General features: G+C 43.6%; 3 protein-coding genes across 18 annotated transcripts in view; 2 read left to right on the top strand and 1 right to left on the bottom strand.

Moving 5' to 3' along the window:
• The window catches only part of LOC112217203 (liprin-alpha-2-like), a 278209-nt gene extending 223430 nt beyond the window's left edge, over window positions 1-54779 (top strand). Inside the window, exons 5-34 of one of the 11 annotated variants that reach the window (XR_006079235.1) lie at window positions 291-365; window positions 8208-8318; window positions 11778-12011; window positions 12673-12819; window positions 14958-15092; window positions 17839-17922; window positions 18202-18333; window positions 18441-18503; window positions 18859-18956; window positions 20063-20201; window positions 21208-21428; window positions 23102-23339; window positions 32750-32779; window positions 33265-33392; window positions 33603-33787; window positions 37923-38007; window positions 39497-39502; window positions 42341-42422; window positions 43709-43909; window positions 45944-46009; window positions 47972-48007; window positions 48218-48393; window positions 48534-48631; window positions 49269-49444; window positions 49873-49941; window positions 50293-50446; window positions 50822-50878; window positions 52381-52424; window positions 52516-52599; window positions 53385-54779. Coding sequence is in view for 10 of the 11 variants with exons in the window: in XM_042300377.1 (XP_042156311.1) it covers window positions 291-365; window positions 8208-8318; window positions 11778-12011; window positions 12673-12819; window positions 14958-15092; window positions 17839-17922; window positions 18202-18333; window positions 18441-18503; window positions 18859-18956; window positions 20063-20201; window positions 21208-21428; window positions 23102-23339; window positions 32750-32779; window positions 33265-33392; window positions 33603-33787; window positions 37923-38007; window positions 39497-39502; window positions 42341-42422; window positions 43709-43909; window positions 45944-46009; window positions 47972-48007; window positions 48218-48393; window positions 48534-48631; window positions 49269-49444; window positions 49873-49941; window positions 50293-50446; window positions 50822-51099 (3447 nt within the window). In the remaining variant the exon portion in view is untranslated. Of the gene's footprint in view, window positions 1-290; window positions 366-8207; window positions 8319-11777; window positions 12012-12672; window positions 12820-14957; window positions 15093-17838; window positions 17923-18201; window positions 18334-18440; window positions 18504-18858; window positions 18957-20062; window positions 20202-21207; window positions 21429-23101; window positions 23340-32749; window positions 32780-33264; window positions 33393-33602; window positions 33788-37922; window positions 38008-39496; window positions 39503-42340; window positions 42423-43708; window positions 43910-45943; window positions 46010-47971; window positions 48008-48217; window positions 48394-48533; window positions 48632-49268; window positions 49445-49872; window positions 49942-50292; window positions 50447-50821; window positions 51264-52380; window positions 52425-52515; window positions 52992-53384 lie in introns of those variants that run through there. The other 10 variants (XM_042300383.1, XM_042300384.1, XM_042300386.1 and 7 more) reach the window with 10 other exon arrangements.
• A 10408-nt stretch (window positions 54780-65187) lies between these two features.
• On the bottom strand, window positions 65188-101138 carry acss3 (acyl-CoA synthetase short chain family member 3). Of its 5 annotated transcripts, none has more exons than XM_024377290.2 (16): window positions 100543-101138; window positions 99176-99320; window positions 98354-98542; window positions 97416-97550; window positions 95984-96124; window positions 95052-95132; window positions 94834-94929; window positions 93502-93653; window positions 88646-88749; window positions 73357-73452; window positions 70713-70776; window positions 68823-68904; window positions 67886-68008; window positions 66395-66494; window positions 66108-66283; window positions 65188-65726 (listed from the first exon to the last, which is right to left on the bottom strand). In XM_024377290.2, the coding sequence occupies exons 1-16, from the start codon at window positions 100938-100940 to the stop codon at window positions 65643-65645; spliced, it is 2166 nt and encodes a 721-aa protein (XP_024233058.1). In that variant the 5' UTR covers window positions 100941-101138; the 3' UTR covers window positions 65188-65642. The 5 variants fall into 5 exon arrangements, with proteins under 5 accessions (XP_024233058.1, XP_024233057.1, XP_024233062.1 ...); XM_024377289.2 differs by having other exon boundaries at window positions 97416-97589; window positions 100543-101135; XM_024377294.2 differs by lacking the exon at window positions 100543-101138 and adding an exon at window positions 100248-100423 and having other exon boundaries at window positions 97416-97589.
• A 9558-nt stretch (window positions 101139-110696) lies between these two features.
• LOC112217047 (protein lin-7 homolog A) lies at window positions 110697-139372 on the top strand. Of its 2 annotated transcripts, none has more exons than XM_024377287.2 (6): window positions 110697-110854; window positions 122976-123094; window positions 128027-128098; window positions 132562-132771; window positions 134408-134619; window positions 137398-139372. In XM_024377287.2, exons 1-6 carry the CDS (start codon window positions 110818-110820, stop codon window positions 137420-137422), a joined length of 675 nt encoding a protein of 224 aa, XP_024233055.1. In that variant the 5' UTR covers window positions 110697-110817; the 3' UTR covers window positions 137423-139372. The 2 variants fall into 2 exon arrangements, with proteins under 2 accessions (XP_024233055.1, XP_024233056.1); XM_024377288.2 differs by having other exon boundaries at window positions 110704-110854; window positions 134408-134623.
• Window positions 139373-144179: the final 4807 nt, after the last annotated feature.

The raw sequence follows: 144179 nt of genomic DNA, 5'->3' as shown, positions 1-144179 counted from the left end.
TTACTGTTGGGCTGAAGGCTGAGGGAGAGAGGGAAGAGCTGCTTGGTCTATCCCGGGAACACGGTATATCATGTCAACCCCGGGCTGAGGTGGGATGGTGGGTTGGTGGGGAGAGATAAATAGACATATCTCACTGTTGTCTCCAACACTATCCATGCTATTTATCTGAGAGCTCAAAACCACATGTCTACTGCCATTAACTGCTAGAGCAGAGCTCCATGCTAAGGTCCTACCAGAGGTTGTGTACGGTAACGCACTCATGGCGGGTTGTTGTGTTTTGTTTTCCTCAGGTGAGGGAGAGACTGCGGGTGTCGCTAGAGAGGGTCTCTGCATTGGAGGAGGAGCTAACATCAGCCAACCAGGAGGTGAGAAATGTGTCACAGCGTCATTTCCACAGGCGCGCTGACTGAGACGTCTGTTCTCTTCATTTCATCAGCCTTAGACAGGAATTTGTTCATGTTTTAGTCAACTTTCAAAGTAGTTTGATGTTGACAGTTCTACTTAGGAGGACTCCTATTCAGGGGCTAGTCATTCTGTCTTAAGATGGAGTGCGATGGGGTGAAGTATGGCGTTGACAGATGAGAGCTGGCCCGTGGCGTTAGTAGGGTGGCGTAACGCCTTTGCCCCCATTCTCTCTCTGCCAGTCTCTGCCTCGGCAGATGGTCATGTTCCAGCTGAGAGGAGCCCTCAGGCTGACGCTCTACCGGAGCCAAATTAACCACTGCACTGCCAGAGGGAGGGAGGTGAGGGAGGGAGGGAGGGAGGGAGGGAGGGAGGGAGGGAGGGAAGGTAAGCGTCAGTGAATGGAGGAAATGAGAGGAAGAGAGAAAAATAATGGTGGAAGACATGGGCAGTGAGAGGTAGGGGGAGAGAAGAAGAATGGTGGAAGACATGGGCAGTGAGAGGTAGGGAGAAAGATGAAGAATGGTGGAAGACATGGGCAGTGAGAGGTAGGGGGAGAGAAGAAGAATAGTGGAAGACATGGGCAGTGAGAGGTAGGGCGAGAGAAGAAGAATGGTGGAAGACGTGGGCAGTGAGAGGTAGGGCGAGAGAAGAAGAATGGTGGAAGACATGGGCAGTGAGAGGTAGGGAGAAAGATGAAGAATGGTGGAAGACATGGGCAGTGAGAGGTAGGGGAGAGAAGAAGAATGGTGGAAGACATGGGCAGTGAGAGGTAGGGAGAGAGATGAAGAATGGTGGAAGACATGGGCAGTGAGAGGTAGGGGGAGAGAAGAAGAATGGTGGAAGACATGGGCAGTGAGAGGTAGGGGGAGAGAAGAAGAATGGTGGAAGACATGGGCAGTGAGAGGTAGGGAGAGAGATGAAGAATGGTGGAAGACATGGGCAGTGAGAGGTAGGGAGAGAGATGAAGAATGGTGGAAGACATGGGCAGTGAGAGGTAGGGGGAGAGAAGAAGAATGGTGGAAGACATGGGCAGTGAGAGGTAGGGGGAGAGAAGAAGAATGGTGGAAGACATGGGCAGTGAGAGGTAGGGGGAGAGAAGAAGAATGGTGGAAGACATGGGCAGTGAGAGGTAGGGAGAGAGAAGAAGAAGGGGGTGGTAAAATATACATACAGGAGGAGAGGGCATGGAAGGAGCTGGGATTAAACAGCTGCTCTACCTGCATTAGAACTGCCTCCAGTCTGTAATGAGCTGTGGACGGGGGTGGCTGATCAAAGCACAACTGACACGGCCGGGAAGGGAAGGGATAAGAGGGAGAGGGAGGGAGAGAGAGATTTAAAATGCTGCTCTACCAGCCAAACAGGCCTTAGGAGGTGAGATGAAACCCTGGTCAAAGACTGATCTGCCCTGGCTATAGAAAACAAGTAAAGCTAGGGATGGAGTGAGGGGATGAGAGGAGTGAGATGGCGATATCTTTCACTTTGAGTTAGCCTAGTATTACCAGACTGATGGCCTCTCCTGTATCCGTGTAGCGAATCATTTATGTAAGCTCGCGAGATCAGGCTGGTTGTAAATGAGGCTAAGTTTGAGCCATAGACATGTAGTGTAAAGTGCATCTCATTCGCTTAACCAAGTACATTGTTGCGCCTCAACAGATATTTTACTGAGTCGAGACAGAGGTCTTTATTTGATTAAATAGTGTGACTATACTTCATTTGACTACAGTGGATACATGGTTAACTTTCTGCTGTGTCATGGTGAGACAGTCATCTGAGTGAGTGGGTGTTGAGGCTGAGTGGGTGGTGGAGGCTGTGGTTAAATAAGCACTGCTGAATAGAAACATCCACACTTCCACACGTCAGAGCCTCCGGGGAGGACGTTGGGTTCCAGTGGCTGCCTGCACCAGCTCCAGACTGTTAATTGATTTGGGATGGAGATCTGCCTCGAGTCGCTCTCCTCTGGGGCTCCAGTCTGCAGATAACACCACCTGCAATCCTGGGGCCTCCCATAGGGAGCTGCACTGCCTGATGACATAGATGACCTTCGACCTCTGTAGTCTCAGGTGTTTAAGTGTTCCAGATTTGACCTCTCAGTGTTAGGTGTTTAAGTGTTCCAGATTTTACCTCCCAGTCCCAGGTGTTTAAGTGTTCCAGATTTGACCTCTCAGTGTCAGGTGTTTAAGTGGTTCAGATTTGACCTCTTAGTGTCAGGTGTTTAAGTGGTCCAGATTTGACCTCTCAGTCTCAGGTGTTTAACCTCTTGATGCTACCCATCCCGGATCCGGGATCGTGACTACGGCTCAAGCTCATTAGCATAACGCAAAATGTGAAAAAATATTCTTAGACATATTTAACCTCCACACCTACGTCCAATAGCTCAAATGAAAGATAAACACCTTGTTCATCTACCCAGCAAGTCAGATTTCTAAAATGTTTTACGGCGAAAACATAGCACACATTTATATTAGACCACCACCGAAACAAAATGCAAGCGGCGGCCATTTTGTCCCAGAAAATATAAAATTTAAAAGTAGGATTAAAAAATAAATAATTCACTAACCTTTTGAAAATCTTCATCAGATGACAGTAATATTACATGTTACACAGTACATTTTTTTTTTTTCAATAATATGCCATTAATATCCATAAATCTCTGTTTACAATGACGACATTTCAAAAATGCTACTCAAAATGTCCGGAGAAATTATGATAGCTCGGACAGATAACGTCAGATAACAAGCAATAAACATGACTAAATATACATGTTCTACATATAGTTACAAAGATACACTTCTTCTTAATACAACCGCTGTGTTACATTTATTTTTAACGTTACAGAATTCGTTCACTAGTCTATGCTATGAGTCGGCGCTCAGATATTAGCAGTGTCTCCTCTACGTTTGGAGTCCACAGAAACCCAAAATAACCACATAAATATTCCCTTACCTTTGATGTTCTTCGATCAGAAGACGTAGAAGGAGTCATACTTACCCAATACATCGTTTGGTTTCAAGTTGTGCGTCTTTGTATTAGCATATGCTAACAGCTTCAGCTGAAATGCACCCAAAATAACTTCTGCTCCTTCTGGTCCCGCACTCTTGCGCAATCAAACTTCAAAATTACATATTATATGTTGACTAAACTGGTCAAACTAAGTGCAGAATCGAGCAAAATGATGTTTTTATCATGTAAAACAATGATCAACGCGAACAAACGAACCGGCTTCAACTGGTGTCTATTGGAAAAGAACGTTCCCCAAATCGGCGCGCGCAATAGAGTGCATGTATGTGAGAGTGAACCGGGCATTTTCGCCCGCCAAAGGATGAGGGAGCGCGAAATTCAAACAATGAACGTGCCAATTGAAAGCAGACATCGCGCTGAACAAATACATACTGTTCCCAGATCGGTAGCTGCCTGGGAAGGGTGGGGGCGATGACGTCAAAGTTGACCCAACTTTTCTCTTGACAAGAGAGAGTTTGGGAGAAAGGCTGCCCTGAGAGTTCTGCTTTACATACAGACATAATTTAAACGGTTTTAGAAACTTTAGAGTGTTTTCTATTCAATAATTATTATTATATGCATATATTAGCAATTTTGGAAAAAATATTTTCAGTTTACTATGGGCACGCACTTCCTCCAACGGGGGCAGTATTGAGCCATAAGCTCAAGAGGTTAAGTGTTTCAGATTTGACCTCTCAGTCTCAGGTGTTTAAGTGTTCCAGATTTGACTTCTATTGTGCGTACTCTCTCAGAGCTGATTTCTTTATGATGTTTCAATTTAGAGTTAAATAAATAGTGCAGTTGTTTTTAATACAGACCCGGCTCACATAAATGGAATGGGAGTAGATTCTGTGTCACGTTGGTATGAATGAATCGGGAGACAGGTGCAGGAATGCGTAATACTTAAAAAAAATTATATCCAAATTACGGCGTGCCGTGTAAAGGCACGGGGATGAAGACCAAACAAACACTTTACAAAACACAGGGTAGAAACCCAAACAAAAGAGCGAGGAGCACCTCAAATAAATAACACAAGCGCACAATAATTAACACATGGGACGAGACCCGTAATCATCTGCGCTATCCACAATGGCACGAAATCCAAAACACACGGCACAGGTACTCAAACAAACCAACGGACATTGTAACAATAATCGATAGGACAATGGTAAACCAAGGACACACGTATACAATTACTAATCACTGGGAATAGGGGCCAGGTGTGCGTAATGAAAGTTCTGGAGGGATCCGTGACATTCTGTAGAATGTGTCAGGAGGTTGATAAATTCCCCGCAAAACCTCTGGGCCCTCTGGGCTTGGTCCACCGCCAAGGGACCAATCCAACCTGCATAAGATCCTACAAAGGCTGTTGTGAGAGAGAGACTGAAACCTCTGTTACTCTATGTTATCCGGTCTCTCTTATCTGTTTCCTGGTTAGAATTCTAGAGGGAATCCCCAAGGTGTCACCCACTCTATACAGTGAAAAATTAACCGGTGCTATAAGGTTCAAGTCAACAGGTTCCAAGTGTGCGCGTGTGTGTGTGACTGATCTTAATTCAGAGGCATTGCTGCATACAGCAACCTGCTCCAGGTTCCAAGGCTCCACCAAATCAATCTTGTACACCGAGAGATTTCACGTGACCTTCCTGTCGAATCTCCTTTTGCTCCTTCATACTAAAACAGACCATTACTTCTTGGAGAGGTGGAGACGAAGGGAGTCAGGGAAGATGAAGGTATTGTGAGGGATAGGAGTTTGGAAGACAGCACCTTTCTGTTTAGCTGTGGCACTGTCTCCTGATGTCTCCTGGTGTCTCCTGATGTCTCCTGGTGTCTCCTTATGTCTCCTGGTGTCTCCTGGTGTTTCTGATGTCTCCTGATGTCTCCTGGTGTCTCATGGTGTCTCCTGGTGTCTCCTGATGTCTCCTGGTGTCTCCTGGTGTCTCCTGATGTCTCCTGGTGTCTCCCGATGTCTCTTGATGTCTCCTGGTGTCTCCTGGTGTTTCTGATGTCTCCTGGTGTTTCTGATGTCTCCTGGTGTCTCCTGATGTCTCCTGGTGTCTCCTGGTGTTTCTGATGTCTCCTGGTGTCTCTGATGTCTCCTGGTGTTTCTGATGTCTCCTGGCATCTCTGATGTCTCCTGGCATCGCTGATGTCTCCTGGTGTCTCTGGTGTCTCCTGGTGTTTCTGGTGTCTCCTGGTGTCTCTGGTGTCTCCTGGTGTTTCTGATGTCTCCTGGTGTCTCTGGTGTTTCCTGGTGTCTCTGGTGTCTCCTGGTGTTTCTGATGTCTCCTGGTGTTTCTGATGTCTCCTGGTGTTTCTGGTGTCTCCTGGTTTCTCCTGGTATTTCTGATGTCTCCTGGTTTCTCCTGGTATTTCTGATGTCTCCTGGTGTCTTCTGGTATTTCTGATGTCTCCTGGTGTCTGTCTCCTGGTGTCTCTGATGTCTCCTGGTGTCTCTGATGTCTCCTGGGCTTTGATGAGTTGAGATGAACTAGGACTTCATCAAAGGGAAAGATGGCCACTTTCAATTTGCTTCATTAAACTTCTAATTTTTCTAATATGAAAGCAGCCACAGCAGCATGGCTCAGTCTATCACCCGTCATCCATCCTGTGTGTGTGTGTGTGTGTGTGTGTGTGTGTGTGTGTGTGTGTGTGTGTGTGTGTGTGTGTGTGTGTGTGTGTGTGTGTGAGAGTATGTCGAGAGCCGACCATTTGATCTCTGTAAATGATAAAAGCCAGACGCACCCCAATGGTCCGGCCTAAACATAAGGAGGTGTAATTGCACCCCTCATTAAAAGAATGGAGTGAGATAAAGAGGGGGGGAGAGAGGCAGCAATATGCAGCAGCAAGCAAATCCACTGTCTGTGGATGAAATCTCAAACCCCGTGCTGGGATGTTGTCGAGGCTTAATGTAAAGGGAATCCTCCATTGTAATTGTGGAATAATCCCTCCCTGCCCTTTGCCCTCTTAGAATGAAAATAATGTAATACTTGCGTCTAGTGAGTGCCTCCATCTGTGCTGTAAAAAGTGGTGTTTTATAGTTGTATAGCTTTAAGGCTATTTCTGACCACAGTGGCAGAGGCAGTTATGTGTCGCATTTTCACATCAATCATTGTTTACTGATGGAGGAGTCATTGAATGCCCTCTAAGTCTTGAACGCAGCTCAACTGGAGCGGTTGGTGAAACACTTGGCAACCGTATTGGTTTCTCTCACTGTGTTGTTTTATTGTGATGTCATCACCTCCTTCTGAGAAATGTAATTATGTCGGTCTCTCCGGGGTGCAGACACAGCCAAGTCATAGATCTGGGATTCCCACAAATGGGAAGTGTCCACAAATACTCAGGCTTAACTTATTTATTGTAGACAGAGATGGCATTCCAATAGCAGTAATACTGATCTACTGTGTGGCTTTTATCGATCAGGACTGGAAGGCCCTATTGCAGCACTGCCTCAGTCTGTAGTATGATGTATTGCCATGTTTAGCAAAATACACTCTTATACAGTAGATTCATGACTGTCATAGGCTGCTACACTATCCTTCCTGGATTCTTCTCTCTCTCATTGGCGTCATAATGTTGACGTCTCCGATGGGGGAAACAAGGTCGGTTTGTTTCCTAAATCCAGATGAAATCCTGAGATTAAAGCCTAAAAAAGATCCTGTGATCAGTGGTAATAGCAGCATGCTGCCATTTTAATCACACTACCATGCCCTGTCTGTCTCCCAACTGGGTCTGTTCTTTATGGTAAATCTGGCAATGTCTGTGCTCATGATTACATAATAATGGATAGTGAGCACACTAATATTTGACTGTGTACTGGATGAGGTGTCTGGAAAGCATAGTGACAGGCTACAGGTATTTATGACACTGACATGGTGCATCTCTCTGCTGTAGTTGTCATACAGTAAGATCACAGCTTTTCTACAAATATTTTCACACGCCAAAAACATGACAGTTATGCAAAAAAATATATATGGTTAGCACATCATAAAACAATGACGGTTTTCTCCTAGTTTCAAGGTCTGGGAGGTTTCCCTGGAACTGACTTGTGAAGGCTGACCCTACAGGCATCATGTAGTCTCCCTGGCATTGCTGTCACTTGTCGTTAGCGATGGTGTAAAAGGGCATTAGAAGTGAGGGGGCTCCATAAAGGGATGCATACCATGCTGTTTGTGCTGTCCAAGAATAGGTTGTAGTCCAACAATTTGGACAATTATAACAGTGTCTCTACCCGGCTATTTCCCCCCTTCCTCCCCCTCTGAGAGTCCTAATCAGCCGACCCTGTCGGGGAAAGCCTCATTATGCTTGTCGTGTCACTGGTTTGTAGCCCCTGGCAACGTGATTAAGAGTGAACACCAGATTCTTCAGGAGAGAGAGAGGAGGGGTTCGCAGAACAAGATAATCATAGTGATCACGTTAATACCTAGACATAACATGACTTAACTGGCAGAGTAATGTTCCAGAAATCTCTACACAGACGAGCTGTAACAGTAAGAAATAAGCTGTTAGCTGTCGTTGAGCAAATATTTAGGTTGTTTGTGTTTCGGAAAGTGAATGAGATCCTAACCCTTGACCTTAATACATTTGCGCATTAGTTTTATTCCCCTCAGGCACTGACAGGACAGAACCATGGCTGGCTGGAGCTGACAATTGTGTGTGTGTGTGTGTGTGTGTGTGTGTGTGCATATCTGTGCCTGCGTGCACGTTTGTGCATGTGCCTGCATGTGTGATTGACAGCTAGGCTGATCTCTGCTGTGTTATTCTAGACCTGTGTATTAATCTCTGTCCTGTGTCCCTCTCTGCAGATTGTGGCCTTACGGGAGCAGAATGCCCACATCCAGAGGAAGGTGGCGTCAGGGGACGGGTCAGAGGACATGCTGGAGGGCACTGATGCCAGCCAGAAGGTACATAGCAAGGTGGGCGTCCATTGCGTTTACTGTCCTTCTTTTTCTCCTGTCAATATCCACATCTTTTTATTGTTGATCATTTATCTCATGTGTTACTATCATTATGCTGACAGGGCTAACACTCAACATTTCTGTTTTCACACCAACGTAAACGTGTGGGATATACATACTTTTCAACCCCCATTTTCATTGTTTCAACACAGTTGTCCATTCATAGTCTGTGTTATCAGTATCATCGTGGTATCAAGCATGTTATCATTTCACTAGCTCGATAGATACAGGCCTTCACTGTCAGCACAGTGTCTTTGAGCAGCCAGCTAGGCAGCGTGAAGGACACCCACAATCAGGTGATGTGTACTGTGTATGACCCCACCAGATTCCATTATACTGGAGCTCCCAAACTTCTGACTACATCTGCATACAAATGGTCTGAGATCAAATGTCCCATAATGCATCCACACTTCCATGATTAGTCAGACCAGAGTGAAGCACAGTACCTTGAGCAGTCAAAGCGTAGAGAATTTCCCAATCCTCTCAGATATCAATACAGCACTTAGAATGCAGAAATCAACAGTGTCTTAGTCTCACAGAGGCTGCTACTGCAGGACAACAAACAGAGACATCAATAACAATTCAATTCTAGCTCTCGTCTCATGGTTTGGATGTGAGCTGAATCTCTAGGCTCGTGGATGAGCTGCACCTCGTGATGGGGACACGTTGTCAGGAGTGAACGATTCAGTTGAGCCTGACTGGGCGACAGCTGTCTGTGGCCTGTCATTCTGCAGAGTAGGGGGGTGGGGATGAGGGTGGTTGGAAGGTTGAAACTCCCCGTCACACACACCCTCCTTGGGGTTAGTGAGAGGGGAGTCACTCACTGTCACCATGCTGAGGTTTGAAGAGGTAGTCATGGCAGCCTTTTTAAGGGTCCATCCAGAGGTAGTCACGGCAGCCTCGTTAAGGTTCCATCCAGAGGTAGTCATGGCAGCCTCGTTAAGGTTCCATCCAGAGGGAGTGACATGGATGATCTGCAGGGCTACTTCCTCCCGGGGGGCGGGGCAGAGCCCTCCTCTCTGTCTCACTGCTCCTGGGTAGAAGGGTGTTGGAGTAGAGTGTACACACACCAGTTGTCAGGAATGAACCAACAGGTCACATCATGACGCGGGGCATAGAGCTAGCTTTACCTGACGAGCCTGCTAGTGCAGTCAGGCAGCCATGGCCTTTCCCTTCACTCTCTGCACTTCTAACCATCAAGGCCTCAATATTATATAGTGATCGAAACTCAGACTATTTCCTGTTGAATACTAAGACCAAGAAGATTTAACCATAGCGGTAATCTTTTACAGTTAGCCATTTCAAAAGATAAAACCTAAGTTAGGCTAGCTTTTACTGACATGCCCAAGCTACTGACATGAAATTTAGCAGCGCTGTGAAGTTGCTGTGATATATAGACAGCTAGACGTATAAAACGGGTCTAATTTAGCAAAAGGAAACGGTGCACAGTAGCTTGTTCCCTACCAGATCAATCTGCCTCGATGGAGAAACAATGTTTAACTCCATGTCAATCCCTCCTAAAGGCATTGTTACGAGTGTCAAGTCCACCTCGTCCCCAACTGGATAACTTCCCTGCAGGCTTTACGATTATACTCTCAGACGCGCCGCAATTAAGTTTTTCTTTCGAGAACCGGCTTGTCATCTCTGGGAAAAGCTCAAACCAGCCTGCACTAAAAGCCAAGCTAAGATAAATCCCAAGGTTTGTCCATTATGAGAGTAGACTGATGTGTTGGTATTAAAACCAGTGGGCTGATTTAATGGGGCCTGTTGCCTTACACAGTGAATCATTGATCACAGGCAGTAGGGAGAGAGGCTCAATTAGGGCTGTATGGCCAGATGGATGGGTATGGATGGGCAGCTGGCCCTGATACATGAGGATGGGTAGAGGAGGGAGAGAGAGGGGGGTGTAGAAGAAAGAGAGAAGAGAGAAGGGAGACAGAGAGGAGAGACAGACAGACAGAAAGAGAGAAGGGAGAGGAGAGACAGACAGACAGACAGACAGACAGACAGACAGACAGACAGACAGACAGACAGACAGACAGACAGACAGACAGAAAGAGAGAAGGGAGAGGAGAGACAGACAGACAGAAAGAGAGAAGGGAGAGGAGAGACAGACAGACAGAAAGAGAGAAGGGAGAGGAGAGACAGACAGACAGAAAGAGAGAAGGGAGAGGAAAAGAAAAACATAACTCCCCTCTCTCTGTCTCTCGCTCTCTGTCTCTCTCTATCTCTGTGTCTCTCTCTCTCTGTGTCTCTCTCTCTGTGTCTCTCTCTCTATCTCTCTCTCGTACTCTGTGTCTCTCTCTGTGTCTCTCTCTCTATCTCTCTCTCTCTCTTACTCTGTCTCTCTCTCTCTCTCTCTCTCTGTCTCTCTCCCTCTCTGTGTCTCTCTCTCTCTCTCTGTGTCTCTCTCTCTCTCTCTCTCTCTCTCTGGTGTGTCTCTCTCTCTCTCACTCTCTGTCTCGCTCTCTCTCTCTGTGTGTCTCTCTCTCTCTCTACTCTGTCTCTCTCTCTGTGTCTCTCTCCCTCTGTGTGTGTGTGTGTGTGTCTCTCTATCTCTGTGTCTCTCTCTCTCTGTGTGTGTCTCTCTCTCTCTCTCTCTCTCTGTCTCTCTCTCTCTCTATCCCTCTCTCTCGCTCTCTCTCTCTCTCTCTCTCTCTCTCTCTCTCTCTCTCTCTCTCTCTCTCTCTGTGTGTGTGTGTCTCTCTGTCTCTCTCTCTCTCTCTCTCTGTGTGTGTCTCTCTCTCTCTCTGTGTGTGTCTCTCTGTGTGTCTCTCTCTCTGTGTCTCTCTCTGTGTGTCTCTCTCTCTCTCCGTCTCTCCCAGAGTTGAACCAAATCATATTCCTAATGCAAGTGCCAAACCAATCTCTCAATGCAGTCTGGAGTAATCTTTATAGTGCCTCCGTCACCCTGGCTGTGTGTCCATCTGAAATAAAACCAGAATAGGGGGCCAACAACCTCCAGCTCCTAAATGTTTTAGAGCTATCTTTCTCCACCGGGAAATGCAGAGGTCTGAAGAGGGATCTAGTCTGATTCAAGGCCCTCTCAGCCTGTACTTCAGCACTCACTGCAGAAGGCTTGACTGGAAATTGTTGTTTCAGCTCATCCATTTCAATTCTGCTAGCTAAAACAGTTTGTGTCATGGGACCTAACTGACATAAAGCATCCTTGAGTAGGTAGAAAAGCTCTGTATTACAAGGTTAAGGTCAATTCCATTATTTCAATTAAATCAATCCACAAAAAAACAGAAATAGCTGAAAAGCAATTTTGAAATCCATTTAGAAATTCATAAGGATTTTTGATTCTTTACTTAGCTGCTGATTTGACTGAATGGAAATGGAGTTTATACAGTAAGAGTCAAAACCTCTGGTTAAATGTCTCATTCTCTCTCATTCCCTCTCCCCCTGGTCCTCCAGCGCCTGTCCAACGGCTCCATGGAGTCGGCCCATGAGGCGGGCCAGGTGGTGGAGCTGCAGGACCTGCTGGAGAAGCAGAACTATGAGCTGGCGCAGATGAAGGAGCGCATGTCTTCCCTGTCGTCCCGCGTCTCCGAGGTGGAGCAGGAGCTGGACACCGCGCGCAAGGACCTCATCAAGACAGAGGAGATGAGTACCAAGTACCAGAGGGACATCAAAGAGGTGAGGAGAGAGGTACATTCAAATGAGATGCACCCACTCTCTAAGGAGAGACACACACACACACACACACACAGTTAGTTGAGAGTTAGGGTTGTTGAGAACATACATTAACAAGCATGAGGGACCTATGCATTCACTCCCTCAACCTCCTCTCTGACGACTTAGAGAGGAGTTACTGCCTCAGACAATCTCGGAAAAGTCATGTATCCATGCTTCTTTCTACACATTGGTACTCAGATGGTCTCTTCTCATCTGTCCTGTGCTATAGGCAGACCATTGTAGTCACACAATCACTCTTATTTGGAGGAGAATTGAATATCTATCCAGTGATGTGAATCAGAATGTGACCTGGCTCTTGGTCCACCTAGCTACCTAGTTGCTAATGATGATGGCAGGCTGGGCTCAGGGAGTGAGATCCAGCTAGTACACTGATCTCAGATCCTTTATCAGCCCAGCCCTCTTAAGTAATTACCACTGTCTGAGAACAGTGTTATATCATAACAACGCTGGAGGACATTTCCTTCCCCTCTATACACACTCTCACTGAGACTCCATACAGGAAATTAACCGTAGGAGATTTAGGGAGATACGGTTTGTGCTGTTGAGAGGGAAATGTACTCAACTGTGTGTGTCTGTGCATTGTACATGTACATCTGTGTGTGTGTGCCTACAGGCTATGTGTCAGAAGGAGGACATGGAAGAGAGGATCGTCACTCTGGAGAAGCGGTACCTCAGCGCCCAGAGAGAGTCCACCTCCCTGCATGACATCAGTGACAAACTGGAGAATGAGCTGGCCAATAAGGAAGCCTTCCTCAGACAGGTCACTTACCCTCTTCCACCAATCCTAACTTTAACCATTAGAGTAGTGGGGGAGCTGGGGAGGATACAAAACTGAGCTAAGATCAGCATCTGAGGGATACTTTAACCTACAGCAGTGGTCCCCACTCACCCACTTTAAACCTTTGGTTTTAGGGTCTCAACCCAGAAGGAATCAGAAGTGTCCCCACCGTGGGTTCCACCCACCTAGAAAAACTATGCCCTTTAGTACATGTTATGGCTAAGGCAAAACTCAATTCCATCTGGCGTCTCTGGTTTAACAAAACTCAATCCCATCTGGCGTCTCTGGTTTAACAAAACTCAATTCCATCTGTCGTCTCTGGTTTAAAAAAAAACAATTCCATCTGGCGTCTCTGGTTTAACAAAACTCAATTCCATCTGGCGTCTCTGGTTTAACAAAACTCAATTCCATCTGGCGTCTCTGGTTTAACAAAACTCAATTCCATCTGGCGTCTCTGGTTTAACAAAACTCAATCCCATCTGGCGTCTCTGGTTTAACAAAACTCAATTCCATCTGGCGTCTCTGGTTTAACAAAACTCAATTCCATCTGGCGTCTCTGGTTTAACAAAACTCAATTCCATCTGGCGTCTCTGGTTTAACAAAACTCAATTCCATCTGGCGTCTCTGGTTTAACAAAACTCAATCCCATCTGGCGTCTCTGGTTTAATGGAGATCTCCATGGGCTCAGGAGGCTGATCGTTCTCTACATTAAGGGAGTACCGTAGTTACAATAGCATACATATTTGCTGAAATCCCCTGCGATCTGGAGAATAACACAGCGTCCGTTGCCAGTAGTGGATCAAGGATAACTCTCGTCTTTGATTAATAAGAGTTTAGAACATTCTGAAACGAGAGGACATCTTGACATTGTGTTTAACTCCAGCTGAGTCGTTTGCGTATGGGTCAGGGTTTTTATTGTAGCTACTTGAAGATGCTGTGTGGGTGGATGTGCATGGTTTCTGTGCCTGAGTTATTTGGTATTGTGAATAATGTTATGATTAAGGAGGGGGAGCAATCACAGATACAGCACCAACAGCTGAGCTCAAGGCAGATGGATTTTCATTTAAAAAAATAGCCAAGCTATAGAGAACACACACATATACACACACGCACATGAATCCGTATTGCTAGACCGAAAGTACTCTGTGCACATTTAAGCAATAAGTCCTGAGGAGAGTGTCACCAGTCCGGTGCAACCTGTGCCAGCTCCACGCATCAGGCCTCTAGTGCGCCTCCCCAGTCCGGTGCAACCTGTGCCGGCTCCCCGCACTCTCCTTGAAGTGCGTGTCACCAGTCTGGTGCTACCTGTACAAGCTCCACGCACTAGGCCTCCAGTGCGCACTCACAATCCAAAATTGTGCTGTATATTCATTGCCCATGTCATAGGTTATTTGTAAACGATACATATTGATGCATTACTAGATCAAACACAATCTGCAAAAATGACAAGTGGGTGATGGGGATTTCAGAACCAAAGTGGGGGGGACAAAAAACATTGCCACCCCTAATCTGATAGTGGGGTGGTAGATGCCTAGTCTCGCTTGTGGCTCAGCTCAGGTGCCTTACATAGTACATACACCATAGACATACATCATTTACAAACAAACACACTTCAGAATAGACAGATTCCAGCTCATGAGCTCCATCAGCAGCAGATATTGAATGTGAAAATGAATGTGTTTATGCAACAAATGTTTCTGCAGCTAATCGTATCGCATCAAATCGCATCGATTCGTTCTCTACTCAAACGGAATGCACCGAATCGTTTCAAACTAAATGTATCGTTCCTATATCGTATTGGAGCCCTTATATCTAGATAGGTATCGAATCGTCACTCATAAGGATTGATTGAAATGTCCGTAAACACCATGCTCTGAGGACACAGCCGGGAGGGTTAACACATTTAAATGTTTTACTCACGTCGGCTGTGGTATGTATACTGTATTCTGTTCTATATGTATTACATGTGACTTAGTTTGTCCAGGAATACTCAGATAATGCTCTTGAGATTGGCATTGAGTGGAACTCCATGTGTGATATGGGACGAGGTCATAAGTCACAATGTTTTCCTCTGTGTGTGTGTTTCCCTGTGCATGCATTGTGTGTGTGTGTGTGTTCAGATGGAGGATAAGAACAGGCAGCTGCTGGAGCGTTTGGAGATAGCAGAGCAGAAGCTGCAGCAGACCATGAGAAAGGCTGAGACCCTGCCAGAGGTGGAGGCTGAACTGGCCCAGAGGATAGCAGCACTCACCAAGGTGAGAGGACACACACACACACACACACAGTCACACACACATAAACACAGACGCGGCACACGTTGCTCCCATCATTAAAGTAACTCCAGTGCTTTCAGATTTCTATAAATTATGACCTAAAATGAAATACAATATGAGTGAAATAGTTTCCTTCCCAATTTTTTGAAATTGAAATTAATTATGTTAAAAAGCATATTTTCTGTGTTGGAATGTTGTGGGCGTATACCGATCATATAAAATATTCATGCAAGTAGACCGCTGATTGGCCAGCTCATCCTCCAGGAGGAAATAGCAAGCATTTTTCAAACAGAGGTGGGGTCTTTTATGTGTTCTTTTCCAATTAATGCTTTGGCCACAAATATGAGTATAGTATGAGTCAGCAAAATGATTTGGGTATGAGTTAACAGAATATGAACTTTTAAAAGTGAGATTGTCACTGGACAGTTACTTTAACCGCTCCATCATATTCTAGGAGAGGTCATTTCAACACTGCTTATGTACAGTGGGGCAAAAAAGTATTTAGTCAGCCACCAATTGTGCAAGTTCTCCCACTTAAAAAGATGAGAGAGGCCTGTAATTTTCATCATAGGTACACTTCAACTATGACAGACAAAATGAGGGAAAAAAATCCAGAAAATCACATTGTAGGATTTTTTATGAATTTATTTGCAAATTATGGTGGATAATAAGTATTTGGTCACCTACAAACAAGCAAGATGCCTGGCTCTCACAGACCTGTAACTTCTTCTTTAAGAGGCTCCTCTGTCCTCCACTCATTACCTGTATTAATGGCACCGGTTTGAACTTGTTATCAGTATAAAAGACACCTGTCCACAACCTCAAACAGTCACACTCCAAACTCCACTATGGCCAAGACCAAAGAGTTGTCAAAGGACACCAGAAACAAAATTGTAGACCTGCACCAGGCTGGGAAGACTGAATCTGCAATAGGTAAGCAGCTTGGTTTGAAGAAATCAACTGTGGGAGCAATTATTAGGAAATGGAAGACATACAAGACCACTGATAATCTCCCTCGATCTGGGGCTCCACGCAAGATCTGATCCATGGGGTCAAAATGATCACAAGAACGGTGAGCAAAAATCCCAGAACCCCACGGGGGGACCTAGTGAATGACCTGCAGAGAGCTGGGACCAAAGTAACAAAGCCTACCATCAGTAACACACTACGCCGCCAGGGACTCAAATCCTGCAGTGCCAGACGTCTGAAGTTTGCTAGAGAGCATTTGGATGATCCAGAAGAAGATTGGGAGAATGTCATATGGTCAGATGAAACCAAAATATAACTTTTTGGTAAAAACTCAACTTGTCGTGTTTGGAGGACAAAGAATGCTGAGTTGCATCCAAAGAACACCATACCTACTGTGAAGCATGGGGGTGGAAACATCATGCTTTGGAGCTGTTTTTCTGCAAAGGGACCAGGACGACTGATCCTTGTAAAGGAAAGAATGAATGGGGCCATGTATCGTGAGATTTTGAGTGAAAACCTCCTTCCTTCAGCAAGGGCATTGAAGATGAAACGAGGCTGGCTTTCAGCATGACAATGATCCCAAACACACCGCCCGGGCAACGAAGGAGTGGCTTCGTAAGAAGCATTTCAAGGTCCTGGAGTGGCCTAGCCAGTCTCCAGATCTCAACCCCATAGAAAATCTTTGGAGGGAGTTGAAAGTCCGTGTTGCCCAGCAACAGCCCCAAAACATCACTGCTCTAGAGGAGATCTGCATGGAGGAATGGGCCAAAATACCAGCAACACTGTGTGAAAACCTTGTGAAGACTTACAGAAAACATTTGACCTCTGTCATTGCCAACAAAGGGTATATAACAAAGTATTGAGATAAACTTTTGTTATTCACCAAATACTTCTTTTTCACCATAATTTGCAAATAAATTCATTAAAAATCCTACAATGTGATTTTCTGGATTTTTTTTTCTCATTTTGTCTGTCATAGTTGAAGTGTACCTATGATGAAAATTACAGGCCTCTCTCATCTTTTTAAGTGGGAGAACTTGCACAATTGGTGGCTGACTAAATACTTTTTTGCCCCACTGTATAACTGATTATCATCATACATGTAGAATATTCCGGAGTGTCTTTTCAATAATGTGTTGTTTGTTATGTGTTAGTACTGTATGTGCAGGCTATGCATGTGATCACCTCTGACCCTGTGATATGTTCCTCTCCTCTCCTGCTGCCCCATAGTCTGACTCGAGCTCCGCCTCCTCTCCTGATGATTATCAGTTTGTTATGGAAGCTAAACTCCAAGACATGAACTCCATTCTTAGGAAGGTAGTCTCACAGGGTGCCACAGTACTGTCGCTAAATACTAGACTACATTAAAAAAAAAAAATCCATGCTGGTTTTCTTTCTTTTTGTTGTCGCGAGTCATTGTACTGGGATTGCTTGTGGGGGATATTTGTTTTTCAGTAGGCAGGGTTGAAACTGTGGGGATAGCTGCATGTCACTGGCTGGGCTCATTGCTAGTAGACTTAACTGCTGCAGCAACTGCTTGTGACCTGGCCCTTCTCTCACCCCTCTCTCTACCTGTGCTTTGGTGATCTATCTGTTCCATCTGAGACTGGAGGAGTAGAGGCTTTTGGCTCTGTCTTGTCTTGTTGCCCCTGCATTATGTGCCTGTGTTGCCCTCCATGGCTGCTAAACTGGCGGGTCATTGTGCCCCCTGCCCCCCTTTCTTTCCCCCCCACCCCTGTCTCTGTGGTGGCCCCTGCAGGCGGAGGAGCGCCACGGCAGCATCGAGGAACGCATGAGGCACCTGGAGGGCCAGCTGGAGGAGAAGCACCAGGAGCTGCTCAGAGTGAGTCATCCCCGGGGGACTATGCTAACATGCTAGGCTAGGTTATGCTACACGATGCAATGCCGCCTGTGTGCTGACCATGGGCAGCCTAGCGTGCTAGCTGCCATAAGGCTAGTATGCTAGGCTAGGTTATGCTACATGATGCTACATTCCACCTATTCACTGACCATGGGCAGCCTAGCATACTAGCTGCCATAAGGCTAGTATGCTAGATTAAGCTACATGCTGCTACATTCTGCTTTTGAAAGTCAAACACTTTGTATTTTTTGTCCCCCTCAGGCTCGGCAGAGAGAAAAGATGAACGAGGAACACAACAAGCGCCTGTCGGACACGGTGGACAGACTTCTCACAGAGTCCAACGAACGTCTTCAGCTCCACCTGAAAGAGAGGATGGCTGCTCTGGAAGAGAAGGTTAAACATGGAGACCACATCAATACCAATATGTCATAAAGTTTTATTTCAGATGAATTTGAGGAAATGTCCATAGATTGACTGGAATACTTCTCTTTCCATTTCAGAACGTTTTAATACAAGACTCGGAAGGCTACAGAAAACAGTACGAGGATTCAATCCATGAAAAAGTACGTCCCCCCGGATCAGAAATGATTCCGTTTTTCTCTCCCTCAGTTTTTAATTTTACTCGAGGTTGGTTTAATAAAGTGCTTTTTAATAGATAAATAATGATCTGGGTGTTGGACTTTAGGTTTAATTTGTTATCATCTTCTCCATTGAATATTCACAAGAAACCGTTGCTCTCGGTTCAGATAGTGAGAAAGAAATCCATAACCAGGCAGAGTACGAGAACTGATGAGCAAGTGCTGTCCAATCATGCTGTGGAGATTGAAATTGAAATCCAGGGTTTTACAGTAATGAATAAGAAACTTCACAAGGTTTTCTGTACACTCATGTTGTCCCTGTTTCCCGGCTTCCCTCCAGACTCATCTGGCAGATGAGATAGACAAGCTGAGATCAGAGTTGGACCAGTTCCGACTGAGAACAGGCTCACTCACAGAACCCACTCTGTCACGGTATGGGTGAGTTTGTAGGACTGTGTGTGTGTGTGTGTGCGTGTGTGTGTGTGTGTGCATATGCACTGAGTGTACAAAACATTATGAACACCTTCCTAATATTGAGTTGCCCCCTCCTCCCTTTTGCCCTCAATTTGTCGGGGCATGGACTCTACAAGGTGTTTACAGTTGTGTCAGGTTGGCTGGATGTCCTTTGGGTGGTGGATCATTCTTGATACACACGGGAAACTGTTGAGCGTGAAAAACCCAGCACAGTTGCAGTTCTTGACACAAACCAGTGCCTCTGGCACCTACTACCACATCCTGTTCCAATGCACTTTATCCTTTGTCTTGCCCATTGGCACACATGGCACACAAGGGATCATGGCTGTTACCTGAATTCACCAGGTCATTCTATGTCATGGAAGGGGCATGTGTCCTTAATGTTTTATACTCTCACTGTAGTTTGTGTGCGTTTGTGTATGTGTGTCTGGTTGGGGGATTTCTTTTATATAGATATCCTACAGAAACCCTCAGAAATAATGTGGCATGTCTCTGTTTGTTCAAGATGGAGTAGTGACAGAACATAACTGTAACATTTTCCCAACATCTCCGTTTAGATTCAGCTACATTTCTCTGGTTAGAGATAGCATCACTACACAGATCATTCTGCTTCTCTCCAATACCTACATTTAAATGAGATTTTATTTTTCCACTGACAAAATGTGTGATGAAGTCCAACAACTTGGCTAGAGTTCTGTGATGACAGCAGCTGTCATGATCTCCTGATTGTCCTCTTCAGTCACAACTCATTAAAAAAGCAATTTGCCACCGGTTGAAAACCACACAAGCACTGACTGTTGATTCCTTACAAATTGCTTGATGCGTCACTCCACTGTCTTCCTACTAGATAAACAAGCAGATCCTCTTGGTTTTGGTATTATTCTTTGCACAATATCTGCGATTTCAGTGCTCCCTTTGAACAAACTTGATGTTACGGTGTCTGACATGCATGTTCTCTCTCTCTCGCTGTGTTTCTGTCTCTCTTTATCTTCTATCTATCTATCTATCTATCTATCTATCTATCTATCTATCTATCTATCTATCTATCTATCTATCTATCTATCTATCAGGTCTCACCTGGACACGTCGGGGGAGCTCCGCTTCTCCCTGGGCTCCCTGGCTGAGACCCAGTCAGACCACTACCGGTCAGCCAAGGTCATCCGCAGGCCCAGGAGAGGACGCATGGGTCTCCACAGGGACGAGAGCAAGGTCAGGAACTAGTCTTTCTCTGGTCAGCCCTGGCTGAGGTAGAGGCAGTACCAGGTCTATTCTATCCATTAAGCCAGGAGAGCTTAAACAAGTACAGATAAAGTCTTTGAACTCAGGTCTGTATGACATACATGGTTGCATGGAGCCAGACTGTTAGCATTAGCACGACAGAGGGAAAACTGTTGGAGATGGGTATGATTGGTTAGCATTAGCACGACAGAGGGAAACCTGTTGGAGATGGGTATGATTGGTTAGCATTAGCACGACAGAGGGAAACCTGTTGGAGATGGGTATGATTGGTTAGCATTAGCACGACAGAGGGAAACCTGTTGGAGATGTGTATGATTGGTTAGCATTAGCACGACAGAGGGAAACCTGTTGGAGATGTGTATGATTGGTTAGCATTAGCACGACAGAGGGAAACCTGTTGGAGATGGGTATGATTGGTTAGCATTAGCACGACAGAGGGAAACCTGTTGGAGATGGGTATGATTGTTTAGCATTGCCTTTGCGGATCAGTGTTATAAATTGCTACTGTTACAGTGTCTCAGGATTGTAACATAAATCACCATGAAGACTGAAATAACCTGGAGATAAATACTGACATTCAGCATTAATCTTAGAAGCTTGTTTCAGCGTATTTTTTTTAAATTAAAAACTATTTAATGGCTTATTAAGATACTTTGGGGTGTATTAAAAGTCAAGCCTCATTATTTTGTCTGATGAAAGGAGAATTATGAGACATTTTAGGCTCCCTGAAGCTGACAGCTTTACTTAGCCAATTATTTTATCAAACCAAAATACTGCATTGAATGCATTAATTATAATGTGTGCTGTAATATTTGTACAGTGCAAAAAAATATTCAAGTCTCTTTACATAAAACTTTCACATCTCTCTACAGTTATGTCATCCTGCCCATGATGTTTTACCAGGATTACCTCAAGAACACTCCCTTCCCTTGATTAGTGCACACTTCTGTATCTGTGAACCCTCCCTCCCCTACAGGCTAAGTCACTGGGGGAGCACGAGTGGCGCTCTCAGCAGCTAGGCATCCTGGGTAGCCACCCGTTTGAGAGTGAGATGTCTGACATGTCGGACATTGATGACGATGACCGGGAAACCATGTTCAGCTCCATGGACCTGCTGTCCCCCGGCGGTCACTCAGACGCCCAGACCCTAGCCATGATGCTGCAGGAGCAGCTGGACGCCATTAACAAAGAGATACGGTACGAGACCTTAACCCTGCTCTTATTGGACAGACCATGCTAGGGACCAGACATTTACCTGACTTTAACCCTGCTCTTATTGGACAGACCATGCTGGGGACCAGACATTTACCTGACTTTAACCCTGCTCTTATTGGACAGACCATGCTCTTATTGGACAGACCATGCTAGGGACCAGACATTTACCTGACTTTAACCCTGCTCTTATTGGACAGACCATGCTCTTATTGGACAGACCATGCTCTTATTGGACAGACCATGCTAGGGACCAGACATTTACCTGACTTTAACCCTGCTCTTATTGGACAGACCATGCTGGGGACCAGACATTTACCTGACTTTAACCCTGCTCTTATTGGACAGACCATGCTAGGGACCAGACATTTACCTGACTTTAACCCTGCTCTTATTGGACAGACCATGCTCTTATTGGACAGACCATGCTAGGGACCAGACATTTACCTGACTTTAACCCTGCTCTTATTGGACAGACCATGCTAGGGACCAGATAAAAACTGTGGGCTTCCTGGTCAGGTCTCATTGCCAGGAAACACCCCTTGTGACTAATCCTTATGTAAATCAAGTTGTATGTTAGGCGGATCAAGTTCCTTGGGAAACATTACTGACACATGGATTAATAAAATCAATGTTGGTCACTTCATTGTTGATCGGTAAAACATGCCTCTTAGTGCTTGACATGAGGGAGAGCTTCAGGGTGTTGGCCTAGCTATCTCCACCCCTAAGGCTGGCTCATCCTATCAGTGGGCTCCGTGCCTCAGGTTTCTGTGGGGATGAAATTTAATTAATGAGACAGTAATTGATTGGATATCCAGGGATGTGTGTGGACACACTTGTCCTCAGGGCAGAAGCTTGTTGGCTCTTGTCTGCAGAGTGTGATGCCCTGTCTAGGTGAATTAAGCACAAACCTCAGATACTGCCAGTTACAGTTCCTAGAAAAGCTGCGAGGAGCTGACACTGATATACTGTAGTTTTATTCAAGTATTGATAATTTACCCAGTTAGCTGTCAGAATAATCTATTGTATTAAGATGATTAACACTTGGTTAACATTGGGAGCCTGACACAGTTTGAAATCAAACAACAGTATTTACTGGTTTGGGCTTATTCAAGATACAAGGTCTGTTACTTGCTTGTTAATATTGTACTGATCTTCTTGTCTGGTGATTATCCAAGTATTATTTCACACAACCCTAAGCTTAAGTGACATTTTAAAGTGAAGAGTTGTTCATTTACCTCAGGCCTTTATTGTTTTTTGCTTATAAGCAGAATCGATAGAGACATGCCTCATCAGGGTGATTATGCTGAGTTGGAATACGATTTCAGCTCCGATGGCAGAAATCCCTCTGAATTAAATTCTAAACTAATTAGTGTTGTGAGGTAGTGTTATGAACCTATGTGGTTTATGGGTAATGAACTGGCTTTATGTCTCCCCGCGTTGTCTTTAAGAGGAGCCCTATGGGTCTGCAGTGGGGATTTCCATGAACATCCAGAGAATTGAACCACAAAGGACCAAGGGATTCTGAGAATCCTCAGAATCTTGTTGGATGAATGATCTTTCTATATATTCAGTGGCTGAATACAACTGTGAAATAAGTCTAATCAATCCCTCCCTCCCTCCCTCCCTCTCTGCCTCCCCCTCGACCTCTCTCCCAGACTGATCCAGGAGGAGAAGGAGTCGACAGAGCTGCGGGCGGAGGAGATAGAGAACCGTGTGGCCAGCGTCAGCCTGGAGGGTCTCAACCTCGCCCGTATGCACCACCCCGGAGCCTCCATCACCGCCTCGGCCACCGCCTCCTCCCTGGCCTCTTCCTCCCCTCCCAGCGGACACTCCACCCCCAAGTTGGACCACCGCAGCACCGCAGACATGGAGCGCATGGGTATCATGACACTGGTACGCTGCTGGGGTCAGAACGGGGTGTGGGGGTTGTGTGTGTGTGTAACGGATGTGAAACGCTAGCTTAGTTAGCGGTGATGCGCGCTAAATAGTGTTTCAATCGGTGACATCACTTGCTCTGAGACCTTGAAGTAGTAGTTCCCCTTGCTCTGCAAGGGCCGCGGCTTTTGTGGAGCGATGGGTAACGATGCTTCATGGGTGTCAGTTGTTGATGTGTGCAGAGGGTCCCTGGATCACGCCCGGGTATGGGCGAGGGGACAGTCTAAAGTTATACTGTTACATGTGCATGTACGAGTGTATCCCAATCTTGACGAAGGCTACCATAGCCGTATCAAATCAAATCAAATCAAATCAAATCAAATTTTATTTGTCACATACACATGGTTAGCAGATGTTAATGCGAGTGTAGCGAAATGCTTGTGCTTCTAGTTCCGACAATGCAGTAATAACGAACAAGTAATCTAACTAACAATTCCAAAAAAAACTACTGTCTTATACACAGTTTAAGGGGATAAAGAATATGTACATAAGGATATATGAATGAGTGATGGTACAGAGCAGCATAGGCAAGATACAGTAGATGATAGAGTACAGTATATACATATGAGATGAGTATGTAAACCAAGTGGCATAGTTAAAGTGGCTAGTGATACATGTATTACATAAGGATGCAGTCGATGATATAGAGTACAGTATCTACGTATGCATATGAGATTAATAATGTAGGGTAAGTAACATTATATAAGGTAGCATTGTTTAAAGTGGCTAGTGATATATTTACATCATTTCCCATCAATTCCCATGATTAAAGTGGCTGGAGTAGAGTCAGTGTCATTGACAGTGTGTTGGCAGTAGCCACTCAATGTTAGTGGTGGCTGTTTAACAGTCTGATGGCCTTGAGATAGAAGCTGTTTTTCAGTCTCTCGGTCCCAGCTTTGATGCACCTGTACTGACCTCGCCTTCTGGATGACAGCGGGGTGAACAGGCAGTGGCTCGGTGGTTGATGTCCTTGATGATCTTTATGGCCTTCCTGTAGCATCGGGTGGTGTAGGTGTCCTGGAGGGCAGGTAGTTTGCCCCGGTGATGCGTTGTGCAGACCTCACTACCCTCTGGAGAGCCTTACGGTTGAGGGCGGTGCAGTTGCCATACCAGGCGGTGATACAGCCCGCCAGGATGCTCTCGATTGTGCATCTGTAGAAGTTTGTGAGTGCTTTTGGTGACAAGCCGAATTTCTTCAGCCTCCTGAGGTTGAAGAGGCGCTGCTGCGCCTTCCTCACGATGCTGTCTGTGTGAGTGGACCAATTCAGTTTGTCTGTGATGTGTATGCCGAGGAACTTAAAACTTGCTACCCTCTCCACTACTGTTCCATCGATGTGGATGGGGGTGTTCCCTCTGCTGTTTCCTGAAGTCCACAATCATCTCCTTAGTTTTGTTGACGTTGAGTGTGAGGTTATTTTCCTGACACCACACTCCGAGGGCCCTCACCTCCTCCCTGTAGGCCGTCTCGTCGTTGTTGGTAATCAAGCCTACCACTGTTGTGTCGTCCGCAAACTTGATGATTGAGTTGGAGGCGTGCATGGCCACGCAGTCGTGGGTGAACAGGGAGTACAGGAGAGGGCTCAGAACGCACCCTTGTGGGGCCCCAGTGTTGAGGATCAGCGGGGAGGAGATGTTGTTGCCTACCCTCACCACCTGGGGGCGGCCCGTCAGGAAGTCCAGTACCCAGTTGCACAGGGCGGGCAGTCGAGACCCAGGGTCTCGAGCTTGATGACGAGCTTGGAGGGTACTATGGTGTTGAATGCCGAGCTGTAGTCGATGAACAGCATTCTCACATAGGTATTCCTCTTGTCCAGATGGGTTAGGGCAGTGTGCAGTGTGGTTGAGATTGCATCGTCTGTGGACCTATTTGGGCAGGTGAGCAAAACTATTGTCAATATAGGGCTGACTCAGGTAAAGCCTGGAGGTGATATGGTCCCCTTGACTAGTCTCCCGCAAACACTTCATGATGACGGATGTGAGTGCTACCAGCGCAGTCGTTTAGCTCAATCTCTTAGCTTTCTTGGGAACAGGAACAATGGTGGCCCTCTTGAAGCATGTGGGAACAGCAGACTGGCCAATGGCGATTGAATACTGTCAGACTAAACACCCCAGCTGAACCAATCCAAAGATCTGAGGATCTTCCAGAATCAACCTACAGTTTCTTTTCTATATATAAGTGATGTTTGATTGTAACGGCCTCTTTGCCTGCAGTTCCGAAGGAGAACCTGCGGAGGAGCCGTATTTACGCTGTTCTAGATATCTTCACTCTGAATAAACTGTCGCTTGTCTTTCCTAATTGCAGGCCGTGTCAGTGGCACTGTATTGTCCTCAAAGTACAATTTACCACCTTGTCTGAATCGATCCTTGACCGTGATTGACTGTAGACCCTGCCACATGCCTCTAATTGTCTAACACTAGTGTAAGAAATAACACATGCATTTACTTTGTATCAGGCTATGTCTGTATTGTGGTGCAGGACAGGGCCAATAGAAGCACCTGGGATCAGCATTCAGTATGCTGTGTTTTGCCTCTCATTCTTTGTTCTCAGCCTAGCTCTTTCAATAGAACGGAGGGTAAACTCAATTTGATGGTAAACTAGTAACCTCAAATGACCTTGGACCAGATTTCAAAGCAGCTCCGAGAGAGAGCCAGACGTAGATTTTTTTCATAAGCCAGCCACTTGTAAAAGCATGTATTGGCTTTCTTTCAACTTTATTTAGATGGTGTCCTTTCCTTGATGGATTGAATTGCATAATCTATCTGGCTGGGGTTCATTACTCCTTCATTGTAGAGTTTGGCTTGGTTTGTGTGTGTTGTAGATACCAGGATGTGATAGACTGTGCTATGTTTGTTTACTATGTTTTAAGGACTTTTTTATACTTGCCACTATTGTCCTATTGAGCAATAAAAGTACTGTCTGTTAGGTCAGTAAAAGTACTGTCTACATTAGGTCAATAAAAGTACTGTATGTTAGGTCAATAAAAGTACTGTCTGTTAGGTCAATAAAAGTACTGTATGTTAGGTCAATAAAAGTACTGTCTGTTAGGTCAATAAAAGTACTGTATGTTAGGTCAATAAAAGTGCTGTCTACATTAGGTCAATAAAAGTACTGTCTGTTAGGTCAATAAAAGTACTGTATGTTAGGTCAATAAAAGTACTGTCTGTTAGGTCAATAAAAGTACTGTATGTTAGGTCAATAAAAGTGCTGTCTACATTAGGTCAATAAAAGTACTGTCTACATAAGGTCAATAAAAGTACTGTCTACATTAGGTCAATAAAAGTACTGTCTACATTAGGTCAATAAAAGTACTGTCTGCATTAGGTCAATAAAAGTACTGTCTACATTAGGTCAATAAAAGTACTGTCTGCATTAGGTCAATAAAAGTACTGTCTACATTAGGTCAATAAAAGTACTGTCTGTTAGGCCAATAAAAGTGCTGTCTACATTAGGTAAATAAAAGTACTGTCTACATTAGGTCAATAAAAGTACTGTCTACATTAGGTCAATAAAAGTACTGTCTACATTAGGTCAATAAAAGTACTGTCTGTTAGGTCAATAAAAGTGCTGTCTACATTAGGTCAATAAAAGTACTGTCTACATTAGGTCAATAAAAGTACTGTCTACATTAGGTCAATAAAAGTACTGTCTGCATTAGGTCAATAAAAGTACTGTCTACATTAGGTCAATAAAAGTACTGTCTGCATTAGGTAAATAAAAGTACTGTCTACATTAGGTAAATAAAAGTACTGTCTACATTAGGTCAATAAAAGTACTGTCTGCATTAGGTCAATAAAAGTACTGTCTACATTAGGTCAATAAAAGTACTGTCTGTTAGATCAATAAAGTGCTGTCTACATTAGGTCAATAAAAGTACTGTCTACATAAGGTCAATAAAAGTACTGTCTACATTAGGTCAATAAAAGTACTGTCTACATTAGGTCAATAAAAGTACTGTCTGCATTAGGTCAATAAAAGTACTGTCTACATTAGGTCAATAAAAGTACTGTCTGTTAGGTCAATAAAAGTACTGTCTACATTAGGTCAATAAAAGTACTGTCTACATTAGGTCAATAAAAGTACTGTCTACATTAGGTCAATAAAAGTACTGTCTACATTAGGTCAATAAAAGTACTGTCTGTTAGGTCAATAAAAGTACTGTCTACATTAGGTCAATAAAAGTACTGTCTACATTAGGTCAATAAAAGTACTGTCTGTTAGGTCAATAAAAGTACTGTCTACATTAGGTCAATAAAAGTACTCTCTGTTAGGTCAATAAAAGTACTGTCTGTTAGGTCAATAAAAGTACTGTCTGTTAGGTCAATAAAAGTATTGTCTGTTAGGTTGGTTTGTGTGTGTTGTAATAAAAGTACTGTCTGTTGGGTCAATAAAAGTACTGTTTGTTAGGTCAATAAAAGTGCTGTCTACATTAGGTAAATAAAAGTACTGTATGTTAGGTCAATAAAAGTACTGTATGTTAGGTCAATAAAAGTACTGTTTGTTAGGTCAATAAAAGTGCTGTCTACATTAGGTCAATAAAAGTACTGTCTACATTAGGGCAATAAAAGTACTGTCTGTTAGGTCAATAAAAGTACTGTATGTTAGGTCAATAAAAGTACTGTCTGTTAGGTCAATAAAAGCAGTCTACATTAGGTCAATAAAAGTACTGCCTGTTAGGTCAATAAAAGTAGTCTACATTAGGTCTATAAAAGTACTGTCTGTTAGGTCAATAAAAGTATTCTACATAAGGTCTATAAAAGTACTGTCTGTTAGGTCAATAAAAGTATTCTACATAAGGTCAATAAAAGTAACGTCTGTTAGGTCAATAAAAGTACTGTCTGTTAGGCCAATAAAAGTACTGTCTGTTAGGTCAATAAAAGTGCTGTCTACATTAGGTCAATAAAAGTAACATCTGTTAGGTCAATAAAAGTACTGTCTGTTAGGTCAGTAAAAGTACTGTCTGTTAGGTCAGTAAAAGTACTGTCTGTTAGGTCAATAAAAGTACTGTATGTTAGGTCAATAAAAGTACTGTATGTTAGGTCAATAAAAGTACTGTCTGTTAGGTCAATAAAAGTAGTCTACATAAGGTCAATAAAAGTACTGCCTGTTAGGTCAATAAAAGTAGTCCACATTAAGGTCAATAAAAGTACTATCTGCATTAGGTCAATAAAAGTACTGTCTGTTAGGTCAATAAAAGTACTGTCTACATTAGGTCAATAAAAGTACTATCTGTTAGGTCAATAACAGTACTGTCTACATTAGGTCAATAAAAGTACTGTCTACATTAGGTCAATAAAAGTACTGTCTACATTAGGTCAATAAAAGTACTGTCTGCATTAGGTCAATAAAAGTACTGTCTACATTAGGTCAATAAAAGTACTGTCTACATTAGGTCAATAAAAGTACTATCTGTTAGGTCAATAACAGTACTGTCTACATTAGGTCAATAAAAGTACTGTCTGTTAGGTCAATAAAAGTGCTGTCTACATTAGGTCAATAAAAGTACTGTCTACATTAGGTCAATAAAAGTACTGTCTACATTAGGTCAATAAAAGTACTGTCTGTTAGGTCAATAAAAGTACTGTCTACATTAGGTCAATAAAAGTACTGTCTGTTAGGTCAATAAAAGTACTGTCTACATTAGGTCAATAAAAGTACTGTCTACATTAGGTCAATAAAAGTACTGTCTGTTAGGTCAATAAAAGTGCTGTCTACATTAGGTCAATAAAAGTACTGTCTACATTATGTCAATAAAAGTACTGTCTGTTAGGTCAATAAAAGTACTGTCTACGTTAGGTCAATAAAAGTACTGTCTGTTAGGTCAATAAAAGTACTGTCTGTTAGGTCAATAAAAGTACTGTCTGTTAGGTCAATAAAAGTACTGTCTGTTAGGTCAATAAAGTACTGTCTGTTGGGTCAATAAAAGTACTGTCTGTTAGGTCAATAAAAGTGCTGTCTACATTAGGTCAATAAAAGTACTGTCTGTTAGGTCAATAAAAGTACTGTCTACATTAGGTCAATAAAAGTACTGTCTGCATTAGGTCAATAAAAGTACTGTCTACATTAGGTCAATAAAAGTACTGTCTACATTAGGTAAATAAAAGTACTGTATGTTAGGTCAATAAAAGTACTGTATGTTGGGTCAATAAAAGTACTGTATGTTAGCTCAATAAAAGTACTTTTTGTTAGGTCAATAAAAGTGCTGTCTACATTAGGTCAATAAAAGTACTGTCTACATTAGGTCAATAAAAGTACTGTCTGTTAGGTCAATAAAAGTAGTCTACATTAGGTCAATAAAAGTACTGTCTGTTAGGTCAATAAAAGTAGTCTACATTAGGTCTATAAAAGTACTGTCTGTTAGGTCAATAAAAGTATTCTACATAAGGTCAATAAAAGTAACGTCTGTTAGGTCAATAAAAGTACTGTCTGTTAGGTCAATAAAAGTACTGTCTGTTAGGCCAATAAAAGTACTGTATGTTAGGTCAATAAAAGTAACATCTGTTAGGTCAATAAAAGTACTGTCTGTTAGGTCAGTAAAAGTACTGTCTGTTAGGTCAGTAAAAGTACTGTCTGTTAGGTCAATAAAAGTACTGTATGTTAGGTCAATAAAAGTACTGTATGTTAGGTCAATAAAAGTACTGTCTGTTAGGTCAATAAAAGTGCTGTCTACATTAGGTCAATAAAAGTAGTCTACATAAGGTCAATAAAAGTACTGCCTGTTAGGTCAATAAAAGTAGTCCACATTAAGGTCAATAAAAGTACTATCTGCATTAGGTCAATAAAAGTACTGTCTGTTAGGTCAATAAAAGTACTGTCTACATTAGGTCAATAAAAGTACTATCTGTTAGGTCAATAACAGTACTGTCTACATTAGGTCAATAAAAGTACTGTCTACATTAGGTCAATAAAAGTACTGTCTACATTAGGTCAATAAAAGTACTGTCTGCATTAGGTCAATAAAAGTACTGTCTACATTAGGTCAATAAAAGTACTGTCTACATTAGGTCAATAAAAGTACTATCTGTTAGGTCAATAACAGTACTGTCTACATTAGGTCAATAAAAGTACTGTCTGTTTGGTCAATTAAAGTGCTGTCTCCATTAGGTCAATAAAAGTGCTGTCTATATTAGGTCAATAAAAGTGCTGTCTGTTAGGTTAATAAAATTATTGTGTGTTAGGTCAATAAAAGTATTCTACATTAGGTCAATAAAAGTATTGTCTGTTAGGTCAATAAAAGTACTGTCTGTTAGGTCAGTAAAAGTACTGTCTGCATTAGGTCAATAAAAGTACTGTATGTTAGGTCAATAAAAGTACTGTCTGTTAGGTCAATAAAAGTACTGTCTGTTAGGTCAATAAAAGTACTGTCTGTTAGGTCAATAAAAGTACTGTATGTTAGGTCAATAAAAGTACTGTCTGTTAGGTCAATAAAAGTACTGTATGTTAGGTCAATAAAAGTACTGTCTGTTAGGTCAATAAAAGTACTGTATGTTAGGTCAATAAAAGTACTGTCTACATTGTGCAATAAAAGTACTGTCTTTTAGGCCAATAAAAGTACTGTCTACATTAGGTCAATAAAAGTACTGTCTGTTAGGTCAATAAAAGTAGTCCACAATAAGGTCAATAAAAGTACTATCTACATTAGGTCAATAAAAGTACTGTCTGTTAGGTCAATAAAAGTACTGTCTGTTAGGTCAATAAAAGTACTGTCTGTTAGGTCAATAAAAGTACTGTCTGTTAGGTCAATAAAAGTACTGTCTGTTAGGCCAATAAAAGTACTGTCTGTTAGGCCAATAAAAGTACTGTATGTTAGGTCAATAAAAGTACTGTCTGTTAGGTCAATAAAAGTACTGTCTGTTAGGCCAATAAAAGTACTGTCTGTTAGGCCAATAAAAGTACTGTATGTTAGGTCAATAAAAGTACTGTCTGTTAGGTCAATAAAAGTACTGTCTGTTAGGTCAATAAAAGTACTGTCTGTTAGGCCAATAAAAGTACTGTATGTTAGGTCAATAAAAGTACTGTCTACATTGTGCAATAAAAGTACTGTCTTTTAGGCCAATAAAAGTACTGTCTACATTAGGTCAATAAAAGTACTGTCTGTTAGGTCAATAAAAGTAGTCCACAATAAGGTCAATAAAAGTACTATCTACATTAGGTCAATAAAAGTACTGTCTGTTAGGTCAATAAAAGTACTGTCTGTTAGGTCAATAAAAGTACTGTCTGTTAGGTCAATAAAAGTACTGTCTGTTAGGTCAATAAAAGTACTGTCTGCTAGGTCATTAAAAGTACTGTCTTTTAGGTCAATAAAAGTAGTCTTCATTAGGTCAATAAAAGTACTGTCTGCATTAGGTCACTAAAAGTACTCTGTTAGGTCAATAAAAGTACTGTCTGTTAGGTCAATAAAAGTACTGTCTACATTAGGTCAATAAAAGTACTGTCTACATTAGGTCAATAAAAGTACTGTCTGTTAGGTCAATAAAAGTACGGTCTACATTTGGTCAATAAAAGTACGCTCTGTTAGGTCAATAAAAGCACTGTCTGTTAGGTCAATAAAAGTACTGTCTGTTAGGTCAATAAAAGTGCTGTATGTTAGGTCAATAAAGTACTGTCTACATTAGGTCAGCCTGTTGCAGCACTTCCCTGTCATGTGCCTTGGTACATTGGTTGTTTTTACTAGTGTGTTGCTCTGGCTGCTCCAGCTTCTGATGGAGACAATACTACCAAGGAAAAAAGGTCTGCCTTGATGAATCCCCAGATGACATTATTGAATGGCAATCTAGAAATACACGCATTAGGATGAACTGATCAGCTGACTGTGTGTACCGTCTGTCTGTCTGTCTGCCTGTCTGTCTGTCTGTCTGTCTGTCTGTCTGTCTGTCTGTCTGTCTGTCTGTCTGTCTGTCTGTCTGTCTGTCTGTCTGTCTGTCTGTCTGTCTGTCTGTCTGTCTGTCTGTCTCACACACTGACCCAGGGCTGTAGCGCTCCAGATGTCCCCATCACAGGGAGTCTGTCTCCTTTTTCTATCCTCCACTGGGCTAAAAATATTCAAATCCCCACCAGCCAGCCAGCCAGCCAGTCAAAGGGTCTCAGAGAGTGAATGTTGCCAATACCCAAGGGCTTTTAAAGAATGAGCCTTTGATTTTATTGACCTCTCAAATTAATAGTGGCAAAGCAGTTTTTTTTTTCAACAAATCCCTGTAATTGATTGTGTGGTGTAATGTGTAATTGACAGGTCATGTGCCCACCTGATGGTATATCGGCTAGGCATGACTATAAATGAGGTGTTTCTGTATGGGGGAGGACATTTAGTTTAATCTTAGTGATTTACTGTAAACTGCTGCTTTCCTTTTCTTTCCTGTCCTCCACCCTGCAGCCCAGTGATCTGAGGAAACACAGGAGAAAGGTACAGTACTAATGATATGTTCATTTTATTACATCAGACATTTCAAATTCATAATACCTCTGTCTTCCTGTAGATGACTGTCATGGTCTGGTGTATCCTTGCCATTATTGGACTATGAAGACCTATAAGCAAACAGTGGTTTAGATATTGATGTGTGTGGTGTTACTATAGTGTAGTAACAGTGTTTTAGAGATTGTGTTAGGTCTGACTATAGTGTAATACCAGTGTTGTAGAGATTGATGTGTGATGTGTGACTATAGTGTAATAACAGTGTTGTAGAGATTGATGTGTGAGGTGTTACTATAGTGTAATAACAGTGTTGTAGAGATTGATGTGTGACTATAGTGTAATAACAGTGTTGTAGAGATTGATGTGTGAGGTGTTACTATAGTGTAGTAACAGTGTTGTAGAGATTGATGTGTGAGGTGTTACTATACTAGTTTTATAAGAGCTACTAACAGGTCTCTTCACCTCTCCACGGTCAGATTGCGGCCACCGACGATGACGGCCAGGACAAGGCTACCATCAAGTGTGAGACGTCCCCTCCTCCCACGCCTCGGACCGTACGCATGACCCGCACACTGCCAGCCTCCTCACACAACGAGGCCCGAGGGTATGCTGCACTTATAGCGCTCTCACACACACACACACACACACACACACACACACACACACACACACACACACATACTCCACCTTCTTCATCCTGACGGTAGTTTATGAGACAAATGATCTCTTACCCAAGTTGTATCTTTTTCCTTGACTGTGTGTGTGTGTGCATGCATGCGTGTGTATGCATATGTGTGCATGTGTGTGTTTGCAGCATTGCTGCCAGCCTGGAGGCAGAGGCCAGTGGTCTGAGCAGCGTAGCCAGCAGTCAGGACTCCATCAACAAGCAGCCCAAGAAGAAAGGCATCAAGTCCTCCATCGGACGCCTGTTTGGCAAGAAGGAGAAGACCAGACTGGCACAGCTGCATGCCCACAGGGAGGCCATCGGGCAGAGCCAAGGTACTGGTCTACACTCAGCACCTCTCTGATATGAGTTGCTCTTGTCTGTTCTATATACTCTATGTACTGATACAAATTACAGACCTCTACATGCTTTGTAAGTAGGAAAACCTGCAAAATCGGCAGTGTATCAAATACTTGTTCTCCCCACTGTATATACAGAGAGTACCAGTAGCAGATTGTCGTGTCTTTGGCATCATTAAAACTGAAGACTTATTTCTCAAATAACTCTCTGCAATTATTATTACGCGATTAAACTGATTAATCACGTAACTGTAATTAACCAGGATGTCGGGGCACCAAGGAAAATATTCAGATTACAAAGTTATAATTTTCCTAATATAACTTTCAGATATTTTAATATCTGATCAATGAGTCTTCGAATTAATGAATTATTATTTACCTCATGTTAGTCTCATTCCAAACATCGTAAATTGTTGCTTATCTGCACAAACCCAGTCTTCACTATGAGTCATCCATACATCAATTGTCTTAAAATCATTTATTTACTAACTAAGTAATTCACAGAAATGCTTAACAAACAGTAGATATGGTTACAAGGAAATGATAAGGGAATGTGCCCTAGTGGGCTAAACCGGTATGGCGGCTCATTAGACAGTGATAATTATAACAATTGAAATGCTAATCCTTTGCACATGAACGCTCACTCATTCAGGAACAATTGCAATCAATATATATATTTGCGCTCAGTGTGTCGTCGGGATCTCTGTTGAAAAGTTTGTTTCTGTTAGAGAGAGGGCGGACAGACTCCATCTCTCTGTCGTGGTTAGAATAGATAGTTCAGAGCGACATTCATTCATGTCTTTATAGAATAGATGTTTCGGCGGTTGTCGGGCTTCGTGTTCAATGATACCGAATTCTTAGCTGCAGACTAGTAATTAATATCAAAGACTTGTTCTTATTCTGTCGGTATCGATAGTCTAAGAGTTTAACCACATGGTATGGTTAAAAGATTCAGCCATCTACTCAATCCTTAGCTTATACTCAGGTTTATGGTCTCCTCTCAAACCTTGGCCCTCTCGTTATCGAGGTAAGCTGATCTCAACCTTAGTCCTCTCGTAATTGAGGGAAACATGGTCTGGTGATAGAAAACCCGGGTGGGGGTTTTATTCGGAAGAGCAGAAAAGGGCCTGTCCCATGATGCCAGACCATAACTGTGCTCATGGACGGTCCTCTGATTTAGTTAAACTCCAAAACTCCAAAGGGAATTGGAGTTTCCTTCATTAAACAGTCCAAAATCACATTACACAATTTCACAAACAGTATCATCCTGACTCATTCATCTTATACAACAATTAGATGTAAGCCTCATATCTGAGGCTATTGTATAAACAGCGCTATAGTAATGTGGCCGTATTGTCTCCCATGAGTTTCACAAAATTGTACCAAACGGACCAGTTCGTAGCTGGATTCTTCACCAATCTTTTATACCTTCTCCAGAACATAAATGTTGTTCAGACCTCAAGTTCTGTGAGGTGGAAGAAATTCCTTTGTTCTCTCAATGAAAACTCACTCTCTCTCTATACTGTGGCCATGAGGAGATAATCTCCTCCAGGAATTTACAACCTCTCTGACCACAGCAGCCTGGGCAGGGGGATGGTGCTCGCTGTACCCAAAGAGGGCAACGTCATGACAAGGTCAATAATGGAGCTATATACAGGGAGTACCAGTACCAGATCAATAATGGAGCTGTATACAGGGAGTACCAGTACCAGATCAGTAATGGATCTAAACTCAGCAAAAAAAGAAACATCCCTTTTTCAGGACCCTGTCTTTCAAAGATAATTCATAAAAATCCAAATAACTTCACATATCTTCATTGTAAAGGGTTTCCCATGCTTGTTCAATGAACCATAGACAATTCATGAACATGCAAAGGAATTTCTTCCACCTCACAGAACTTGAGGGCTAGAGCCATCACCCCCAGAAATGTCTGGGAACTTGCAGGTGCTTTGGTGGAAGAGTGGGGTAACATCTCACATCAAGAACTGGCAAATCTGGTGCAGTCCATGAGAAGGAGATGCAGTACTGCAGTACTTAATGCAGCTGGTGGCCACACACGTTTTACTTTTGATTTTATTCCATTTCTGTTAGTCACATGTCTGTGGAACTTACAAATATTTACACATGTTAAGTTCTCTTTAAATAAATGCAGTTGACATTGAGAGGACGTTTCTTTTTTTGCTGAGTTTATATACAGGGAGTACCAGTACCAGATCAATTATGAAGCTATATACAGGGAGTACCAGTACCAGATCAATGTGCAGCGGTACGAGGTCTTTGAGGTAGATATGTACATGAAGGCAGCAGGGTAAATTGACTGGGCATTAGGATAGATAATAACAAATACGGTATTTGAGGTAGATATGTACATGAAGGCAGGGTAAAGTGACTAGGCATCAGGATAGATAATAATAGTAAGGTATTTGAGGTAGATATGTACATGAAGGCAGCAGGGTAAATTGACTAAGCATCAGGATAGATAATAATAAGGTATTTGAGGTAGATATGTACATGAAGGCAGCAGGGTAAATTGACTAGGCATCAGGATAGATAATAATAAGGTATTTGAGGTAGATATGTACATGAAGGCAGGGTAAAGTGACTAGGTATCAGGATAGATAATATGAGTAAAATAAAGAACAGAGTAGCAGCAGCAAATTGTGTGTGTATATATAGTCTAGTGAGTGTGTATATGGTGTGTATATATAGTCTAGTGAGTGTGTATATGGTGTGTATATATAGTCTAGTGAGTGTGTATATGGTGTGTATATATAGTCTAGTGAGTGTGTATATGGTGTGTATATATAGTCTAGTGAGTGTGTATATGGTGTGTATATATAGTCTAGTGAGTGTGTATATGGTGTGTATATATAGTCTAGTGAGTGTGTATATGGTGTGTATATATAGTCTAGTGAGTGTGTATATGGTGTGTATATATAGTCTAGTGAGTGTGTATATGTAGTCTAGTGAGTGTGTATATGGTGTGTATATATAGTCTAGTGAGTGTGTATATGGTGTGTATATATAGTCTAGTGAGTTTGTATATGGTGTGTATATATAGTCTAGTGAGTGTGTATACAGTATGGTGTGTATATATAGTCTAGTGAGTGTGTATACAGTATGGTGTGTATATATAGTCTAGTGAGTGTGTATACAGTATGGTGTGTATATATAGTCTAGTGAGTGTGTATATGGTGTGTATATATAGTCTAGTGAGTGTGTATATGGTGTGTATATATAGTCTAGTGAGTGTGTATACAATATGTTGTGTGTATATATCATCTAATGAGTGTGTGTGTATATAGTCTAGTGAGTGTGTATACAGTATGGTGTGTGTATATATAGTCTAGTGAGTGTGTATATGGTGTGTGTATATATAGTCTAGTGAATGTGTATACAGTATGGTGTGTATATATAATCTAGTGAGTGTGTAAACAGTATGTTATGTGTATATAGTCTAGTGAGTGTGCGTAGGCTCAGTGCAAGGTAGAGTCAGAGCAAATAGTTCAGGTACCACAAGCTAACCCTCACGTGAACGCACGTAGTGAGCTCATGGCTTTCTGCCAGACCTCTGACTCATTCCCCTCTCATTCACCCCCACCTCACAGTAGAAGCATCAAACAAGGTTCTAAAGACTGTTATCATCTAGTGGAAGCCTTAGGAAGTGCAATTTGACCCCATAGACACTGTGCATTCGATAGGGAATGAGTTGAAAAACTACAAACCTCAGATTTCCCACTTCCTGGTTGGATTTTGTCTCAGGTTTTTGCCTGCCATATGAGTTATGTTATACTCACAGCCATCATTCAAACAGTTTTAGAAACTTCAGAGTGTTTTCTATCCAAATCTACTAATAATATGCATATATTAGCAACTTGCCCTGAGTAGCAGACAGTTTACTCTGGGCACCTTATTCATCCAAGCTACTCACTACTGCCCCCAGCCCAAAGAAGTTAAGTGACTTTGAAAAAGCGTAAACTCTCTGTTGAGTACAGATTCAGAAGAGATAAGTGTGGCTCCTTGCTAGTACTGTCTGGATGCTATCTACGCGGGATGATTTCTATCAGCCATGCAGGCAGTGCAGTAACGTCCCATTCTCCCTCTCTCACAGGAGTGTCTGATCCAGACCTGGGTCAGGACATGGCTGTGGGGAAGCTGGGGACTCAGGCTGAGAAAGACCGCCGGCTGAAAAAGAAGTAAGCTTTCACAACACCCCCCTCCTGCCCCTCAAACCTGCCACCACAGCATTTCACCCCAAACAAACAACAACCTTGCACTCAATAATACTCGATTGCCTCACATCACAGCCAGTGGGAGATAAATCATACCTGTGTCACTAGAAACACTGGGCAATGTATCACACCAGTACTAACACCCCCCTGTGTTAATCTACTGTACATGACACTACTAAAGTGTTATGATACAGACACCTTTTTATGTGCCAGACAGCAGTGTCTGTCTATAGTACATCTGAATAGAGATCATTATCCTATTTCCAACCTTTGACCCCGTACACAGTGGCTGGTGAGGAATCCCTGGTTTCATTAGTCCTTTCCCTGTAGAGGAGGCAGTTCCACATGTGGCTGGATAGAAGATACATCTCCAATACTCCCACTCTCCAGCAGAGAGAGGATCAATACAGACCAGGAACCTGAATAGACGTACAATAGAGGGATCCCCCCCTAACCAAACACACAGTCAAACTTTTGATTGGGTTGGAAGTCTATTCATGTCACACATTGTAGGCCTACGATTCTTAGTTCATTCTTTTGGTTTGGTTTTCCAGATATAGTCCTCCTTTAAACCCACACATGAACGACAAAACAGAGGGGTTCCCTCATGTGCAAGTTTCATCTCCTTTCAACTGGGGATGTATGTGTCTACCATGTCAGTGCCAAATGACAAATGTGTTCTCTGTCGGCGAGCTTTGAGTTGTCATGACAAATAACTTTCCCACCCTTACAGATGATCAATAGAAGGTATTATGATGATGACGACTGTGTTCTATTTGGTGTCGACTCTCCAGTTTTCCAGGAAGTGGATCGCCTTGCATCTTGATGCTCTCCTCCAGTGCATGCATACTGAACTGCCTGCTGAATTTACATTGACATTTTCAGCCTGGTCAATATCGTGATGGTTCATTGCTGATGTGTTGTGTATGTGTGATGTGTTGGGTAATGTTTGGCATTTGGCTGGTTTGTTCCTGTGAAGAATGTGAGCCAATGCATTGCAGGTGTCTTGCCCCAAGTGCATTATCTTTCGTCTGCCTGCACGCGATGCTGTAAAAAGCTGCATCGACCAAAGAGAAGAAGAAAGTGGCTTTTCTTTTGCTAACCAATACTATTCTTTGACTTGTCATTCTACTGTTCTAATGTCAGTCTTTGGAAAAGCTCTTGTCACCTGTCTACTTGAGAGACTGTTTCTATTTTGCCGTGTGTGTGTGGGGTGGGGGGGTGCCTGCATCCGTGTGTGTGTGTGTTTGAATATGTGTCCGTGCATGTATGGCAGTGTGTGTGTGTGTGTGTGTGTGTGTGTGTTTGTGCATTCGTGTGTGTTTGGGGGCAAGGTGGTAGGGGGGGTGTTAACTCATTAACATTTGTGCACTTTTTGTCTCCCGTCACTTTCTCTTCCTCTCTCTCTCTCTCCTTGTACTCTTCCTCCCTCCCTCTCATCATGTGACTAAAGAAGCGGGTAAGTTGTGACAGTGTGACACCTGGACATCTCCATTGTCAGCGCTGTGCCGTCTGTCCACCTCTCTGTCCATTCATCTGTCCCCCTCCCAATGGCCGGTGCCAAAGCTGACGTCACTCTGTCCCTCTATGGCTGTTAATGACCCCTTGCTTTCTAGCTGTCTTTCTTCCTTTCAATCTTTCTATCTTTTCATTTACCGTATAAAATGTTTCTTCCCCACAGTGCAGTGGCGGCTGCATCCATGGCTGGACAAAGAATGTGTGCCGTCACCTGTTAATGGGGTTGATTTTTATACTTGGAATGTCCAATACCTTCCTCCTTCCTTGTGCGTGTTTCTATATCTGTGACTGTGAGATATAACCGGTTCTGATACCGGGTTATGGGGCGTCATATCTTGTTGTTTTATTTTCTTTGTCATAACTGTTTCCTTCCTTTCCCAGCTATGTTCAGTGGATGTGTATCTCATCCATAACAGCCTGACATGAACATATCTATCTATATGCCTGTTGTATTGATACGACATTGAATGGAAACAATTGATTATTGATTAATATCAATGGACACATCTCCTATGTTGTCTGTCAGTCCATTCAGTCTTTGTATGGTGTATTCAAGTGCCCTTTCTCTGCACTGAGGCCTTCAACTCTGACCAAGTCACATACATAATGTGTCACATGCCTTTTCTCCATATGCCTCATGTTGGCCACTATGTCTCCAGATGGAAGACATTTTAGCTGCACTCAAGAAGTAGTTTCCTGCCTTAGAACTCTCACGGAATAGAATTGTAACTTCAGAAGTCTGTTTTTATGTGTGTAGCATGTTGTGTGAGTTATGTATTTATCAGCTCAACAGGCCCTCTCTATATTCAGACTCTTAGACCAGTCAGACACTATCAACTGTCTTCAGGAAGTAGCGTTCCACAGTTGGGTATTTCTCTAGCGTTGCCTCTCTGGTTCTTTTCTACACCATAGGCCTCCCACCCATCTGCTCCCCAACTCCATTAGTTAACAGTGTGCACACAGCAATAAAGATGAGACACACACGCACATACCCCAAACACACATTTATATAGACTGTTCATCAGTTCTGTCTCTCTGCCTAACAGAGTTGGTGTCGCAGGAATCAGCATATTACATATTGCCTGGTACATGACTGAGTAAAGAGAACCTCCTCTCCTCTGCTCTCCCTAGATAAGGTGCAATTTACTCTGAGCTGAGGATGGCGTCAGGAGTGCTTAGCACTGCTTTCAAAGTGGTGCTCAGCATAAATAACACATTTCTCGATTTCACTCTGGCCATCTTAGTTTACCTATTGACCACTTCCACCGCCACACAAAAATGCAGTATTCCATCAAAGAATGTGAATAAAGACACCAAACACGATTTAAATATGGCCAGAAAGAATATATTCAGCAAGACTCTCAAAAGGATATTGCAGTCAGCAGAATAAAAAGCCCAGTCTCTCTGTGGTTAGTATCTCAGTCAGCAGAAAAAAAGCCCAGTCTCTCTGTAGTTATTATCTCAGTCAGCAGAAAAAGCCCAGTCTCTCTGTGGTTAGTATGTCAGTCAGCAGAAAAAGCCCAGTCTCTCTGTAGTTAGTATCTCAGTCAGCAGAAAAAGCCCAGTCTCTCTGTGGTTAGTATCTCAGTCAGCAGAAAAAAGCCCAGTCTCTCTGTAGTTAGTATCTCAGTCAGCAGAAAAAGCCCAGTCTCTCTGTGGTTAGTATCTCAGTCAGCAGAAAAAGCCCAGTCTCTCTGTGGTTAGTATCTCAGTCAGCAGAAAAAGCCCAGTCTCTCTGTATTTAGTATCTCAGTCAGCAGAAAAAGCCCAGTCTCTCTGTGGTTAGTATCTCAGTCAGCAGAAAAAGCCCAGTCTCTCTGTGGTTAGTATCTCAGTCAGCAGAAAAAGCCCAGTCTCTCTGTGGTTAGTATCTCAGTCAGCAGAAAAAGCCCAGTCTCTCTGTGGTTAGTATCTCAGTCAGCAGAAAAAGCCCAGTCTCTCTGTGGTTAGTATCTCAGTCAGCAGAAAAAGCCCAGTCTCTCTGTGGTTAGTATCTCAGTCAGCAGAAAAAGCCCAGTCTCTCTGTGGTTAGTATCTCAGTCAGCAGAAAAAGCCCAGTCTCTCTGTGGTTAGTATCTCAGTCAGCAGAAAAAGCCCAGTCTCTCTGTGGTTAGTATCTCAGTCAGCAGAAAAAGCCCAGTCTCTCTGTGGTTAGTATCTCAGTCAGCAGAAAAAGCCCAGTCTCTCTGTGGTTAGTATCTCAGTCAGCAGAAAAAGCCCAGTCTCTCTGTGGTTAGTATCTCAGTCAGCAGAAAAAGCCCAGTCTCTCTGTGGTTAGTATCTCAGCAGTAGTAATACATTCCCAGCTGCAGCACAGAGACAAGTGGAGATTGATGGTTCTTCAGATTAGCAGCTCAAAGTCAGGCTTCAGTGACCAGCCCAGCAGCCCTAGCTGTCCCTTCAAGGTGTGTCTGGACCAGATGGTGAGAGAGAGAGAGGGGCAGAGAGAGAAAAAGAGAGAAAGAGGCAGAGTAGCAGAGATAAAAAGAGGCAGAGAGAGGGGGTTAGAGAGGCAGACAGGGAGAGAGAGGGCTAGGGGCAGAGAATGAGAGTACTCATTTTACATGCAGTGTGTGTATGGAGAGATTGATGTACTGTATGATAAGACCGTGCCCTTTTAGAAAGCTCTGGCCTGTGAGAGATAAAGTGTGTGGCACTGTACAGTGAACACACACACAAAATCTTGGTGTAATACTAGTGCCTTGTGTGAGGGGGGTGACTGTCTCAGTATATGTGTGTGTGCAGTGCATTAATCCCATGTCTCTGCTCCCGCCCTCAGGCACGAGTTGTTGGAAGAGGCGAGGAGGAAAGGCTTACCTTTCGCCCAATGGGACGGCCCCACAGTGGTGGCCTGGCTGGAGGTAGGCACTCCTCTACTCTGGCCTGGAGCCATTCTCAATCCTCCCGCCTCTGGGATAGATTCACAAGGTCTGTACCAGACTCCCACTCTGTGAAGAAGATAATATTCTCCGCCCCGGTGAAGTGGTCTATTCCTCCTTGACTCCCCAGTCTGCACACTCAGCATTCACCTGAGATACGACACTAACCTCTAACCTCTGACCGTCGATGATGTTTCACATTTCAAATCAATTAGCCGATGCCGTTCCACAGCCTAATGGTCACTCTTTCTAATACGGCACTTCGAAATGCAGACCAGATGCTTTCCTTAAATCAAAACATGACTGGTAAAGGATGTGGAACGACACAGTGCTGTTACATAATCGTTGGATGTATTGTGTTGTAATTACGACCCGGGGAAATCCAATGCCGTAGTAGTCAGCATGTTACCGAGAGTTATTATAAAATGATTACGCCTCCGGCTGACATTACTCTTTGTGCTTTATTATATTAAGTCTATTATCTAATCCAGTGTTTCCCCAACTCCAGTCCTCCAGTACCCCAACAGTACTCACTTTTATTGTAGCCCTGGACAAGCACACCTGATACAACTGGTCAACTGATCATCAAGCCCTCAATGAGTTGAATGAGGTGTGTTTGTCCCAGGCTATAACAACACTGTGTGATGTTGGGGGTACTGGAGGACTGGAGTTGGGAAACACTCTGGTGTTGGGCCTATGGGACCAGCAGTGTGTTGAATCTGGATCTCACGGATATTATGGGAGTCAATGTCCCAGATTTTGATGTCACCTTGGTGGAAGCCTCAGAGGCTGTTGGTAAAGGTCTACTCTGTGATTTACTATGCCATGTTCTCCCCGGCACACCTTTTCCTAGTTAAATCAATTCCAAATGGGTTTGAGTGTAATTGCTTGACATGTACACCTCATAAAGGCCATAGTGATGTTGTTTAATATTAACATGGGTATTCATTAAGTAAATGAATGCGTTGCCTATCAATGAATCATCACAGTTTATTTTCTGTCTTCATTGAAAGATCCTATGTCTGTATTCAGTTTTTCCTCATTTAATTATGATAGAACATGAACATACAAGGTGAACATTTCAACCATGACTGCCCCCTACTGTTTCTCAGTAGATCTTTATTAAAACAAGGAAGCGCTACTCAACTTGTCTACCATAAGTAAGGATGGTAGACAAGTCCTCCCACCACATCACCAATAATTTGTAAAAACAAGCTCACTCGCTACTTTACATGAAATCACAAATGGTCTTCCTCCTCCTGTTTCAGCTGTGGCTGGGGATGCCCGCCTGGTACGTGGCGGCGTGTCGTGCCAACGTGAAGAGCGGTGCCATCATGTCGGCCCTGTCGGACACAGAGATCCAGAGGGAGATTGGCATCAGTAACCCCCTGCACCGCCTCAAACTACGGCTGGCCATCCAGGAGATGGTGTCCCTCACCAGTCCATCTGCCCCGCCAACCTCCAGAACCGTGAGTGTCCATTGACACACACACGCACAAGCACCTATGCATGTAACTGCCGTCAGTGTGTTAGCTTAGCATATAGCGCTGCCTCCCTGAACCTGCCCGTCTGGGCTTTAACCAGGCTCCTCTATCACACCAACACACGTGACCGCCTGCTTGACAACAAACACATTGAGCTATAGAAAATGCATTTGACCTATTCGATAGCTCCACCGGCGACATTCTGAGGGAGCTTACGGCACGTTCTTAGCTCCGATACATACACACACATACATACACACAGACGGTATAGTCTTCAAGGGTAAAGGCACTCAAGAAGCTATTTCTGCTAGTTTACATTGTAATGCCTTCACAGTCAGAGAGCCTGGCTTGTGTAGCATCTCTATCCTTTGTGTTGGTAACTGAACGTTGGAGAGAATGGGAGGAAACCGTTTAAGGCCGGCTTGTTTATCTCTCAGTAGTGTCAGTCAGCTCATGCACTTAATTCAGCTCTGCAGCATTTACTCTAATTTACCACACCAACAGTTATTTTATACCTCAGTATGTTTCACAGCTCTGAGTTGTCATGGTGATTTAATGTAACCTCTGAGGAACCTGCTGAGCTTAATGCTACAAACTGTTTATTCTATGTAGCTTTATCTGTCAAATTTCAATCAAATGTATTTATAAAGCCCTTCTTACATCAGCTGATGTCACAAAGTGCTGTTCAGAAACCCAGCCTAAAACCCCAAACAGCAAGCAATGCAGATGTAGAAGCACGGTGGCTAGGAAAAACTCCCTAGAAAGGCCAAAACCTAGGAAGAAACCTAGAGAGGAACCAGGCTATGAGGGGTGGCCAGTCCTCTTCTGGCTGTGCCGGGTGGAGATTTTAACAGAACATGACCAAGATGTTCATAGATGACCAGCAGGGTTTTCACATTCACACACACTCTCTCTCACACGAACACACACACACACACACTGCTCATGAATCTCTCATCAAGGAGCAGTGAACTGGGAATATGACTCTATAGACCCCCCCTCTGCCATGGTGCCCCCTGCTGTGACTGATGGTCAGTTCCCTGCCCCTCTGAACCAAACGACCACTTTAAGTTTACACTCCGGGTTAATCAACACTGTAAATGCAGGGTTCTGCTCCATACCAGTCGCAGGACTGGTTATTCTGCTTCCTTTAAGCTCACAGACAGTGACGTCTGATTCACCCTATGGGGCCGACCCGAACCGTACTGTGCTGCCCAGTACAGCTGGGCTTGTTCGGCTCTATAGTGTGAAACAGGCATGCGTGAGCAGCCCTTTAGTACGGTGTCTTTAATAGAGATTGTCATCCCCTCAAGTGATCTTATCTAGGCCATGACAGCTTGATCCAGTGGGGCTGCAAAGCACAGTGATCATGGCTGCTAAAATTAGAATCAACAACAGATTAGAATGGGTTGGAATGGGGTTTAACCGTGTGGAACACTGAGGTATATCAAACTAGACTGAGTCTGTTAGAAAGGGGTTTAACCTTGTGGAACACTGAGGTATATCAAACTAGACTGAGGTGGATATGCATGTTTGTATTTGTGTCTGTTTGCTCCAAACCCCTGTACTAATCCACTACTACACTAGTTTATGGTAAACCAGTCTTGTCATGCATGGTAAATGTGTTCCTTTGGCCCGTGTGTGTTGCACCTGTGTAGGTGGGCTGCTCCTGTGTTATGTGCTGTTTTTGTCTATCCAAAGTCAGAAGTTGCCCCTAACCACTGATACAGGATCAGATAGTATTTCACCCCTTTAATGGATAAGGTTATGATGGGGGTAGAGTAATCTGATCCTAGATCTGTGGTTAAGGACCAATGTCTACAGTTTTGTGTCTGTGTTTGTTTGTGTACTGTGCGTGCCCTTTGACCCCAGAGGGGCGGGCTTGCTCATCATCTGACCATGATGCTATAACACTATTGGCTTACAGTGGTGCTGCTCTTCTTCTTTAATACTGCTTGCCCCTCCTGGCGGACTACTGCTGCTGCTGCTGTCTTCTTCTCTTGGGCACCGCACTCCTAGCCGTCAGGCAATGTATGGGTGACCCACGAGGAAATGGAGACCCTCGCAGCACCCTCCTCCAAAACGGTTAGTCCTTCCTCTCCTTTTACCTCTTCTCTCACTCACTTCTCTCTTTTCTTGCTTTCACTGCAGTGTTGAGACCTGTCAATGGCTGCTTTACTGAGGCCTGTACTGAGGACTGGGCGGCAGGTAGCCTAGCAGTTAGAGCATCGGGCCAGTAACCAAAAGGTCACTGGTTTGAATACCCGAGCCGACAAGGTGAAAAATCTGTCATTGTACCCTTGTGTAAGGCACTTCACCCCGATTTGCTCCAGGGGTGCGTACTACTATGGCTGGGATTGTAAAACAACACATTTCACTGCACCTATCTGGTGTATGTGACAATAAAACATATTTTTCCCCCTATAGGATTTGGAGGGTAGGGAGATTGTATAACAGTAGGTTTGTTGATAATGTGGTTAGACTGCATCACATCACATCCATTCTCAGCTCTCCCTTTCATTATAATGGGTAAATAAGGCATTGTAAATGGAATGACTGGTGCACTGCCCTATATTTACCAGTATGTGTTGGTGTTACTGCTATGGTTCAGGGAGCTGCGTTGCCCTTGGGTACCATACTGTAGTTACCCTATATTAACCGTGTTCATGGTACGTTTCAGCCAACTGTTGATTAGATACAGCACATGTCAAGACATAATGCTATTTTTTCCCATTAGCAATGTCATCCTTTTAAACCTGACAGTGATCAGCTGATTGTACATAGGATTCACCCTACAAGACTGGTGTAAGAAGCTACATCAAATCCGATACAGGTCTGCTAACTGATACAGTATGTTCCAAACATGTTCATTTGAAACCTATTGGTTCTGTCTCAAGATTAAACCTTGCAGGATTATTAGTCACTGCAGGTGTCATTCATGTCAATCCCTAGGACACAGACAGCTATGTACTATACTGTATGTCAATCCCTAGGACACAGACAGCTATGTACTATACTGTATGTCAATCCCTAGGACATAGACAGCTATGTACTATACTCTGTCAATCCCTAGGACACAGACAGCTATGTACTATACTGTATGTCAATCCCTAGGACACAGACAGCTATGTACTATACTGTATGTCAATCCCTAGGACACAGACAGCTATGTACAATACTGTATGTCAATCCCTAGGACACAGACAGCTATGTACTATACTGTATGTCAATCCCTAGAACACAGACAGCTATGTAGTATACTGTATGTCAATCCCTAGGACACAGACGGCTATGTACTATACTGTATGTCAATCCCTAGGACACAGACGGCTATGTACTATACTGTATGTCAATCCCTAGGACACAGACGGCTATGTACTATACTGTATGTCAATCCCTAGGACACAGACAGCTATGTACTATACTGTACGTGTAATAATGGATCTCTTTGAGCTTGAACATAAAGGTTATTCTTTGTTCCACTGTTCTCCCTGCCTCTAATACAGCCTGCATGTCAGGCACAATGAGGCTAATAGCCAACTCAGCACCATTGTACAGAGGGCGAACCACGGGGGAAAAGGCTCTCATTTGTGCCAGCCGTTTTGTGCAAGCTGGATTGGCCTAATGTGGCAGCAGCGCCCGTCTCCAAATCAGATGTAATGTGGCAGCAGCTCAGCCCAGGACTAAAGGGATAACTGTGTTACTCTCCCATGGGGCCAGTTCAGTTCACACGCTAAAGGGGGGAAATCATTCTGCCTTCTCAGATTGCAGATAAATCCCACAGGCCACTTTCTCTCCCTCGAATAGTGATTTTTCATACATATTTAGATGGAACTCTACTTTTAGATGTGAATAGTTTGTTCGGGGAATATATGCGAGGGAGAACATTTCTGTACGTTCTGAGGCCTTGGCTCTGGCTTGAGCAAGTCAACAGCCTCTGATGCTAGAGTAGAGACTTTTGGACTGTAGATGAAGTCCAGTGACCTGTTGCTATTATGTTCTCATGCATAGTGCTACTGTTTCTTTTCCATGCCTGACCAATGACAGAGGTCCGGGGAGTCCGAGGAGGGGAGCTGGGCGCAGGTAAAGGATTTTTCGGTCTCTCTCATGGATTAGAACAATGGAATTGTAGATTATTTAGAGTTACTCTAGTTTTATTATTTTATTTATATTTTTTATTTAACTAGGCACACACCAGAGTTGTCTATGTGGCGACTTTTAAACTTCTTCAAAATCGTTTACAGATTAACAATGGTTTACAGTACTTAATTGTTTCCTTGTCATTATTGTCAGACTCTAGCGTATGGTGACATGAACCATGAGTGGATAGGGAACGAGTGGTTGCCCAGTCTAGGACTACCTCAGTACCGCAGCTACTTCATGGAGTGCCTGGTGGACGCCCGCATGCTGGACCACCTCACCAAGAAGGACCTCCGGGTGCATCTCAAAATGGTGGACAGCTTTCACAGGTACACCTGCCCTCCTCCTGAGTGATGAAGGATTTGATCGGAAAGTTTAGTGTTGAGGCTCATTTTGTGGTAATAAGTGCAAAATATTATTGTGTCTGTCTTTCTAAAAAATGGCTTTTCTAATGTTCCCATGTCTGTAGGACGAGTTTGCAGTATGGTATCATGGGTCTGAAGAAGCTCAACTATGACAGGAAAGAGCTGGAGAGACGCAGAGAGCACAGCCAGCATGAAATGAGAGGTACGTAAAGGAAAATTCCACCCAAAAACTGTCTTTTGGTATTTGTTTCATTAGTCCAAAATGTTTTGTTGTCAGCAATCAAGTTTTCGAGATACGTAACTTTCAAAAAACAGAAATCATCCCTGTATGATGCATTTAGTATCATCCTGCAAAACACAGGATCATATGATGCAAAATCAATCATATGGGAATGATTTCTGTGTTTTTAAAGTTAGATACAGTATCTTGAAAACTTGATTAGTGACAAGCATAACATTTTGGGACTATATCAACAATGGACTAATGAAACGAATACCAAAATATCATTTTTGGGTGGACTTTTTTCTTTAGAGACTGCTCAAGGAACAATAATGAAGACCTTTGAGCTAAAATATATCTAGTAGTGTCTAATTACAATCTCGTTAGTAATCTGCTGACGCAAATAATACTTGTGGAAGCGCACCTACTTTCCAGTATGTATTGCATTCTATTGTGAAATATAGCCAAGCAGTCATTGAGATAGGAGGTGATGGTCAGTAAGGACCAATCTAGCAGAGCACAGAGGTTTTCTTCATTATGTAACCAGACATGGAAATATTCTGTCTGTGGCCCAACACCCATGTTGTGTTTACTGTAATACCACGTCTGTGTGCCCCAGACGTGCTGGTGTGGAGCAACGAGCGGGTGATTCGCTGGGTCCAGAGCATCGGCCTAAAAGACTATGCCAACATCCTGCTGGAGAGCGGCGTGCACGGGGCCCTGGTCGCCCTCGACGACAACTTTGACCACACCAGCTTGGCGCTGCTCATCCAGATCCCCAACCAAAGCACTCAGGTCAGATTCCTCTGCCCCGCATCACGCTATAGCATAGTTACGCCACAAGAGGGCGATGCATAATATACTAGCACAACCACACCATAAGAGGAAGACGTTAACGTCTTCATTCCAAGAGTCCGTAGTCTTGTCTCTCAGAACTAAAAGCAAGTGAATTATGATGTTAAATTAAACAGTGTTTTATTTTTATTTATTTTCAGGACAGAATAAATTATTTAGATGATCGTCATTAGAAGTACACTTCAAACACATTTAATTTCTCAGTCTTTCCATCTCAAACAGGTCTAATAATACCCTGAGTACCAGACCAGTAGGTCAACAGAGAGCTGTTTGGTAATCCAGAAAGCGTCTGGAGCCCCAAATAAAGAGACCTAGAACTTCCATTTCAAATGTACCTAATAAGACCTATTTACCCTTCCTCTCCCCAGGCACGTCAGATTCTGGAGAGGGAATATAATAACCTGCTAGCCCTGGGCACTGAGAGACGACTGGACGAGGTGAGTGACTCCTGTCACCCGGACAGCTAGCCCCGCTGTTACCATGGGTGATGGGCCGTGGCAGACAGACACACACACACCTGGGTTTGTTGTCAATCATTACTCTGTTTTCCACCATCTCACTGCACCTCAGACCTGTCCTCAGTTTCCACTTCCCACCCATCACTCATTTGTCTCTCATATTGTCTTAGAGTTGGTTTGAGATAAATATAAGGCCTTGGGAAATTAGTCATATTTGTTAGCTACTATAAACACTGCTGTATATGCAGACACCAGCTGTTCTCAGACCAGTTTATCTCTAAACTCAATCCCTAACCTGTCCCTGTCTCTGTCTGTGTGTCTGTCCGTCAGTATGAAGATAATGACCTCCGGGGGCCATCGTGGAGGAGGCAGTTCCCCCCGCGGGACGTCCATGGGATTAGTATGATGCCCGGTTCGGCAGAGACCCTCCCCGCTGGCTTCCGTGTCACCACCGGCTCACACTCCCGTAGGCTACCCCCCGAAGGTGAGCTCCCCCACAGACCCCCTACATGGCCAAGACCCCCACAAAGTAGACCTAACAATTAAACTAGAGCCTCCAGTCTAGGTCACTTAGCTTGGACGAATGTAAATTGCTAAAAATGCCAAATTGGATGGTAAAATTGCACTCATCAAACACTTATAAAAATGGCTAGCTGCCACAAAATGTATTTGATTGAGATTGTACCTGGATACATTTCATTTCTGTGTTAGAGTTTGGGGGGGGGGTGTCCTCTTGCCCCTCTCTTTACTTGGAGCTCTCTCCCCATCACTCTCTCTCTCGTCTATCGCTGTATGGATGGAGCATGTTGCTGACTGTACCTGTATTTCCTCTGCTCTGGGACTGCTGCTCTGTGTGCAGTGCTCTATGAGGCGCTGGATGACAGTCCTGACGACATGTATTTGGACTGGTTTCAAGGTCAGATATACTGGAGCGATACCATGTGGCCTGCTGTTGGCCTGTGTGCCTTTACGCCCCCCAAAACTCCCCGGTTCCTGCTGTCCACCCTACCGTACCTCCTCTCTTCTCCAACTGTCTTCTCTCTCTACCTCTACTGCTCTGTTCCTCCGTTTCGTTCTGCTCCTGATGCCAACTACAAGGGTGGCCATTTGTTTGTCCAGGTTGTCCGTTTGTTATAGTAGACATATTGTGTGTCCAGTAATTGTTACTCAGGTTACTGTTATTAGCACAGTAGTTGTTAGTTGCAGCCTCTGCTGCTGCACCCTTGAAGTTAAAGCAAGGAATCCCCTTTGCATATGTTAGTTGAGCTATGTTAGTTCTATGTTAGTTGAGCTATGTTAGTTCTATGTTAGTTGAGCTATGTTAGTTGAGCTATGTTAGTTCTATGTTAGCTGAGCTATGTTAGTTCTATGTTAGTTGAGTTATGTTAGTTGAGCTATGTTAGTTCTATGTTAGTTGAGCTATGTTAGTTCTATTTTAGTTGAGCTATATTAGTTGAGCTATGTTAGTTCTATGTTAGTTCTATGTTAGCTGAGCTATGTTAGTTCTATGTTAGCTGAGCTATATTAGTTGAGCTATGTTAGTTCTATGTTAGCTGAGCTATGGAAGTTGAGCTATGTTAGTTCTATATAAGCTGAGCTATGGAAGTTGAGCTATGTTAGTTCTATGTTAGTTGAGCTATATTAGTTGAGCTATGTTAGTTCTATGTTAGTTGAGCTATATTAGTTGAGCTTTGTTAGTTCTATGTTAGCTGAGCTATGGAAGTTGAGCTATGTTAGTTCTATGTTAGCTGAGCTATGGAAGTTAAGCTATTTTAGTTGCCCTGTAAAAGGAGGTTTACATAAAATAATCAAAGATTTATGATGGATAAGATGGATGTTTTACAGTTGCCAGTTTGTGTCGCTCCTCGCCCTGTTGTTAAAAGAGGATGCTGGTCAAAATCTTCACGTTTTCAAGGGGATGGGATGTATTGAAACTTGCGTCTGTGATTGTGGCCCAGTGAGTTATAGCTGAACTGTAGTGCAGCAGGCTGCATTATGCCAGAACTCCCTCCGGAATTATGGACGCAACTTCTGATACAAGTAAGTCTATCGCTGACATCCGATTGCAGGTTTTGACCAGAGTTCTTCTCTAACACTCTGTCCCCAGTGTAATCGAGCTGCCTTCCTTTATCTGCCTCTATCTGTGGTCCCTGGTCTGTGGTGGTGATGACATTAACAGACTTGTTCCTGTACGAGGTGTGATTCACTCAAAATGGCCACGTGCACTCCTCCTCTGAGTGTGCGATGCAATGTGCCTTGGCTTTGCTAGCTGACATTTTGACTAACCTCGTTCCCGTGTGTGGTGTGTGTGTGTGCAGTGTGTTGTATCCACAGTATGGTCTACTGTTCTCCTAGCCCTTATCAACTGGTTTAGAGTCCGTTTTGTTTGTCTCTCTCATTTGTTTGTCCCTCTCACAGTGGACAATGGGAGCTGATCCTGTGTCAGTTGTTATGGGCATAAAGTAAGTTGGATAGCATTATCTACTGACCCTGGGCCCACTCTGGGTGTTGAAGCTAAGTGACTAACTGATGGGTCTCTGTCTCCCCCTACAGTTGGCCCCTTAGCAGTGCAGCGTCTGGACAGCTCTACAGTGAGGACATACTCCTGCTGAGGGAGGAGAAGAGAGACTGTAAGCTGTAAGTCACACACATTATCCCTGTACAAGCTATCAGTTGTGCATACACACATGCTCATGCACAAACTCTCCCTCTCTCTTACATCTGTCGTTCTGCTCAGGGACAGCAAATGACTGAGAAATTGGAACGGGGTGAGAGGGTAACTTGTCTTTACAGATAACCATGTTTGCTTGGAGAGGAGAGTCCCTGCTCTAGTGCAGGCACTCATGATCAGATGATAGGAGTCAAAGGCAGCAGCATGAGGCGGCCTCACTCTGTTGTCCCTCCTTTAATCTCTGTCCAGCACAGACAACTACAGCCACAGAACACATGGAACTGTATTCCACATCAGGTAACTGATGCAAGCAGTAGAATCAGATTTTTTTTAACTGATAAAAATACACCTTGTGGAACAGCGGGGACTGTGAAGAGACACACACAGGTAGTATGGTGGTAATATACATTTTGTATTGTAGATATGTAGTGGTGTAATATACGTTATATGATGTACTGTTTTTATATTTTTTTCATGTGTGATGTAAGTGCCTTCATGTGTTTGGACCCCAGGAAGAGTAGCTGCTGCCTTGGCAGGAACTAATGGGGATCCCTAATATATACATGAATACCCCTGAATGCCAAGGTAGAGGGATATATGGCAGCTACGTCTCAAATGAGATGTTACACAATTAGTAATGTCAACAATAATTCCCATGTGATCAAATCCATGTTTATGAAAACTGTACTGTCACTGTGGATAAAGCTTCACAGTGGCACAGTGTAAGTAAACCATACCTCCTCTCTTTCAGGTCCAGATACTGTATGTAGAGAAGGTCTTACTGTACCTTGGAGCTGCTGGACGGGTCCTCCTGCCTGGAACAAACATTCTGACGAGACGCACTGCCAAGAAGCACCCCCTACCCACCCACCCACCAAAAAGAGAGGGGGAGGGGGGGGCAGCGAGGGGTGCCTCCTGCCAAGCCGCCCCCTCTGCACTTACAAGTCAAGGCCCCCTGAAACCTGGGCAGCAGCTGCCGGTGCTACTTTCCTTCAGTCTGTCCTGTTGTCACCGTTTCTACCTTTTACATGTACAATAACTTGTTGAAGCATAATGTACTGTGTATTTCTTCTACCAGGAGATGTGTAGGTTATCTGTAAATTAATATAAATATGAGTTTTTTTAAATATATATATATAAATATATACACATCTATATTACAAAAAAGAAAAGATATTCAGAGTTTGTGCAAATAAACCCCCCTTCCCATTTCAAGTCCATGTCCTTGGTTAAAATATGCTGCTCTTTGAACATTTCTCCATCATTCCCTGAGAGACCATTTTGTACATAGTTATTTTCCATTGTGCAGGGAAACGTGTGTTTTCACCTTGGAGAGACTGTCCATCTGGTCGCCACGTGACCTCCCCCCCCAGCTGGTAAAGCCTGCCCTCTAGTGGCGTGTACAGCCCCATGTATCCGTGTCACCATCCACCAGCCACAGCCCCCCACCTCACAATCATGACGAAGCCCATCTCATAGCAAAGCATTCTGGGAGGAGGACACAGAAACGCACTGTGACGTCTACTGATGATGTGACAAGCACTTTGATACAACCACAGAAACTGTGGACTACAGCCACAGACTAAAAGATAGACTCTACTCTGAAGCTACTCAGCTCAGAGATCAACTAACAGCAGGAACACTCTTCATCAGATGATCTCACTCACCTATAGTACCTTGACCATAAAGCCATACATGAATAAACTCAAGCTGGACTTTTTTTAATTTTGCCATGGGGTCCGACTCAGCATCGCTGAGAAATAACTGAAAGACAGACTGCTTAACTCATTGTGCGTAGAGTGTATATGAACATGTCGAAGTGAGGTGAATTTTAATGACAAACCTGTTGCTTGCTGTGACATTGGTGTAACTGTTAACTCTTTGTTTTTGTCTGAGTTGCCAGGGAAACCTATTGTACAGCCCTCCTACCTGTCTTTGAGTTATTTCTGCTGGAGTACTCGATCAGGTTTGAATTTTTTGTTGACTTTTACATCCTCGATTTGCACAAACAAAGAATCATTTTATTTTGTGTCCATTTTTTATTCATTGCTAATTGTATTTTGGTCAAATCTACGTGGTGATCAATCAAATTTTCATTGCCAATAAAAAAAAATACTGTCAGTGAAGTAGCTGTTGAAATGACTATTTTTCACTCATTGCTTCACTTCAGAGCTCTAGTATGAAGAGTTCATTCATCATATTAAACTATAAGATATAAACTAAACATGACAATTATTTTATTTAACTAGGCAAGTCCGTTATGAACAAATTCTTATTTACAATGATGGCCTACAGGGGCTGGGATTTAAAAAATAAAAATAATATATATATATATATATATATATATTTATATAATATATGACAAAACACACATATGAATGTATCAACAAGGTAGATTGGATGATAGCTGTAGGATGTGGAACACCAGAATATCCACTCCAGAGCTCAGTTCTGGCATCATTAGTGCTTTAAGCGATATTCCGTTGACTACTAAATGGTTATGTTATAGTAATATGAAGGGATTTTGGTTTGTACGGTTGGATTTTGTTGAAGTCTGTAAGTAGGTATAAAGTAAGCTTCATTAATAGTGATAAAATGTTAGCAGCATGAGGATTGAACCCAAACTGAAGCTAAGTTATGAGGTGGGAAACCCTTCCAGCGACTGCAGGGGCCTGTTCAGGAGGACATAACCTAACAGAATGTTCAGATAGAAATGTGTTGTGTAGAACAAAAATGATTGTCTATCACATGGAATAGGGAATCGTGTCAGCTCTATTCAGTCTATTTCTAACTATAATGTTCAGTTTTTAACGTACTTGAATACACCCAGAGCTCAGATGTTTTCCTTGACCCAAATTGCTTACCAGTTTTTAAAATCTCTATCAAATAATTTCTGGTTAACAATTAAGTACCTTACTGTAATTGTTTTTAATCAAAAAGAAACAAATAGCTTAGCAAAAAGATATTTCTCAAGCAAGACTTTTTCTAGGACTGTCTGGGAATGGCCTGAGTGGGAATGGGAAATTCCCACTCCATCCCAGGCCAAAACTACATCCCAGGCCAAAACTACATCCCACCAAAACAGGATGACCTTTCAGGCAGTCTTTTCAAACAGCTCTTACACTAAAAGGGAATTATCATTTTCACAATATTATTCCAACCTCATAGTGTGGAAATATTAAACACAGGAAAGTCCGTTTGACTGCACTGGGCCTTCAATAGACCAATAAAGAGAGTTTCAAACCTCTCTGCCAATAACCTGCAAGTTTTCAGGTTACATAAATATATCCCTCCTATTAGGCCTGTCCAGTTAGGGCCCTCACTCAGACCACTCCCAGACAGTCTCTTTGCTAAGAAGCTATTTTTGTTTATTTGTCATTTTAATTGAGAAGAATCACAGTAAGGCAGTTAACTTTTACCCAGACATTTAAAGAGGCTGCATTGCACCTTTTAAAATCACTTTCAACTGAGATTCTGTGAAACCCACCCTTCAACTTTCTTTTGCCAATAGAGATGTCGCTTCTTTAAATAATTAACACAATACATGATGGCTGTTTGAACAATATTGGTCACAGAGTTTCTAAACCCAGAGGCGTAACATCGCGAGTCTTCTGGGAATGCTTGCGAAACAAACTCGGCAGACTAGACCTGGGTTTGAGAAGACAATGGGAGAAGGGAAAAATGCTTCCTTGGTTGTTTTCTCCAAATCTAAAAGCCACACCAAGACTCAAGACAATGTCTTAAGTAGCTGAAACTGTCATTATTACAACCTCATGAAAGTGACAAACTGACACGTTTTCATTTTCATCTAAAACTACTTTATATCGGGAGGACTGCCTTTTAGAGGTCCACGGATCCACCCGTACCCGAATCACAGTACCGAGACCCGATCCGGGACCTGAGAGTGTCTGGATCCAGAATTCAAAATAATGTCACGTGTCTGGGTCGGATCTGATATGATTGTCTTGGGTATGTGTAATTTTACCTGACTTGTCCAGAAGGGCCTGTACAGATCCGAACACGACTGCTGCAGTAGGGAGAGCAAGAAACTGTATAACAGATCCGAACACGACTGCTGCAGTAGGGAGAGCAAGAAACTGTATAACAGATCCGAACACGACTGCTGCAGTAGGGAGAGCAAGAAACTGTATAACAGATCCGAACACGACTGCTGCAGTAGGGAGAGCAAGAAACTGTATAACAGATCCGAACACGACTGCTGCAGTAGGGAGAGCAAGAAACTGTATAACAGATCCGAACATGACTGCTGCAGTAGGGAGAGCAAGAAACTGTATAACTGATCCGAACACGACTGCTGCAGTAGGGAGAGCAAGAAACTGTATAACAGATCCGAACACGACTGCTGCAGTAGGGAGAGCAAGAAACTGTATAACAGATCCGAACACGACTGCTGCAGTAGGGAGAGCAAGAAACTGTATAACAGATCCGAACACGACTGCTGCAGTAGGGAGAGCAAGAAACTGTATAACAGATCCGAACACGACTGCTGCAGTAGGGAGAGCAAGAAACTGTATAACTGATCCGAACACGACTGCTGCAGTAGGGAGAGCAAGAAACTGTATAACAGATCCGAACACGACTGCTGCAGTAGCGAGAGCAAGAAACTGTATAACAGATCCGAACACGACTGCTGCAGTAGGGAGAGCAAGAAACTGTATAACAGATCCGAACACGACTGCTGCAGTAGGGAGAGCAAGAAACTGTATAACTGATCCGAACACGACTGCTGCAGTAGGGAGAGCAAGAAACTGTATAATAGATCCGAACACGACTGCTGCAGTAGGGAGAGCAAGAAACTGTATAACAGATCCGAACACGACTGCTGCAGGAGAGAGAGCAAGAAACTGTATAACAGATCCGAACACGACTGCTGCAGTAGGGAGAGCAAGAAACTGTATAACAGATCCGAACACGACTGCTGCAGTAGGGAGAGCAAGAAACTGTATAACTGATCCGAACACGACTGCTGCAGTAGGGAGAGCAAGAAACTGTATAACAGATCTGAACACGACTGCTGCAGTAGGGAGAGCAAGAAACTGTATAACTGATCCGAACGACTGCTGCAGTAGGGAGAGCAAGAAACTGTATAACAGATCCGAACACGACTGCTGCAGTAGGGAGAGCAAGAAACTGTATAACAGATCCGAACACGACTGCTGCAGTAGGGAGAGCAAGAAACTGTATAACTGATCCGAACACGACTGCTGCAGTAGGGAGAGCAAGAAACTGTATAACAGATCCGAACACGACTGCTGCAGTAGGGAGAGCAAGAAACTGTATAACAGATCCGAACACGACTGCTGCAGGAGAGAGAGCAAGAAACTGTATAACAGATCCGAACACGACTGCTGCAGTAGGGAGAGCAAGAAACTGTATAACAGATCCGAACACGACTGCTGCAGTAGGGAGAGCAAGAAACTGTATAACAGATCCGAACACGACTGCTGCAGTAGGGAGAACACTGACTCTAGTCAAGGACCATATCACCTCCACCCTACCTGACACCCTTGACCCACTCCAATTTGCTTACCGCCCAAATAGGTCCACAGACGATGCAATCTCAACCACACTGCACACTGCCCTAACCCATCTGGACAAGAGGAATACCTATGTGAGAATGCTGTTCATCGACTACAGCTCGGCATTCAACACCATAGTACCCTCCAAGCTCGTCATCAAGCTCGAGACCCTGGGTCTCGACCCCGCCCTGTGCAACTGGGTACTGGACTTCCTGACGGGCCGCCCCCAGGTGGTGAGGGTAGGCAACAACATCTCCTCCCCGCTGATCCTCAACACTGGGGCCCCACAAGGGTGCGTTCTGAGCCCCCTCCTGTACTCCCTGTTCACCCACGACTGCGTGGCCATGCACGCCTCCAACTCAATCATCAAGTTTGCGGACGACACAACAGTGGTAGGCTTGATTACCAACAACGACGAGACGGCCTACAGGGAGGAGGTGAGGGCCCTCGGAGTGTGGTGTCAGGAAAATAACCTCACACTCAACGTCAACAAAACTAAGGAGATGATTGTGGACTTCAGGAAACAGCAGAGGGAACACCCCCATCCACATCGACGGAACAGTAGTGGAGAGGGTAGCAAGTTTTAAGTTCCTCGGCATACACATCACAGACAAACTGAATTGGTCCACTCACACAGACAGCATCGTGAGGAAGGCGCAGCAGCGCCTCTTCAACCTCAGGAGGCTGAAGAAATTCGGCTTGTCACCAAAAGCACTCACAAACTTCTACAGATGCACAATCGAGAGCATCCTGGCGGGCTGTATCACCGCCTGGTATGGCAACTGCACCGCCCTCAACCGTAAGGCTCTCCAGAGGGTAGTGAGGTCTGCACAACGCATCACCGGGGGCAAACTACCTGCCCTCCAGGACACCTACACCACCCGATGCTACAGGAAGGCCATAAAGATCATCAAGGACATCAACCACCCGAGCCACTGCCTGTTCACCCCGCTGTCATCCAGAAGGCGAGGTCAGTACAGGTGCATCAAAGCTGGGACCGAGAGACTGAAAAACAGCTTCTATCTCAAGGCCATCAGACTGTTAAACAGCCACCACTAACATTGAGTGGCTACTGCCAACACACTGTCAATGACACTGACTCTACTCCAGCCACTTTAATCATGGGAATTGATGGGAAATTATGTAAATATATCACTAGCCACTTTAAACAATGCTACCTTATATAATGTTACTTACCCTACATTGTTCATCTCATATGCATACGTTGATACTGTACTCTATATCATCGACTGCATCCTTATGTAATACATGTATCACTAGCCACTTTAACTATGCCACTTGGTTTACATACTTATCTCATATGTATATACTGTACTCGATATCATCTACTGTATCTTGCCTATGCTGCTCTGTACCATCACTCATTCATATATCCTTATGTACATATTCTTTATCCCCTTACACTGTGTATAAGACAGTAGTTTTTTTTTGGAATTGTTAGTTAGATTACTTGCTCGTTATTACTGCATTGTCGGAACTAGAAGCACAAGCATTTCGCTACACTCGCATTAACATCTGCTAACCATGTGTATGTGACAAATAAAATTTGATTTGATTTGATTTGATTTGAAACTGTATAACAGATCCGAACACGACTGCTGCAGTAGGGAGAGCAAGAAACTGTATAACTGATCCGAACGACTGCTGCAGGAGAGAGAGCAAGAAACTGTATAACAGATCCGAACACGACTGCTGCAGGAGAGAGAGCAAGAAACTGTATAACAGATCCAAACACGACTGCTGCAGGAGAGAGAGCAAGAAACTGTATAACTGATCCAAACACGACTGCTGCAGGAGAGAGAGCAAGAAACTGTATAACTGATCCAAACACGACTGCTGCAGGAGAGTGTAGTATGATCTAAAATAAAGACGCACGACTACAAGGTTCTAGCTCCAGCCTGTTTATTAACCTAACCCTTGCATGTCCTACATAGGTACGGATGCCCCCAAGGGACATCCTACTACATCTTCCCCTCTCCCAAGAACAAGAACTCAGCATGCATAACCACTGAAGCATAACTGAAATGCAATTTGGAAACCAGTATTATTCTCTAACATGCTACTTCCCATCCTGGAACCATATGAAAGCATTAAATCACACAGTATGAACATTAACTTAGGTACAGTCTCTTTTTGCTGGGTATGGTCCCCCACAGTATGTTTTCTCTTCACGTAACATAGTCTTTCAGCCACTCTGGTGGCTTCACATCCCTTTTTGGGCGCGCTTGTGGCTCTGTGAGCATTCTCTCTCCTTCACTCTCTTTTTGTGCATTTTCTGTGGCCTTGGTCTGTGTGGCTGGTAGATCTGGAAGAGCTCTGAGGTGTGTTTTGTTCCTTCGTACCTCTTCTAAGCCAGTGTCCACCACATAGGAGCGTGGGGCATCCGCTTTCCTCAGCACTATTGCTGGTGTCTTTGAGTTTGTAATCCACACCCGTTGACCTTCGGTCAGCTCTGGCCTCTCCTTAGCACGGTGTCTCCGATTAAAGTCTCCAGTTTGTGTTTGTTTCAGACGTTTGTCCCTCTCAGCGAAGGTCTTCCTGTTAGGCCATCGGGGTTTAAGCTGAGCCGGCGAGACAGGCAATGGGGAACGCAGCCTCCTGCCCATCAGGAGCTCGGCAGGCGACGGCCCATGATGCAGTGGTGTAACTCTGTAAGCTAACAGAGCCCTGTATGGATCCTTGTTCTTTTTCAGCAGTCCCTTGACTGTTTTCACAGCTCTCTCTGCCTCCCCATTACTCTGTGCATGGTAGGGGCTACTGGTCACATGTATGAAGTCATGTTCTGCGGCAAAAGCAGAAAAGGAGCTCGCAGAGAACTGGGGAGCGTTATCTGTAACCAGGACTTCAGCGACCCCTTGCCTGGAAAAAATTGACTTTAATCGATTGATAACACCAGCTGATGTGGTTATGGGTGTCTTTGCTATTTCAATGTATCTTGAGTAGTAATCTACCACTAGCAGATAAGTGTCATTTCTCCAATAGAACATATCCGCCCCTACCTTTTGCCATGGCCGTTTCGGCAGCTCCGTTGCCATCATTGGCTCCGGATGACAAGGTTGACATTTTGTACAGACCTCACACTGGGCCACTAGCTTGGCAATCTGAGTACTCAGACCAAGCCACCACACTGGCAGCTATTAGCCTATTATAGAGCCGGTTGGTTGGTTGGTCACTGTCTCTAGTCAATTCAATTCAATGGGTTTTATTGGCATGGGAAACATATGTTAACATTGACAAAGCAAGTGAAGTAGATAATATACAAAAGTGAAATAAACAATAAAAATGAACAGAAAACATTACACTCACAGAAGTTTCAAAAGAATAAAGACATTACAAATGTCCTATTATGTATATATACCGTGTTGTAACAATGTTGCAAATGGTTAAAGTACAAAAGGGAAAATAAATAAACATATATGGGTTGTATTTACAATTGTGTTTGTTCTTCACTGGTTGCCCTTTTCTTGTGGCAACAGGTCACAAATCTTGCTGCTGTGATGGCAAACGGTGGTATTTCACTCAGTAGATATGGGAGTTTAATCAACATCGGGGTTTTTTTCTAATTCTTTGTGGATCTGTGTAATCTGAGAGAAATATGTGTCTCTAATAAGGTCATACATTTGGCAGGAGGTTAGGAAGTGCAGCTCAGTTTCCACCTCATTTTGTGGGAGAGAGTGCACATAGCCTGTCTTCTATTGAGAGCCAGTTCTGCCTACAGCGGCCTTTCTCAATAGCAAGGCTGCTCACTGAGTCTGTACATAGTCAAAGCTTTCTTTAAGTTTGGGTCAGTCACAGTGGTCAGGTATTCTGACACTGTGTACTCTCTGTTTAGGGCCTAATAGCATTCTAGTTCGCTCTGTTTTTTTGTTAATTCTTTCCAATGTGTCAATTAATTATCTTTTTGTTTTCTCATGATTTGGTTGGGTTTAATTGTGTTGCTGTCCTGGGGCTCTGTGGGGTCTGTTTGTGAACAGAGCCCCAGGACCAGCTTGCTTAGGGGACTCTTCTCCAGGTTCATCTCTCTGTAGGTGATGGCTTTGTTATGGAAAGTTTGGGAATCGCTTCCTTTTAGGTGGTTGTAGAATTTAAACGGCTCTTTTCTGTATTTTGATAATTAGCTGGTTTTGGCATTCTGCTCTGCATGCATTATTTGGTGTTTGAACACAGAGAATATTTTTGCAGAATTCTGCATGCTGTCTCAATTTGGTGTTTGTCCCATTTTGTGAATTCTTGGTTGGTGAACGGACCCCAGACCACACAACCATAAAGGGCAATGGGTTCTATAATTGATTCAAGTATTTTGCCAGATCCTAAATGGTATGTCAAATTTTATGTTCCTTTTGATGGCATAGAATGCCCTTCTTGACTTGTCTCTCAGATCATTCACAGCTTTATGAAAGTTACCTGTGGCGCTGATGTTTGGGCCCAAGGGATGTATAGTTTTTTTGTGTGTTCTAGGACAACAGTGTCTAGATGGAATTTGTATTTTTGGTCCTGGCGACTGGACCTTTTTTGGAACACCATTATTTTGGTCTTATTGAGATTTGCTGTCAGGGCCCAGGTCTGGCAGAATCTGTGCAGAAGATCTAGGTGCTGCTGTAGGCCCTCCTTGGTTGGTGACAGAAGCACCAGATCATCAGCAAACAATATACATTTGACTTCAGATTCTAGTAGGGTGAGGCCGGGTTCTGCAGACTTTTCTAGTGCCCTCCCCAATTCGTTGATATATATGTTGAAGAGGGTGGGGTTTAAGCTGCATCCCTGTCTCACCCCACAGCCCTGTGGGAAGAAATGTGTTTTATGTCTATTTTAACCACACTTGTCATTTGTGTACATGGATTTTATAATGTTGTATGTTTTTCCCCCAACACCACCTTCCATCAATTTGTATAGTCTCTCCCTCCCTTCTCCCAGTGTTACTCACTCACATTACAGCCTTTCCCCCACATGCTAGAGCAGCACCTCTCTCTCCCTCCTCCCAGTGTCACTCACTCACATTACAGCCTTTCCCCACATGCTAGAGCAGCACCTCTCTCTCCCTCCTCCCAGTGTCACTCACTCACATTACAGCCTTTCCCCCACATGCTATAGAGCAGCACCTCTCTCTCTCCCTCCTCCCAGTGTCACTCACTCACATTACAGCCTTTCCCCCACATGCTATAGAGCAGCACCTCTCTCTCTCCCTCCTCCCAGTGTCACTCACTCACATTACAGCCTTTCCCCCACATGCTATAGAGCAGCACCTCTCTCTCTCCCTCCTCCCAGTGTCACTCACTCACATTACAGCCTTTCCCCCACATGCTATAGAGCAGCACCTCTCTCTCCCTCCTCCCAGTGTCACTCACTCACATTACAGCCTTTCCCCACATGCTAGAGCAGCACCTCTCTCTCCCTCCTCCCAGTGTCACTCACTCACATTACAGCCTTTCCCCCACATGCTAGAGCAGCACCTCTCTCTCCCTCCTCCCAGTGTCACTCACTCACATTACAGCCTTTCCCCCACATGCTAGAGCAGCACCTCTCTCTCCCTCCTCCCAGTGTCACTCACTCACATTACAGCCTTTCCCCCACATGCTAGAGCAGCACCTCCTCTCTCCCTCCTCCCAGTGTCACTCACTCACATTACAGCCTTTCCCCCACATGCTAGAGCAGCACCTCTCTCTCCCTCCTCCCAGTGTCACTCACTCACATTACAGCCTTTCCCCCACATGCTAGAGCAGCACCTCTCTCCCCTCCTCCCAGTGTCACTCACTCACATTACAGCCTTTCCCCCACATGCTAGAGCAGCACCCCTCTCTCTCCCTCCTCCCAGTGTCACTCACTCACATTACAGCCTTTCCCCCACATGCTAGAGCAGCACCTCTCTCTCCCTCCTCCCAGTGTCACTCACTCACATTACAGCCTTTCCCCCACATGCTAGAGCAGCACCTCTCTCTCTCCCTCCTCCCAGTGTCACTCACTCACATTACAGCCTTTCCCCCACATGCTATAGAGCAGCACCTCTCTCCCTCCTCCCAGTGTCACTCACTCACATTACAGCCTTTCCCCCACATGCTATAGAGCAGCACCTCTCTCTCTCCCTCCTCCCAGTGTCACTCACTCACATTACAGCCTTTCCCCCACATGCTAGAGCAGCACCTCTCTCTCTCCCTCCTCTCACACTTGTGTTAATAAATTAAATGACTTGCGTCTTCCCTCACTCAGATCGGGTCTGGATCCGACCAGGTCTATTTGCAACGGATCTAGTTGTCCTTGGGTCTGTTTGTAAAGGTCTCTATAATTGTATTATTTATGCATCTCAGGTCCAGGTGGGAAAGCCCCAGGCCCATTTCTTGAAGATCTCTACTGCCTTTGATTTAACTCCTGCACATGCGAAGTTCGGCGCGACACGGCCATTAGACCAGATGAGATCGGCTACAAAGTGTGATCTGGGATTTCTATTGGAGAGGCAGTTTCTGCCTATCTTTGATATTGGTACCCATTACTGGTAACACCATGAGGATATGACAAACAGGCTTTAAACTGCATAGCGGTTGTTTTGGTGGAGTTGGAGGTGAAACTGAGTTAGAGCTGTTAAATGCACAAGCAGCTCCTGGCGTTATACCTAAAGTGGACATTGCCATTGGCTGCACGAAGTCGCATTAAGAGAAACATCATGCAGCCTTGTTTACAAGTTGGAACACTGGAATGTGAGATGGAATCTACACCTTGATTAGGCTGATAGAAATCCTCATTTCATTTGAAGGATTTTCAATTTGAGTGTCCGTATTTCTATATAGCCTACTTTCTCCTTCTGAACTTCTAACACCAGTGAGATGGGTGTGGCTTTGTGACAATGATCAAGAGCAGCTTCTCACCAATTTGACAGCTCCAACGCAGTTCCACCTCCGACACCGCCAAAACAGTTATGCGGGTGTCGGCTCTCGCCGGCTAACACTCGATCTGATTGAATCTAGGCCTTACTCAGAGAATTGAACGTGTTCTGTAGCTATACCAAGTTTTTTCACATTTTATTTCACAGTGGTAAATATACTTCACATTTTCACGATATTGTTAACCACTGTTCAAGGTCTACCATCAAGTTATTTCATGTCATTTCTTGTCCTGGCTATTCAATGTCACCCCCACACAGAGGTAGTGACACCCATCTCTCAGAATGACTGTTCCCTTTGGGTAATGTTAGACAGTGCAACTGTTCAGTCTACAATTGGGAGTGTCTTCAGTGGAATAGTGAAGATACACTGTGACCGGTTTGCAAATCTGCTTGTGCTATAGTCAACTCCTGTTGTGCCATGTTCGTTGTCATGCCAACAAAAGTCAGAGGAGTAGGCTAAAGTACATACAGCTCTTGCAACCTGGCTGTTTTCTGTCTAGTCACAAGAACAGTTCTAGTCAACCCTTCATGGTAGACTCTGCAATGTCTGCAGCCCAGGTGGAGGGTTAGAGAGTCACTGTCCAGCAGGTCTCAGCTCCTGTTTCACCATCTTCTCAATGTCCTTGTACACATCTGGGTCCTCAATGGTAGGGGATATCTGTGGAGACAGACACAGTCTTCCGTACTACTAGTAGTAGTAGCAATATTTTCTTTCCAATTCTGTGTAAATCTTATTACATTGTGAGTGAATTTCATCTTTCATATAATCCTCAAACTTTTATTCAATTTGTCGGTATGAATTAAATTGATCCAACACCGACTCGCCAGATAATTGGCAGCTGTACAGGAATAATAATCCAGTGCTATTATTGGTGAATAATTGCCTCTCTGTCTTCCAGAACCAAACAAAATATTATTAATATAGAGACATTCCTCAAAGTGTGCCTGAATACCTCAGATTCTAATATGCTACAAAAACATTGTTGTTGGCTTCAATCCATGTAGTATTGACATGGTGGGTGAATGTGTGGTGAGTTACCGTGTATGGCTTCCAGTTGACCAGGTTAGCCAGGGAGGAGCGGGGGATCTTCCCAGAGCGGGTCTTTGGGAGACCTCTGACAATCAGCACCTTCCTGAAAGCAGCCACGGGCCCGATGGTCTCTCTGACCAGGCTCACAATCTCCTTCACCACGTCTCCCTGGCTCTTCTTTAGGTCTGAGACAGACCCACATACACAGGTGTTTGAATTTCTATAACCCCACAGTCACAGTAATGTTGGATCCCCAAATTGCTCTATTAAATGGACATTTGTCCTGTATCTCTTACCGTTTCTGAGAACACACAGAGCCAGGGGGACGTGGCCCTTCAGGGAGTCCTCCAGACCCACCACAGCACAGTCCACCACCCCGGGGTGCAGCAGGACAGACTGGAACACACAAAGCCTCTTAGAATCTGAGAGTGAAATACTTACACACTGGAAGGCTCAGCATTCCTGAACAGTCCCATTACAAGTCAGAATGTTTAACAAACTTCATTGTAACTTATTTTACCTGTTGTCCTCCGGTTTTGTCCCTATGTCGGGGGTAATCTGATACAACATATCCACAGGGAACAGTGGAGGCTGCTGAGGGAAGGCCGGATCACAATAATGGCTGGAACGGAGTGAATGGAATGGCATCAAACCCATGGAAACCATGTATGTTGTATTTGATACCATTCCACTGATTCCGCTCCAGTCATTACCTCAAGCCCATCCTCCCCAATTAAGGTGCCGCCAACCTCCTGTGACAGGGAAGTGTTATCAACCCAACCTTCGCTAGTACAGTGGTCTGTATATCGGTTTGTACTTCTGCTTTTTATTATTCAATACTGATGCAATTTGCACGTGACAAACACTTTCACAATATGGCAGAGCCTAACCGAACCACGGACCAAACGACAAACACTTTCACAATATGGCAGAGCCTAACCGAACCACGGACCAAACACTTTCACAATATGGCAGAGCCTAACCGAACCACGGACCAAACACTTTCACAATATGGCAGAGCCTAACCGAACCACGGACCAAACGACAAACACTTTCACAATATGGCAGAGCCTAACCGAACCACGGACCAAACACTTTCACAATATGGCAGAGCCTAACCGAACCACGGACCAAACACTTTCACAATATGGCAGAGCCTAACCGAACCACGGACCAAACGACAAACACTTTCACAATATGGCAGAGCCTAACCGAACCACGGACCAAACGACAAACACTTTCACAATATGGCAGAGCCTAACCGAACCACGGACCAAACACTTTCACAATATGGCAGAGCCTAACCGAACCACGGACCAAACACTTTCACAATATGGCAGAGCCTAACCGAACCGCGGACCAAACGACAAACACTTTCAGCTGATTCTGAGGAAATGAGATTGAAAATACAATCTACAGACCCTAAAGGCACCGGTTAAACAACACTTTCCGGTGGATACCCCATCTCCACCTCCAACAGGACCAACAGCATGTACAACCTGTAATGTAACTGCAAATAGCATTTCATTCAACATTCTGGCCTGTAGTCTTTTTTAGGGTGACTTTGGTCAGACTGAAAATCCATGTTTAGGGATTGTAACACTCAGAGATGTTACATTTCTGGTCAGGTTACATGGAGAAACCTTTTTTCCTAATGACATTTCTACTCCAGTCATTAACTATGCGTCTCCACCGTGTGGCTGACACAGATGCCAAAACACAAGGGAATAACCTGTTAACAGGTAGATTCATATGCAACCTGGACCTATTATTCTCTCCGCTCCTACCTCTTCCAGCGCACCTGCCGACAGCCTGTGGCCCGCCACGTTGATGACATCATCAGAGCGAGACATGATGTACAGGAAACCCTCCTCATCCACGTAGCCTGCGTCCATGGTGTCATAGAAACCCTAAGGTAAACAGCAGGTAATGACTGACGTTCAGATAAAATCACCACTCTAGTGTAGATCACCTTTGGGTGTTTTTGTTCTGTTATCTACACTGAGTATACAAAACATTGGGAACACCTTCCTAATATTGAGAACAGCCTAAATTCATCGGGCCATGGATTCTACAAGGTGTCAAAAGCGTTCCACAGAGATGCTGGCCCATGTTGACTGTTGTGTCAAGTTGGCTGGATGTCCTTTGGGTGGTGGACCATTCTGGATACAAACGAGAAACTGTTGAGCGTGAAAAATCCAGCAGCGTTGCAGTTCTTGACACACTCAAACCGGTGTGCCTGGCACCTACTACCATACCCCGTTTAAAGGCACTTAAATCTTTTGTCTTGCCCATTCACCCTCTGAATGGTACACATACACAGTCCATGTCTCAATTGTCTCAAGGCTTAAAAATTATTATTTAACCTGTGTGCTCCCCTTCATCTACAGTGATTGAAGTGGTTTTAACAAGTGACATCAATAAGGGATCATAGCTTTCACCTGGATTCACCTGGTCAGTCTATGTCATGGAAAGAGCAGGTGTTCCGAATGTTTTGTGCTCACAGTGTATAATCATACAGTACATTTCAACACAAAATTCATCCAGCCTGTCCCATGATTTACATGGTTATTAAAGTTTAAATCTAGAATCGAAAGTCATTATGCATATTGGTAAGTATGTGACAAATCCAAAGCAGTGAACACACACACACACACACAGTAACGTGGTGAATTATTATCTGATGCTAAGACATTAATAAAGCCTAAAGGTGAGATAACCTACAGGGAACTTGGTGAAGTAGAGCTCCTTGAAAAGCTCCTGGTTCTGCCACAGAGATAAAGCTGCTCCTGGTGGTAGTGGCAGCCTGGAGGAGAGGAGAGACGGAGGGTGTGTGTATGGATGAGAGAGAGAGAGACTAGTGTCTGACATGCAACAGACGGTAGCAGTGACTGAGGTGACACCGTGGGACAGCTGGATCCCCATGCCAGTCACGGTGAGGACTATTACAGTGACACTGATCCCCATACTCTGTGATGCTACAAATAACATCCAACAACAACTTTAGCTAATAACAAATGCGATAAAACAGTTCCTTTATAATTGTAATAATCAGAGGAGGTCTAGGGTTGTCTTCTTTTACCCATGAAGCCATGATCACAATAAACCCCCACCCACTGGCTTCAAGTCTGAGGCACTGTTTTTCTATGGGGAGATAAGATACTCTAGGATTTCTAAACCCGTATGTATAATACTTTGGGTTTAGCAAGTGTCTAAATTAGAAAGATAAGCCTGTCAGTCTATAAGGTTTATAAAAGAGTTGGGGGGCTGAGGTAGTGGATACCATTACACTGCACCTTTAGTGGGTTCAGACATGGAGCCCAGTGTCTGCTGGGCCTGACCTGACCCTCCGTGTGAACACACACACAGGTATAGGGTGACTGAGTATCTGAACCTTTGTTTACCCAGGGTCACTCTCAATCACCCCCAAATGTTCTTGAGAGGGTCATCCAAGTTCAAGCCCTGTCCGCATCACACCCGTTTACAAAGCAGCATGTTTGTGTATTGTAGTTGCATCAAGAACAAATGACCTTTGAACAAAATTGGAATATATATATTTTTAAAGTCTGTACTGTTGGTGAGAGTATAGAAGCTTTCTCTGTCTGTCTTTGACTGCTGCCAGATCTAGGGCACCCCTGGTATTGCTCTAGCCCGGAGAGGAAATGAACAAACCAAGACCTAATAATGTTCCATGGTTCAACCGCCTGCATTTATATCCTAATGAGGCTGTCACCCTTTTTTGAATGCACTTCCACACTCAGACACAAAACAGCCTTTGAAGCAACAAAACAAACCAAATTCAATTAGGGCACTAATGCGTTTTCTTAGCGCATGAGATCCTCACCACCCAAAGGAAATAACAATGCCTAAGGTTTATTTACACAATGCACTATAAGAAAATACTTTTGATGCCTCCCATCTTGACTCTGGAAGAGAGATTCTCCATTATCAATTCACCTCAGAGCTAAAGGTATTAGTTCTTAAACAGAGAAAAGGGTTGGTTATAAGAGTTGTGGCTATTAGTTCTCTGATGAAAAGCTCCATAGCAGCTTGGGCTGAATCCATTGTAATCCACCTTGTTGGTAGAGAGACAGTGGCAGCAATAACAATGAGGTGGCGAATGGAAGATGGGAGTGATTTCCAGGTAACAGGCTCACAGATAAGAGCACAATGGGGAGGAAGGACTGATGTGCCCTCGCCGTGGCCCGGCTCACACAATCAGCTCCCAACACACACATTCTCTCTCGTTCTCTCTCAGCTCCTTCTGTGGAAGCTACTACAGTGGAGACCTGTCTGTATGGAGAAGGTGGTGCTGCATGTAGCCCTGGGTGATGGAAAAATGTTTTGTATGGTCGTTTCAAAGTAAATTATTTCCATAAAACAATTCCACCCTCCTATTTGAACAGATAGAAAACAGGACTTATTTTACTGTGCTTGAGTTTCTAAAAGTGACAGTGTGTGTGCGTGTGTGTGTGTGAGTGAGTCTATTTCCCTGTGTGTTCATCCTCCCTGATGCAGAGACAGAAAGGTTTGCTACTCCAGGTGACAGAGGCAGTATAACAGAATGACTTAGCTGCTCACAGAGGTGTGGCCATGACCATGCGGCTGGCTTACCTCACCACAATATTTCCCAGGGTCCTTGGCGTCACCTCCTGCATATCATCGTCGATCACTGTGACTAGAGAAGGGAGAGGTGCATAGAAATCAGATTTATAAGGCTTATATTTCAGCAGTGGGCGATGTGAGATGTCAAAATGTGGGTTGCTCTGAAGTTCAACCTTTTGTATTGATGGTGTGTGTTTTTTCTTTTCCCAAGCCAATATCCCTGGACTCCTCTCACACATGCCCATATTAAAACAATTACAGTGTGACATTAATAACTTTTTGCTGATTACAGTTACAGAGCCTGAAAAGTAGCGTCTCTCTCTGCATACTGGTCAGGTAAATTTACTGAGACATTTCAGAACATTTGGGATAGTTCAAGAGTTCCAGTCATGCCCATGGGCAGCACGTGCCCCTCATATTTGTCCTGTTTAAAAAAAAAAAAATATTTTGTTTTTGTAAAAGTTTTGTTGTTGTTGTTTCTCTGGAATACTACTAGCCACCTAGAAATGTTATGAAGTTGGCTTTGGCTAACCTATATAGTAGCTCGTTGGGAGATTGGGAACCTAAGAAGCCATTTCAGGATATCAATCAAGTTAGCTAGTTTGTCTATCAACACTACATGACCAAGTATGTGGACATCTGCTCATCGAACATCTCATTCCAAAATCATGGGCATTAATATGCTATAACAGCCTCCACTCTTCTGGGAAGGCTTTCCACTAGATGTTGGAACATTGCTGCGGGAACTTGCTTCAATTCAGCCACAAGAGCATTAGTGAGGTCGGGCGATTAGGCCTGGCTCGCAGTCAGCGTTCCAATTCATCTCAAAGGTGTTTGATGGGGTTGAGGTCAGGGCTCTGTGCAGGCCAGTCAAGTTCTTCCACACCAATCTCAACAAACCATTTCTGTATGGACCTCGCTTTGTGCACGGGGGCATTGTCATGCTGAAACAGGAGAGGGCCTTCGCCAAACTCTTGCTATAAAGTTGGAAGCACAGAATTATCTAGAATGTCATTGTATGCTACAGCATTAAGATTTCCCTTCACTGGAACTAAGGGGCCTAGCCCGAACCATGAAAAACTGCCCCAGACCATTATTCCTTCTCCACCAAACTTTACAGTTTGCACTATGCATTCGGGCAGGTAGATTTCTCCTGGCATGCGCCAAGCATGATTCATCACTCCAGAGAACGCGTTTCCACTGCTCCAGAGTCCAATGACTTTACACAACTCCAGCCCGACGCTTGGCATTGCGCATGGTGATTTTAAGGTTGTGTGCGGCTGTTCGGCCATGGAAACCCATTTCATGAAGCCCCCAAAAAACAGTTATTGTGCTGACGTTGCTTCCAGGGGCAGGTTGGAACTCGGTAGTGAGTGTTGCAAGAGAGTTATCGATGATTCTTATGCGCTACGTGCCTCAGCACTTGGGGGTCCCGTTCTGTCAGCTTGTGTGGCCTACTACTTCAGGGCTGAGACATTGTTGCTCCTAGACGTTTCCACTTAACAATAACAGAACTTACAGTTGACCGGGGCAGCTCTAGCAGGGCAGAAACTGGACGAACTGACTTGTTGGAAAGGTGGCATCCTATGACGGTGCCACGTTGAAAGTCACTGAGCTCAGGCCTCCCGAGTGGTGCAGCGGTCTAAGACACTGCATTGCAGTGCTTGAGGCGTCACTACAGACCCGGGTTCGACACAAGGCTGTGTCACAACCGGCCGTGATCGGGAGTCCCATAGGGTGGCGCACAATTGTCCCAGTGTTGTCTGGGTTAGGGGAGGGTTTCACCGGGGGTCTTTACTTGGCTCATTGCACTCTAGCGACTCCTTGTGGGCGGACTGGGCGCCTGCAGGCTGACTTCAGTCGCCAGTTGAACGGTGTTTCCGCCAACACATTGGTGCGGCTGGCTTCCGGGTTAAGCGGGCGGGTGTTAAGAAACGCAGTTTGGCGGGTCATGTTTCGGAGAACGCATTACTCGACCTTCGCCTCTCCTTAGCCCGTTGGGGAGTTGCAGCGATAAGACAAGATCGTAATTGGATCGCAATTGGATATCACAAAATTGGTGAGAAACAAAATGGCACAGGTAAGGCCATTCTACTGCTAATGTTTGTCTGTGGAGATTGCACGCCTGTGTGCTCGATTTTATACACCTAGCAGCAACGAATGTGGCTGAAATAAGCTGAATCCACTAATTTGAAGGGGTGAACGCATACTTTTGTATATATAGTGTACCTTAGCTGCATATCTACTGGCAAGGTTGGTAGACTTTAGAAAAGCAAGCAATTATTAATTTACTGAATAAGATTCACATTCCTTTCAATCTTTTACCCAAATTTTAGCAGAGATGCAGAGAAGCATATTTAGTTTCTTTAAAAAAATAACCACCAGTCAGGAGGATACAGACAGCTCAAGAGGTTTTTCTGCTTAGATATGCAGAAAAATAAACACTTTACATAAAATTAAGCATAACGATTTTGGCTAGATTGCAGAAAAAAAGCTGTTTCAGGTGTTAGAAAAATGCTACATTCTCCAACTTCCGGATAGGGGTCCTAGCCCCCCAGCCATCCTCACGTACTTTGTGCCTCCTCAGACTTTTGAGGTGCATGACACCCCTGGATAGTTCTGCTCTAATGAAAAGAGACAGGTTAGGTCTCACCATTGTATCCTGGAACGGGTTTGCCAGCCTGACCAGCAGGGGGAGACAGAGAGTTTCCCAGGCCAATACAGGAGGACGTGATGGCTGAGCCACTCTCTGATGAAAGGAGAGAGGGAGAAAGAGAACAGAGGGCATACAGGGTGAGATCATTAAGACTTTACACTTTTACTGCCACAACTCATGCAACTTCCACGCTACTCTCTTATCTCTGCAACACACATGCACTTTATAAACACACATTCACACGTGCGTACACACACACAGAAACATATGCACGCATGCATGTGCGTTGTCCTCAAAGATCAATGTAACATCAGAATTTCAACTTTTTCCCCCACAAAATGGTTTGTGATTGTCAGGCATGTCATCAAAGCTGTGGTTGAGCCCTATGTTCTTTCTGTGAGCAGAGTTAACCTACATTACCAGAACTATGACAGTTCCTATGGGCTCTCTGAGTCACACAACCAACCTCCACTCCACACAGCTGCTCCACTTTATACTGAGATATCTCTGTCTATTCTGTCTCCAGTCACATGCCCACACATCAACACTACAGCCCTGGTTCCAACCTAAATACAGCAGAACAATCAAAGAGGTGACATATCACACAGGGGAGGCTCTGATGGAGGATAGGAGAAGAGAATATAACCAATTGTCGCCACCGCAAATAGTTTTCTTGCTATATCCTCATCAATGTATCCTGTTGTCATGGAGATATCTGAATGTGAGAGCACTCTAACCTACTTCACTTTCTTAGCTAGCGTTTTGGACTAAGCTTCTATCCATATCATAAGGCATTCTTTGCTTGGGGGGGGGGGGTTGACTGTGATGGAGACGTCGCAGAACATCCCAGATCAATGGAGGGAGAGAAATGAATCCTCCTCTAGCCACTAGGGCAGTGCCCTCTGAACTGGGGATGTTCTGCACCACTCAGGGCTCATTAATCATCAGCAGGTTAATCCCTCCCTGTAGACTTCAAAGCCCTTCTACCTCCGGCCAACATTGACGGCCAACACTGAGGTCTCCCCCAATAGGAGACACAGAAGGTTGACCTATGTCTGCCCCGGTCTCACATACCTGGTCAAAATTCAGGACCTATCAGCCGGTGGCCTCAGCCACCTCAGTGACCAATGACAACAAACCAGCCACTGTTCTGCTTCCTCCTTGAGTGTGGAAGCAGGGAGATGACATGGTGTAGTAGGCCCGCCTTTTGTTTACAGCTCTGTTATATATATATATGGATAGAGATCAATAAACCTGTGCAGAGTAGCTGTGTGTGTCTGCTCAGCCCACATATAGATCAGTGCAGAAACGGTAGATTCTAGCAACACATGTAGACCGTGACAGCCCTCTCTAAATGGGAACATGTGAGGATTACACAATAAACCCACTGAGCTATGGCAGCAGCGTTGTGTTTAAATTCACGCTGTTAGCTGCAGTCGTTGTAATTGCGGCATAGATTTCAGACAGCAATTAAAGCCGGAACAGAGATGAGCAGTGACAACCAATATAATGGCCAAGTATAATTGCGCTCGCTGATTAAACACTTAGAAGGAAAACAATGCCCAGGGCTTAATGGTCTGCTTACATAACAAGGTACATTTGGGCTGTTAGTGGATACTAGAACACAGAGAATAAAACACCTTGGAACATCTCTGGGTTTTTTAAAGGCCAACTGCAGCACTACCCAATTCCATGGGAAAAGTATAGATCTACAGTACTTTATTAATTGATTGTTAACCGATCTTTGTTTCAAATACTTTCATTTTGTCCTGAGTTCTTCCTGATGTGTAAGGGGCAGCAGTAGCCCAGAGGTGAGAGAGGCGGACCAGCAGCCGGAAGGTTTCTGGTTCCAAGCCCTGTGCCGGGCAACACAAAAATGGGAATGGAACTGAATTGGAAGGCTACTGGACTCTGTCTGATCCCATGTAACATCGCCTGTCATTGTGCCCTTGAGCAAGGCACTTAACCCCGAACAATTGCTCTCACTGCTGCTAACCTTATGCCTCTCAACGTGTCTGTGTTAGAGGTCTTCACAGATCCGCCCGAACTTGAATTAACCAGACCTGACCTAGGACCCGAGCGGTTTGGTCTGTTCAGATCCGGGTCCTACCTCTAGTCTGTGTGTATCTGGGAGTGTTGAGAAGACAGAAGGCACATTTCCATTCTAACCAATGGACAATAATTTAACATGCTGCATACTGCAATAGCCTTGAAAAACAGAGCTGTTTTTATTCCAGCGAGTGGAAGGAAGGCTATTAATATGCCACTGCACTGCTTAGTTCTCCATACTTTGAGTGTTCTTAAACAGAAAGGCTTTCGCTAAGCAGAAAACCGGACGTTATCATTATATTCCCAATGACAGGAAAAATTGCCTAGTGAAAACAAGCAGAGTCGACTGAGCAAGGCTCCAGATGACCACCAGAGAGAGGGATACTGAGAGGAAATCAGTGTGAAAACAGGTTTAGACATGGACGAGGGATGAAAGAGGTAGGGTCTCGCTCAATCTCTCTCTCCCTCTATCTCAGTGGTCAGATATCAGTACGCAAGCAAATCAATCTTCTCCAGACAGACGGGTCTGTTGGGTCTGTGGTGGTGAGAGGCTGTTTGAGAGTGATGAATTAAGGGACACTGTGAGGTCATGCAGTGGGTGGGAGAGGAGAGAAGGGGAGGTAAGGGGAGAGGAGGGGAGGTAGCATTGTGCCCTTTCATTACAGGGTGCCGTCTAAAAGCCAAGCGTCATCACTGGTATGTCTGTACAGACACAGAGACACACAATCCCTTTATCTTTGTTTTGGGATCTCTGACATATAAACACTCATGAATCCACTCTCAGAACCACCTTGACTTGCTCTTCTCTCTAATCTCACATCAACTTTTACACAACCACATACCACGCATGCACACAGAAGCACAAACACACAGAAGCAAGCATACACACACACAGACTATTGAGTCAGACAATTATCTGGCCATTCCTGTCCTACATCTGACCCTTCTCACATGTCAGGTGTCAGATCTCAGGGGGCAGACTGTGTGTGTGTGTGTGTGTGTGTGTGTGTGTGTGTGTGTGCACATGTGTTTCTGTGAGTCTGGGCCTGCATCTGTGTGTGGAGAGAGTGAGGGGGATTGGATTGTCCCGATGTGCAGTTGCTGGGGTAACTTTGGGTTGTCCTGGTGATGTGCGGTTGCTGGGGCAACTCTAAGTCAGAGGATGACCGTGATCAGACGGCAGGCCCAAGGTCAGCAGACCCCTACTGGGGCAGAGCTGAGAGAGAGAGGAGATGGCAAACATTCCTGCAGCACTGTCCTACCTCTCATCTCTCTACTGACCTGTCTGAACCAATAGACCAGTATAAAGAAAACCCTGGATTGAGTAGGTGTGTCCAAACATTTGACTGGTACTGTATATACACACATGTATACATACACACACACACACACACACACACACACTGGTAATTTCATGTATTCTATTTTGGATCAGAGTATATTATAAACCGGTTAGTTTGAGTATATTGTCATGTATGATGCACAATTCCTTGTTTACTGTTCTAATTACATTGGTAAACAGTTTATAATAACTAAAGTTGGGGCCTCCCGAGTGGCGCAGCGGTCTAAGGCGTTACTACAGACCCAGGTTACATTCCCGGGCTGTGCCACAACTGGTTGAACGGTGTTTTCTCCGACACATTGGTGTGGCTGGCTTCCGGGTTAAGCAGGCAGGTGTTAAGGAGAGTGGTTAGGCGGATCATGTTTCGGAGGACGCATGACTCCACTTTCGACTCCCTCGAGCCCTTTGGAGAGTTGCAGCGATGAGACAAGATCGAAAATTGGGGAGAATAAATATCATAATACCAATAAGGCACCTCAGTGGTTTGTGGGATATGACCAATATACCAGGGCTAAGGGCTGTATCCAGGCACCTCAGTGGTTTGTTGGATATGACCAATATACCAGGGCTAAGGGCTGTATCCAGGCACCTCAGTGGTTTGTGGGATATGACCAATATACCAGGGCTAAGGGCTGTATCCAGGCACCTCAGTGGTTTGTTGGATATGACCAATATACCAGGGCTAATGGCTGTATCCAGGCACCTCAGTGGTTTGTGGGATATGACCAATATACCAGGGCTAATGGCTGTATCCAGGCACCTCAGTGGTTTGTTGGATATGACCAATATACCAGGGCTAATGGCTGTATCCAGGCACCTCAGTGGTTTGTGGGATATGACCAATATACCAGGGCTAATGGCTGTATCCAGGCACCTCAGTGGTTTGTTGGATATGACCAATATACCCAAATCAAATCAAATTTTATTTGTCACATACACATGGTTAGCAGATGTTAATGCGAGTGTAGCGAAATGCTTGTGCTTCTAGTTCCGACAATGCAGTAATAACGAACAAGTAATCTAACTAACAATTCCAAAAAAAACTACTGTCTTATACACAGTTTAAGGGGATAAAGAATATGTACATAAGGATATATGAATGAGTGATGGTACAGAGCAGCATAGGCAAGATACAGTAGATGATAGAGTACAGTATATACATATGAGATGAGTATGTAAACCAAGTGGCATAGTTAAAGTGGCTAGTGATACATGTATTACATAAGGATGCAGTCGATGATATAGAGTACAGTATCTACGTATGCATATGAGATGAATAATGTAGGGTAAGTAACATTATATAAGGTAGCATTGTTTAAAGTGGCTAGTGATATATTTACATCATTTCCCATCAATTCCCATGATTAAAGTGGCTGGAGTAGAGTCAGTGTCATTGACAGTGTGTTGGCAGTAGCCACTCAATGTTAGTGGTGGCTGTTTAACAGTCTGATGGCCTTGAGATAGAAGCTGTTTTTCAGTCTCTCGGTCCCAGCTTTGATGCACCTGTACTGACCTCGCCTTCTGGATGACAGCGGGGTGAACAGGCAGTGGCTCGGGTGGTTGATGTCCTTGATGATCTTTATGGCCTTCCTGTAGCATCGGGTGGTGTAGGTGTCCTGGAGGGCAGGTAGTTTGCCCCGGTGATGCGTTGTGCAGACCTCACTACCCTCTGGAGAGCCTTACGGTTGAGGGCGGTGCAGTTGCCATACCAGGCGGTGATACAGCCCACCAGGATGCTCTCGATTGTGCATCTGTAGAAGTTTGTGAGTGCTTTTGGTGACAAGCCGAATTTCTTCAGCCTCCTGAGGTTGAAGAGGCGCTGCTGCGCCTTCCTCACGATACGGTCTGTGTGAGTGGACCAATTCAGTTTGTCTGTGATGTGTATGCCGAGGAACTTAAAACTTGCTACCCTCTCCACTACTGTTCCATCGATGTGGATGGGGGTGTTCCCTCTGCTGTTTCCTGAAGTCCACAATCATCTCCTTAGTTTTGTTGACGTTGAGTGTGAGGTTATTTTCCTGACACCACACTCCGAGGGCCCTCACCTCCTCCCTGTAGGCCGTCTCGTCGTTGTTGGTAATCAAGCCTACCACTGTTGTGTCGTCCGCAAACTTGATGATTGAGTTGGAGGCGTGCGTGGCCACGCAGTCGTGGGTGAACAGGGAGTACAGGAGAGGGCTCAGAACGCACCCTTGTGGGGCCCCAGTGTTGAGGATCAGCGGGGAGGAGATGTTGTTGCCTACCCTCACCACCTGGGGGCGGCCCGTCAGGAAGTCCAGTACCCAGTTGCACAGGGCGGGGTCGAGACCCAGGGTCTCGAGCTTGATGACGAGCTTGGAGGGTACTATGGTGTTGAATGCCGAGCTGTAGTCGATGAACAGCATTCTCACATAGGTATTCCTCTTGTCCAGATGGGTTAGGGCAGTGTGCAGTGTGGTTGAGATTGCATCGTCTGTGGACCTATTTGGGCGGTAAGCAAATTGGAGTGGGTCAAGGGTGTCAGGTAGGGTGGAGGTGATATGGTCCTTGACTAGTCTCTCAAAGCACTTCATGATGACGGATGTGAGTGCTACGTGGCGGTAGTCGTTTAGCTCAGTTACCTTAGCTTTCTTGGGAACAGGAACAATGGTGGCCCTCTTGAAGCATGTGGGAACAGCAGACTGGTATAGGGATTGGTTGAATATGTCCGTAAACACACCGGCCAGCTGGTCTGCGCATGCTCTGAGGGCGCGGCTGGGGATGCCGTCTGGGCCTGCAGCCTTGCGAGGGTTAACACGTTTAAATGTCTTACTTACTTCGGCTGCAGTGAAGGAGAGACCGCATGTTTTCGTTGCAGGCCGTGTCAGTGGCACTGTATTGTCCTCAAAGCGGGCAAAAAGTTATTTAGTCTGCCTGGGAGCAAGACATCCTGGTCCGTGACTGGGCTGGGTTTCTTCCTGTAGTCCGTGATTGACTGTAGACCCTGCCACATGCCTCTTGTGTCTGAGCCGTTGAATTGAGATTCTACTTTGTCTCTGTACTGGCGCTTAGCTTGTTTGATAGCCTTGCGGAGGGAATAGCTGCACTGTTTGTATTCAGTCATGTTACCAGACACCTTGCCCTGATTAAAAGCAGTGGTTCGCGCCTTCAGTTCCACACGAATGCTGCCATCAATCCACGGTTTCTGGTTAGGGAATGTTTTAATCGTTGCTATGGGAACGACATCTTCAACGCACGTTCTAATGAACTCGCACACCGAATCAGCGTATTCGTCAATGTTGTTGTCTGAAGCAAAACGAAACATCTCCCAGTCCACGTGATGGAAGCAGTCTTGGAGTGTGGAGTCAGCTTGGTCGGACCAGCGTTGGACAGACCTCAGCGTGGGAGCTTCTTGTTTTAGTTTCTGTCTGTAGGCAGGGATCAACAAAATGGAGTCGTGGTCAGCTTTTCCGAAAGGGGGGCGGGGCAGGGCCTTATATGCGTCGCGGAAGTTAGAGTAACAATGATCCAGGGTCTTTCCACCCCTGGTTGCGCAATCGATATGCTGATCAAATTTAGGGCTAATGGCTGTATCCAAGCACCTCACTGGTTTGTGGGATATGACCAATATACCAGGGCTAAGAGCTGTATCCAGGCACCTCAGTGGTTTGTGGGATATGACCAATATACCAGGGCTAAGAGCTGTATCCAGGCACCTCAGTGGTTTGTGGGATATGACCAATATACCAGGGCTAAGAGCTGTATCCAGGCACCTCAGTGGTTTGTGGGATATGACCAATATACCAGGGCTAATGGCTGTATCCAGGCACCTCACTGGTTTGTGGGATATGACCAATATACCAGGGCTAAGGGCTGTATCCAGGCACCTCAGTGGTTTGTGGGATATGACCAATATACCAGGGCTAAGGGCTGTATCCAAGCACCTCAGTGGTTTGTGGGATATGACCAATATACCAGGGCTAATGGCTGTATCCAGGCACCTCAGTGGTTTGTGGGATATGACCAATATACCAGGGCTAAGGGCTATATCCAGGCACCTCAGTGGTTTGTGGGATATGACCAATATACCAGGGCTAAGGGCTGTATCCAGGCACCTCAGTGGTTTGTGGGATATGACCAATATACCAGGGCTAAGGGCTGTATCCAGGCACCTCAGTGGTTTGTGGGATATGACCAATATACCAGGGCTAAGGGCTGTATCCAAGCACCTAAGAACAGCCCTTAACCGTGGTATACTGGCCATTACCACACACCCTCAGGCCTTATTGCTTAAATGTAGAGTAACTTTCTCAGGCCCTGGCTTGATAGGAGTGTCACAGACAGGATCCGAGGAAAGGTCCACGCCTTACCACTCTAACAGAACATTAGAATATCTGTTTTAGAGCTTCAATTAGAGCACATCGAGTCCTGTCCAGACAGTCTGACAACCTCCCAGCCAGCAGTGAGCTGAGGTGCCAGACTGGGGCAGAGCTACTGGTTAATAAGCCCTTCTGGTTGGAGTAGCTGTACCTGGGAGGGAGGGAGAAAACCTCCATGGAGGTCACAGCCGCTGCTCAGTTCTGGATCACACAGGCATGTGACAGACATGCACAAACCTACGTACGCAGATGAACAGGTAGAGGAGTAGAAAGGGAAACTGCTATCACACCTGCTCTAATAGCATCTCAAACTCCTCTCCCTCAAACCCACAGTGGAATGTTCATGCATACACATTTTCTCATTACAAATGACCTCTAATAAGAAACACCAGCTTTACGGGCCTGTGGAGTTTAAACAAGGCAGAGCTAGCTACACCCGACAGAAAACCACTCTGCTTGAGGAGCCAATGACACTAGCAGCCTCTAATGAGAGGCTAACACACACACACACACGTCTCGGAGGAGAGCCAGGCTGTAATTACGCTCGCGGCCTCGCCTACCACGAGCCAGGAACCTCTTAATGAGCCAGTCTGTGGGACGGGAGCCATATGGTAATGAGTGACACGCTAGGTGTGACACGCCACGCAAATCCACAGGTGGGCACAGAAAACAAGGTGGGCCAAAGGAAGGGCTTTCCTCTGAAAATAGATGGTGTATGTAATGTGTATCTGGGTAGTAGGGTAAACAAAGGACACATTAGGTATTTTTTATTTGGCTGCAATCTTTTGAATGATCTGATAATGGGATGTAGTCTTATAGCTTTAGATAAGGGGACCAAGTACGTGTCCATCACACCATAGATGTACGTTACCCTAGTAGCATGACCATAACGTGGGAGGAGATACTACCACTAACCTAGCCCCTGTTGGGAGGTGAAACGTGTTAACAAACTTCAAGTCCCATACCCATGTGGTTACTTGAGGTTGCGTCCACTGGAAATGCAGTGAAGTTACGTTGCCATCCATAATAAGCGTTGAGCTGTGTAGTTAAGGTTTCCTCTTAACCTCCTGACTCTCTGGGGCGTAATCATGTTGGACTTTAGAGCCTCAAGTGCCAAGCACAAAGCTACTGGTTTTCATGTTGGTGAGGAGGCTGCTAAGAGGAGGCTGTGTGAACACACACAGAGCTTCTTCACATGGTGGCATTGACCCAGACAGGACAGGCTACTCTCTAGTGCAGAGCACAGGGCCAGGAGAATGAACTCTCTAACTCTACAGTCAGAATGAGATCAAGAAACAAACACCGTAGTTGTAAAGGAAAGTAATTATTTCTAAACCTCATTTGCTGCTAAACGTAGGATCCTGTTTCTAATTGCACTTTAATTTACAACCTCACAAAGGTTTATTTAATTGCAATTCATTATGCACCCATTTGCGTAATATCACAGTCTAGTACTTAATTGTTCAGCTTCTGTTCCTCATCTCTGTGTGATGATTCCCAAATGTCTCTTCCTATCAGAGAATAGACTCACCACCATGTTACAATAAACCTTCGTACTGAGACAGAGCTTAAAGGAAAGAGCCTTTAGCGTGTCATGTCCCGGGGCTGGAGCTTGGGCTACAGGGGCTGGACAGAGGGGGGACAGAGACCCAGCCGCCTGCCCTCCCTGCGTCTCTTGTCGCTGCCTCCCATCAGCCACTTCACCCTGGTGAGCCAAACCCTGCCAACTGGAAATATTCTGGTTGCCCGGCAACACTGATGACATCAGCAACCTTCATCATCAGCCGTCCCTCCAACCCCAGGCACTTGGGTCTTAAAATAGCGACACAGATTATTATCAGGCTTCAAAATAGCAGCCATTTTCTCTGTTTTCTTTCTGCATAGATATGGGAAAATGAGCCAGTATTCAGACAGATCTGGATAAAGGGGTGGGGGTCAGAGACTGCTGTGGGTGTCTGACTGAAGTTAAAAGATGTGACTGTCTGTGATGTAACAGAAATGGAGACCAAGTGAATACTCTTGATGGGGGGAGAGGGGAAAGTGAAAGAGAGCGAGAGAGAGAGAATGATTGAAACGCAAAATGTATCAGCGAATCAGCTGACAGCGTGTGTGTCTGCGTGTACATGAAAGTAACGAGTGTACAAATCACTTCAACTTCATATCAGTAAAGTCATCTTAGCCACTGGCCCTGCAAAATGATTTTGGAAAAAAAAACAAATAAAAAACAAATTCGCATTCAAAGCCAAATTGGTCAATCAGTCAAACTCTGCCTGTAAGCTTGTTTACATAATTGAAATACGCTGTTCATATGAGATCACTGACAACTTAGACACATTTAGCTGAGTCTAATCAGAGGCATCATTTCGTAGAAGAGTTTGAAGCGAGCTGTTGATGTGCCGTGCCATTTTCATCAAACACAATTAAGAGGAACATTCTCACACTCTTATTATCGCCGTTCAGTAGACGCAACACTCCTGCAGTGACAGACGAGAAAGAATGCTGCTCAAAACACCTGCCCCTTTGTAAAAACTCATTCACAGTTCTTTGACAGCTGGAAGGAGGAAAGGAACACTTATATCCACGACCGTACAGAAGCCTCTCTATTCATATCGACTCTGTCTGCCAGTTCATAACAAACAACACGGCCTCCTACAGTAGTTCCTACTGTTTGAAACCCAGGGCCCACAGTACATGTGAGGAGTTCCCTGGGTGGTCAAGGTGAGGCAGAGACACTGCTCCTGGCTCTCTGTGATGATACAGTTTGCCACACAGCAGTGGTACATAACTACACTAGGTTTGCTCCAGGGTAGAGAGAAGCCCAGGAAATGGCCAGGGACTGCTGCCTTCAAGCTGTGAAACATTTCATTTTCTCAGATGGAAGGCAGGCGGCCTTTACAGAGCATGAACGCTTTGAATACTATTTCACTCTCATTCTAGATCAGTGATCTGGCAGACAGCCTCTTCCGTTCAGATCATCTTCCACCACCTCAATACTGACTCTAGATCAGTGGTCTGAAAGTGGTCAGACCACAGAATTATATCTTAATATAATAGGATCTCTATGGGTCAGACAGCCTCTCTTTGCGTTGACTTCTAATTCAGATTACCACACGTCGCCCGCCCGCCTTTAAAATCTCTATCTCTCTGAGCCTCCATTCCTGCTGATTTTCATGCCATCGATTTCAGTTTTCCTTTGCTGAATATTACATTGGAAAGAGATTACAGGGCGTGTCGTGGAATGATTTGTGAAAAACCAAGAGTAATAGATTTTGTTCAATTTGTATCCATTTTGCGGGGAGCTGGTAGATCAGCCTGGGTAGGCTCAGCAGTAAAGCACCTGGATGGAGACAGCATGACTGCATTTGAAGGACAAATCTTTACAGGCATCTTACATTCTTTATAAATAAGTGGAGGTGTGTGATGGATTATTCAACAAACCATGTAATGCATTCCAAAGGAGTTGTACTTTGATTTCCGAGAATGTCTTAAACTTAGATTTGTGAGAACCCACCCAAACGTTTCAAAAGTAACATGTTTGGAATAATAATGTTTGGGATAATACCAATAACTGTGTTGTTTCTTAAATAATGTGTTTTTCAAGTGATCTCGGGATTACTGCAAGAATATTATGCATTAAATGTACAATCCTCTCCAGAACCCTCGGCTGCAGGCCAATGTCAACCTGCACCACAGTTAGGATTCTGCCATCGCTGCAGTTCGCCTTCCTCTTCTCGTGAGAAGACAAGACTGGGGCTGATAAATGGGTTTGATGGATCACCTGTCACAGAGAGACTGAAACACTGTGTGCTGAAATCCTTAGATGACGTGTGACTAGTACAGGAGGGAGAAATCAGAAACTTACTGCCGCAGCCTGTCAGGTTCTTCCACAGGACTTAATTATGCACGCCTTCTCCCAGAGTCAAAATCAAATCACTGCAGAGGTTTTATTTTCCAGCTGTCAATATAAAAGGGAAATGTTTTAGCCCAAAGTTTGGGGCCCATTTCTAAACCTCTGACAGAAACTCTGATGCTCTAGAAGGCTTGTGTGACAGTGGAGAACAGAACATGCCTGCAGCTTCCTCATCTCTCACAATAACACAGACTGATCTCATTCATTATGGTCCCTTCAACATATTGAGTCTGTCTGAGTTCTGTCACTCTCTCACACACACACACACACACACACACACACACACACACACACCAGGGTGAGAGGGGACTTTTGGTTATTGTCAGAGACAGACTCCTCTACTCTCCAGTGAACAGGTTGAGAACTACAGGCCTTTATTCCCAGTAATGGCTTTGAGGTTAGTGCTGCGGCCAATCACACAGCCTGCAGTGGATGAAGCTCCCTGGTCTGGACTGCACTAGCACCACAGAGAAGCTGGGGATGTGCCAGGGTTATTGTTCCAACTCAATCTATCAGCAGTCTGAGGTTTGACTGAACTTCAGCGAACCGTAGGCGGACAGTGTGAAGGAATCCTATCATACCCCTCAGGGCTAGGACTGACAGAAAGAGCACCAAGGATATGCTCTGAGAATCAGCCTGTCGTCCCTGATAAACCTCACATCAACACCACAGCCATGGAGAAGAACCACCTCCTAGGAGAGTTAAAGAGCCAGAAAAGGAACTGGGCACACACACACACACACACACACACACACACACAAACAAAGAGAATGGATGAGCTAGACACAAAGGACAAGCTGGGAAAGAAAGGAGTCTTTTAAAGACATTCAGACTGATAGGTGTCTCATAAACCCGTCCTCTGAGCTCCGTGATGGACGGGCTCTGAGACTCTCCTGCAAACAGGAAGAGTAGAAGAGGAGACAGTACGGAGACAGCCAGTGGCTTTACACTCATCTGAACTGTGTGTGTGTGTCGATATGTGTTTGTATTCGTGTGTGTGTATTTGTGTGCCGGTGTGGCATCTGGCCGTTCAGATCACACTGTACCAGCCAACCAGTAGGAGGCAGTCTTTGATCTATCTGCTCAATGTGGAGACTGTGTGTGTGTGTGTGTGTGTGTGTGTGTGTGTGTGTGTGTGTGTGTGTGTATCAGGGCCACACGCTGGGATGTCAATCACTCATCCCACCTCATCCCCCATTGGCACCTCAGAGCAGATTTACACCCTTGCCAAAAAGCCTTACGTAATAATGCCTGTGTGGCGTGCCTGCTAAAACCGCACTCATGACTGATCAGTGAAATATGAGGAGAGTGGAGCCAAAGAGAGGGGTCAATTCCATTTCAACTCTGTTAGCGCTAGTGGAATTAACTGAGGTTCAATTGATCAATGTGACATTTCCTCTGTTTTTCCAGTTCACCAGCTGCATTTAAATTCTTCGGAAATCGACTGGAATTCAAATGGAATTGACCTTAACTCTGGGGCAAAGCACCATCGATTTCAGGCAAAACAATGCACTCCTACAGGTTTCCATATACACGGACGATACAAAACATTAAGAACACCTGCTCTTTCCATGACAGACTGACCAGGTGAATCCAGGTGAAAGCTATGATCCCTTATTGATGGCACTTGTTAAATACACTTCAATCAGTGTAGATGAATGGGGGGAGAAAGGTTAAAGAAGGATTTTCAAGCCTTGAGACAATTGAGATGGATTGGATTGTTTATGTCATTCAGAGGGTGAATGTGCAACACTGGCTCCAGGTCATCTATAAGTCCATGCTAGGTAAAGCGCCGCCTTATCTCAGTTCACTGGTCACGATAACCACACCCACCCATAGCACACGTTCCTGCAGGTATATCTCACTGATCATCCCCAAAGCCAACACCTCATTCGGCCACCTTTCCTTCCAGTTCTCTGCTGCCAGTGACTGGAACGAATTGTAAAAATCGCTGAAGTTGGAGACTTATTCCCCTCACCTACTTCAAACATCAACCTTCTGAGCAGCTAACCGATCGCTGCACATAGTCCATCTGTAAATAGCCCACCCAATCTATCTACCTCATCCCATACTGTTTTTATTTTATTTACTTTTCTGCTCTTTTGCACACCAGTATCTCTACTTGCACGTCATCATCTGCTCATTTATCACTCCAGTGTTAATGCTAAATTGTAACTATTCTTTCCTATGGCCTATTTATTGCCTACCTCCTCATGGCTTTTGCACACACTGTATATAGACTTTATTTTTTCTACTGTGTCATTGACTTGTTTATTGTGTTATTGGCTTGTTTATTGTTTACTCCATGTGTAACTCTGTGTTGTTGTCTGAGTCACACTGCTTTGCTTTATCTTGGCCAGGTCACAGTTGCAAATGAGAACTTGTTCTCAACTAGCCTACCTGGTTAAATAAAAAAATACAAATAAACAAAAGCCCAGTTTTGCGTGGTAACTCCTGTAGGTTACTGCTACTGAGTTAACAACACCCATTTCCAGGGAGGTCTGGAAGAGAAAGAGCCATCTCCCCAAGCTAATCTGGGCTGAGATGCAAGACCGTGTTAGGTGGATTCTCTCTCACCCATACATTCTCAAGGTCCATGTCTTTTTTTAAATTCCATATTTAACACAGAGATGTCTGCTCTTCCCCGATTGATTAGCATTCAGGAACACAGAATAGTAAAAAATTAAATTAAACGTACAAGGCATCCAATGCCTTTCTCGTGCCGCCTTCTCTACCACATGTATCACTGTTTCGTGGGACTGGGGTTAATCGAGCCGAGGGAGAGAGGGATATTTGTATGATGGCTCGCTGTCTGGAACATGGGCTGGAATCAACACATCAAGTGGCTAATAACGTTTTAGTGACTCTAAAGTCATTCGAATGTGACAGGAGAAACAGGGGAAAACAATGCAGTATAGCCCTGCACTCAAGACCCCAATTACACATCTCATCACCAATATAGACAACAGTGATGATGGATGATAGGTCAATTGGGAGGTATTATATACAAAATGAATCACACACTTTCACCAACAAGAAGAACTTCCCCTCCTCATCCATTGTAAAGCTACTAGACCACAGCACGCGGTCTATGAATGATGAACTGTGAACTGCTCTGAAAGGACTAGTATTAATGAGGTTAGATTGAGAAGCTGATTAAGTTAATTGGGTAGCTGTGGGAGCGTAGTGAAAGAAATGGCCTTTCCTCTGGTGCTCCGTATACAGTACACAGTGCGAAGGATGAATTAAATCGGGAGCATAGTCCATGCACTAAATCCCTGCAAGGGGCTTTCAAGGAAGAGTTATACTGTGGAGATATGGCTATTTGTTACGCCTTCTCAAGGCCGAATTAATGTCAATGGGCTGATAAAATACTACCAAGACTGTAACAACATTTCACTCACACTGACAATTTCAGAGTACACCCCAAAAATATAATAGATTAACATTCTCAAAAGGTGCTCAGAGAATAGATTCCTGCATTTATAATTTGTTACAACTATTCTTTCATTCTGAGCCTTTAAATGAGATATAGGGGAGATGTTGGGTCAGATGTATTACCACAGCCGGTATCAAGAAAACTAACCATCGTCCTAGTGTAACATGTAGTGTCCATTATGATGTTCCAGTAGCGAATGAAAGTCTTACCAGTCTGCCACCAGTGGTCCAGTACAGGCACGCCAAAGCTCCTTTTGGCCCAGTTCAGAGTCTCTACGTCACAGCGCTCTCCAGCCAAGAAAAGGCTCTTCAATCTAGAGGAGCAGAGAGAACAGTCAGGCTCTATAAGGCCAGGACAGTGTAATAGAGTAGCGGCAGATCTATAATGAAGCAATAAGGCCTGTGTGTGGGGGGTGGATACAGCCCTTAGCCGTGGTATATTGGCCATATACCACAAACGCCCGAGGTGCCTAACTGCTAATATAAACTGGTAACCAATGTAATTAGAACAGTAAAAATAAGCGTTTTTTTTATACCCATGGTATACAGTCTACAGCTTCAGCCAATCAGCATTCACAGTTCGAACCACCCAGTTCATAAAAAAACAATATAACAGCCAAGGAATGTAACGGCTAAGTGTTTTCAAGTTATATAAAAGTCAACTTTACCAGTAGCAGAAGCGAATAGAACAATACGTTTTCCCATTAGAGTGTCAGACAAACTTGCATAAAAATGTGTACACAAAACAGCCCATATTGTTCCTGTTGATCTGAGTAAAAATCACCCTCTAGCTGTGGTTATACAGATACAGCCATGCAAATCTTCACTCAGGGACCTTGACACGGTCTGATAAAGCAGAGATGACTTCATTTGCTGTTAAAACGTCTAAGGCCATACAGTTTCCATGGCCTCCTGCCACACATAACAACTCGAGGAATTCTAATTCGTATAGGCCTCAGAGGAGGCTGGTGGGGGGAGCTTTAGGAGGACGGGCTCATTGTAATGGCTGGAATGGAATCAATAGGACGGCATCAAACATATGGAAAATGTTCCATACTGTATATTCTCTTCCAGTCATTACAATGAGCCTGTCCTCCTATAGCTCCTCCCACCATCTTCCTCTGATTGGTCTGTTATCTGGGTCAGGGTGAGGGTCTTGGTGCAACCTGAATGAGAATGGGTAGAAGAAGAAGGGTCACAGATCTCGACAGAACATCCAGAGAATCACTCTGCTGCTCTTTACTCCGTATTCTACACAGCACGCCATTTAAATGTAAATCTCACCCGTGACACCTTGCACTTTGTTCCCTGCTCCTACTCTGGAACAATCTGACTACAGATGTTGGGAGGCGAGGGGAGAGACAGGCAGCCACGGAGGGTTGGATCTGTGTGTAATTCATGCAAGTGGGTGGGTGAAAGCCAAGCACATTTCTCCATATCTTCAGAGGCCCAGATTCAGCCTTGGACAGGCAACAATAGCCCCACAGTACTATACCTAACATAGTCCCACTGTGGAAGTTTATGTCTCATTAACAACAATGAGAGAGGAAACATTCGCCCCCATAATTGCATTTAGTGTGCATGTGCTTGTGTGTGTGTGTGCACTTGTGTGTGTCTGTGTATGTGCACCTTGTACGTGTCACCTTGCAATGAGAAGGTATATCAATCGCACATATATTCCTTGAAAGATGGCACATGACATCCCAGATAATGCATGATATAAATCCTGCAAATGTTAAGCAAACAGGCAGAGTGAGTCACAAGCCAAGCTTCCTGGTGCTACAAGCTGGAAAATGTTAAGCAAACAGGCAGAGTGAGTCACAAGCCAAGCTTCCTGGTGCTACAAGCTGGAAAATGTTAAGCTAACAGGCAGAGTGAGTCACAAGCCAAGCTTCCTGGTGCGACAAGCTGGAAAATGTTAAGCTAACAGGCAGAGTCAGTCACAAGCCAAGCTTCCTGGTGCTACAAGCTGGAAAATGTTAAGCTAACAGGCAGAGTGAGTCACAAGCCAAGCTTCCTGGTGCTACAAGCTGGAAAATGTTAAGCTAACAGGCAGAGTCAGTCACAAGCCAAGCTTCCTGGTGCTACAAGCTGGAAAATGTTAAGCTAACAGGCAGAGTGAGTCACAAGCCAAGCTTCCTGGTGCTACAAGCTGGAAAATGTTAAGCTAACAGGCAGAGTCAGTCACAAGCCAAGCTTCCTGGTGCTACAAGCTGGAAAATGTTAAGCTAACAGGCAGAGTGAGTCACAAGCCAAGCTTCCTGGTGCTACAAGCTGGAAAATGTTATTGACTGAAATCATGAACTTTGTCACCCAATAAGTAAGAGTCTGCTCTGCCTGTGAGCATTGAGTTAGTGCTCCGGGCTATGTTAACAAGGGCTATGAAATGGTGCTTGCTCCATGGTGCTGTGATTGTTCCTCTGAGTGGGTTGAACGGTAGAGGTAGATACGAATCCTACTCCAGAGAGCTCCAAACCCGCTTTTCTATTACTTTTCTGACATCTGGGGTGACGAGTGAAATTGCTCAAGCTTGTTGATAATGCTCCAAGGCCATTACAGTGCAGAGCCATTCCATGGAAGCAACTCATGTGTCGTAATAACAATAGTCATCATGAAGTACCCAGCGAAAACCAAATACTGGGCTGAAAATTGAAATTTTGTGGTTTTGGCATGTCTGTACCTTTCAACACTTGGAAAGTGCTACACAGGCAAATCTAATTTTCTGAAAATCAGCACATAGGAAAGTGCATTCATAATGACTTTGTGGCAATGGAGGAGACAAGCCCTTTTGCCGTGCCCTTCCAGCGCCTTCTTCTTCTTCTTTAAAAAATGTTTGCGAATCGCAACCAACTGACAGGTGCATACACCGCTACCTACTGTACTGGCGTGTGAGGCCGGTCACGACCTATCTATCCTTCCAGTGCCTTTCCAGTACTTTCTCTGTTGAGAGGCTAATGTGTGATTGGCTGGACAATCAGCCCCGACAGTTGATTAGGCTGCTGCTGCTCACATTCGAGGGAGAGGACTGGAGATACAGTAGCAGCAGACAGTTTGGGGCTGAAAGGTTATCTTAAACTGAGAGGCTTTGTTATTTGAAGTTATACTTTAAGTGTCTTATTTGTAAGCATTTCTGTTGGTAAGTGATGTAATAAAGCCTGATTTCTGTTGGTAAGTGATGTAATAAAACCTAATTTCTGTTGGTAAGTGATGTAATAAAGCCTGATTTCTGTTGGTAAGTGATGTAATAAAACCTAATTTCTGTTGGTAAGTGATGTAATAAAGCCTGATTTCTGTTGGTAAGAGATGTAATAAAACCTCATTTCTGTTGGTAAGTGATGTAATAAAGCCTACGTTTGAAGCATTCACTCTGCCTCACTGACCCTCTGTCCCGGAGATCCTCTTAGCTCTGGTCCATGGAAGTAGCTTCTCCCCAGGCTCGGTCACAGGCGGCAATAGTTGTTATGGGCTCTGTGGTATATTTTAGCACAGGAATCAGTGCAATTAGCTAAGCATGTGGTGTAACTGAGCTAGGAGCTGAGAAGAGGCTATTGCAGTGAGCTTATCAGAGAGAGAGAGCGTGATGAATATTTCATATGCTATCCACCCACATCATATTACTACCAAACTGCCTACTGATAACGGTGCCATATACTGAGGAGGTACCAGCAAAAACCCATTCATAGGAGCAACCATCCACCCGTGAATTAAGGCAAGTCCTTTAAGGAACATTTTAGTGTCTTAATGCTTAATGAAGTGTTCTCAAAACGCTTGCCTTTCAAACTACTAGTTTATAATCAATTAATGAGAACGTGGGGAAATAGAGTTGTTTTAATTGACATGAATTGCTATTGTATTCAACTTTACTGGATTGCGTTCTTTTTACATTCACTGAGAACATCCAATTTCCCGAGCTGTAAAACAGCTAGTGTCTGCTACACGTCTAGTGTCTGCTTCTTGACTGTTAATGCCGCTACCCGTTTGGTAGTAGAGGAGGGAGAAGAATATATTTGATGGTTGTCTGTTTTGTCTCCAGGCAAGGAAACACAAAGGTCAACCGGATATTCGACTACTGTCTGAGTCTGTCTGGATTCTGGAAACATCATACATTGCGGTTGTTGTGTTTGTGCATCAATTCTCTCTCAGTGAATTGCTGTAGTCTTTCACTAACCTGCTCCCTCTGGGAGAAAGACAATAATGGAAAGATGCTGCATGGCACAAGACGAAACCAACAACTGAAGCATAGTCCATCATAACACCTCGCAGAAAGAATGTCATGTTATAGTCCAGGGAAAACAATGAATTCAATCCCTTTGGGATTTCTGTCTCAGGTCTGCCTGGAGCAGTCGAGGCAAAACACTGTTCACCAACAGCACACCAAATACCTTCACATTCTCCACATGCAGATTATTAAATGGCAAACTATGACCCAAGATCAAAGTCCCTGTTTTATGACTTTGTGCAACTGGTCTGGAGAAAAATCTAAATAAGTTACCGCCACTTCCCCTCTATTTTCACATTATACCTGATTGACTGTGATTCTGTTTCAAAATATTAAGGAACCAGAACTGTATTATCAATATAAATGATGACATTTCCCATGTGGATAACAATCACTTCAGTCCCTTGAACCAGGCACCATCAAAGATGGCATTGCTTGGGGCTCTCTACAGCACTCAGTGATTCCCTGTGTGTTTAGCAGCGTGGCAGCAGCACAGTATTATGTAATAGGAATGAATGCCCTGCAGGTGTTTTATCCATCCTGATTAAACCTCAATCAGGTCTAAATGAGAACACAGGTTGTGAGTGTTGAGCCTGGGCCTGGCAGGGACACTGCTCCAGCAGATGGACAGAGACTAACAAGAGAGTGGGCAGGCAGCGCCAAAACCTTCAGCCACAACACTGGATATGAATGAAAGGCACTCAGTCCCTGGACGTTGAGAGGAATAAAGGGTAGGCCTACTTCAAGTGGGCAGAAAAGCTACAGAACAGAGCTAGCCACAACAGTTGTTGAATGGTCCATCTCTGCAGTGTTATGCCAATATGTGGGGATTGGGTGGTGAGTGTACCTGGTGAGGGGGTACTGAGCCCCTATGGCGGAATGGGTGTCCTGCTGGCGGATGGCTCGGATGGCAGTGGGCGCGGTGAACATGGAGGAACAACCATGCTCTGACAGCACGCGGAAGAACGCCCCGGCATCCGGTGTCCCAACAGGCTTGCCCTGCATAGAGAGAGAGAGATCCGTTACAAACCCAAACAGCCTGAGGACATAAGCTTACATGAACACGCCAATTGGGTATTGAAGTGTAGCGGTACATTCAGAGCAAGCTGTTTTTAGAGGCTTGCGGTAGTAATGACTCAGCCAGCCACCTATCAAACAGAAGAACAGTACTAAAAGGCCATAAAGTTTTGTTCTTATTGACGTTCCACAACATTAACACTTCCACTGTGCCGAACAGAATGAATATTCATGGGGATATCTGCTGAAATGGAGACAAAATGATATTTGGAGCCCAGACAGATGGGCTGAAACTGATGAATAGAAACAAGATTACTCTAGTATTGTGCACCAACAAAAGTCACAGTGAGGAAGAGCCCACGGGCGAGCGGAAACTATATTTATTCTCTGAAGGTTCAGTCGGCGAGATTGCTCGTACAGTAAGGAGAGAGAGAGAGACAAGGCGTGAGAGAGATGAGGCGTGAGAGAGAGAGACAGATTAAAATGAGCTGGGAAATCAACAACAACAGACTCGAGGGACTTAATTTCCTCCCAGTGTGAATATCTATGACTGTGTATTGATCAGTGAGAGGACAGAAGGTCTTGTGTGGTGTAGAGTAGACAGGAGCAGTGCATTCCACAAGGCAAACACAGCCACAGACAACAGGCTCTGCTTAAAGCCAGGCTGATGAATTCAACACCCACCTCCAATCCTCCAGCAGCCACAGAGACCAAAAGGCTAATGAGGCAGATAGGACTGCTCATGGAGGCTACCTCCCCACCCCTCTCTCCCAACCCCCTGGGGTCATTTAACCAGGGCCCAAGCACAGCAGAATCACCAGCAGCTCTTCATACAAATAAATTCCTCAATTCAACCTAACTGGGCCTTTTCAAGCCAGTGAATATTGGTTTAATGATGCGGGGATAAATTTGCAATGATGATCATGTGCATGAATATCAAGAGGCCGGTTGTCTGAAACCACGTATAATCATACGTCATTAGGAGTCCATTTTTCTTGTGTTCATTATCTTTAAATAGAGTAATCTGCAAAGCATTTGGAATCACTGAGTGAAAGGGGCAAGTCCTTGAGAAAGTTGAGTTTGTTTTTCTGGAGTCAATTGACCAGTCAATTGGCCCGTTCACAGGTCATTATAATAGGCCTATGTAGGCTAAGGTACATACCTCGTATAGAATGGTGGTGTTGCCGTGGAGGAGAGGGGCGTAGCAGATGTAGGAGTGGCCCACTACCCAGCCCAGGTCAGACGCTGCCCACCATACCTAGCAGAGAGTAGGCAGAGAAAGATGAGAGAATTTATACGGTACTGTGTTTGTGCATGCATATGGTGTCTGTTCTGTAATACAAAGATAAAGAACACTGGAGATATTTCACATGGACTTACTTCACCAGGCTTGAGGCCATAAATGTTTTCCATGGTCCACGTCAACATTACAGCGTACCCAGCAGTATCCCTGACAACGCCCTGAGGGGAAGATATAGAAAAGAGGCGAACGTTGATGCAAGACGAATGCAACAAGCTCTCAACAGGGTCATTTTTATTTTACATCAAACCCTTGTATAAATGTTTCTTTTTCAATTCAACTATTTCGTGAGGCCATTTTTACGATGTATGGTAACATAACCTGTAGGAGTTCAGCTGTTTCCTCCATAGATCTCACTGGTAACTACGAGTCTGAGAACAGAAGGCCAGCGGGTGGATATTTCATATTATCTGGGTACTAAAGACAAAGGGAGCTATCTGGAGCTGTGTTTTTCCAATTTAGATCCACCTCCGGTCAATTTTTCAACCTCCTGAATGGTTCACCTCATATTCAGTACTACCGTATCATATTCAGATCTGGTTTAAACATTGTCTCATCTATCTCATGGTGGTACAGTTTAGAAAGAACTTAAATCACATTTGCAGAGCCATGGAAAGTCTACTGCAGTATATGATACTCATTACTTGCATTAAACTGTGAAATTGACTGGCTTCCTTATGAAAGAAGTTGTCAGACCCCACTAGGCAAAAACTGGTTGAATCAACGTTGTTTCTATGTCATTTCAACCAAAAAATGAAATGTGATGACGTTGAATGAAAATGGAAAATAGATTGGATTTGAAAAATGTAATCATCGTAAGGGAAATGTTTCTGTTTATTCACCCAACTTTTAACCTAAATCCAAAGAAATGGAGACATTTTTTGTTGATTTCACATTGACAACTCAACCAAATGTAAATCAAACCTAGACATTGAACTGATGTCTGTTCCCAGTGGGACTTTACACCCCTTCCTGTAATGAACATGTGTTGTGTCTAGTCAGAGTGCTGTACCTTAGGAGCTCCGGTGGTCCCAGACGTGTAGAGGACGTATAGAGGATGGCTGGCAGGGAGAGACACACAGTCATGAGGACGTGCAGTGGACATCTCCTCCTCCCAGTCCAGACTGAGGTTAGGGTGCATGGACACCTTCTCCTGTTGCAGACAATCAACCAGGAGAGATGCATTTATTTCCATGACATATTCAAGAGACACACATTCCATCATTTTTACCACGTGGACATAAAAGACAGATTAAAACAGATCCATTAGTTGTGCACAATTCAACAAGGCTCATCTGACCACCAATGTGATACTGTTCAAGAAAAGTGTTTTATAGTCGTCACAACTTGGGTTTTCAATAAGTGAGCTTTCATGATGCAGAACATGCGTAATTCCAACTGCCAAAGGCCGAGGGAAAGGAGAGAAGAACCCCAAAATCTTGAGCTGCTTTTGAATTGTTCTCTTCCAAAATAATAGAATCCAGTAGTAGGACCCTTCTCTGATTAATGAGGGACTTATGGGTGGGTTTTGAAGTCCACTTCTCTGGAACCACTCATTGCTTTTTCATAGTGATTACTAGAGTGGTTTAAGATTCATCAGAGCGGCAATTTAGCAACGAAAAAAAAGGGTGGGGGGCATCTCATATTCTCCATCAGGGAGGATTAGTGATTTGCTCAGACAGTTTCCATGACAACATACAACATATCACCTTAAAAGTATCCTCCCTGTGTTGCATAATCAAAAATAGCTACTAGGGTAACTAGTACTACAGGAGCAGTCAGGGTGCAAAGCCCCAGACTTTGTGATACATTCCAAACATCGGTGGTACTAATAAAATAGGTGTGAAAGATTGCCTGAGCAGAGTGATTACAATACTTTGCAAAGCATTTTTAGAATGATTTCCCTGAGCACAGATTTGGCTGTTTTTATGTACGAGTTGAGAAGAAACTCATTTCAGTTTCCTGGAGTGCCAACACATTACTGTAAGTGGCTGCTGGCTGTTTTGGGGGAAATTGACTGTCTTTTATTCTACCGGTTCTGCCTGGTTTCACTCTGACCCTGTGCCAGGCTCCCCACCACAGCCCAGGGGCACATCTCAGCGTTGAGTGTGTTGCGTGATTCAGTCCCTCATGCGCACCGTTTCTCTCTCCCACCTTTGTTTCAATAGGCCGTTTAGGAGCTACAGATCTGTCGAACCATCCATAACTCCATACAAGCTCACGGCTGAAACAATCGGATTTATATATACACTAGAACCGGATTCGTGGTCCATTCAGGAAGTAATAGCATTAGGTAAGAAATAGAGAGGATCATGTAAAACTATTGCATGTCAGAGTTATTGTCTTTGGGAAATGACAGGCGTATCTCTGAGAGAGTTGACGTTAGTGAGTTAGGCCTTACCACAGAATAACATAGAACTGTATTCTATCTCTATGGACCTCACCATGCCGGGCCGGTTGTAGATGAGGACCTTGGAGGGACTGTGAGAGCTGAGCTCCAGGGCTTTCTCCACCAGGGGAATGTACTCCACTCTCCTGCCAGGCTCAATGCCAAAGGAGGCCGTCACTATCATCTTGGGCTGGAAGACACAGCATTCACACAGTGTGCTACCGGGGGCCTCTTAAAAGAAACAAGACTTAAGAGATGTGATACAACACAGCGCAAACAAATGCATTAGTCTGAAATGTACGTCAGGACATTCTGAAAGGCCATGTTCTGACTATGTAACGTACTATCAATATGACCGATGTTACCTCTCAATTACTATCTGCACACCGTCATACCTTCCTCGGGTTACTGATCTAATGTATTAAGGGATCTGAAATGACTGTCTCATTCAACATAGAACGAGTGTCTCTAATATGTCGTTCATTCTAATACAATATAAAACAGGCTAATCAACTCTACCCAAATGTTTGAGGAGGAATCATCAGCAACAGTGGAGGTGCTCCTCTCTGAATGTTATATAGGCCTAAAACGTAAAAAGGCTTGAAGGTCTGGCTTAAATAGCTTAAAAGGATTTCAGTATACGCAATTCAGCGTCAGAGTCACATACTGGCTAATATCCCGGCTGCTTTGATGAAATCCCTCCAACAAAGTGCTTCACTTGGCGTCAGTGAGACCTTTATCTACTGCAATATTACGATGTGACTGTGGAAGTGGGCCATCAACTCTTCTATAAACAGTCCTATAAATGTGGCATGTACAGTTCACATTTAACCATTCAACCATTAAACAGATCTGACAGTGGAGAAAATACCAAATAGCTAAATATATTTGAGTGCATGGTCCATTTCAAACTAAATTGAGAGAACAAAGGGACGTGTCATCCAGCACATCAAACTAAAGAGACACAATGTGAAGCTATGATGGCCGGCTGACCTTGGCATGGTCGATGCGGACAGACAGCTCCTTGGAGGCGAATCCCCCAAAAATGAGGCTGTGCGGGGCTCCGATCCGGGCACAGGCTAGCATGGTGAACATGGCCTGGGGCACCATGGGCATGTAGATGACCACCAGGTCGCCCTTCCACACCCCGTGTTTCACCAGGACCCCAGCCAGCCTGGACACCTGGGCAGAGAGGAGGGGAAGGGGTTCAAGCTGCTTAGGGGCGGCATTAGTATGTTACAACATACGGGTGAAAATGTATATTTAGAGGGATGTCCTAGATCCTTACCTGTTCCTGTAGTTCTCTAAAAGTGGTTGAGATCATTACCTGTTCCTGTAGTTCTCTAAAAGTGGTTGAGATCCTTACCTGTTCCTGTAGTTCTCTAAAAGTGGTTGAGATCATTACCTGTAGTTCTCTAAAAGTGGTTGAGATCATTACCTGTTCCTGTAGTTCTCTAAAAGTGGTTGAGATCCTTACCTGTTCCTGTAGTTCTCTAAAAGTGGTTGAGATCATTACCTGTAGTTCTCTAAAAGTGGTTGAGATCATTACCTGTAGTTCTCTAAAAGTGGTTAAGATCATTACCTGTTCCTGTAGTTCTCTAAAGTGGTTGAGATCATAACCTGTTCCTGTAGTTCTCTAAAAGTGGTTGAGATCATTAACCGTTCCTATAGTTCTCTAAAAGTGGTCGAGATCATTACCTGTTCCTGTAGTTCTCTAAAAGTGGTTGAGATCATTAACCGTTCCTATAGTTCTCTAAAAGTGGTCGAGATCATTACCTGTTCCTGTAGTTCTCTAAAAGTGGTTGAGATCCTTACCTGTTCCTGTAGTTCTCTAAAAGTGATGGTCTGCTTAGTTCCAGTCACTGGGCTGTCATAAATGATGGCCGGTTGATCTCCTCGTCCGCTCTCGACATGGCGATCCACCGCATTGTGGCAAACATTCAACTTCCCCCCGGCGAACCTTACAAAGAGAAAACCCCACATTAGAGGCAGCATATTGTCATTAAGAGCCAATAAATAACTACTGTAATACTTTCACTATAGATCTATCAATGTTATGAAATAACAGAGATAACAGTAAGCACATTGTAGCTTGGTCTGCAATTAGAGAATGTGTATGATAAAATGAACACAGTCCGAAATGACAGATCCTGTATGTTGCAGGAAAAACTATGTACAACCCCAGATCTTTGATGAAATGGGACTCTCAACTCACTATGAGCTCTGTTGAGGTACTGAGGTGCTGAGACAAGCAGATGGTGTCTGGATTCCTGTTGTTTTAAATATGCACGCACACGGAAAGATGAGACATCATGCACGGTCACTCACTAGACATGTGGCTTTGATTTTAAAATTATTACAACACTGAGGTCAATCTAGAGAGCATATGGGATTTTTTACCATGCAGAATTAAAGGTTCATCTTGTGAGGTTTGCCATCAAATACTTGGACAGCTATACATGGTTTAATGTGACCTTGGTGCACAAAATTAATTCTGACAACCATTACAAAATATGTAACAATTAAGCACAAGTGCATTATATTTCACAATTGGATAGTCATAGACTACTAATTGTATGTACATTGTACATAAATGTATCGTCCACACATATAATGCTTTCAAGTAGTAGGATAAATTGTATAGCGCCAAAGTGGTAGGTGGAGGTAGTGCTCAGTAACGCCATCGGGTCGAAAGGTTGTCTCGCGCCGAACTGCGCATGTCTCAAAGCATATCCTTCAATATATAGATGTTTTCATTTTCGTCAAAAACATCTTTCACAAGGTTGGGAGTAGTAATATGTTCAACTAGTTAAGTAGGACATTTGCTAAAATCTACGTTGTGCCTTTAGATTTCGAATAAATGAACAACTAAGGAAGAGTTTTTCACCTCTCATTGACATCTCAAACCCAGGACTGGTCTGCTTTGCAAGCGTTCCCGGAAGTCTCGCCACTGGGTTTACACTCTGTGACCCAAGTGTGACTGACTGAGCGAATTCGACGTTGCACCGAAAAGACTTGCAGGATAATGCCCATGTAATTAATAGTAGCTTTTACCATTGCTTTGTCGTTTACCAGCGGTTGTAAAATAACTAGTATTTACCATTATGCAACAAACCGGTAGTGGGCGTTCACCTCATTGGTATCGATGCACTGAAACTTATCAACATACAGTAAATAGTTACCACTTTGGAAATATGGCGTCCCCATTGTCCATTGTTCGGCTCCATGGCTCAAACCAGGTTACATTCTGTGCTGCTTCACCCCAGAACTGTTCAGGGTCATTCCTCGCTGTTCTGAAAGCTTCGTCGTATGCGTTGTTGTTTGTTGTTAATGTTCTGTTACATTGTTGCTCGTTAGTTGTTGACAAAGATGAGAGAACTCTCAACTCACGCTGTGCAGTCGCTGTCCAGGAATTAAAGACATTTAACGGTCCCAAAGTTAGCCTTCTCTCGCTCCTGGTATTTGGAATGGCAAGGGGAGTGCAGTAACCTTTACAAGCAATACCATTCTCTGGTCTGACTTTTGCGATAATGACTTTTTTTAAAGTCATACTTAATCTTGTTGGCCGAAAAAGAGGCATCTCTGAAGTGTTGGTAAACTAGGCTCCTGAATGTGTTTTCCTGGTTAAATCTAGTTTAGACGTGTGCTGCCAAAGACGAAAGAGGGAGCCCTTGATCTCATCCGCAGAGTTATCAAGGTGTTTGTGACTTCTTCAGACTCGCTAGTGGCTACAGCGTCATCAAGAGCCACTTCGATGGAAATGCAGTAGTCTCAAGGAATACGAACTATGAACTGGATGTGGGAAGTTGATTCAGGGGTAGTGCTGTTCTCAGGGTTAGTCAATCTTGGCAAGATTCCCTTCATACTAGTAGTGAGTGCTTGCACAAGAGAACATGCATGCACTTCTTGTTGATTTTGTCAATTTTAAGAATGAGATAATGGGTGAGATTTGAGACAACTTCTGCAAGTTGCAACTATGCCCATAGAAATTCACAATTATCATTTTTATAAGTTTTTCCATCAGTTCTTAGCCTGCTAATAATTGATTTGGTACATTTAAGCAACAACAACATGCTCAACTAACTTCCTGTATTTCAACACATTTTGCCATGGTGCAGAAAGAAAAATGTGCAGTTTTATAATTCTGCTCTACAGGCTAAGAGAACATGTTGCCGTTTTAAAGCTAATTTCCTGCAATTCTAAACGTTTTGCCATGGGTTGGGGCCCTGGGGCGCGTGCCCTGAGCCTGACCCTGCATACCTGTTTGGAATCCGGCCCTGGCTATTATGCAGGAACATCTTCAAAGTATAGGCCTAATAATAACATCGGGAGAGATTGTAAAGTGTTACCCAGAATTGTATTTGTGAGCTTTATCAAAGGTTTCCTAATAGATACTTTAAAGATGCGTATCTAGATTGTCTTCATAATAAGCAGTTTATAAAATACCTTGAACCATCAAAATAAATTATTTTACTTTAACTTGAATGTTGTGAAGCCAAGAAATACATTATTCTATTCTATCTTATGCTGTTCTGATACAAAAGACTGAAGTACATGAACAGGGTGAAGACATTGCAAATTCATGGAGCATTGGGCACATAAAATATTATTAATATTAGTCTTATATTCCATATAAAATGAGTTGTTAATGTTGTGTTGCTGAATCCTCAGCTCACCAACAGATCTGAAGACAATTTGTCTGTGTACAATAGTATAACAAACAAACAAATGTTCAGCCATTGGTGTGTTGAATGGTGTTCAGTGAGCAGAGTTTGCTGCACACTGTGTACCCTGCTTCAGACACCTTACCAAAATGACCTTGTCTGTTTATTTGAAACACTCGGAAGTCCTGAGGTCCTTTAGGGTAAAGTTGATCTTAAATGATCTATTGAGGACTCGGATTAATGGCAAATATTGTAGTTAGCAGCTCCTTGGAAAAGCCATGAGGGTATTTGTAAAATGGCCATATGGAGAGCAATTAAGGAAAATGATGGATGTTCCAAGAAGTCAAGTCCTGTCTCCTCAAGCGCAAGAGTGAACACACTGAATGTACTTTATTATTGATCATGATTTCTGTCTCACTTCCCATAGCATTTGCAGCCTCTATAGACCTACTAGAGTGAAGAGCAATGCAATGTGGGAAGTCTTGCAAACATGTTGATTGAAGTGCTTACACAAGACTTGCTTGTGCACATCTTTATCTCGTCACACTGCCTGTGTCTTTCGTTCATTGACTGCTGTCGGCTCAGATGTTGTTGCCCACGTCCCCTGCACTTCATCAATGTCATCAGCGAGTCTCTGGTAATTACCCACAATGCTGCTTACTCCCCAGAAAAATACCTATCTTGAGTCGACTCTGGTACCTGGAAACAATGATTGAGCAACTCATCAATCTGGCTGGCGTTTCGGTCCAATGTGATTTACAAATGCCCTGACTAATGTTTTCCATTTGGGTTTCTCAGGTATCAATCAATGCTAAACACGTAATTCTTACACACAGCCTTTGTGGCAGCCTGCAAGTAAAGGAGTTCATATATCAATTGAATGAAATGTAATGAAATTCCTGGTGTCAGTTGATTCAGTTTGCATTGGCAGAACTCTATCAACAACCTGTATTTCACAGAAAGAGATCCAGAATCCAAGTAGTGCAATATAAGAGGATAAATGCATTTCAATTAAATCACCTTTTGACAGAATCCCTTTTGATTGGAAACCTTCCATATGTATATGATGATTTTAGAAGTGCTCAGAAAGTGACTTTTTTGGATCTGAATGTGAAAACATTCAAGAGATGAAGGTGCTCGAAGTTGACACATTTTGCATACCCCACCATATCACAAGATATCCATGTATTCATCACTGGAAAAGATAACCAACAGTTGAGATTGATATCATTTAAATGCTAACAACAGGGTTGTCAAACTATTTGATCATTTCTGGAAAACACTTTTTTTTATAAAGATAATGCTTTAACCTTTAACATCAATTATCCAAAAACGTTGAATTATGTTTTAGTTCACACACAGTATGTTGTAGCTTAGAGCCTATTTCACATCATCTGAGGTTTTTGTGTTGTGCCTGCCATCGGTTGAGACACAACATGCTCTTGAATACAGAGTGGGTGTCATGTTTTGGCTGATAAATGTGCTAAAATGGAAATAAATAGACATGTTAACATTCAAACATATCAACAATTCCCTGTGGGAAAGTCTGGAGAATACTTCTAAGGATTACCACACAAAATTGTGTGAATGCAGATGCTGTGTGGGAAGAGCCTGTCTTTTGGGAAATGGCAGTTAAAGACAAGTACACTAAATTTAGACTACCAAATGCCAAACCCCTATTTAGACCCAATTACCATCTATTAAAAGTAAGTTACTAAATATAGTCCAGTCTGTAACATTCTCTATGAAATGGGCTTCAAGTGGTGTAATTTAAGGTAGTGAGCTGAGCTTTGCCATTATTGATGTACAGGATATCACAAAAGTGAGTACACCCCTCACAGTTTTCTAAATATTTGAGTATATCGTTTCATGTGACAACATTGAAGAAATTACACTTTGCTACAATGTAAAGTAGTGAGTGTACAGCTTGTATAACAGTGTAAATTTGCTGTCCCCTCAAAATAACTCAACACACAGCCATTAATGTCTAAACCGCTGGCAACAAAAGTGAGTACACCCCTATGTGAAAAATGTCCAAATTGGGCCCAAAGTGTCAATATTTTGTGTGGCCACCATCATTTTCCAGTACTGCCTTAACCCTCTTGGGCATGGAGTTCACCAGAGCTTCACAGGTTGCCACTGGAGTCCTCTTCCACTCCTCCATGACGACATTACGGAGCTGGTGGATGTTAGAGACCTTGCACTCCTCCACCTTCCGTTTGAGGATGCCCCACAGATGCTCAATAGGGTTTAGGTCTGGAGACATGCTTGGCCAGTCTATCACCTTTACCCTCAGCTTCTTTAGCAAGGCAGTGGTTGTCTTGGAGGTGTGTTTGGGGTCGTTATCATGTTGGAATACTGCCCTGCGGCCCAGTCTCCAAAGGGAGGGGATCATGCTCTGCTTCAGTATGTCACAGTACATGTTGGCATTCATGGTTCCCTCAATGAACTGTAGCTCCCCAGTGCCGGCCACACTCATGCAGCCCCAGACCATGACACTCCCACCACCATGCTTGACTGTAGGCAAGACACACTTGTCTTTGTACTCCTCACCTGGTTGCCGCCACACACGCTTGACACCATCTGAACCAAATAAGTTTATCTTGGTCTCATCAGACCACAGGACATGGTTCCAGTAATCCATGTCCTTAGTCTGCTTGTCTTCAGCAAACTGTTTGCGGGCTTTCTTTAGAAGAGGCTTCCTTCTGGGACGACAGCCATGCAGACCAATTTGATGCAGTGTACGGCGTATGGTCTGAGCACTGACAGGCTGACCCCCCACCCCTTCAACCTCTGCAGCAATGCTGGCAGCACTCATACTTCTATTTCCCAAAGACAACCTCTGGATATGACGCTGAGCACATGCACTCAACTTCTTTGGTCGACCATGGCGAGGCCTGTTCTGAGTGGAACCTGTCCAGTTAAACCGCTGTATGGTCTTGGCCACCGTGCTGCAGCTCAGTTTCAGGGTCTTGGCAATCTTCTTATAGCCCAGGCCATCTTTTATGTAGAGCAAAAAAGAAAAGTCAGATCCTCAGAGAGTTCTTTGCCATGAGGTGCCATTTGAACTTCCAGTGACCAGTCAGTATGAGGGAGTGTGAGAGCGATGACACCAAATTTAACACACCTGCTCCCCATTCACACCTGAGACCTTGTAACACTAACGAGTCACATGACACCGGGGAGGGAAAATGGCTAATTGGGCTCAATTTGGACATTTTCTCTTAGGGGTGTACTCACTTTTGTTTCCAGCGGTTTAGACATTAATGGCTGTGTGTTGAGTTATTTTGAGGGGACAGCAAATTTACACTGTTATACAAGCTGTACACACACTACTTTACATTGCAGGAAAGTGTCATTTCTTCAGTGTTGTCACATGAAAAGATATACTCAAATATTTACACAAATGTGAGGGGTGTACTCACTTTTGTGATATACTGTATGTCCAATTTAAAGTGGTTAAAATTCATTCAAATGTTGATGACAGTAGTATTACAAATATACATTTTAATCCAGTTTTTTTCAAATGGTATGTTAACTTTTTGAAAATACTAATATTAATGGACCAATATACCAACAAATCTGAAAATTAATAGTTAGATGCAAAAATGGCATTTCAGCTTGTGGTGCCTGGCCTTAGTGCAGTAAACTCTCTGTAGCTGGTTTGTCTGCATGGCTCAACATGATAATGGATTTGTACAGGTTTCTGATCAGCCACTGATTAATTTGTCCAACCTGAAGGGCTCTGTAAATCCCAGTACCAAGCGATAAAGCAATACTTCTTCCTATTGTAGTGCACATGCTGCTAGCAGGATATGTTTCATTTTCATTCTGTGTCTGGCACGGGGCACGGGCGGGCAGTGGACACTCAATGATCTCCTGTAAACAGGGGCTGCACTGGGTTTAATCATAAGGGCTCTTCCATTCACCTCTCTCCCTCTCTGTTAGATATGAGGAGTCAGTGTGAGCTTGTATGGGACCGAAACGCACTGTCCACTCACTGGCTACTCATTAAGGGCAGGTTGAAGCCTATGTATAAGTCTATATAATTATTATTTTATCGTACTATGATTGATTTTAAACCCAATGTTACAACATGCCAGCATAAAAGTGGATTTATGAGATGATATTTAGTGTAATTACAGTGATTGTAATTTTATACCCTACTGTGTGACTGGGTTTATTGTAGCACAGCAGTAGATGTTTAGTTTCATTAATCTAAGTCATTTGTCAGAAGTCATTTTGAAGTAGCTACTTCTGAACCGTTTCCTCACAGTTTCAATCACATGACTGACTTGATGTGACTGTGTTGGATGGTTGCCAGTTTATCCTGACAAATTTTGGCTTCTCAGAGATCAGAAATGTAAACTAGTTGGCTACATTTGACATTTTTAAATGTTAGTCATTTAGCAGAACCTCGTAACCAGAGTGACTTCCAGGAGCAATTAAGGTTAAGTGCCTTGATCAAGTCTTGCAAGTCCTGCATGTTGGAGCTCAAAGCCAGGGATTCGAACCAATGACCTTTTGGTTACTGGCCGAACGATCTTAACCTCTAGTACTAGATCACGTTTGATTTATTCTCATTTGGCACCTGGACGTGTTACCTGCCTTTTCTGCCGAGACCTGGCTGGTTGAATGAAAGTTGTTGAGTGCATAAGGTAAATGTCTCGTGTGTCTGTCATAGTACCACTATACAGGATATGTAGATGGCATTTCCCTCCCTCTTCATAGGGAATAGGATATGTTTTCCAGAAGAGCTGACATAAAGTGCCAGCACAACACCCACATGTTTACACTGATTTCCTCACCGCTCTCTTTGATCAGCTGTCAACAGCTGCCCGTTGGATGGATTTGAACAGTCCGGAACACCGCGATGGCAAAGCAGAATGTCACATCAAATGTTTTATTTGTCACATGTGCCGAAATGCTTACTTACAAGCCCGTAACCAACAATGCAGTTTGAAGAAAAACAAGAGTTAAGAAAATATTTATTAAATAAACGTTTTATTTTATTTTTTAGTAACACAATGAAATAACAATAACGAGGCAATATACAGAGGGTCAATGTGCAGCGGTACAGGTTAATTGAGGTAATATGTACTGTACATGTAGGTAGGGGTAAAGTGACTATGCATAGATAATAAACAGTGAGTAGAAGCAGCATAAAAAGGGGGGGTTCAATGCAAATAGTCTGGGTGGCCATTTGATGAACTGTTCAGCAGTCTTATGGCTTGGGGGTAGAAGCTGTTTAGAAGCCTTCTGGACCCAGACTTAGTGCTCCGGTACCGCTTGCCATCACAAACGTTGCCAGAGCCGACCAAAAACAATGTAGGTTAGTTCACTCCAAAAAAGCTACTTGCCAATGTTTCCCTGGTGCTTGTGTGTGTGCAACATGTCACGGATACTTGTGAATACAGCAACAAGATTAGAAGGTGTCCTCTTTGTCAAATTGATTACTCTGCTGTTTTTAATAACTACTAGATAAGAAATTCCTGCCTGGACAGGAGTCAGGAGATCCATGCATCCATCTACTGGATCAATTCTCCCCGTTTCCCTGTTGCAGATTATAGCAGGAAGAGGATGGCATCCTTCAGCTTCAGTGTATTGTGTTTTCACTGATGTTGTTACCTGCTGGTTTCATCCTCAACAACCCCAATAGCAATGTATCATTCCTTTGAAATGGGGCTTGAACAGATCATCTCTGCCAAACTTGAGCTGCCTTTTACCTCTTGGATGTTGCAGTCTGCACATAAGCAATGGTATTGGTTTGTTCCTGACTTCCTTAAATGCTCTCTCTCTCTCTCTCTCTCTCTCTCTCTCTCTCTCTCTCCAGAAAGTGTCATCAATTCACTTTCATTTGCAGGGTCTTAAGAGCACTGCAGTCTAATCCCCTCCTCTTTTTAAAAACAGAAATGTTTTCCACATGCTAGCGCAGCAGCCTGTATGGATGTGAGTGCATAATCTTCCAGTGTCATTTTTCTCACTGGCCTTAAGCCCTCCCACCATCCCACCACTTACCACCCAAATACAATTTGCATCTGCATGCAGCTGGGTGGAGCTGCTGTGCGGTTGTGATTCGCCAGCACATATGGCCTGTGTGGAGTTGATTACGAGTGCAAGCTGAAAGCACTTTAATATGAAGGATACAGTATGGAATGGGTTGCTGAAATGCAATCTTGAAAAATGGCACAGCGGTACACGGTAGGCTGCAGAGTCATATTCTCTTCCATTGTTACACTTTCCCACATTACAATGGAAATCTACCTGAAAGTGAGATCATTGTTTTTCCAATGTATAAGTAGGCTTTGCTGAGAGGAGCCTAGACGTCATTAAAAAAGAAATGAAATAATTTGAACATTTAACATTGTTGTCTAGTTTATAACTAATTGTGCACCGAAAAGTCAGCCAGCTAAATACAGTTGAAGTGGGAAGTTTACATACACTTAGGTTGGAGTCATTAAAACTCGTTTTTCAACCACTCCCCAAATTTCTTGATAACAAACTATAGTTTTGGCAAGTCGGTTAGGACATCTACTTTGAGCATGACACAAGTAATTATTCCAACAATTGTTTACAGACAGATTATTTCACTTATAATTCACTGTATCACAATTCCAGTGGATCAGAAGTTTACATACATTAAGTTGACAGAGTCTTTAAACAGCTTGGAAAATTCCAGAAAATGATGCCATGGCTTTAGAAGCTTCTGGTATGCTAATTGACATCATTTGAGTCAATTTGAGGTGTACCTGTGGATGTATTTCAAGGCCAACCTTCAAACAATTGTAGACCTCCACAAGTCTGGTTCGTCTTTGGGAGCAATTTCCAAACGCCTGAAGGTACCACGTTCATCTGTACAAACAATAGTATGCAAGTATAAACACCATGGGACCACACAGCTGTCATACCGCTCAGGAAGGAGACGCGTTCTGTCTCCTAAAGATGAACATACTTTGGTGCGAAAAGTGGAAATCAATCCCAGAACAACAGCGAAGGACCTTGTGAAGATGCTGGGGGAAACAGGTACAAAAGTATCTATATCCACAGTAAAACAAGTCCTATATTGACATAACCTGAAAGGCCGCTCAGCAAGGAAGAAGCCACTGCTCCAAAACTGCCATAAAAAAGCCAGACTACAGTTTGCAACTGCACATGGGTACAAAGATTGCACTTTTTGGAGAAATGTCCTCTAGTCTGATGAAACAAAAATAGAGCTGTTTGGCTATAATGATCATTGTTATGTTTGTAGGAAAAAGGGGAAAGCTTGCTTGCCGAAGAACACCATCCCATCCGTGAAGCACGGGGGTGGAAACATCATGTTGTGGGGGTGCTTTGCTGCAGGAGGGACTGGTGCACTTCACAAAATAAATGGCATCATGTGGAAGCAATATTATGTGGATATATTTAAGCAACATCTCAAGACATCAGTCAGGAAATTAAAGCTTGGTCGCAAATGGGTCTTCCAAATGGACAATGACCCCAAGCATACTTCCAAAGTTGTGGCAAAATGGCTTAAGGACAACAAAGTCAAGGTATTGGAGTGGCTATCACAAAGCCCTGACCTCAATCCCATAGAACATGTGTGGGCAGAACTGAAGAAGCGTGTGTGAGCAAGGAGACCTACAAACCTGACTCAGTTACACCAGCTCTGTCAGGAGGAATGGGCCAAAATTCACCCAACTTATTGTGGGAAGCTTGTGGAAGGCTACTCGAAACGTTTGACCCAAGTTAAACAATTTAAAGGAAATGCTACCAAATACTAATTGAGTGTATGTTAACTTCTGACCCACTGGGAATGTGATGAAAGGAATAAAAACTTAAATAAATCATTCTCTCTACTATTCTTCTGACATTTCACATTCTTAAAATGAAGTTGGGATCCTAACTGACCTAAGACAAGGAATTGTTCTAGGATTAAATGTCAGGAATTGTAAAAAAACTGAGTTTAAATGTATTTGGCTAAGGTGTATGTAAACTTCCGACTTCAACTGTACATCTTGAAAAATGTCCCTCATTTGCTTTAAATCTATAATAGCATTTACAACTGAAAATGTACAGGCCCATGAAATGCTGTAGCCTACAGTGTGATATGTCATCTTGTTTCAGTCTTGCTTCCTCCATTCTAAAGGATGTACCCACGGCCATGGGATTGAGCACAACCTCTATGGAGAGGGCGGTATTCCATTTTCCTTGGGTTTTGGCCACACTGCTACAGGTCATACAGTAGATTTGCCAAAGCTTTAAGCTGTAGCTGCAACAGGCATTAGCAAAGGCAACAGTGATACAGAGAGAGCCCAGCCCAGAGCCAGTTCCTGTCTATGCATGGGTCTCCTTTCTACAGTACGATAAACATGGGGATGAATCTATAAATCCTACACCATCTGCAGTTCCACGCCATCACTGAAACCCGTTTATCACTTTGTGGTTACTGTCGACTACTATATCAGCATGAGGCTGCAGGACAACAAGAATCCCCTGCCATTAGCACCCCTGCCTATGAAATTGCCCGTGAATAATTCAATATCAAAATGTTCATATCAGCTATTCAATTGGGCTATATGTCAATCCAGTCCCATCCACTTTCAATTATTTGCATAAAGATATTTATCCCGCGGTTGTTCGGTTTGACAGGACCATTGGGTCAGTCCGATAGAGCAGCGGCGCGGGAGGTGATCCCCTCTCCCTTCCAGCCACTCCCACCGACGAGCTCTGTGCTCTCACTCGCCCGTTTAGCTTGAGTTGCTTCAGATGCTGCAGCTACCGTAGTCGCTCTATCTCCCCATAACAGCAGTCATGGCGACAGAGGTCCAACCGCTCACTCTGGATCGAGGTAAGACGCACAACCATCGGATTCGCTTTCTTGTTGAATTATTTATGGTTCCCGAAACTTGAGCGAACGATGCATTGGCGGACCACATTTAAGTTGAAACTACTATATGCTATTATTTCAATTTTACATTCGTCAGTTTATATTTCTCTCTCGCTGGATTCCGTTATTGGCTGGGAATAAAATGCCTGGACCGTTTGATGCGCACTCTGCAAAATTGGATAAAACGGCTTAATTAAATAATACTGTTCAGCAATATTATAACGAATGTGTTATTAACCCACAGTATTACATCCCACTGCATATGAATAGAGTGGATTTATCTCTGTTATGTAACATTCAGTAGAATATTATCTCGCTGTATTCTTCACTTCGTGATTGGGAGAAATAATTTATTGGGCGCAGGGATCCAATCACGCGCAAATCCTTACTTCTCTTGATATCCGACAACTTTTGGATGGGTAGGCGTAAGAATAGATAACAAACAGCTTTTTTAATCGGTTTATATTTTTCTTGAATATAATGGTAACTTGGACAGTAATAAGGGGTACAGGTCTTCACCCCATAGCATACCTGTTGTCGGCAGTGAAAAATGAATTCACCTGCAGCATTATTCTAAAAGGAAGGGTGAGTCCACAATGTCGTCTACCAATAGCCTACGTCATATTTTGAGTCATAATAGGCCTACTTGCACAATTTTGGACCCCCTTGTGGCCCCCCCTAAATGTGGAGTATGAAATCATTTTTACATAACTAATTTTTGCTATTGTTCTGTTTTTACATCCCTTATTAGACAGTGGCAACGATGATGATTATGAACATGGTCTTTTGCCTGCTAATGCCTGCAATGTAGTGAAGAAAACGATGACAACAATAACGTCTAGTGTAACTGGCCCCTCTAACAGTACAACTGGCTCCAGATTGGCCCCCCCAGTTGAACTGGTCTAGGACCGCCACTGAATGTGTAGACTACATTTTAGTCTGTAACTGTGTAGCCTATAGAGTGCTTAAAACGAATCCGGTGGTGAAATGCATTAGTGTGGCTGCATGACACAAATGAAAGGGGGTGGTGTTAAAAATAGAGAAAGATGATACATCTGGAAAAAGTAATGGCCATGGGCCCACTTTGAATTATTGCTACAACAGTCAGTGACAGTAGGAACAACTGTAAACGTCTTGGAATAAACAACTCACGAGAATGTAGAAGGCAAGAGGATACAAACATCTGTCTAAATTGAAAAATGACAAATGGTGACCGCTCTACGTTGTGTTGCACACAGCATTGAGCATGAGTAATCGAGCCTGGTTGTTATCATGAAGGATGGAATGGATGTAAACCGACCGAGGATCCTCAGCGAGTGACCTGTCTTTATACCCAAGGAATAATGGATAATATAACGGTTTTATTCCCATTTTATAAAAATTGGCTCATTTTGAATGATTTACGGTTAATTCAATGCTCAGTGGCAATTGGATTCATTATTGCGTGACTGCAGCAACTGAAAGGGGCTCTATATTAGTCAAACGCCTTCACATACTGTATATGAGCTGTGTGTGCATGGGCAAAAACATGATACAGGGTAAAATGATAAACAAGAAGCTCTGCCCAGTTTCCTCCCACCATCATCAGTTCAAAGGACTCAGTAATTAGGGGAAGGAACATTTCTGGCATTGAGATTCTATTGATAAACAGGTCATTCATTATATGACACATTGGGAAAGTTTTTTAAAAATCCCCAGTTAAACTGTAATATAAATGCCAGTATAGGTTACTCAACCTTTTCCATTTTGTTTGCATAGGTAGACTAGTGAGTCAGAGCCCCTATCATTTCAGAGAGAACATTCGGGTGGCTGCTGTATCCACATGCTCTGCACAGCAGCATTAAGTGGTCACTGCCCCGCAGCAGTGATCATGTAGGGGATCATAATGATAGCTTTACAGGAGCTGTCATAGTCTTTGTCCTTTGTCGCTGTTGCCAATAGTGAAGAAACACTCATTTATATTGAAAAGAAGCCTGTTTTTTTGTTGAAAGCAGGATGTGTTAGGAATTTGTCACAAACACACAAAGAGGCGGGAAACTCAGTGTGCTTTGAGGTCATGACTGCACTTCCTGCTATTGTCTCAGGAAATGACTCAAACACCACTGTCCTGTGGAGAAACAGCCTGTGTTAGAACCTCCCTGCTCATGACACCAAAGTTCTCCTTCAATGATTGAATCTCATTCAAACACTAACTGGCTCCAGGCATGCCAAGACTATTGAAATGGATAGAGATACTGAGAGAGTTCTCATCAACCGTGTGCCATGAAACCCTAATAATATCAGTCAGACTGAGGCTGTACAGTAATCACAGTGAAATGTGTTAGTGTTCTTTCTGCCACATATTTTCAGATGGAGATGCATTTGAGGCCTTTGTGAGCAGAATTCCTATCTATTTGCTGATTGAGCAGTGTAGGAAGACACAGATGGTCAAACAGGTTTCTGTGCTGTGTGAAATTACAGTGGATTTACTAAGAGGCCAAACATCGAGGGAGAGCAGAAGCTTGAAATCTGGAAGTCAATACTTTTTTGATGCTCTCCGTGCATGGTTTATTGCCGTAATAAATATAGATCAACCGCACATTTCCTTGCAAGTTATCACTGATCCTTTGTTTGAGTCTATTCACAGGGGAGAAAGGGCAACACACTGTAGCCTACTCAGGGCCCTAAGCATGTTGTCTCACCATACTGCAGATAGGCTTTGCTTTGCTTGCAGAGGTCACTGGGTTTGTTCATTGTTGCGCAGCAACCTTCCTCTTGTACCTTGCTTTGGGTGATAACAGAGAGGAAGGATTACAGGTGAGGTGAACAGCCAGCTCAGCAATTTCATCAACGGAGAGCTATTTAGAATGGCACAGCTCTAGGTAAGCTCTCATTAGAACCACATTGAAAGGACATTTCATTTGTTTGGGATGGACATCTGCCAGGTAATCAGTCAGAGGAAGGGAGACAAAAAACAAAGTTCAGTGTTATCTGCTTCTGCCTTAGACGGTCCCCATCAGGACTCATTAGCCGAAGAGTGATTTATTTTCCCTCTATAGTCAGGAATGTCACGGCAGGGCCATTTAATGTTAATTCACTCGGCTTATGGGGGGGATTGATAAAGTGAGGTGCGTCCATTTAAAAAGCTGTCCTGTTGAGGAGCTGGCCTTGTGTCTGGCAAGCCCCTGCTGGCCTGTTCCTCTACTCATCCAGAGAATGAGCACAGTAGAGGTTTTTTGTGTGGTAATTTCAGTGTGGTTGCCAATGGCACAAAGGATACGCGGGTCAAACTGGGAAGTGGCAGATGGCATGGCCTCTCCGGGGCAATTTATTCTGGCATGTGTAAGTCAGCCATTCTGGTAGTGACAGTGTTAGGGCATTGCTCTGGGAAACATTACATGTGGGAGTGAGGAATAGCTCAGACTAGTCTTGAATCAATCAGCTATGAAAAGATTCTCTATTAGGACCTTAGATGTCCCAGTAGAGATGGAGAAGATGCACCTGCGTTGCAGTCTCTGTTTTCATCAGCCCCATGTCTTAATGAGCCAGCTGACTTAATTGGACATGCTTATTTACACCGCACAGCACGTGCAGATATTGGAAAATATATTCTATTCAGCTATGCCCTCTATTATGAACAGGGCAATTATGTGAGTATATTGGAGCACTGCCCAGTTTTGCAAACAGCTCAAAATCATGTTTAGACTTTTACTCAAGTGTAGAAAGCAGTGAAGCACTCACTCTTTAATACTGCGGTGTCGAAAGGCTTGGACCCCAGGAAGAGTGAAACAAGCCGTGCCTAAGGCAGGACAGCACAGACCTGTTGTGTTTCAGCACAGCAGCATTGCTAGCTGCTTGTTGTGGTCTTCACATTTATTTATGACACATCCCGAGTGATGGCTGCATTAGTAGATCCAGTCATCAAAGCAGAGCAGAAAGGGAACTCTGTGTACTTGAAAGGCTGACTCATTCTGGAACTGGTGATTGTTTTAGACACCATGCTGTTTATAGTTTGAACATTGTATTTGATCAACATAATACCATTCATTTCTGTGGTCGTCCGTCATTGATTTGATTTTAGGAAATCTCAAGGTAACACACAGCACAGTACTGTATATTATAGATGTATCACTAAACGTCTTTACATTGTCAGTCACAGAAACAGATTTATCACTAAACGTCTTTACATTGTCAGTCACAGAAACAGATTTATCACTAAACGTCTTTACATTGTCAGTCACAGAAACAGATTTACCACTAAACGTCTTTACATTGTCAGTCACAGAAACAGATTTACCACAAAACGTCTTTACATTGTCAGTCACAGAAACAGATTTATTACTAAACGTCTTTACATTGTCAGTCACAGAAACAGATTTACCACTAAACGTCTTTACATTTTCAGTCACAGAAACAGATTTATCACTAAACGTCTTTACATTGTCAGTCACAGAAACAGATTTACCACTAAACGTCTTTACATTGTCAGTCACAGAAACAGATTTATCACTAAACGTCTTTACATTGTCAGTCACAGAAACAGATTTACCACTAAATGTCTTTACATTTTCAGTCACAGAAACAGATTTACCACAAATGTCTTTACATTGTCAGTCACAGAAACAGATTTACCACTAAATGTCTTTACATTGTCAGTCACAGAAACAGATTTACCACTAAATGTCTTTACATTGTCAGTCACAGAAACAGATTTACCACTAAATGTCTTTACATTGTCAGTCACAGAAACAGATTTACCACTAAATGTCTTTACATTTTCAGTCACAGAAACAGATTTACCACAAATGTCTTTACATTGTCAGTCACAGAAACAGATTTATCACTAAACGTCTTTACATTGTCAGTCACAGAAACAGATTTACCACTAAATGTCTTCACATTGTCAGTCACAGAAACAGATTTACCACTAAATGTCTTTACATTTTCAGTCACAGAAACAGATTTACCACAAATGTCTTTACATTGTCAGTCACAGAAACAGATTTATCACTAAACGTCTTTACATTGTCAGTCACAGAAACAGATTTACCACTAAATGTCTTTACATTGTCAGTCACAGAAACAGATTTACCACTAAATGTCTTTACATTTTCAGTCACAGAAACAGATTTACCACAAATGTCTTTACATTGTCAGTCACAGAAACAGACTATAGTAGACTAATAGCTTCTTAGATACGCACTATTAATTAATTGATTCCTCTTGGAAATGGCTCTTTAGAGGACACTGCTTTCAGTAACACTTCAACAGCACTTTCAGTACATTTCTCTCCCAAAGTTGGGCACTCTCTAAAACACCTTCATCGTTGCCTTAGAACATGAATTAGAATGAGCATAAATGTTTTATTTGTTGGCTGCCTCAAGAAATCTTTCCCACAAAGAATTCAGATATGATTTATATTGGCCTTTGTTCTATTGCTTTTACTTCTGTCTTTATTGCTGTTAGGGACACATATGTCGGCCCATTAGGAATGTATTCATACGTACACTGGAGGTCGCATAGTATCATTTTGGTTCAAGTTGGCCACAGTGATTTCAGTAAACAGTCAGTTTGCTTCAGACTCTGTTGTAATTGGAGACGGATGATAAACCTTTCAAATAGAGAAATGTGTCATTACCCAGTCAGGAGTGATTGTTGAAATAGAAAATGGTAGAAGAGAGCCCTATGTGACCGCTCCAAAGAACACGTCTCGTTACTTTCAGCTCAACCAATCAGGCAATGGTAATGTGTTCTCACTGCTGTGTGGCAAAGAGAAGTTAAACTAGGTCAGATGTTTGGCTAGTAGCATCAATGTTCCCGACGACTCAATGCATAGCAATGTACTGGTGTTTCATACTTTATTTAGTTATAGAATACCGAGGCAAGAAACATGCCTCTCCAACTTCACAGATTGAATTCATGTGAATTAGGAGTTGTATGTTTAACTTTTAACAACCATTGTTTTTCATCTCTTGCTCCCATCCTTAATGACACTTCCAATAAGAGCAGCAGTATCACCTGGACACCTCTGTCTTCCCTTGAAAGTATGTGTCAAATGGATTTTTTATTTTTTGCAAACATGCCTTGCAGATGATCTAATGGCAACATTGATTTGCCGTTGTGTCGGCGTTAAAGCTGAACATACAGTAACTGCTCTTTTAATATTTTCATTTCGTGGAGGAGGGTTGAGCCCCACAGATGTTGCACACATCTGGACCCCTTGAGTCCATCTCTAGAGTTGGTGAAGCGCCAAGGGGGCTGAAGTCTCATTGGAGTGTGGAGAAGAGGAACGACGAGGAGGATGCTAATGACTTAGTAGTTGAGTGAATCCATCTCATTGGAGTGTGGAGAAGAGGAACGACGAGGAGGATGCTAATGACTTAGTAGTTGAGTGAATCCATCTCATTGGAGTGTGGAGAAGAGGAACGACGAGGAGGATGCTAATGACTTAGTAGTTGAGTGAATCCATCTCATTGGAGTGTGGAGAAGAGGAACGACGAGGAGGATGCTAATGACTTAGTAGTTGAGTGAATCCATCTCATTGGAGTGTGGAGAAGAGGAACGACGAGGAGGATGCTAATGACTTAGTAGTTGAGTGAATCCATCTCATTGGAGTATGGAGAAGAGGAACGACGAGGAGGATGCTAATGACTTAGTAGTTGAGTGAATCCATCTCATTGGAGTGTGGAGAAGAGGAACGACGAGGAGAATGCTAATGACTTAGTAGTTGAGTGAACCCATCTCATTGGAGTGTGGAGAAGAGGAACGACGAGGAGGATGCTAATGACTTAGTAGTTGAGTGGATTCCCGCCACTGACTTCCATTGGTTTCAAATGAATCCATCTCAGTGGAGTGAGGAAATCCAAAGAGAGGAGATCTGTAGGCCTATAGGACTGGTATCCTATCCTGGGGCTTCACTGAGCCACGTTCTTTTAATGAAGTGGAATAGAGAGAGAGAGGGGGGGGGGCAGATCCATGCATACTCTCAAGTTCCTCTCTCAGATGGGTTGGAGTGTTAGTTAGTAAGGCAGGCCAGGATGGTGTTGGCTGACTGTGTGTTACCCTCCAGATGTACTGTAGTTATTCATGGAGTGGCTCTGGCTTGGTAACAGGCCACGCCATGTGGGCGGTGAGGGTATTCTTAGTGGTGTGTAGAGCTACTCTTACAGAGCAGTTTTCCTTTTTATTAGCATTGTAGGCTGAGGGACAGCAACACGGAACCCAAAACGGCTGCGCGCGTGCGCCATCGTGCATTAATTAATTTTGTCCCCCCCACACCAAACGCGATCACGACACGCAGGTTAAAATATCAAAACAAACTATGAACCAATTACATTAATTTGGGGACAGGTCGAAAAGCGTTACACGTTTATGGCAATTTAGCTAGCTTGCACTTGCTAGCTAATTTGTCCTGGGATATAAACATTGAGTTGTAATTTTACCTGAAATGCACAAGGTCCTCTACTCCAACAATTAATCCACACATAAAACGGTCAACCAAATAGTTTCTAGTCATCTCTCCTCCTTCCAGGCCTTTTCTTCTCTGGACTTTATATTGCGATTGGCAGCTTTCATAAATTAGGTGCATTACCGCCACCGACCTCGTTCGTCTTTCAGTCACCCATGTGGGTATAACCAATGAGGAGATGGCATGTGGGTACCTGCTTCTATAAACCAATGAGGAGATGGGAGAGGCAGGACTTGCAGCGCGTTCTGCGTCACAAGTAGAACTGGGCCAGATTTTAGCCCTTGGCAACGCAGACGCTTGTTGGCACGCGCAAGCAGTGTGTGTGTGCAATAATTGAATAATATAGATTTCTAAATTTATTTTGCAACGCTCGCACACGCGACACGAGCGGTGTAGTCAGGGTATAACGTTGATGCTAGTGGTGGTGTAGCTCAATATGACCATGGTTTTACTGGTCTGTGTGTGTCTACATAGCCAACTACAAGGTCAGATTAGTAAGGACTTAAGGTCTCACTTGGTCTCCTAGGTGATGTGGCTGAATGCACCACACAGGGATTTGATGTGATGCGTCATTATAACGTGTCTTATTTGGGAGTCGTTGCAGACAAAGCTATGTGGATGTAACATAACTCTGTACCTGTATTCCCATAGTTATTGAAACAGCAAATCACCCAGGGCTGCCAAGCAAATCTTATACCCTGGGGGTTTATACCCCTTAGATCACACACAGAGGAAACCATTTGATGTCTCACTCCTCACACCGTAGACAAAATACAGGATTCCAGCAGAAATGCCTGATGTAGGCAGCTCCTCACAGGACTGGATGGTGTTCTATTACTGCTGCATGTTCTACACCAATTATCACACAACACTATCCACGGTCTGTCCAAGACATTCTGTCCACAAATAGCCATCTACTTATTGAAACAAATCGACACGACAGTGCTTGTAGAGTGGATGAGCTAGCTGACCAAGGGAAGCAGGGTGGATGATGGGCATGATATGTGTCACAATGCAGCAAATGAAATGCAACTTTTTATTTATTTATTTTATTTTTATTTGACCTTTATTTAACCAGGAAGGCTAGTTGAGAACAAGTTATCATTTGCAACTGCGACCTGGCCAAGATAAAGCATAGCAATTCGACACATACAACAACACAGAGTTACACATGGAATAAACAAAACATACAGTCAATAATACAGTAGAACAAAAGAAAACAAATAGTCTATATACAGTGAGTGCAAATGAGCTAAGTTAAGGAAATAAATAGGCCATGGTGGCGAAGTAATTACAATATAGCAATTAAACACTGGAATGGTAGATCGGCAGAAGATGAATGTGCAGGTAGAGATACCGGGGTGCAAAGGAGCAAAATAAATGAATAAATAAATAAATACCAGTATGGGGATGAGGTAGGTAGATAGATGGGCTGTTTACAGATGGGCTATGTACAGGTGCAGTGATCTGTAATATGTTCTGACAGCTGGTGCTTAAAGCTAGTGAGGGAGATGTGAGTCTCCAGCTTCAGAGATTTTTGCAATTCGTTCCAGTCATGGGCAGAACTGGAAGGAAAGACGACCAAAGGAGGAATTGGCTTTGGGGGTGACCAGTGAGATATACCTGCTGGAGCGCGTGCCACGAGTGGGTGCTGCTATGGTGACCAGTGAGCTGAGATAAGGCGGGGCTTTACCTAGCAGAGACTTGTAGAATACCTGTAGCCAGTGGGTTTGACGACTGTTGGAGAGGGGAGGCTTTTATGACCTGTAATAACTCTAGGAGCAGGAGAGGCTCTGCTGTAGTCTAGCCCTCATCACTGGTTTAGGGGGATAACAACTGTCACATCTGGTAGCAACAATCCCTATTCACTGCTGGGGTGTTGGCTGACTGGTCATAGACACTGGACAGTCTGAATAGGGGAGATGGGGCATGACATATATGGCCTCATTATGGTATTTGTGATATTTTTGATATTCAAATTAAGGTCTAAAATATTGCCTTTGATTGCTTGTAGCCTAAAACATTTCCGGACTTTTCCGGACTGCCAGATCTTCTTCTCTTTCTCCTTTCAAACAACTTGATACCCGGTCGAAATCTTTCCCTTTAGCAACCAAACACGGTTTGCTTTACTTTTACAAAATAGCTTCTTAGCCTATAACCCAGTTTATTTCAAAGAATGTATTTATTTAATTCCCCAGACCGAAGTTGAAAGCCAAACTACTTGAAAGTGGTGCTGAACAGGTGGAGACTTCCAACTATTGTTTTTGATCAGTGTCAAAGTACAAAAACTGACCTCCCGAGAAATCCCATCTATCAACAAAAATGTTTTAGAAATCTTAATCTTTGAAGCATTGCTCGATGTTGGAGGCCTCATCAGAGACCTTGACGAGGATGAAGAAATTGGTGCTAATGGGCAAATGAGAGAAGGCAAAAGCTCTCCTGATCTGGCCCTGACCTCGCTATAATGAGAAATAAACACATAAAACTAACCAGGCTGCTTGGAATAATACCAGCAGATTACTGGCCACTCATTAGTGAAATGCTAACTCTCTTTTTTACAGATATGGTGCACAATATTGTACAACCTCATTCACCTTACTTACTTACTTTGGACGCTTATTAAATCTGATGGAAATTCTGTACATTAGCTACATTACCATTGCAGAGCTCTGTTGCAGGGGTAATGTAAAGTAGTAATGAATACTGTTTTATCCCTCTATACACACTCACAGGTTTAGAGAAAAGTGTCCCCTTTCCTGTGTTCAACTCCCTATGGACCAGCTGTAATTCTGCTCTCGTCTCCCCGTAGTTTCGGGTTCTTGACCAAGTCTGACATTTCAGGCAACAACCTGCCTCTAGGGTGGACTATACCACCCACACCGAGTCTCAGCCTAAGCTTTGAGTGTTCGGCCAGTAACTGAAAAGTCGCTGGTTCGAATACCTGAGCCGACAAGGTGAAATTAAATCAGCCGATGTGCCCTTGAGCAAGGCACATAACCTTAATTTGCTATGGCTGACCCTCTAAAAAAATAAATTTCACTGCACCTATCCGGTGTACGTGACAATAAAACATATATTTTTTGCACATCCTATAGAACATTCTATGCGATATTATCTTGGCTGACACTTGGCCATCATTACAGAAGATGCTGAGTGGAGTCGTGGAATTAGGGTGATGAATGCCCTGTAAAGATCTCCCTGACAATACTTTGTGGCTTGCAGTAACCAATCCTGATGGAAATCGACCCCACCATTTCTTCTGGTTTAATGTAATCCACGCTGGTACTCTGGGTATCATGTTCTTTCTCCATGTATTCTTGTGTACTAACAGTAAATGTTGTGCCCTTATTTGACTGCTTAAATACTGGCACAAAACAAACCTGCCTAAACAACCACAGGTTCTATGTATGCAGTTGTCCCTCCTCTTACCTAGTTCGCCCTAGGTCTGTAAACAGTAATAGCTTTTCTGCCTCCTCTCTGCCTCACCGGGTTAAACTAGATTGTCTTCCCTCTCAGTCCAGCCTCCCTGGGTTCGGCGTGATGTTTATAAACATCGTCGGTTGTTTACCTCTCTCTATTGGTGTTGTACAGAGCGTGGCGCTAGTTCAACACCAGGGTAATGGTGTTTAAAATTGTTCAGAATCCTTGACCTTAGCCTCTGTATATATTTGCTATTCAAAGAATGTATATAGTCTACATATAGTTGAGCTACATATAGTTGGATATTTCTTGGATTAATAAAGTAGACTCACTTAACGATTTGACATTTTTAGATTTTTAACATCTAAACTATATTATCAACTCCAAAACATAATCTTGCTATTTCTTCTGAGTGGGACTGTGTCACTGTGTTCGACATCAAGCTAGGTATGAAAAATCGAATATCTGTAGTCGATTACAAGTGGTTTGATCATTTTCCAGCAACTCGCTGGTTGCAAACTGTGTAGTTTGGTTTTTGCACATGCTGAAGGGATAAAGGGTTGACAGATGCACATTATCCACCAACTGCTTTTTATTTTGTTTCTTCTAAAACAACTGACCCAACGATTAGGCTGAGCATCAAATCCCTCCTCTCCCCTTCCAGCATGTACTCTCATTTCTATCATTTTTCCTGAAAAGAATCTGCTTTACGCTGGATTTTTTCAGGGGATGATAATTAGGAGTGGAGAGTTTACTAGACATAGGAGCCAAAGTCTTTAACTTAGGGCGTCATGGGTTTGTTTTAAAAGGATCTAATGACCGCGGTACCCGCTCATGCCAGGATTCGCTCGCTTTGAACGGAACGATGCTCTACCTTGAAGTCCGCCCCCCATTTTCTCATGCATGGAGCAGGCCTAATGCAAACTACGCTGGGATTGCTTTCTCTCTCTCTCTCTCTCTCTCTCTCTTGATCCCCTTGGCCCTGACTCAGTTTTTTTCCATTATCCTCTCTATCGATTCGCTCCGGACTTCTTTTTCAAGACTCTGCTGTTAATGTAATTCAATGGGGCATTTTTTCCCCCTTCTTACCCCCTCTCTCGCTCTCTCTCTGACTTTCTCCACCTCTCTCTACCTTTTCCTCTCTCTCTGCCTCTCCCTTTCTCTCTGCCTCTCTCTCTCTCTCTCTCTCTCTCTCTCTCTCTCTCTCTCTGTCAGATGTAGCCAGGGCGATTGAGCTGCTGGAGAAGCTACAGGAGTCCGGAGACGTCCCGGGTCACAAGCTGCAGTCCCTGAAGTTGGTGTTGCAGAGTGAGTTCTGCACAGCCATTAGAGAGGTGAGTCGATTCCCCTGCACCACAGCCCCAGGGTCCTTTTGCTCCTGCCAACACAGGGAAATTGACCACAGGTGACTGATGGTTATTTTAATGAATAAATGTGGCTACACAACAATGCAGACTTTTAGGGGTGTTTTCCCAGACATGGTCAGCTCAGACACACAGACTGAAGAGTAAGAGGGCCATCAATTCTCAGACTGAGGTCATCTAGTAGGAAATGTAATCTACCAGAGGAAATGTCAGAGTGGGCTGGCCCTTTCATTGGACAACAGGATGAGAGAAGCCTGGCCTGGGAGTCAGGCAGAGACACTGGAGCCTGGTGCTGCCTGGTGGTGGGGAGGCTTCATGTCTCTGCCAGGAGTAGCAGCTAGGCAGCACCCTACAGACTCTTTTACAACAGCTGGCCATTGAGAGGGATAGAGCGAGAGAAACACTTCAACCACCAACAACACATCCAGTCACCAGGGAAACTAGAGAGGATCAGCTTGGATTGGTTGCAGAGGCTGACCGGCCATAGTTTCCAGTCAATTACGTTCTTGTGTGAGCTGACACTTTGCCACGGTGCAGAATGGCTCTTTCTCATAGAGGTCTGATTGCTAGAGGAGCTGGAGAGTGAAGATGAGTGGTCGTTATCAGCAACATTCAACAGCTGTGGCGTTCATGTCAGTGGTTTAACAGCCTCCCAAGACAATAAATACTCCCATGTCTCTATGGAAGAGCAGAGAACATGGCATTTATGTGAATTGAGCAATACCTTGCCATACGTGCTGTGTCGCATGTGTTTACAATCCAACATGCGGTCACAACCCTTGTATTCACTTTTATAGCACATGCAAATTATTCCACGCAAATTTTTCCCGGACAATGGATAGTGACGAGCATCATAAAACACTTCCCCCCGGCTCGCTCTTCATACCCTGACATAGCAGGACTAGACTGCTGAGCCTTTTTGAGCTACATTGGCGAGTTAATCGTAATGTAATCACATTTGACCTCATCTGGCCCCTGTTCTGTGCTGGAATATGTCTGCAGATGGGAAATCTTTGTCGTTGAGCGAGCCACGTCGTGGGGATTCTAACCAAAAGGAGAGAGACTGTATTCTTCAAAACAACTTTATTATTAGATTTGCAAAAATGAAGCAATCAAAAACAACCACTCAACAGTGTCACCGTTGTCTGTTCCGTCCTGCATGTTTCCACATGTCTAAGTTCCTGTAGATTGTCAAAACAGAATGTCACATACTGCAGTCACACCTAAACGGCTCTTATCTGTACGCCCAGACAAATGACTAAGTCACACAAGACAAGCCTGTATCAGCAAAATACTAAAGTATAACAATGTACAACTCTCCAAGTAAAAACAGCATAGTATGTTCAATTAAACAACATAGTAGGTCATTAAATCATTTCCTCCACAGCTATTACAGGAAGATTAAAGGTTGCGTCAGAGCCATGTATAGTTGCTCGGTATTGGGATTTACCTGCGTGTCATTTCATTAATGCAGATGACCTATTCTGCGTTGCGCTGGGGCCACCAGGTATTATAATTGAGTGATTAGATTTGTTCCCCTCATCTCATATCTGCTTGTGAAGCTCATTTCATGGTCTGATGAGCAGACACAGAATCCCACAGACTAGGGTAGCTTGATCATGTCTCTACTGTAGAAAGTCACAGAGGTGAGCCGGTTGAAAACCTTCTTCACAGTGTCAATAGTATTTACAGCCACATGAATCAGCCTAGCTATGGGTGAGGGGGTTAACTGGCTAACTGTTGATAGGGGAAATTGATGTGGGACGGAAATGCCTGCTAAGGTGAAAGACCCCCAATTACAGAGAGATGGGGTGAGGAGGAGCGTTGCTCTTCCCAACCTTGTCTATCAATGACATCTCAGAGCTCAGGGAAAGTCCCTGAATGAGTTGTCAGAGTCAATCTGCTTTGCAAATGGAAAGGGAAGGACACCAGGGAAGACGACTGGGAGCGCTAACCAGCTGGAAATGATGGAGTTTATTATGATTTCCAGCCACTCTGTTGGCTTGACTTAAACCGTTATGCATATCAAGAACTGGTCCTGATGAAAATCATCCGAGAGGCCCGAGCAAACGATTCAACCACACATGAAATCGAATCATAACTTTCATTAGTCACAAAACAATGCAGGTAATTTTTCCTTGCAAAAAAAAGCATAGTCTGTTCCAATGAACTGAATCAATTATGTGATCATAGAGTTGTAGTAGCCTGATGATAATGGAACAGGGCATATGGATACGGGTCTCACTTTGAATTCATATAAAGGAAAGGATTTGTGTGCTGCTCCATTGAGGGCAGACCTTAGTCTCTTACTACATTTACTGTGAGCTGAAGGCTGAAAGCCACTTCATTTAATTATCTCTGTGTGTTTAATATTCTCTTTTTGTGTCATGCTGACAGAGCGAGGGAGGTCTGTGAATGAACAGTTATTAAATGCCGTTTCGCTTCTACCAAGTGACCACTTTAAAGTCAGTCAGCTAGAGAGAGGAGAAGGAGAGCTCTTCAAGCTCTCTCTCTCTCCGTCTCATCCTTCCCCATTTTGCTCTCCACTCCCCGACTCAGTAAAGAGAGGGAGACGGTCGGGGAGCCATGGTTACACGCGTCGTGCCAGGCACCCTCCGGGCAGCTCTCTCCACTGTCAGGCATTGTGGCGTCCTCATAAGGCTGACGGTAAGACTGGTAGCCCCCAGCCCATCATTGTGGCGTCCTCGTAAGGCTGACGGTAAGACTGGTAGCCCCCAGCCCATCAAGCACAATGAGCCTTCCACAGAGGTTAGATAGATCTGGGTTAATGAAAGCCTGCCGTGGTAAACGCCCAGTGTACCGGAGAGTCAGGAGAAAGAGGGGGAAGAGAGAAAGGGAGAGTATATTCAGGAGGGAGAGGAAGAAAGTAGAGTTCAGAGGTAAAGATGGATGCATAGCAACAGGAGGGGGAATGAGATAGAAATGATGCCTTCAGGAGTGCAAGTCTTTCAAATCTCTCACTCTCTCCATCTCTCTCTCTGCCTGTTTCTCACTCTGTCTCTCTCTCTCTCTCTCTTTCTCTCTCACTCTCTTTCTACCTCACTTTGAATCTGTTTGTTCCCTGGTGAAAAGAACGGTGAAAAGAACACAGCAATTTGTTCCATGTTGTGACTGTTTTCTTTATGCTATCGGAGATTATTTTCCCCCAATGAATTATCAGAACAGAAGGTTATGTTCATTCATTAACAGTGTTGTCAGACTGAGTTCAACCAGGTTCATAAAGGTAAACCTAAAAAGCTCTAATATCTTATTTTTGTAAGTGAACTGCTTGCTCAAAACAAAATCCAATTGATTTATTTTGTTGTTGGCTTGAGGTTATTCTTTTATTTTCATATCAACCAACAGACTTTGTTTTTCATCAGTCAGATATACCCAGGCGACACGAAACCACTTGTTTTATTGTTGAAACACAGATGAAGCACTTTGAAGTCGCAAAGAGGCAAGGGCCTTAGTTTTTCTCCAGCTCATCATACAGAAATATTGAATGATGGTTGAGCCCAGAAAACACATGCTCTCCTTGTGTCGATACATACCGAGGTGTGAGCTGATGAGTAAAATCCCTATTAGTTTCCATTCCAGAGAAAAACAATACAATTCACTGCACATGAAAAAGTCAATGTTGTTCTTTAAGAAGGGTTTGAGACGTTACAATTTAATTTGGTTTGCTTGTTGAGTAATTCAGCAGTAGTTAGTGGTACATCCAATTTGCACTTCAACTCGTGGATGTTTGTGCATATAGTTAAGCAAATTACAAATTGAAATAGCTTGACCTTTATTGTTGTTCACGTGTTTCCTAGACACAATTATCCTGACTCACAGCAAGGCATCCACTGAGACCTTGAATACACAACAGTCCATGCATCTTAAGTGTATTTCAATCAGGCTCACAGGGATGGATGGATGCTATATCTTTATATGACAAACGATGCACTGACAAAATGTTAATAGAATGAAGCAGCCGCACGGCTCTTGGCTAAAACACACAAAGGATGAGGGCTCATATGAGTCACATCAGACAATTACATGACCCCCGTATGGGGATTTAGGCCAATGTCTCATGTAATGTTCAACAATGCACCACTAATCAGAGCATTCATAATGTTTCGAGTTGTTTCTGTTGGATCACCAGAAGAAGGTGTGATAATGTCATACTGTACGCTGGGGGTGTTATTGTAAATGGTGTCGATACAGTATGTCATGTTCTGTATAGAAACAACTCAAAATAGCTCTTTTACACCTGAAAGCTTTCCATTGGAAACACCCTTAAGTTGTACTAAGGACATCGTGTTTCCAAAGCTAGGGCCGAAATCTGAGGCTTTTTGGTAAAACACAGGGGGGAAATCCTTAGTGGAAATTCACCTACAGTACCAAGAGTCTTAGCTCCACTCGCTACTCCGTTCCAAACTCCACTCTCTTCAGTTTATTTACTCAGTGCCATGTGTTACCCACATGAGAGAAAACCAAAAGAGGTAGTAGCGCCACACCACAGTGTCCTATGAGTATCTTGTACTTACTGATGCATCACGGTTTGCTTATGCTAATTGTCGTAGGGACCAGATGTTTGAGCAGCCTCAAGGGCAGTAAGTAGCAGGAGGCAGCAGGATCAGGCGCCAAATAGTGTGCAGTTTATTAACAGTGAAAGGTGGATCCAGGTGGATGAAGAAATCCAATGAACATCTACATAATCTACCAAGTTATTTGCAAGAATAAACACTCTCAAAATACAGGTTTAAATAGAAAATCAAAAACCTAAGCCTACCAACTACCAAGTCTGGTAGTCTACAACATGGATTTAACATGCAAGAGACTTGGAGAAATGTTCTAGAAAATTCAAAAGTACTGAGAAAATACACTCATGGTTTGTCCATTTTTCTCTTTCAGGTGTACCAGTACATGCATGAAACAATCACAGTCAATGGCTGTCCGGAGTACCAGGCACGGGCTACAGCGAAGGTGAGCAACATACTCTAATCTCAGACTGTATTGACCAAACTTGAGGCTGAAAGATACTGTACAATGTAGCCTAGATACATAAACACCCATGTCTCCATCAGATGATCAAAGAGTGGAGCAGGTTTGGTGCACAATGAATTACTCATTAGCAGACCTTGGATGTAAACACTTGAGAGGTTCCACCAATGAGTCCCTCCTCCACCGCTCATTCATATTCTTTCCGAGGAGAGCTTCTTTTGTGTAGGAGAATAAAACAGACATCTAACAGTGAAAGAGGGACAGGAAAAGAGGGAATCAAGAGGGAGGGTGAGATGAGATGCATCACAGTCCTCTTTCCCAGTGTCACCAATACATCAGAGAGTGAGTGAAGAAGAGATGGGGCAACGTAGGGAGGTACGCACACTGACTGATACAGTTGGCTGCTCCTTCCAGAGACTGCTGCCCCCATCTTCTTACACGGCCTGGGCACACAGAGGAGTAGGACACAGATTGATTGACAACACTGGGCAAGCAGGATGAGTAGATAACTAGGGCTGGTGTGGAATACAATTCCAAAGGGCGCTTTTGTTTGTCAGCGAAACGTCATCTCTTCAATCGCAAATGCTCTGTAAAACTTTGACTATGGTTCAGTTCTCCTTTCTAAAGGAGTAGTAAACAGGGTAACCTTTTTTAATGACTTTCATCAGACTGGATTGTGTTGTGAATTTCCATCTTGGATGAAAGGTATACAAGGACATACAGTTAAAGTCGGAAGTTTACGTACACCTTAGCCAAATATATTTAAACTCAGTTTTTCACAATTCCTGACATTTCATCCTAGTAAAGATTCCCTGTCTTAGGTCAGTTAGGATCACCACTTTATTTTAAGAATGTGAAATGTCAGAATAATAGTAGAGAGAATGATTTATTTCAGCTTTTATTTCTTTCATCACATTCCCAGTGGGTCAGAAGTTTACATATACTCAATTAGTATTTGGTAGCTTTGCCTTTAAATTGTTTAACTTGGGTCAAACGTTTCAAGTAGCCTTCCACAAGCTTCCCACAATAAGTTGGGTGAATTTTGGCCCATTCCTCCTGACAGAGCTGGTGTAACTGAGTCAGGTTTGTAGGCCTCCTTGCTCGCACACGCTTTTTCAGTTCTGCCCACACATTTTCTATAAGATTGAGGTCAGGGCTTTGTGATAGCCACTCCAATATCTTGACTTTGTTGGTAGCCTAGTGGTTAGAGAGTTGGACTAGTAGCCGGAAGGTTGCAAATCTGTCGTTCTGCCCCTGAACAGGCAGTTAACCCACTGTTCCTAGGCCGTCATTGAAAATAAGAATTTGTTCTTAACTGACTTGCCTCGTTAAATAAAGGTAAAATAAATAAATAAGCCATTTTGCCACAACTTTGGAAGTATGCTTGGGGTCATTGTCCATTTGGAAGACCCATTTGTGACCAAGCTTTAACTTCCTGACTGATGTCTTGAGATGTTACTTTAATATATCCACATAATTTTCCTACCTCATGATGCCATCTATTTTGTGAAGTGCACCAGTCCCTCCTGCAGCAATGCACCCCCACAACATGATTCTGCCACCCCCGTGCTTCACGGTTGGAATGGTGTTCTTCGGCTTGCAAGCCACCCCCATTTTCCTCCAAACATAACAATGGTCATTATGGCCAAACTGTTATATTTTTGTTTCATCAGACCAGAGGACATTTCTCCAAAAAGTATGATCTTTGTCCCCATGTGCAGTTGCAAACCGTTGTCTGGCTTTTTTTATTGGTGGTTTGGGAGCAGTGCCTTCTTCCTTGCTGAGCTGCCTTTCAGGTTATGTCGATATAGGACTTGTTTTACTGTGGATATAGATACTTTTGTACCTGTTTCCTCCAGCATCTTCACAAGGTCCTTTGTTGTTGTTCTGGGATTGATTTGCATGTTTCGCAACAAAGTACGTTCATCTCTAGGAGATCGAACGCGTTTCCTTCCTGAGTGGTATGACGACTGCTTTGTCCCATGGTGTTTATACTTGCGTACTATTGTTTGTACAGATGAACGTGGTACCTTCAGGCGTTTGGAAATTGCTCCCAAAGATGAACCAGACTTGTGGAGGTCTACAATTTTTTCTCTGAGGTCTTGGCTGATTTATTTTGATTTTCCCATGATGTCAAGCAAAGAGGCACTGAGTTTGAAGGTAGGCCTTGAAATACATCCACTGGTACACCTCCAATTGACTCAAATTATGTCAATTAGCCTATCAGAAGCTTCTAAAGCCATGACATAATTTCCTGGAATTTTCCAAGCTGTTTAAAGGCACAGTCAACTTAGTGTATGTAAACTTCTGACCAACTGGAATTGTGATACAGTGAATTATAAGTGAACAAAAATTACTTGTGTCATGCACAAAGTATATGTCCTAACCGACTTGCCAAAACTATAATTTGTTAACAAGAAATGTGTGGAGTGGTTGAAAAACAAGTTTGAATTATTTCAACATGTAAACTTGTTTATTTCATTATGTAAACCTCCGACTTCAGTCCTACTGGCCTATTGAAGGACACCACTGTATCTGATGTTGATGGAATATCAAAAAACTCTTTCTAACCTGCTCAGATCAAATGGTGTTGAGGTTGATGGTTATGCTGCCGTTACAGTGACGTGTCCTTTTCATTTCCCTTCGAATATCCATTATCTGTTCAACATTACGATGTACATAATCATAAACAAGTCTTTTTTTTCTCCAAAGCTTATTCAAAGGCTGTTTTGAAAGAGAGAATGTAGATCGGTCTAATCAAACTACTTTACAATTCATGAAAGGGCTTGTACTTCACAGTGTTAAAGCAAACAAGATTGTCCTTATGACACTGTTTACACAAGAAAGCAATGACAACAGCATGAAGTGCCTTTCAGCTTTGTCCTTGTCCATCGCCAATCTTTTCAAAAGAATATTTAATACAGCCACCAGCGGAGCAGCAATTAACATAGGCCAAACTCCGTTCACTGGCTTCCACGCCCATGGGAGTGATTTCAATGGATGACATCGAAATGAGATGCGCTGCTTTTGAAAGTGCCGCCCTCTTGAGAGTTTCCGTTTAGCTGAGGCGGTGCTTGTTTCATCAGCCTCGTCTCCAAGTACATCTCAAGTACATCGCTGACCAAAGGCCTGGAGGGCAGCACTCAGCACATTTCACATGAATCACTTTAATAAGTTGGAAATTGGGGGCCTAAAAAATGTGTTATAGTCCAGGGATCCTTGATACACCAGCAATCTTGAGGCATTAGCAGGGTAGATGTTATTTTAGATGCCTTTGGTGAACTGTTGCTGGTGAGCGTTTACCAATTAAAATGTGTTCCACCTGAGAACATGAGCACTTGATTCAGTTTATTACCCAGTTAATTGAATCAATTCCAGACTGTAATTCCTGGCCTGAGGTTCTTATCTTTTATCTTCCAGAGATGGGAGACCACTTAGTCTATGGTGCTCCAGAGAAAAGACTGAGCTGAACTGATGGCTGATGATAATAACATTTGGTTGAAATGAAGTAATTTCCATATGTACTGTGACATTACTTAGGCAATTTCCCAGTAAGCTGTAATTTTTCTTTGGTTCGCCCCAGACACTTTTTGCGTTTGGAGGAGGCAGCCGTATGCCACCTAGTTTCTTCCTCCCAGGAAGGGAGATAAACTTGTGAAGGTCGTTATGCTGTTAGCCAGAGAGGTGATGGTGGCATACTGAGCACAGTGCTTCTTTACCTCACAGTGGGAGAGAGAGATGGAAGGGGGACGGAAAAGTGGAGGATCTCAAAGCTTTGGGCTTTCACCTGCTAGGGAAAACTTTGGATCCACATACGCCAAGCTTTGAAACAGAGGCCTTTTTCCCCGGCAGTTTCCTGAGAAAGTATTGCTTAATAATAATAATGAGACAGACTTGACAGACCGGCACCTGTGGCGATGTACATCTGCTGTTCCTTTCCCAGGCTGGGCTAACAAGCTCCTGCACACTTTGTTTCAGACGACAAGGCGAGAAGAAGATTCATCTAGAACTTGAAAGCCATCCCAAGCCAGTGGAATTTAGTAAAGCAGGCTCACAGACATTTAGTTAGTTGGGGTGAAAGTTATCTTGCGTCTTCTTCTCCAATGGCGACAGATATGTGCTAATCCATGTTCTTACAGAGCCAGAAAGCATCTCACACGGCTATACAATACATCACCATCATCGCCTTGGCTCTCACTTTGTTATTTTAGTCCTACTGGACGTCTCTAAGCCCTGTTTAGAGAGAGAAGTCAGAAGGTCCCACCCACAGAACGAATTTAAGTCTGTACACTTATTTGGCTGTTTGGAATTGCAATCCCAGTTCATGCACTTAGTATCGTCATTATCTAATCTATTTGTGTGGTAGACAGAATAGGGTGGTATAGGGCATGGAGTTAGTGCTGAGCACACCAAATCGTTACCCTCTCGCCTGTCTCTCTCTGCAGGCCACAGTTGCAGCCTTTGCGGCCAGCGAGGGTCACTCTCACCCCCGAGTGGTGGAGCTGCCCAAGACGGAGGAGGGGCTGGGCTTCAATGTGATGGGTGGCAAGGAGCAGAACTCTCCCATCTATATCTCCCGCATCATTCCAGGGGGCTTGGCTGAGAGGCATGGGGGACTGAAGCGAGGGGACCAGCTCCTGTCTGTCAATGGCGTGGTATGTATAGATTAGAAATGTTGAAAAACAAATGATAGTTCCACTAAGCACAAACCAGATAGGATGGCGTAATGCTGCAGAATGCTGTTGTAGCCATGCTGGGTAAGTGTGCTTTGAATTCCAAATAAATCACTTGCAGTGTCACCAGCAAAGCACCATCACACCTCTTCCTCCATGCTTCACGGTGGGAACCACACATGCAGAGATAATCCCTTCCCCTACTGGAACCAAAAATGTCAAATGTGGACTCGTCAGACCAAACGACAGATTTCCACTGGTCTACTGTCCATTGCTTATGTTTCTTGCCCCAAGCAAGTCTGTTCTTCTTATTGGTGTACTTTAATAGTGGTTTCTTTGCAGCAATTTGACCATGAAGGCCTGATTCATGTAGTCTCCTCTGAACAGTTGATGTTGAGATGTGTCTGTTACTTGAACTCTGTGAAGCATTTATTTGGGCTGCAATCTGAGGTGCAGTTAACTCTAATGAACTTATCCTCTGCAGCAGTGATAACTCTGGGTCTTCCTTTCCTGTGGCGGTCCTCATGAGAGCCAGTTTCATCGTAGCTGTAAGGGGGTGCGTACTGGCGGCAGAGAAGTCAGACGCAGGAGAGCAAAAACTGTGTTTCCAAATGGTGCAGTTTAATAACAAAACCCACCGGAAAACATAACAATCAACAAATGGGTACAAAACCCGACGCACACCAGGACAGACGTGCACAGGCACTTACAATAAACAATCACCCACACGGACATGAGGGGGAACAGAGGGTTAAATACACAACATGTAATTGATGGGAATTGGAACCAGGTGTGATGGAAGACAAGAGAAAACCAAAGGAAAATGAAAAGAGGATCAGCGATGGCTAGAAGGTCGGTGACTTCGACCGCCGAACGCCGCCTGAACAAGGAGAGGGACCAACTTCGGCGGAAGTCGTGACAGTAACGCTCTATGGTTTTTGACATTTTCCGGGTTGACTGACCCTCATGTCTTAAAATAATTATTGACTGCCATTTCTCTCCGCTTATTTGAGTTATTCTTGCCATCATATGGACTTGGTCTTTTACCAAATAGGGCTATCTTCTATATTCCAATCTCATGAAGCTGGTTGAGAGAATGCCAAAGCTGTCATCAAGGCAAAGGGTGGCTACTTTGAAGAATCTCAAATATAAAATATATCTTTTTTAATTAACACGTTTTTGATTCCATATGTGTTATTTCATAGTTTTGATGACTTTATTATCATTTTTGAAAATAGTAAAGAGAAAGAAAAACCCTTGAATGAGTAGGTGTGTCCAAAATGTTGCTTGGTACTGTATATTACTCTGGGCTTGAGGATGAAGTACTAATTATACCAAGATGCAATGCTTGTTGAACTAAGTAAAAATACATTTGACTTCCAGTTCAAACCTAATTGGTTGTAACCATTTAGAAACTGAAGCTGCTGCTGTGTAACTGTGTCATTGTTGCTTACATAAAAGTATTGGCAAAGTTTCTTTAATTCTCTGTCCATGCCAATTAAGAAACTGAGGCAGACTTCAGAGACCATATCACTACAACACTAACACATTGCCACCACATTTCTTAAATGTGCTGAGTCTCTTCTCTCTCTCATTCTCTTTCACTGTATCTCCCCAGAGTGTGGAGGGGGAGCACCACGAGAAGGCGGTGGAGCTTCTGAAGGCTGCCAAGGACAGTGTGAAGCTGGTGGTACGCTACACGCCCAAGGTCCTGGAGGAGATGGAGGCGCGCTTCGAGAAGCTCCGCACGGCCCGCCGCCGCCAGCAGCAGCAGCTCCTCATGCAGGCTCAGCAGCAGCAGAACCTCACTACCCAGCAGAACCATATGTCGTAGGTGAGGCCTTTCATTGCTTTAAGGGTGGGGGACCGTAGCCTAGTGCTAGATCTATTTGTACTGTCATGCCAACTCCTATGGGCATTGTCACACCAAAAAGGACTGTAGGTGTTGGCAAGACAGCACAAACCAGATCTGGGACCACCGAGGAGAAGGAGTTGAACCACACGGATGAAGAAAACAGCTGGTACAGTAAGAAGACCAGTCCTCTAAACCTGCCGTATATTTACCATTCTATGATTTAATTTAGATTGAAACTGTTTTAAGGATCTGACAGGGATTTTACATTTCTGTCATTTAGCAGACACACTTATCCAGAGCAACTTGAGTGCATACATTTTCACACTTGTCCCCCGTGAGAATCAAACCCACAATCATGGCGTTGCAAGTGCCATGTTCTACCAACTGAGCCACACAGGACTCTTTAGCACCCCAAAGGTTTTTGGGGAATAGGGTGAACTGATGGAGGCTGGCATTGTCTGGAGATACACATTGCACCATTGAAAGAGCAACAGCATTTAAAACGCAACGAATGCCTTTGAAAACTGTCTATGTGGCATCAATATGAGTTAGAAACAGTTATTCTAGTGTCCAAATTGACTACAAAGTGTTTGGAACAATTGTGTGTCACAACAGGCAAATGAAGGATTAGACTAAGTACATTTGCCTATTAACATGGGGTGAACAGCTGCAGTGATTGCTCTCTATTCAATAGCATACAGTGAGACAGACCTGCCCAGCAGCCTGGCTTTGTTTACATAAGACAACATGTTGTGCATTTTTTTACTTGAGAAATACTGCAACAAATGTAACGGATGTGAAACGGCTAGCTTAGTTAGCGGTGCGCGCTAAATAGCGTTTCAATCGGTTACGTCACTTGCTCTGAGACCTTGAAGTAGTAGTTCCCCTTGCTCTTTAAGGGCTGCGGCTTTTGTGGAGCGATGGGTAACGATGCTTCGAGGGTGACTGTTGATGTGTGCAGAGAGTCCCTGGTTCGCGCCCGGGTATTGGCGAGGGGACGGTTTAAAATTATACTGTTACACAAACACCTTAGTGAAATGTAAAATTGCGCAACTTAAACATCCTTGGCAAAAACGTCCAAATTTAATTACAGATTTCTTGAGTTATCTTCGATTCATTCTTGGGATTTTGAAGAAGTGAAATAGGCTTCTGCGTCTACAGTGTCTCATGGGGGACAAACATCATTAACCAAGCGTGGAATCGGTCTGGAAACAAACCTCTAAGACTAAAATCTTGTTTTTCTAATGAGCAACAGAAAAACAGAAGTGCCAATCGGCATGTTCAGTGGTTCTTTAAAACCCATTGGGCTCTTTATACCCAGAGAGAGTACCAGAGAGGCTCCTATCAGAGAGGCTCCTACTGCACAATGATACCAGGCCTTGTCCTTTGGGTAAAAGTTACAGAGGATTACATCAAGCGTTTCAATTTTTCATTAAACATTTCCTTGCAGCACACATTAAGGTCCTGGAATGAGCGCTTAATCTATTTCAGGGTGTTTGTTAACTTAGCAGTTACAATCCCCTGTACAGTCATAGCCGTTGTGTCAGTAATTCAGCCGTGTGGCTTGTGAATTATTTTAGATATGGCTGAGCAAATAAGAGCTCACGCTCATGGGATGCTACATGTTTTATAACACATACCACGGAGCAGACTTGACTGCATCAGTGCAAAGTTGAGGCAGACTTGTGGTATACAAATATACCCCGTCATTGCTTGGATTGCTGGAGGTGATAAAGCTAAAATAAGGACAACTCTGAAAATAGGCAGTAGTAATACTAAGCCTGTCTGGGCCACATCACAAAAGACTTAACACCACCTGCAGGCTAAGGGATCCTCAGTGGCACTGATCGTTTGATAGTAACCCTCCTCATGTAGCCCTCGTTTAGCTCGGGGAGGTATGTGTGAGCTTGTAGACCTGTGCAGTAGAGGCATGGAGTGGGGACTGAGCAGGGATCATGTTGTATCAACCCTGGCATGCTGACTACAGGGCTTTGTCACAGTGGCCAAGAGGCCGGTGGCCAAGCAAGCGACACGCGCGGCGGACAGGCAGCTTGGTGGAAAGCACCATGGGATTGCATGAAATCTGTTCGTCATGTAGCCTTCCTCTCTGATACGCTGCCCGGCCATTCTTTCTCTCTCTCGCATACCTGGCCAGGCTGACCAAGGCCCGAGGACACAATAGGCTCTTCTATATCTCTGTTCTCAGTAGTAGTGGGAATTCCACAGACATGTAGCCATTTCCTGCTGTCAAATGACCTAGTGGCCCCATAGGTGGAACGTTATTCATTTTTTTCATAATTGATAAACATTCTAAAACCTGACCGAAAATCCGGTGTTTTTATGTCAAACGGTTTTGTTATATTTCAGTCTTCTGTGATGTATCTAAAGTGTAATATTGGGATGCAAACTCAAAAATGTAATACATTTAAACTCTTTATCTGACATGCTTACAGGTGTCTTCTTTTTTTAAAGTCCATAACCATGTGTGAGAAGTGTATGCTTTTGTTTCAAAGTAGATTTGTTTAAGACTACCAAGAAACACTCTGTGTGACCCTGATTTAGCCCACTGCAGTAAAAGGTTCATTCACAATCATTTTTAATTGGCTTTTCACAGTTCAATGGGCTTTTCGCAATTCACAGCAGAGTACACTAGACTTTTTTGTAACTTATTGGACCAGAATATGACATTAGCATCTCACTTTACCGACCTGTCAAAGTGCTCTCAGCTTTTCTTACACCTGTCCCTCTCACAGGCTGTTCCAAAAGAAGAAGAAGTGAGGGACACTGAAAGGAAGGTTCTGAGTCCATCTCTATGTGCTGAGGATCCCGAAGGAACCACCTGGTTGAGGAGAATATGATACTGTTAAGCAGTGAAGACTCTCTCTCCCCCTTCAATGTACTACCAACAGAATGAAGCAAAACTGAAAGATATGTGTTCTGAAATGTAAACAATGGTGCTTGTGACATGAGAGATTGGAGGCTAGCACTGAAACCCATATTTAGTTTGTGTTCATTTGAAGTTGTCCTCTAACAGTTGACAGTTGTAACCCTCCACAATGCTCCTTGTCATTTGTGATAGTTTACTTCTTTTTGTTATCTGTTTTGAATTCATTTCACTTGTTTCCTGACTTTGGTTTTGCTATAGCTTTGAACAATGATATTTCTATTGTTTCTTCTATACTGTACTTGTCCGTGTGTGAATGAACATTGCTTTTTTTGTCTCAAACTTGTCCTGCTTTGGATAAATGTGAACTCTTTTTTTTTTACCTTATATATATTGCAGCGAGAAAATATTTTGTATGGAAACTTGTAGATTTAGCAATAACAGACTTTCTTTGGTTTTACATTTCACATAAAAGTAATGATTAGAGATATACAGTATGTGGGAAAGATACAAAAAGTTAACAATGTAATACTAGGTCAACTGAATCTTATGCACTGTGTGTCATAAGGCAGCTCCTGACATTAAAATCAAACGGCTGTTAAAAGAGAGGTATGTAAAGTGGATGAATACACAGAGATAATTGTATTCATACAATTGAATACAATTACAATTATCGTGAAATTTCCTATCTTGACTTTCAGCTCTCAAGTCAGCCATTTAATGATTGTTAGTCATCTACTCCCATCAAATGAATATATACAGAGAGTATATAGAGTAATCATATAAAATCAAATCTACATATATCAATATAATTTGAACATTTGAATCATTTATATGAGGAATGTCAAACACATTTATATATATATTAATGACCTGGCGGGTTAATCAAATGGTACAATTGTCTTTATTTTTTAAATCAATCTATTTTATTGTTTACAATCTGAGTTTTGCATAAAGTCATTTCATTAAGGTATGTGTGTGTGTTTGTTAACATGCAGATGATTATTTAAAATATTGAATTGTACAAGACCTATAGCCCAGTGTATAATTCGTACCAGAATAGTATGGTTAATGGACTCATTCTCCTGGATCTGCGTCGTCACCTTTACATTTTGACAATCATTGTGAGTAAGAGACTGTGGAATGTTCTAGTCGTCTTATCAATAAGGGACCTCTGTTTTAAACTCTCTCCTTCAACCCTCTACCTATCGTCTGACGTAGTATTCTCATGACAAGTAACCGTATTTAAGTATAACAAGTTGCACTGTGGATTCATTGAAAGCTATTAGAAAATCAGTTGATGATCAACACTGATCAAAAGTGGTCTTGTATCTGTAGTACTGTCAGACAAACAATACATTGGATGGTTTTCCTAGTAGCAAACTCTAGTATGTATGTTCTATATAGGCCTAGTTCCTTTGTGGGTGGGTATTGAAGTAGTGCAAGATCATTTAACATCCATACTGTGAACAATGTGCCATCCTGATAGTCCAACCAGATTGGGCTGTGAACGTGTTTTGTCCCTCAACTTTTGAGCAGTTCATCTTGCCTCTGATAGATCCCTTTTGTACATTTACTTATTCTCTTTCTTATTGCCGACTTGCATTTTTTAGGCTGGACGTACTGTACTTCCTGACTGGATGTACTGTACTTCCTGATTCAACGTACTGTACTTCCTGATTCGACGTACTGTACTTCCTGATTCAACGTACTGTACTTCCTGACTGGACGTACTGTACTTCCTGATTGTACAGAAAAAAAGACAACACCAGGTGATATGCAATTGTTATACATATTATATTTGTATAAATAAATATATGTGCGTGTGTACATTGATGACTTCATTGACCCCGAACTACTTCTTATTCTACTGTGTCTATTGTGCTTGTCTGAAATCTGGGGTAAGGGGAAGCAGGCTACAGCTAACTCCTGACCCCTGTCTGTTTGAGCTGTGAACAGGAGTTACAGGGCAGCAGTGTAGCACTCTTCCAAAGCAATTAAGGTCTCTCAGTGATGGGGTCACTGGTTCTGACACTGCCTTCCACTGACAGGTACTGAGATGAAGTGCCTGTGGATGACGCTTTTACATTATAATTCCCCCTTGAATTGAAGCATCTGAATATAAACCCAATCGCCAATGGACGTCAATACAGAAGGCAGACACTGAAACTAATGCCGGAGCTCAGTGGTCCTTGTAAGATGGAGGAAGGAAACTCAAGCTGAGGATGTGGATTTGCTTGCACCAGCTACACTGACTATATAGAACATAGTGTGTGTACCTACTGTTGTGTTTGTCAAAGGGAACATGTCTTTTTTACACCACTAGACAAACCAGGCTGTGTGTGCTATTATAAACTTGGCTGAAGCTGTAGACCGTATACCATGATTATGACAAAATATGTATTTTTACTGCTCTAATTAACTTGGCAACCAGTTTATATTAGCAGTAAGGCACCTCTGGGGTTTGTGATATATGGCCAATATACCACGGCTAAAGGCAGTTTCCAGACACTGTGTTGCATTGTGCCTAAGAACAGCCCTTAGCCATGGTATATTGGTCATATACTACACCTCCTCGGGACTTATTGCTTAATTCTACCTCCCTCAGATAGAATCAAAGGAATATTTCCATCAGGAATGTCTAATTCACAAACAGCGACTCATCTTTGCAATCCATCTATCTATTTAATCACCTCTTTTCTCATTCCACGGCGCTAATGAACTAAGTAGTGAGGATGGAAACCAAAACTCATAATTAGGCATCACTGATGAGAGATCAGTGAAATATGTTCATATCTGTCATTCTTATTCAGTAAAATGAATAGATCTCAGCTTGAATTCATCAATCAGTAGGCTACACACTACAGAGACCTTCATATAGTCTAGAGGGCTTATGTTGGAGAATGTATAAGCTACAGAGACTGGGCCATGTCGTGGTTACTGACATTTGAGCCCTCAGGAATGACATTGCATTATATGCATCTAATCTCATCTTTCTGGACATATGACTCCTGGCTACAAGTCAATTCCATTAGCACAGCCTTTAAATTAATCAGATTGATCTGATGAGTCTAATGCATATTAATAACAGCATAGCTAGCATATGTATTCACTGTATAACACTGTAAGGAATTCACACTGATATGACTGGTGTGAATTGATGTGTTTCTGTGTAATGCTGGAACAAACCACTTACTTCATAGCCAGGTGAAATCACATCCTCTCTGTCTCCGTGACAACATACTTCCAGATGCAGGTGTGGGGGGGGCACACTTTACTCTATAGGGTTGGGGCACTGCATGTGATGTGATACCCTGTTGGTCTGCCGTGGCAACCTAGAGGCAGAAATGCTGCTTTTGTGCCACTGACATTTGGAGGTAGGTGATAAAACAATACTTTATATGATTCCCCATGGAAGCAAATGAAGAAGAAAGGGCCAAGGATACTATCTGTAGGATAGAATACAAAGGTTATGTAGTGTTAACATAAATGATGATAAAGTCTGCTATACAGAAGATTTGACTGAAGCCTATAGTATAGTAGTCTGTCTGGCACCAGGTCTGGAGGTCTTCCAGTCACACCTCACTTTGTAGACACGTGGGTCGCGCGTTAGCCAGGCTAATAGTATAGACCAGGGGTATTCCGACCCAAATCGACCTATTCAAGTCTTATCTTACGAAGTCCGGACTACTGCTGGTTTTCTGTTAATGACCGCATAGTTAATGGCACCCCCCTGAGCGGTACACTACAAAGTAGGATCAGTGAGTTAGTCATCTGACTTTGATAAACAATCAGAAATCACTATTGATTTTCTGGTTCATTAAGAAAGCTAAACTTAGATATGTGTTTTTAGTTGAGGAGTCAATTAGACCATGCCCATTTCAAGCTTATACTTCCCCCCCAAAATTGCTGGCTAACTTATTGAGATGAGATAGATGAGATAGGGTGCAGGCAGCAGGCTGTTAGCCAGCCTGCCAGCTTAGTGGAGTCTGCCACTAGCACAGTCAGTGTAGTCAGCTCAGCGTTCCCCATTGAGACCGTGTCTGTGCCTCGACCTAGGTTGGGCAAAACTAAACATGGCTGTGTTCGCTTTAGCAATCTCACTGGAATAAAGACTTCCTCCATTCTTGTCATTATTGAAAGAGATCGTGATATCTCACATCTCAAAATAGGGCTACTTAATGTAAGATCCCTCACTTCCAAGGCAGTTATAGTCAATGAACTAATCACTGATCATAATCTTGAGGTGATTGGCCTGACTGCAACATGGCTTAAGCCTGATGAATTTCCTGTGCTAAATGAGGCCTCACCTCCTGGTTACACTAGTGACCATGTCCTCCACGCATCCCGCAAAGGTGGAGGTGTTGCTGACATTTACGATAGCAAATTTCAATTTACAAAAAAAATAAATACTGTGCTTTCGTCTTTTGAGCTTCTAGTCATGAAATCTATGCAGCCTACTCAATCACGTTTTATAGCTACTGTTTACAGGCCTCCTGGGCCATATACAGCATTCCTCACTGAGTTTTGGTGGCTTTAATATTCACATGGAAAAGTCCACAGACCCACTCCAAAAGGCTTTCGGAGACATCATCGACTCAGTGGGTTTTGTCCAACATGTCTCCGGACCTACTCACTGCCACAGTCATACTCTGGACCCAGTTTTGTCCCATGGAATAATTGTGGATCATAATGTTTTTCCTCATAATCCTGGACTATCGGACCACCATTTTATTACGTTTGCAATCGCAACAACTAATCTGCTCAGTTCCCAACCAAGGATCATCAAAAGCTGTGTTATAAATTCTCGGACAACACAAAGATTCCTTGATGCCCTTCCAAACTCCCTCCACCTACCCAAGGACGTCAGAGTACAAAAGTCAGTTAACTACCTAACTGAGGAACTCAATTTAACCTTGCGTAAAGCTAACTAAAAAGCAGCATTCCCCAAAAGAGGATGGCTTTCACTTCAGTAGTGACAAGTTCATGAACTTCTTTGAGGAAAAGATCATGATGATTAGAAAGCAAATTATGGACTCCTCTTTAAATCTGCGTATTCCTCCAAAGCTCAGTTGTCCTGAGTCTGCACAACATTGCCAGGACCAAGGATCAAGGGAGACACTCAAGTTTTTTAATACTATATCTCTTGACACATTGATGAAAATAATCATGGCCTCTAAATCTTCAAGTTGCCAACTGGACCCTATTCCAAGAAAATAGTGAAAGAGCTGCTTCCTGTGCTTGGCCCTCCTATTTTGAACATAAGAAATGTCTCTCTATCCATCAGATGTGTACCAAACTCACTAAAAGTGGCAGTAATAAAGCCTCTCTTGAAAAAGCCAAACCTTGACCCAGAAAATATAAAAAACTATCGGCATATATTGAATCTCCCATTCCTCTCAAAAAAATGTGCTGTTACACAGCAACTCACTGCATTCCTGAAGACAAACAATGCATACGAAACGCTTCAGTCTGGTTTTAAACCCCATCATAGCACTGAGACTGCACTTGTGAAGGTGGTAAATTACATTTTAATGGCATCAGACCGAGGCTCTGTATATGTCCTCGTGCTTCTAGACTTTAGTGCTGCTTTTGATACCATCTATCACAACATTCTTTTGGAGAGATTGGAAACCCAAATTGGTCTACATGGACAGGTTCTGGCCTGGTTTAGATCTTATCTGTCAGAAAGATATCAGTTTGTCTCTGTAGATGGTTTGTCCTCTGACAAATCAACTGTACATTTCGGTGTTCCTCAAGGCTCCGTTTTAGGACCACTATTGTTTTCACTATATAGTTTAGCTCTTGGACAAAACAGAGATAGTTCTAGGTCCCAAGAAACAAAGAGATCTTCTGTTGAATCTGACAATTAATCTTGATGGTTGTACAGTCGTCTCAAATAAAACTGTGAAGGACCTCGGCGTTACTCTGGACCCTGATCTCTCTTTTGACGACGATATCAAGACTGTTTCAAGGACAGCTTTTTTTCCATCTACATAACATTGCAAAAATCAGAAACTTTCTGCCCAAAAATGATGCAGAAAACTGTATCCATGCTTTTGTCACTTCTAGGTTAGACTACTGCAATGCTCTAAAGTCCGGCTACCCGGATAAAGCACTAAATAAACTTCAGTTAGTGCTTAACACGGCTGCTAGAATCTTGACTAGAACCAAAAAATATGATCATATTACTCCAGTGCTAGCTTCTCTACCCTGGCTTCCTGTTAAGGCTAGGGCTGATTTCAAGGTTTTACTGCTAACCTACAAAGCATTACATGGGCTTGCTCCTACCTATCTTTCTGATTTGGTCCTGCCGTACATACCTACACGTAAGCTACGGTCACAAGACGCAGGCCTCCTTACTGTCCCTAGAATTTCTAAGCAAACAGCTGGAGGCAGGGCTTTCTCATATAGAGCTCCATTTTTATGGAATGGTCTGCCTATCCATGTGAGAGACGCAGACTCGGTCTTGACCTTTACGTCTTTGTTGAAGACTCATCTCTTCAGTAGGTCCTATGATTGACTGTAGTCTGGCCCAGGAGTGTGAAGGTGAACGGAAAGGCACTGGAGCAACGAACCGCCCTTGCTGTCTCTGCCTGGCCGGTTCCCCTTTCTCCACTGGGATTCTCTGCCTCAAACCATATTACAGGG

Source organism: Oncorhynchus tshawytscha, linkage group LG17 (genome assembly GCF_018296145.1).
Source record: "Oncorhynchus tshawytscha isolate Ot180627B linkage group LG17, Otsh_v2.0, whole genome shotgun sequence".
NCBI classification, from domain to species: Eukaryota; Metazoa; Chordata; class Actinopteri; order Salmoniformes; family Salmonidae; genus Oncorhynchus; species Oncorhynchus tshawytscha.
This window is presented reverse-complemented; position numbering and strand designations above follow the sequence as displayed.

Coding starts and splice junctions, on each gene's coding strand:
- acss3 (XM_024377289.2), bottom strand. CDS start 100,940: ATGCCTCTTTTTCGGCCAACAAGATTAAGTATGACTTTAAAAAAAGTC. Junction 99,321..100,542: donor GACGCCATATTTCCAAAGTG/GTAACTATTTAC, acceptor TCTCTTTGTAAG/GTTCGCCGGGGGGAAGTTGA. Junction 65,727..66,107: donor TCAACTGGAAGCCATACACG/GTAACTCACCAC, acceptor CTGTCTCCACAG/ATATCCCCTACCATTGAGGA.
- LOC112217047 (XM_024377287.2), top strand. CDS start 110,818: ATGGCGACAGAGGTCCAACCGCTCACTCTGGATCGAG. Junction 110,855..122,975: donor ACCGCTCACTCTGGATCGAG/GTAAGACGCACA, acceptor TCTCTCTGTCAG/ATGTAGCCAGGGCGATTGAG. Junction 123,095..128,026: donor TCTGCACAGCCATTAGAGAG/GTGAGTCGATTC, acceptor TTTCTCTTTCAG/GTGTACCAGTACATGCATGA.